The following is a 137,938-nucleotide window of genomic DNA, read 5'->3' on the forward strand; positions in this document are numbered from 1 at the left end:
TAATATCATATTCATTATTATTTATAGTCAAACATATATTAATTTATAACTAATTTTAATTTGAATCACAAATATCAAAATTTCTTCATATAATAATTTTTATTTTTAATCTAATCGAAACTATTCTTCTTCATGTTGAAAAGCACCTAATTATCATTTCCACTTTTGAACAAGGATGAGTGTTAGGTACATATCAAATTAGCGCGTGGAAGGGTGATTTAAAGAAGCGAAGTAGAGGGACGCGTGGCAGATTCGATAAAGATGGGGATCTATGGGTAGAGATTTGTAACGTCATCCGATTTTAAAGGGGTTCCTCGTGCTTCAGTGATGGGATTGGGTCTCTGCTGCTGCCACGTGCTCATTTATGAATCATATCATAAACTGAAGTTAGGTATAAGTGCTGTAGCGTGACATCTGTAATTTTGATGCTTCAAATGACATCATAATGATATGATATAAAATCAATATGAAAATAAAATATCGAAATGATATAATTTAAAAGTATAATAATTATTATATATATATTTAATAAAATAATAAAAAATTATATTTTATATTTTTATATTTACATAAATTATAATATATAAATTTTAAATAAAATACATTATAAATATAAAAATATTTAAGATTTTATACTATATAAATACACATATTATAAGTCTAAACATATGTTTACAAAGGCACAAAAAGAATTTATGAATATTAAAATTAGATCTATATTTTATTGTGAGATTTTTTATTTTTAAATATATTTTAAATATAAAAAGACAAAAATTTTATGTTAAATTTTAATGAATGATAATATATAGATAAATATATTCATTTTTAATATAAATTATAGTATAATTATATATAAATATTGTTTTTTATTAAATTAAAATATTAAAAAATATATTTATTAATATAATATATTTAAATTAAATAGATAATAAAATATATTTTTTATATTTTAAGGAATGTCAAGAGAACCTAAAATTCGATACCGATTTGATTCAAATTATTAAAATAAAAAAAATTAATCTAATTTTTATTTGTATTGATTGTATTGTTGTGAATTGAAACTTATTGAATATATATTATTTTGTTATCTTTATATTTATTAAATTTTTTATAAAATTTATTTGATAAAATAAAATAAAATAACCAAATGGGATGGTATAATAATTTAATAAATTAAAGTTATTAAATAATATTTTTAATAATATATAAAAATAAAATTAAATAAATAATAAAATATATTATTTTTATTTATAACAAGAATAAGATGTAATACTTAAAATCTAACTCTGACTCAAATTTGATTTAAAAAACTCAATTCAATTACCTTAAATTAAAAAAAAATGCATCAATTGAATCATGACCAATTAAAATCTATATGATTAATTATTTTATCATATCTATTTAAATTAACTTTTTTACTACAAATTTTATTTGATAAAAAGTAAAAATAAAAAATGATGAAAGCAAAAAGGTAAAAGCTTTAAAAAATAAAAAACAAAAAAAAAAGAGAAGGAAGTGTCGTATGGGCACTTAAAATGAGATAAAACACCTTAAATCCATCTCTAATCCAACTTAATTTCAAAAAAAAAATTAATCTGATATTGATTTTAAAAAACAAATTTTTATTGAATTTGCACGAATCAAAACTAATTAAATATGGATTATTTTTTCCTCCTTATCTCCATTAAATTTATTTTCTAAAATTTATTTAATAAAAATAAATAAATAATAAAAAATTAAGTCATATGATAAATTTTTATTTATTTTATTAATATCACATAAAAATTTATTTTAATTGATTAAAAAATTAACGGTTTTAATTTTTTCATTTAAATAAAGATGTAATTGAATGTAAATAAATATTAAAAAATAATTAATTATAATAAAAAAATTTAAATAATTTTGTAATTATGTGTCATGATCTTTAGCCTTTAAGCTGACTGACATTAATTGCTGTTGGAAGAGGCTGAATTTTAAATTATTTTTGGGCTCAAATATAAATGGGTATATGACTGAAGGACCCAACTCTCAAGCCCACTAATGGTTTTGAGCTTTGGGTAATATAGGAAATGACCCAATAGAATTCAACAATGTCACAGCGTTCTTATCATAGAGTCTTGATGGTATCTTATCATTACCTGGAACAAGTCAGACCGTGTTACCAAAAACGGACGGCTGAGATCTAAGATAATTCTAACCGTCCGATCGCATCATCATGGTTCCAACGGTCATAGTTCCTTGGAAATAAGCGAAAGCGTTTTTAAAGTAGAGAAAAGAACAACTAAGAACCTTCTAAAGCCGACTCCTTTACTTTTCTTTCTCTTATTTACAATGATTAATTTTTTTAAAATTTTTACAAATATTAATCACTAATTGATCTAGGGTTTTCCCTGTTCATTCTTGTGTATATCTTTTAATTTGTCGCCTAAAAGACTCCGGAATTGAAGAAAGGGTTTTGGAGATTTGAGGAACAGCGAAGGAGCTGTGTCAGACTGGTAATTATTATTGGGTTGTTCTTGGGTTTTTGAAGTTGTTCTTTTTGATCCGGGTTAGGGTTTTGTTGTATCAAACTTCTTTTGGTGTAAAGATTTGAGATTTGAACTAGTAAATGTTACTATAAATTTTCAAATATAAATCATTCTGCTACTTTCTCTTTACCTTGCAATTTAATTTCACCTGGGTGATGGAAGATGATTAAATGTGAAATTAGGGTTCTTTTTGGGTGTTTCATCAACTTTCAAAGGGTTTAATCTGGTGAATTTGGGGGTTTTTAAAGATGGGTAGTTTAAATAAGTGAACAAAAATGGTTAAAAATTTAAGATTTGGGTAAAGGCATCTAAGCTGATTTATAGATAGGTTCAATTAATTATCATGCAATTTAATTTTTTGGTCATCATTGGAAAAGATTTAAATCTGGGTATAGGAGGCTTTGGATTCTTATTATTGTTCTCTAGGGTTTTATCTGGTGAAGTAGGGTCTTTCAAAAGATGGGTAGTTCAAAAAGTGAAGAAAATGCACATAACAGTTTATCTACATTTGCTTAACACTTTTTCCAAACTTTACTTTAATAGTTGTACTTAAGGGATGCTGTAAAAAGTTGCACCAGAAATCCGAGGGGATAATTTGCTCCCATGGTTGATATGCAGGGTATGGTGATTAAACCAGCGGCTCCTTAACACTGAATAAAGGGAAGTAAAAAAAGGGTGCTTTCGCTAAGATGTTGGCAAAGAGTGATATGTTTGCAGGAGGGTATTATTGTGGCCCATATAAGCCTCCTGGTGAATCAGAAGGATCTGGTAGCTTGGGACGGACTGATACTGGGATTGCTGCTTCAGAAGATTCAAGTGCCCCAACGAGGAAATGTATCAGTTTGAACCCTGATAAATGTGACACTTTTGGTGTCGCTATACGAGTGCTTTCCTTGTCAAACATGTCACAGTCCAAACGAAAGGATTTGATACATAGGTTGAGACATGAATTGAAGCAGATACAGATGCTTCAGAAGAAAGTTGAGTTGCAAAGGACAAACGGGGTTACTGTGTCTGTGTCATCTTCCAGTGATATTTTTAGTTATACCGGTGGGCAAATTGTATCTCATGTACAGGATTTTCAGAAATCATCTAGGCCAGGGAAGAAAGGGAATCCATTGAGTGGCACTGGCAAGGGGTGCTGGCTGAATCGAGGTTCTTCTGGAAAAATCGAGTCTACAAAACATGCTTCAGCAGCAAAAACTGCTAATATTATCTTGATGAAGCAATGCGAGGGTCTGCTAAAACGATTGATGGGCCATCAGTGTGGGTGGGTCTTCAACCAACCAGTAGATATAGTGAAGTTGAATATTCCAGATTATTTTACTGTTATAAGACACCCAATGGATCTTGGAACAATTAAAAAAAAGATAGCTTCGGGTGCATATGCAAGCCCGTTGGAGTTTCATGCTGATGTGAGGCTTACTTTCAGCAACGCAATGACTTATAATCCCCCTAGTAATGATTTCCACGTTATGGCTGATACCCTTAACAAGTTTTTTGAAGTGAGGTGGAAAAATATTAAGAAACTACCAGGTACTGGTGCCCAGTTTTTACAAAGTAAAGCTCCTGCTGAGGACCTGGAAATTTCTAAGACAATGCCTCCTGCAAAAAAGAGGAAGACAACCTCAGTGACCCAAGAAAATATACAGGAGTCTATAAAGAGAATGACAGATGAGGAAAAGCACAATCTAGGCAGAGAACTGGAATCTTTACTCACTAACATGCCTATGCATATCATTGATTTCTTGAGGGAGCACGGTTCAAATGGAAGGGAATCTGGAGAGGAAGAAATGGAGATTGATATTGACGAACTCAGTGATGATACCTTGTTCAAATTGCGAAAGCTTTTAGACCACTATTTGCAAGAGAAACAGAAAAACCGATTGAGAGCTGAACCTTGTGAAATTGAGGTACATATCCTCACAATATAAAGGCTGAAAAATCAGTACCATTGCTTGCTTTTGATGCTTCAAAGTAATATGTATGTATATATTTATTTATTTATTTATTTTCGAATTGGTTAATTCTAAATCTTATTTATTATTGCTTGCTTTTCGGGAAAATTTTCTGATGCAGCTATTATATGAATCTGGACTAAGTAATTCATCTATGCAACAAGGCAAAGGTCATCTTTCAAATCCTTGTGCTAATATCCCACCTTCTGAGCTATGTTCAGAGACTTCCTTCTGACTTGTTTTCTGCTTATCTTTTGCATTTGCAGGGAATGACCTGGCTGATGAGGATGTTGACATTGGGGGAAATGAGCCTCCTGTGTCAAGCTATCCACCTGTGGAGATAGAGAAGGATACATGCCATATAAGTGCAAAGTCTGTCTGTTCTGGCCGCACTAGAGGTAATAGCATTTTCCTCTCATTTTCCTTTTGTATGCATCGGGTATTCTGTTTTTCTAATTAAATGATGAATCTCCAGTTTCCCACATTCTTTTGGATCTAATTTATCAATTTTCTATGCAGCTCATTTACCTACCAGCCTGCATATAGTAGGCATTCTTCTTAATTTTTCACTAAAATTAGACTTTTGGAAACTGTACGTCTAAAGAATGGGGGTTCTGTGCATTTATGTTTTCATACCATACAAGCTAATCTAGTCACTTTTGGCTACTTGTTCTGAACTGCTTAGGGATAGAGAAACTTGGTTAGGATAATAACTCTTTTTGTTACCCCCCACAGGGTAAATTAATTGCCTCTGCATATTCACTTTTTTTTTTTTTTTTTGGGGGGGGGGGGGGTTGTACTGCTAGTATTATTAAAGTTGATTTCTTTGGTTTCTCCTGTTGTTTACTAGTTATATTTTGCCCAAATTTTACTGGGTGCAAGCAGGCCTTATGTTGCCAGATGTCATCCCCATGATTGCTTTCTTTTGTATGCTTTGCAGATTCAGACTCTGGCAGTTCTTCGTACAATGAATCGGATGGTGCTAAAGCTTCAAGTCCAGTGGATGCACTGAAGGTGTGTGCTGCTTCTATTTGGTTTTATATAATATAAGACTGAGTTCTTTAACCTCATAATTGTATGTTTGATCTACTTGAAGCTTTACTTGGTCCCAAGGGGTTTCAGGAGGGGTGTTTGCTTTTTAACTAGCATCTTACTTTTATCCTTTAGGTACTGGAAGCTGTAGATTCTGAAGCTCAATTAAATGAAAACACAAGTGTTGACAATCCTCTTGATAGGAATCGTGAGTGTGTAAATTTATAATATTTGTATTTTCATGGGTATGAAGAGAGAAATGTGTTTGTGCTTGGATGTCAAAGCCATGAAATAATACATGCTCCGTTGCATGTAAGGTTTGTTTCTTAATTCATGATCTTATGCAGAATGTGTTAGTAGATTTGATCAGCTTGAGCTGACTTCTCAGCCAAAGCCAAGTTCTGTTGAGTTGGATGGTCTCCAAGATGGTAAGATCAATGAAGATTATAATAGGAAAAAAATTGTTTTTTGATTTAAAGCTGTGTCTCACTGTCTATCCCATTAAAAATCTAGGGGACAGTGCTCCAACTGAGAGACAGATTTCTCCTGAGAAACTCTACAGGGCTGCTTTATTGAAGAATCGATTTGCTGATACCATTCTAAAAGCTCGGGAGAAGACACTTACACAGGTTACTCGTAAACTTGGGTTCCTGAAACTGACTATACCTATACCTTTTCTGAGCATTTTGACTCTGGATTAGGGTGACAAAGGGGACCCTGATAAATTGTGCTGGGACAGAGAGGAACTTGAACAGCGAAGGAAGAAAGGTTTGAACTTTAATCTAATGTTTTTGGGTTTTCAACATGTGGTTTTACACAAGTTATATATATGTTATTAAAATGGACAAGTTTGCATATTTGAATCTTGCATGTCTAAGCAACAATTTTGTTAATGTTGGCCAGAAAAGGCACGGTTACAAGCAGAAGCCAAGGCTGCTGAAGATGCTCGAAGACGAGCTGAAGCAGAAGCTGCAGTTGAGGCCAGACGGAAGAGGGAGCTTGAGAGGGAAAAAGCACGGCTTGCATTGCTGAAGGTAGAGGAATGCATTGTATTGACATTTTGATAACTTGGCCCCCTGGTGTAATTCTGGACTTAATATCTGCATTTTCTGGTGTTTTGTAGATGGAAAAGACTGTTGAAATCAATGAGAATTTTAGGTTTCTTGAAGACTTAGAAATGCTTAGAGCTGCCTCCGCCGAGCAATTGCCTAGCTCAGTGGACGAGACAAGCCCGGATCATTCTCAGGATGGCTTGGGTAGTTTCAAGTTTGGGAGCAGCAACCCCTTAGAACAACTGGGTTTGTACATGAAGGAGGATGAGGAAGAGGAAGAGGAAGAGGAAGGTGAGCCTGCTAGTGTTTCAAATCCTGTTAATGATGTGGAAGAGGGAGAAATAGATTAAAACTGTTCCTGTCTATCTTGAAACTAGTCGAGGAGAAAAGAAGAGAATAGAAAATTATATATATATATATATATATATATATATAGATCCTTGAAAAATCTTGCCGGGGTATTAAAGTTCCTCTTGAAATATAATGCAAAGAGGTGCAAGAGAACTTGTGTTGGTTTTATGGGAGCCAGAGACAGATTAACAATGGTGGCAACATGGTTTGTCGTATTATGTAATTACAACTACAAGTACTAGAATTTCATTTTAAATTTTATTACTATTAATATTACATGATTACCAAACTTTTAGGTTATGTTTGAATCTTAGGATAATGGATATGATAGTGTTATAATTATTTTATATTATGTTTGATTTGTATCTAATTAAAAATGATAAGATTATAAAAGAAATTATCATATGTTTTTTATATAAGATGAGTCGATTTTCTCAAAATGAAAAATATTATTTTTAATTTATAAGATTAAATTTATATATTTTATTATATTTTTAAAATTATATTAATAATTTAAATTATATAAACTTAAAAAAATATTTTAAACTAATAAATAAATAATTTTATTTTAATTTTTACATATCTAAGATAAAATGATATTGATTGTAAAATATTGAACTTTTAATGCCAACAATTACAGTGATATATTGGTATAAAATTAGATTTTTAATATTAATAATCAAATACAATAATCTCAGATACTCGATTTTTTTTATTTATAAATAGGAAATTTTTTAGTCACTAATTTTTTATTATTTTTAAATAAATTTAAGAATATAATGATAAGATTTCACTCAATCCAAGCAAAGTTGACCATAACTTAAAATTTAACAATACAATTCAAATATAATTTTTAAACTTTTGAAGATCAAGCATTTTTTTTTTTAACTATTTGGATATTAATTGACAAATATTTACTGAATTTAGTAAAAATTAATTGGGGTTCAAAGACTTGGTTACAATTGGATTTGTAATTTCATAGTATCATATTATATATAAAATCCTTTGAAAATAAAACACTCAAACGACGTAAATAAGTAGATTACTTATCAACTAGATTTCCACCATTCAAATTTCACCTTCACTTCCATAAAGCTAAACATAAATAAAAATCCATTGAAACAAGACCAGGCACGGAAATCTATGTAAACCTGATAACATACGCAGCCAAAATAGTACATTTTCCCTGTCAGTTTAACTGTCATAGGACATTGATTCCTTAAAAACTTGTCGCCTTTCGTTTTTCTGCCCTCTGGCAGCCCCTTTTCCTTTCTTTTTCCTTCTTCCAAGAAATCTTCGAAGCTTTCAATAGCTCCTCGATCAAAACAACCCTTTTCCGCCACTCTTCAACTTACCTAATCCTACCAAAATATCCCAAAATCACGGCCAACCCAACTCCGCAATTCTCATAAATTTCCTCTTTTTTCTCCGGTCCAAGCCTAAGATCACAGAAAACGAACAGACAAAACTTTCAATGGAAACTGCCCTTTTCTTCCCAATCCCGAATCTCCCTTCGTTTTTCTCTATGTTTTTGATCATATATTTCTTGGCCTACTTCATTGTTTTCCGTAGCTGGAGCTCCAAGATCCGCCCCGAAGCTTCCTCTTGTTTAATCTCTCTTTTCCATGGCACGCCGGCTGTTTTTTTAGCCACTTTTGCAATCTTTTCAGACCAAAACCGTGGCTTTTCTTCGTCAAACACAAAAGTCCAGAATTTAGTTTTGGATTATAGCATTGCTTATTTTGTTACAGATCTCCTTCACTACATTATTTTCTTCCCTTCAGACATCCTTTTCATTGGCCATCATTTGGCTACTCTCTTTGTTTTCATCACTTGCCGCTACCTGGTCGTCCATGGCGCGTATGCTATACTCTTTCTTTTGATTTTAGCTGAAGTTACCAGCTTTTGCCAGAATGTTTGGACCTTGGCAACTGCAAGGAGGTACGATGATGAGTTGGCTACAAAGGTTTATGCCTTTTTGTCTCCTTATTTTTATGCCTTTTATAGTGCTGCTAGAGGTATTTTTGGTCCATTTTTTGTGTACCGAATGGGAGTGTTTTATATAAGTGGGAGAGCTGATAATGTGATTCCTAGATGGCTTTGGATTTCTTGGATGTTTGTTATTGTTACAGCTATTGGTGTTAGTATTTTGTGGATTTCCAATTTGTGGTTTGAGTTTTTTAAAGAGAAAAAGGCAAAATTGGAGAAGAAATTATGATAATGGAGGATGTCTTCAGGAGGGTTTTAACAATCTACGTGAAGAATATTATTAGAATATCAGAGGGGGATGAGGATTGCAATGACTTGGTATCTTTGACGAGGTTTTGGGATGAAATGACTACTTTTAGAACAATTTTTTTTGGTTTTTCTCAATGGATACAATCGTATTTGAATGAATACTTTTGTAGTTTCTCAATACAGAAATAATTGAAACTATAAATAGTGCATGAATCTCAATGTCTTATCTCAGTATCTTCATTTCCTTGACATTAAGCCAATTTGAAGGAACTCAACCAGTATACGCAGCTTATGGCATGATCCTCGTAGATAGTTATTAAGAATTAAATTCAATGGTACAAAAGTTTAGGCGAGAATGGTGGCTACGATTTAATGACCTTCGGCGATGCCAGTTGGATGTTTAAAGCCATACTTATGGTTGACAGACAGCCTAGTTTTATAGGTAATTTCCCATGTTTAGCTACCATTTTCTCTGGTCGGTGGGCATTGACTTGCTTGCATCTTGAAACATAGCAATGACAGCTAATGATATGTTAATGTTATTGTTAGTTTTGACTTGGAACCTTACCTTGACGACTTTTTCTTTGACAACTATAAGGATCTTGCAGTGGATCCCCGGTGAATTAAAATTGGCTTTCTTTAATCGGTTAGTGGTTTGATTCAAAGATTGGTTTTGCTGGAATTCACAATTATCTGAAAAATGTTGTCCAGAAGCAAGTTTCCTGCTGGGAAAATTGTTCTTAAAAAATAGAGTTGTTCGGTCTTTGATTTCAAATGTCATGCCAAATATGGACAACCTTCAAGGCAACTGCCAATTGTCTGTCACATCCTTCTGCTACAAAACTAGCATTCAAAAACGTCAACGGCCAAATATTGACAAATAAAACTAGAAGAATGGTTTGCACATGTGGCTTACAATTCAATAATAAACACAAAGAAAGCCGTAGTACAGTTGTGGTATGAATCCGATGCTTGTATCAGACATCTTTCCAGAGCAAGAGCCAACCAGTGGTGAATAATCATTTGGATATGAATCCTGATTTTGGCATAAAGTATGATATGATATTCCTCAAACCTCCAATAGATGATAGAGTCATTAGCAGAAAGGCGAGTATGATACAGATCTGAAATTTAAAAAATCCAAATATCAGATTTATTGTCAAAAGGCAGATGATAATATGAGGAAGAAATTTGCAAGATTTAAGTTGAAAATATACACAGTTGGTACACCAATATAAGCAAAACTTCTTCGGTTTGTTGATAGCTAGGAAGCTAAAGAATGACAAGAAAAATTCGTATATCTACCAGTTTGACATCTTTGTCAGAATTAGCAAGTGGCAATCCAACCGAACCAGAAGAAACGATATCATTCTGCGAAATTCAAGGACGAAAACATGGCTTCAACTTTTAAGTCACCCCTCTTTATTTCCAGGTTCAATGGACATAAATTTAGGATTTTGTTTTAGAAGTTTCTGCTTCTTCAGTAATTTCTAACAACACCAGCAACATATCTCAATTCTACTCCGTACCTGAAAGACAGATTTTATTACTTGAATGCTGAAACTAGGACTATTGCTAGATATTTACATGCCTGAAATGTTGTTCCTGGCATGGATGGTTATTAACTTATTTTTGCTTTTCTAACATGTCTGCCTGCTATGAAAATATTGAAACATTGTTGCAAAAATAGTGTAAAATATGATGGCCTGGCTCATTCTGGATTTGCATATCAGTTTGAAAATTGTCTGTAATTTGGGTTTTTTTGACATAAATTTTTAAAAGTCTTTGGCAAGATCCAACACGAAATAGATTAAATGGAAATATACATTAAAGCAGACGTTAATTAAACTTAGATACCATTTCACAACTGTATATTCCCTTTTCACCAACAGCAAAACTGAATGATTTATAGCAGAAAACAAGAGAAACTAATCTGTTACTTGAAGTAAATTGGCTCATATGATCATGAGCTTCATTTCATTAATTTATAGGCTTCAAAAATACAAAAATAGTTGGCCTAACAGCATGGGTCACCATACACAGACCCATCATTTTACCTAGACTAATCTGCTGTCAGAAAGTTCCAGCAGAAATGCCATACTTAGTTGCTTCAACCACTAACACACTAACACTCCTCCTTGGTATTTCTGCTGGAAACACCAAGACTTTTCCTTAATGTTTCAAACCTTGCCTTTGGTAAGGCTTTGGTCAGAATATCTGCAATTTGATCTTCTGACTTGCAATGCACCAGTTTCACTTCATTCTCAGCTTCAACTTCTCTAATAAAGTGATACTTGATCTTAATATGCTTAGTTCTTCCATTAAACACAGGGTTCTTGACCATTGCAACTGCTGACTGATTATCACAAAAAATTTTTGTTGGATCATCTTGCTTTTGACTCAAATCCAACAGAATTTTCCTTAGCCAAATTGCTTGATTAACAGCAGCTGCAGCAGCTATATACTCTGCTTCTGCTGTTGATTGAGCCACTGTTCCTTGTTTCTTTGAATTCCAGCTGAACACATTTAATCCAATGAAAAACACATAGCCTGAAGTGCTTTTCATGTCTTCATGAGAGCCAGCCCAGTCACTGTCTGTGAATCCTACCAATCTTGAACTGTCATTCTTCTTGAACCAAATTCCAAGTTCATTGGTTCCTTTTACATATCTCAACACTCTTTTTGCAGCCTTAAAATGCAACTCACTAGGATTTTGCATGAACCTAGAGAATAAATTTGCAGCATACATGATGTCTGGCCTTGTTGCTATCAAATACAATAAGCAACCAACCAAGCTTCTATAAATAAAGCCACCAACTTTGTTAGCTCCATCTTCCTTAACAAGTTTCTCATTTTGAGCCAAAAAAGTGTTGACTGGTTTGCAATTTTCCATCCCAAACTTATTCAGGATTTCATTTGCATATTTTCTTTGACAAATGAAGATTCCTTGCTGGTCTTGATGAATCTCTATTCCAAGAAAATAAGACATTTCTCCCATGTCTGTCATCTCAAAAATTTCTTGCATTTGGAGCTTAAAATCTTCCACAAGAGCTGATTTGCTACCTGTCACCAGAAGATCATCAACATACAAAGAAACAATCAACAGATCATTACTGTTAAAAACTTTAATGTACAATGTTACTTCACTGAGGTTTTTCTTGAATCTTAACTTCAGTAAATGATCATCAATTCTAGAATTCCACACTCTGGGAGCTTGTTTTAATCCATACAAAGCCTTCTTGAGTAGATAGACTTTGCCTTCATGTCCTTTGGCAACAAAACCATCAGGTTATTCAATGTAGATCTCCTCCTCAAGATAACCATTCAAGAAGGCAGATTTGACATCAAGTTGGTATATTTTCTAACTTTGCTGAGTTGCTAAGGCTAATAGCAGCCTTATAGTGTCCAACCTTGCAACTGGAGCAAATGTCTCTGAAAAATCAACACCAAGCTGTTGGGAGTAGCAACCAATGATGTTTTTGTTACTTGGTCTGTCAACCAGCATCCATGTTTGATTTTTCTCAATCATTCGAATCTCCTCCTTCATGGCATTTCTCTACTCTGAAAATTTGACAGCTTCTTTAAAGCTTGCAGGTTCAAGAATGGCAACATTTGATCTTTGATAAATATCTGTGAGTGGTCTGATTCCTCTCACTGGTTCATGATCAATGATTTCATTTTCAAACATATAATCTTCTTGATCTTGGAAGCTTATCATGTCTGCAGTAATTTGCTTGACTGATTCTCCCTTTGATTTTTCTCAATTTCAGGCAGCTTGCTCATTAAATCTCACATTCCTACTTACAATCATCTTGCCTGTAAGTGGATTGTAAGTCCTATAGCCTTTGGTGATGTTGCTATAGCCCAGAAAAATACATATTTCTGCTTTTTGATCAAGCTTGTCCCTTTTTATATCAGGAACGAACATATAACAGATGCTGCCAAAAATTCTGAGGTGGTGCACTGATGGTTTGCTTCCATTCCAGGCTTCAAAAGGAGTGTTTCCTTTCAAAGCTTTTATGGGCAACCTGTTGAGCAAGTAGACAGAGGTATTGACTGCCTCTGCCCAAAATTTCTTTGAAAGATTCTTCTCAAACAGCATGCATCTTGCCATCTCCATGATTGTTCTATTCTTCCTTTCACTGACTCCATTTTGTTGTGGAGTGTAAGTTGCTGTCAGTTGGTGTTCAATTCCTGTAACTTCACAAAACTCATTAAATCTGTCAGATGTGTATTCAGTACCATTGTCTGACTTTATGATCTTGATTTTGCAGCCACTTTGATTCTCAATCCAAGCCTTGAACTTCCAAAATACATTTGCAACTTCAGACTTTTGTTTCATGAAGTAAATCCAACACATTCTAGTAAAATCATCTATAAAAGTAATGAAATATCTACTGCCATTCAAGGACAAGGTTCTCATAGGACCACAAACATCAGTATGAACAAGTTGTAATTTTTCAGTTGCCCTCCATGCTTTGGTAATTGCAAATGGCAACTTACTTTATTTTCTTAGTTGACAGACTTCACACACTCCAGCACTGACTTCAACAGTAGGCATGTTTAATACAAGATCATTTTTATGCATGAAATTCAATGCATTGTAGTTGAAATGTCCCATCCTTTTATGCCATAAAGAAGATTCATCATGTGAAGTAACATATGCAGAGGAGTTTGCTTCATGCCAATTCAAGGAAAAACATTTTTCTTTCATATTAACAGTAAAGAGTTCATGGCCAGTGGGATCATGAATTATGCATGCCTTGTCTTTGAAGACTAAAGAGTAGTTATTTTCTAGCAACTGTCCTACACTCAATAGGTTTTGATCTATTTTGGGCACAAATAACACATCTGAAATGAGTTTGGTACCTGTTGGTGTCTCAACTGCCACTACTTTTTTTTCTTTGACTTCTATGAAATCACCATTACCTATTCTGACTTTAGAGGTGTAGGTCTTGTCTAGTTCTTTGAATATGTTGATATCAGATGCCATATGGTGTGTGCAGCCACTGTCAATGAGCCATGCACTGGAGGAGGTTCTGGTTTCATAGCAAGTTGCAACAAAAACTTACTCTTCTAGCTGTTGTTGATTGTCAGCAACTCTGGCTTGTTGATCTGGCTGCTGCTATTTTTTGTTTTTACATACCTTCTCCATGTGACCAAGCTGCTTACAGTACCTACATTGTATGTTAGGTCTGTACCAGTAATATTTCTTCAAGTGAGTAGTCTTTTTGCAGTGAGAGCATGGTAAGAATTTTCCTTTCTTTTCACTGTTTCTAGAATCTTGGTTTCTTTGATCTCCTTGTTTTCTGCCTTTGCTTTCTGTTTGCATCTTGGCTTTCTCCTTGGCTGTAAAAGCACCTTTTGTTGAATCCTTTTGTCTGATAGCATTTCTTTGCTCTTGAGCTTGTAGAGCATTGAACAATTCTGCTGGAGTTATCTTGGTCAGGTCCTTAGAGTCTTCAAGGGATGAGATTTTTTACTCAAACCTCTCTGGTAAGCTGACAAGAACTTTCTCTACAATTCTTTTGTCTGACAGCTCCTCACCAAGTAATCTAATCTTGTTTACTATCTTAATGAGTCTGTCATTGTACTCCTTTAAATTTTCAAACTCTTTCATCTTTAAGACTTCAAACTCTCTTCTAAGATTCAACACTTGCATTTGTCTTGTCTTGTCACTGCCTTGAAACTCTTCCTTGAGCACATCCCAAGCTTGTTTTGCAGTTTCACAAGTCATGATTCTAATGAATATGTCATCAGAAACTGAAGACTCAATACAACTTTTAGCCTTGTATCTCTTTGCCTTTTCTTCACTATAATTTTTCATTTGAGTTACTGTTGGATTTGCAGGAAGTTGTGGTGGTTCCTTCTCATTTTCTACCACTTCCCACAAATCAAAAGCACTCAAATAAGTCTTCATTTTGACAGCCCATATTTGATAGTTTTCACCAGAAAAAATAGGAGGTGGAGGTAAGGAGCAATTGCTTGAGGCCATTTAAGGTTGACAAAGGCTGGCTGGAAAGTGTTTGATGGCTTTTCACTCAATTTTTGGGACTCACAGATCCTCTAAGAACTTAAGGAATGCTCTGATACCAATTGAAGGATTTATAGCAGAAAACAAGAAAAACTAATCTGTTACTTGAAGTAAATTGGCTCATATGATCAAGAGCTTCATTTCATTAATTTATAGGCTTTAAAAATACAAAAGTAGTTGGCCTAACAGCATGGGTTACCATGCACAGACCCATCATTTTACCTAGACTAATCTGCTGTCAGAAAGTTCCAGCAGAAATGCCATACTTAGTTGCTTCAACCACTAACACACTAACATGCTTCAACCACTAACACACTAACAAAAACAAACAAAAAAGACTATTTTTTATGCATACACTTGTAATAAATGAAGAAACAGTGATGGCCAATGCTTTTGTGGTCCGGTCTCAAATGAAGGCTGTCAGCATTGAGCATTGACAATGGCCTAACATGCGCCCCATCAGACAGCCTTAACTATCATGTTCTTCATTTGATCCTACTCTGCATTTTATGGCATCCCACTTCAGTTCTTTTCTATTGTGGGAAGACAACAATTTAAGAGTAAAATTGATAGTCCTTAGCTTGAATGATGATTTGCCTCAACCCTCCAATTGGTGATATGACCATCAAGAGAACACCTAATATAATGCAGATCTGTGAAAAAGAAAGAGAAGCCAAATAAGACCAACTAAACACCAATTTGAAGCACATTGAAACAATGAGATTAATAAAATTTGAATCCAGTTTAACATACCCAGTTAGTCCACCAGGATAAGCTGAACTTTCTTGGTTTGTAGATGGCAAGCCATATGATGCAAGGGAGCTAATGGAAGTGAAAATCAGTAATGGTGTAAAAGTTTTTCAAAGAGAATGCTACTTTTCTTATAGCAAGAAAGATGGCATTAAGAGAGAATGTGACTTACAAAGTATGTTGTTGGTGAGAAGGCAAATCCTCCGAAAAATCCAAGAAGACCACTGAAGAAAGGGAAGGTAATGCCAACGAACATTGTGAACACTGCAATAAAGATATGACATATGAATGATGACCTTGATTTGCATGCATGTAAGTTGAAATAAGTGAAGAGTTCACTTACCAACATAAATATTTCGTGCAATGAATCGAAGTGTTCTAGTTGGCCTGAAATGTAGTTTCTTTACTAGTACAGTTTCTATCATGTCAAACACTGGCATAGCATAGACCTGCATAGACAAAAGTTAAAACCAAAATCTAAGCAAGTATGGTAAAATGTGAACAAGAAGAAATTTTGATTTATACAAACCTGGTAGCTTCCAATAACATGAACAACAACAAAAATGTTAGCCATTGCAATAAGCCATGCTGGTTTCTCCAATGAGATGAGAATGTTGTCTTGAATAGAATTGCCAAACATCCAATACCCGATTAAAGCAACAGGGAAGTAGCACATGGCCACAACGATATAGGCAATGACAACACCTCTCCACATGGGTCCTTTTGATGGTTTCTCAGGTGTAGATGGAATTGTAGCTTGGATCTCCAAGACCACATTGTGGCCAGCATAGGCAAAAGCTACATCACCCAAGGCACTGAAGAAGTTGAGCACTGTTCCTGTGGCTGTCTTAGCTTTGTAGCCATATTGCACATCTGGCTGAACACCCTTAGCTACTGAAGCTCCCCAAGCAATAGTGGAGTAACTGTAGGTCAAAACAATTACCAAATCTTGCATTAGCATATCAAATATTAGCATTAATTTATCTGAAATGGCTTATGAAAGGATGTAATACCTCAAGGACATGACTGCTGCTGCCAAGGAGACACCAGAAATGGAGTGGAAGTTGGGAAGATGAGACAGCACGAAGTGAACAGAGGCAAAAATCATGATGAAATAGGTTAGTTTTATCTGTTTGCAGGTACTGCAGACAGTGTCATGGAACTTCTTCAGTGATTTGCCTCCAGTAACCATGTATACTATGCAGACACCAACTTCACAAATAAGTTGCTGTGGTACCACAATGTAGAGACCAAGTTTTTCACCAAAGGCATGTTGACCCAATTCATGGTATCTGTCAAAACGTTTTCCTGGAACCATCTCATGCATCTCAACCATTTGCCATAGAGTATACAAAGTAATAATCCATGATAGGACTAGGACAGCCACACCAGGACCCCTGAACCCAAATAAAAATGTCAGATTACTCTAGGGAATTTTCCATATGCTTGATCATATAGCATCCCAAATTAACTTCATTAAATAATTATTCGAAAATTTTCCATGTTCATCATGTAGTTTGCACTGAACTCTTGGAATATACCATCCAAGCTCTGACATGGCATAGGGGAGACTGAGGACACCGGCTCCAACCATAGCAGTGACATTGTGAAAAGCTGAATACCACCAGGTTGCATTTCTTGATGAGGTAATTGGCAGCCAATCTTCAATTGCTTTCTGCTGCGCTAATTTTTCTTCATACTGTGATTGACAATGGAACAATTTTCTCAATTAGATTTGACTGCAACAAATTCATAGTAATTCATAATTTAAAGTGAACTACATGTATAGACAAAAACTGAAAAAGCAAATCAGACAAGCAGCTGATAAATTTGTGGCTAGTGAAAGCCACCAAAAGTCCCCTCCTAGTGCTTCTGATAATTGCTAAATGTGGACAACATGGGCGTTACAGGCATTTCCAGATGCAGTGGTGATTGGAATCCCCTAATCATTGAAGGGGCAAAAAGCACCTATATCAGCAACTTATCAATTGTCATTTGTCAATGGTTCAGTAGATTCTCAGTTGCCTAATTTCTCTTGTCCTATGCATTTTAAACATGTCGACCACCTCGTTCCCACTTCACACGTTTATCTCCATTCCATTAAATACTAAAGGAAAGGGGGTCCAGCATGAAAGATAGACCGCCTACACTCCTAATAATCTACACATTTATTTATTATTTGGATGAACATTCACAATTTTTTTTTTAATCGGATAATATGAATTAAAGCTGCTTCTGGTTAATAATATGATCTGCACTATTTTTTTTTCTAGGTACTAGTTTTCTTATATAATTGAAATGATTATTCATATGCATTCAACTCTATCCATTTACTCATATCTTTTTCAACTCTGTTAATGTTCTCTCATACATGATCAAGGCAATTCAAACTGTTGTACCAGATTCATCTTTTCAAGCTCAGGAAATGTTGCAGAGATGAAAAAATGACAGGAGAATAGTCAAAATTATCACCTTGAGTTGAAAACTGTTCGATTTCCAAATTCTTATGATGAGAAAATGATTCAAGAATATAATACATGAACTATCCTATATGTTCATGAAAGTGGGTCCAGGTTGCTGAATTAAGTTAGTGGCTTTTAACTTTTCATTGTTTGTTGAGGAAGAAGAATTACAGGAACGAAAATCATTACCTGACAGAAAACTAGAGAGGTCAAGAACAGAACATACAACATACAGATACAAAAGAATAAAGCTAAAAGGACAAAACTCCAATGAGTTTGGAAATTTTCATTAAACTTTGTGGTTAAAAGAAGCAAGACAAAACAGTACTACAATTGCATGCACATAGGAGAAGTTAGAGAAAACTTACACTATTGTTCCGGGCATAATCATTGCCAGATGGAGCTTGGGTTCCCATGTCTAAAACACAGCAAAAGGAACAAAAATGAAAACTACAATGAAAACCAATGGAAGTTGGAACCCTGGAAAAATCGAACTGGTTTGGCTAGTATTTATAAAGGAAAAATCCCACTTCAATAGTTGAAAAATTAAAAAAGAGAGAAAGGAAGAGAAAATGGAGCCTCAATTGTTCTTGAAGGTGACGTTTTTGATGTTTTTGTTTGATTTTAGGATTCGAATTCGAGATGCTCAGTCGGAAACCAACTCAACCAACTCGATAAAATGAGACTGAATTCAACCAACCGATTTCATAACATTTATGATTGAACTAACAACTTATTGGTACGTATGCTTCTTTTATTTGCTCAAACTCATTCATTGTTGTCATAAAATTCCAAGCTTAATTAATTTTTCCATTTTGTTTTCGTGGCTAGAAAACATTCAAAATTAACCAAAAAAAAGTCTTGTTCGCAACGTTTCTCTTTTGTTGCGTCTAACGAAGGTAAATTGAGTTACTTGGCAAATTAAGCATCCCAACATTATGAATTTTCCATCTCTTCCATTCAACATGGGGAGTGTTGACTGCTCAACATTTTTCTTTATGTGCCAATGGTGTCCGAGCTAAGTAACCGCACCAATGCCTAGCATATGTTGATGGTGGTTGAGACATATGTCCGTATTAAGAATCAGCTTGTGTCGATATAATATAATACAAGATATATGTGATAAATTGATTGATTTAACTCTATTTAAGCCAAACTATTTCAGGTTCAGATATTTGATTTTTTTTTCTTTTTGTCAACTTCAAAGAAAATAATAAAGTTCTGTGAGAAGGGAACTGTGGAAACCAACCTAATTTGTAGTAAATAAGTGGCTCAGAGTTTTCTATCTTGTTACTTTGGTTATGAGTTGCTTTCTGGTGTTAGCTAGTCAAATATTCTTGGTGCCTAAAATCAACTGTTTAACAAAAAGGAAAGATTCAAATTTCTTTTGTAGAGTATCAAAATTCCATAACAATGACTCATGATAGTAATGTTTTAAAATGGTAGTCATTGCATCCATACATTTATTCAAATTATTCTGCTAGGTTAACTGGACAAATCATATAGTTGAAAATTTTTATCATAGCATTAGCTAGTCAATGCAATATACATATATATATATATATATTTCAAGTGTAAGGAAATTAATTTCTATTACTAATTAATACTCTATCTTAATTACCCACATTGAATTTTCATAGTTTTTTGCAATAAACTTCTTACTAAACCAAACATAGTCAAATGCAAGGAATAGAATACAATTTCATTTCATCAACAAATATGAGCTATGGTAGGGCTTATAGCCAAAAAAAAATTTTTTGCTATATGAAAAGGAGAGTATTTGATCAGTTCGATGAGTTTAATCATAAAATAACCTTCGATCAATTCAATAACCTTTGTTCAAAATAATCGATCGAATCAAATAGAAATAAAGGTAATCATGATTTTGATGTGGGCGGTCAATGCAGGAAACCCAGAAAATGGCCAAAGTTTGTGTTTAGATTAGGTTTGAATCTTCCATGCTCTCACACTAAAAAAAAAGTGGAGTGCAGGACTCAACAAACGTCGTTGTTTTGAAAAATCAAGCAATAAGTTACGAAGAAACCACAATATCCCCTTTAAATCAAACATTTGAATCCTTTATTAATTTATTAATATCAAAGAATTAAGCTTAGTATAATTATAAGATTTTTGGGGTTTCAACGAAGTTATTGAAAGAGAAAGATTTTGGTTTTAATGTCTAATAGAAAGTGAAACATGTGATTTATTTTAAGTGACAAAATCACCCAAAATTTTCTTTCTCTGATTTAATAATCATAAGAAAAATCATGGTAAAATGCCAAATTTGATCGAAAATTCAACACAATTACGTACACAAAGACTAAGATTTTTGTAGTCAAGCAATTTAATTTTATGTCATGTGTAACATCTTAATTTTATATTAAAAAATTCTAAAAATTTGTTATAATATATAAATAAAAATCTAAATTCAAACTTATGAAATATTTTTTATGATCAAGTCAACGTGCATGTTTGACAATATTAATCTTTTCTTTTTAGTTTTTCGAGGGCTCATCTTTGCCCCACATGGATGCCAATTTTCCTTAGCTTGTTGCTTAATGCGACCAGCTTGGCAGCCAATAATAATTCTTCATCTATTTATCATCCATTTATTAAATTTTTTTAAAAAAATAACAATCACGCACGAACCAATGATTCAAATGTTCGGATACTATTATTATGATTTTTTATGAGAAACATCCTTAGTATAATAATTGGAAACCTTGGATCCTAAACTTCTTTTTATGGAATATTGTAATTTAACTCAAATAATTTTATGAATCCAAGACTTAATTAATTCATTTAGTCATCCATAAAAAATGATATTTAATAAGTTTTAAATTAAAATTTTATTCTCAAATTGTGTCTATTTTATAAAAAAAAAAAAAAACTCAAATATATAGTTATATATATATATATATAATACATTAAGAAGTATCCCAAATTTTCATAATTAATTGTTTCATTAAAATCCAAAACTTGATGAATAGGTAGCTTAACCTGCCAAGTCAATTGGCTAATTGGCATATAGAATTGTAATACCCTAAGGACAGTCTTTCAAACTTCTAAATTGTTGTGTTGTAAAATTCAACTAGTTCACACTCTAAGTAATCGTGTATCAAAGGATATCAATGTGTAATTGACGGGAAAAGATTCTTTTTACTACTTCAAAATTAATGAAATTTTCATTACTCTATGTAAGAGTGATAAATACATTTTCAATTAAATAAATTTAATGATTTTAAATTGAATAAAAAAATTAAATAACAATTAATTTAAAAAGTAAAAATAATTTAAACAAATATTAATTTATAGATCATGTAGAATCTGCAATTCGTACTTTGCTAACATATGTGAAGCTATATTCCTTGATGGCAGAATTGGAATAAAGACATCTTAGAACTTCCTTTTTTCTTTAAATAATTTGAATCAACGAGTAAATCAATATATAATTTGATAAATTCAACATATAATTAAATCAAATTCACTTACGATAAAAATTGAACAAACATACGATTTCATAATTTCGAGACTTTTCTTACTATTAAACTAAAACCTAGGCAGAGATAAGTTAATGCACAAATTTTCATTCATTTTATCGATTTTATCCACTGATCAAAATCCCTAAAAGGTGTGCTTTTGCCAAGTTGAGCTTGGGGTTGATGATTTGCTATGTGTTATATACGTGCCCATGTCGCCATGAAAATGGTGAAATTACAGATCGTTGTGATCTCTCAAAGGCTAAAGCTTCAGGACAAGGGCATCTATGTTGGGTCATATGAAAAATGGGCTTGTAGAAATTATAACATTGGCAAATGCTATTACCATAGCTTAGTCCGAATTGGACTTATAATTGGCGGTTGTAAGCACTTTATATTACGTGTTAGAACTTTGAACATTGCAGCAACATCTCAGCTGCTTAGCTTAGATACACATAAAGCAAACTGCTTACATTACATTTGTTTCTCAGCTACTTCTTTTGCACTGGAACATGAACAGTTTATTTCAGACATAACAGGTTGTTTTTTTTTTTAAATCTAACAAGTAAAGAACGTAGACCTATAAAACAGGCAGCAAGTTACAGATCTTGCTAATCTTTCTTCTATGTCAGTTGCCTTTTACATAGATTCAGATGGTTGGCCTTCAGATCATTTCTGGACCCAACTCTTCCTGTCAGAGACAATCAAGCCATTGAGACCATGTCAGGATTGACGGTAATCTGGTTCTGCCTCTGCCTGCTAACTGGGGTTTTCACAGCCAGACTTGAACCTCCAAAACAGAAATACTGACTCCTTGACCCCTTTTTGGTGGACCCTTGCTTCACAATTGTGTTTGGTTTTTCATCATCAAGACTTGGATTGGAACAAGATGGTCCAGCAACATCACTGCCAATGAAAGATGACTTCGAGAATGAACTCGAGCTCGATCTTCCAGGAATAGTTAACTGTGGCAAGGCTTGCATAACACCATGCATCATCCCTGAAGCATGTTTCTTCTTTGCAATTGGAGTGGACTGATTACTCCTTACAGAAAGTGTCCTCTTGTTGTTAGGAAGTGATGAGGGCTTTGAAAATCTCTGTCTAAGTGGGATTGGAGTTTCTTCCGAGCAACCCTCATTTATTGATTTCTTCAATCTTTCAGTCTTTTTCTCCTTCAACCGAGGCCAATGGATAACACTTTTCAATCGCTGCGCTGCATTGTTCGTAGAACCTGGTTTTTTACCAGCTGATGACTTTCTGTATTCATCAGCTGAGCCAAAATCTGTTGAGCATGAACGACTCCTTCCTCCACTACCAACATCACTGGCATCCGATGTGGTCTCAACACCTGTAGACGAGAAGATTTCTATGTCGGATATTCTGAAAGAAGTTCCAGGACTACTTCCATGACCTTGCATCTTTAAGTGTGAAGCAATTGCTCTTCTTGCAGTGTCATCCTGACAACCAAACATCCCTCCAGCTGAAATCAAGTGCCTAATAAGTATGTCTGATGAAGCAGAACGAGGCCTTTGTCTGAGAAGATCAAGTGGAGTCATTCCGTTGGCATCACGGATGTTCACATTAATTGATTGTGCAGACATCAGTAGTTCAACTAGATCAGTGTCAACATTCCCAATAATGGCCAAGTGAAGAGCAGTCTTACCATCATTGTTTTTAGCATTAATAATGTCTTCCATGTTGAAGTTTTTTGCGTGTACGACTTGCTTCATAAGATTAATCTGTCGATCCACTCTTCGAAAAGCAGGTGTTTGGAAACCGGACACTGCCAGATGGAGAAATGTTTCTCCAGCCTTGTTTCTTGCAGAGATCAACGAGGGAGACGCAAGAATCAAAGCGTCTACAACTGCTGCTTGGCCCCTGTAAGCAGCAATATGCAATGCTGTGTTGCCTTGATCATCCACGGAGTTGATGATATCAAAAGATTCAACAAGATTTTTAGCCACCTATAGAAATGAAATAATGCTTGCATTAGGAGGTAAAAGAATCTGTCGCCCTGGAAGATTAGATTCCTTTATTTCAAGTTACTAGGATGGCAAACCATTTGTCCTGAGTGCTAATTTAAAGAAGCAAAATTTTCCAACAAATCAAACAAGAACATGAGCAGAAGAGCAAGATAACAGAAGTCAAATCTTAAGCACTAGCATAGAATAGTTGGAGCCTAACCTCAACCTGGCCTCTGCCAGCAGCAGTATGTAATACAGTAGAACCACGTTTATCTCTATAAGCCAAAATATCTGTGTAGTCACTAAGAAGCTCCTTCAAAATCTTTAAATTTCCTCCTCTAGCAGCAGCATGAACAGCTCTGTTTGTTATCTCCCACTTATAAACAGAAGGAATGTCTCCAATGTGCTCCTTAGATCCTTCAGCTTTGGCTGTCAAAAACCTTGGTGACACGGCAAAGTCATATATAAGCCTGAAAAGCTCAGAGTTTTTACCCCTGGCAGCAGCATAAAGAATATCAGTAACACCATACTCCCCTTCTCCAAAAACAAGTAGAGGTTTTCTATCAAGAAGTTCTCGAACGAAATCCAAGTCTCCAGCAGAGGCAGCAGTGTATATAAGCCATCCACCGTAGCCAGCTTTAATGAGGGAATTCTTTGCTTTCTTTGATTCACATTCAATATAAAGCTTCCTTGCAACTTGAGAACGACACTTAGCAGCATCATCAAACTGCTCTTCATCATCCCAGACAGTCTCAAGGCGGCGGATCCTCCTCAAAGAGGTAAGCTTGATGAGGTGATTGCCATCTACCCGAAGAAGCTCCCGGACCAAGTCATAGTGGCCATTAGCTGCTGCCCAATCTATGGGAGATGCATACCACCATTGGTCTCCAGTGCTTTCCCAGCGAAGAGGGAAATATGTAGGAGGCATATTGAAGATGAATAACTAGAGAGACTGATGAAGTTTAACTACAAAGAAGAACAAATTCTACAGAAAACCAACATTTAGATCCTCCTAGGAGACAACTCAAAACAACACAACAAAAGGAATTTACGACGGCTATGTACTTACTGGCTATATGCATCTGAAACTCCAGCAGCTCAGGAGGCAGCTAGGATGAATAAAACAAGAAAAGTACTTTTCCAACAGCTCCCTAGGTAGAAACATGAGCAAGGCCCTACTGAATTCAATGCAATAAAGCTAGAGCTTGAAATAAAGCAAGAACAAATAGAGTTCCAAGTAAGAAAGGTTCAACTAACAACAATTATGAAAATAAAGCTTAATAAAAAGAAGGCAAAACCACATGGAAAAAATAAAGAGAAGTGTTAAGACTACCCAGAAAAGACCCAGAGAAGGTTAACTCCTATTAATTCAAGCTGTTGAACTACCTGCTTCAAAAACCATTAGAGCACCCTGAAAAGAGAATGAAGTAGAACAAAGCCTTTGAAGAGAAAGGAAATGGCAAGTGGAATAAGATAATTGTTTTCTTTCTAGTTAATGATAAATAATATCAACTAGATGATATGAGAAAGGAAATAGCAATCATCACTCTCGCAAAAGGTGAAGAGAAAGGAAATGGCAAGTGGAATAAGATAATTGTTTTCTTTCTAGTTAATGATAAAAAATATCAACTAGATGATATGAGAAAGGAAATAGCAATCATCACTCTCGCAAAAGGTGAAGACAGAAAAGATGGCATGCTCTTCAAGAAAGAGTTAATTGGAATAAAATACTTACAAGGCCAGAATCAAACTGTTCCAATAGAAGATAACAGTACATGGAAAAACCATACTTGGTTTCAACAGATTCTAAGGGTATTCAAAGTGGAGACCACATGGTAAAAAAAATAAGAATAAAAAAGTACTATAATTAGGTAAGATTCCTTTTTAACTGTGATGTTAATGATGGTGATGATAAGGGGTTTGACTGTTTTTATGCTTGATGATTTTATTTTTTACTGTGAATAGAGCTGTTGAGTTAATCGTCGAGGAGGTTGATAATTATATATGCTTATTTCAATCTAGATTTAGAGTAGTTGAAGGGAGATGATGTTATCTTCAAATGTTTAATGGTCCCATTAAGTTATGATTTATTGCTTTCTTGTTATATGATAATGTCAGGTGAGTTGAACAACTTCAGGAACTTAATTCTAAAGTTCTAAGCCAATATCTTGAAATTTTTGGGGTATATTTCAATAATGTCAGAGCTAATGTCAGCATGATTCAATCCTAATTAGTGACTTTTTATATTGTTTTTTTATATATTAAAGAGAAAATGATACTATATGTCAGGTGTTGAAACTTTCAGCTTCATATAAAACTTTATCTAGTCTGAAAATGTTACATCAGAAGAGTGGAAGGTTTCAAAAATGTCACCTCCTGGCCCTAAATCTTTGATTTCATCAACATCCACCGGCCTTTTTGTGTTATTAAATGTAGCCATTACTCTTAAATAGTTAACACCACCTCCATCCTATAACAAGGGTCATAGACCCAAAACTTGGAACATTTAATAAACAGGTCCATCTACCATTTCATTGTTATTGATTGATAGGACACTGTTCTTCACAATTTGTTGAAGTCCACGTTGGATAATCCCTATCTCATTGAAGTTAATTTTAAGGAAAAACCTTTTAACGAGTAAATCCGAGCACTTGCCTACTTGGACTAACATCATGCAAGATCAAACTCATGTTTGTAGCTTGAAACTAACATGTTTATGTTGTTCAATTGCTTCATATGCTTATGTTTAATACATGGCATTTGCTAGGTTTCTAGTGAATGAAGGAAAGTCAAGCCAATCTTCAATGGAATGTCCAGAAGTAGACTTGGGTTAATTTTTTTCTTTATTAAGTTTGGACTATGCTTGAAGGATAACAATTAAGATATGATGAGCTGTGCTATTACTGTTTTGGTAACCCCAAATCCAACTACTCACAAACTTGGATTACAAAGATCTACCAGCAAAGAAATGCCATGTGAGAACCAGCTTTACTTTTTTTTTTCCTTTTTTTTATGATTAGTAAGTACTAACACATTCAAAAGTCTGAAAATAGAGGGTAGGTTTCCTGCTTTATCAACAATAATGCATGTGATGTCAAATTTCAGTCCCTTGCTTTGTATCATTTTCTTGCTTCCCAATTTTTTTCTTTTCTGAAATTGTGTTCTTACAGGTCTCTTTCTTCACATGGGCAGAAAACATACAAATGGGTCTCAATCTCATATATTAGTGCGCAAGAGGGTTGGATTGCAAGGTATGCCACTACTCAACTCATGCCTAGACAAAATTCACCAAGATACTTGGACCACCCTACTCACAAAAACATCAAGAGAAAAGTAAAAGAATGTGATTATAATTTTTTATAAACTCCATTCAGAAGTACTTGGATATGTTGAAATTTTAGGGGTTTAATTATCAGAGAAACAACTCATTTATGGATAAAAAGAGTTTACTGTGATGAGGGACATTGAAGAGGGAAGAAGGGTAGGTTAGAGCATCAGGTTGGCAAAAAAATTGCCGCTATGGGAACTAGGTTATCTGCACACAATCTTTTCCAGTTCATGCAAAGGAGAAAAAGTTCTGGTTCAGTAGAGTAGTATTACACCAAGTGGGAACCACAAGCCTATTCAAGGGAACAGATGGACCACCAAAGTCCATGACATAAGGGTAGAAAAAGGAAAAAAGCAGATGCCTCTTACAGTGAATCTCCTAAAGAAAGATTAGACTCTGAACCCCACCATTGTTATGTTGGGTATGGGGGACAAGAGCAAGTGGCTTCCACTTGAAAGTTACAATGGCTATATCAAAGACTTGGGGCCAAACTGACTGATGCAACGAACATTTCAATTGCATTTGGAAAGTATCCGTACATGATAAATGCCATTGTTGTAGAAGAGACAGAGAGGAAGGCAACAACCAATTGATTCCAGTGTTTGCCATTTATCCTAGAGATGTAGGGAATATGTATATCATAGAGAGAAGATTTGATTCTACCAATTACGGGTTGAAATTGATATTATATCTAATCTTATTACTTGATTTTGTACATTGATAACGTACATTATCTCCATTATCTTGATTTTTAACTCATTACCATGGGAGAGTTCTGCAACAAGCAGCTATTCAACAATTCTTTATCATTGAATGTAGTAGACTATTACCTCTCACAAACAGCAACCCTAAGTTCTTAAGTAAAACGAAAAACCAAAAAGGAAAGCCGAACAAAGCTCTATTTAGAGATACAGAGATATGCTTAATTATTTGTGCTATGCCTTCAATTCGATTCCATCATGCAAATCAATCAACAGAGAGAATCGCAGAAGAGAGAATGCATCGTTCTTGACAAAGAAATAATGCCTCATAAAAATTACTTTTATACTACTATCAGTTTTTGGCCTTGACTGAATTGTTTTCTTTTATCCTTGCTCGGTTGTCCAACTTGACAAAGCGTTTAAGATCTTCATATGGGAGTGTTTCAATGTTTTTCCTCCTTAGCTCACTCAATGCTGGACGTTTATCAAGCAGATGCCAAAGCCAATCAGGGTACTCAGAATCAGGCATGATCTTCGGATCTGCTCCATCCTTGAGTATATTTGCACCAACTACTGTTGTGGACTTGACTTCTTTGCTGAGCATTGATGCTTTTGGCGCATCACTGGCTGCCCCTTTAGAGCCCTTCTTGACTTTGCCAGCCCCAGCAGCAAATGTTCGTTGTCCCACAGCAAATGCCTCCTTGGCAATAATGACACTTCTCCGTGATCTGCCTTGATTTAATGCCATGGCTTTATGGCTGTAAAATTTATGTCAATAATTGTAGAAACATCTAAAACAAATATGAAGAAACACTTAACTTATTGATTTATTTTTTACATCAATGGAGCAATAACATTAACAGGCACCAAAAGGATGCAAACCTGACTACAAGTAAGTATAACATTAACAAAACTAGAGATGCATCGACAGTAAAATCTACTTCTATGAAATGCTGCCTGTTGAACAAAAATTAAGAGTAGTAAAACCAAGTATGTAAGAGCATTTTTATGAGCTTTTTGCCCCTGAAAAAAGTTCTGCTATTCCTTTCCCTCCACAAAAACCCACAGATTTGATAAATCTCTGTTTTGTCTCCTTTCTTCTCTTGTGTTATGATTATGGAAAAAAATTTTGGATTCTCCAAACAATGAGTTGTGGGGGAATCTAATCACAACCACAATGGTTAAAACACTTTGTAGGTTCCAATTTTCACTCCAACTATTCACTTTACCCATACCCAAGTTGGACATATAGCAGACACATCAGATAGACATGGGTACAACTCTTGGACCCTCCAAAAATAAGGAAAAAACTTGTAAAGGCTGTACCCATGTTGGATGTGGAAATGCGTCTGATATATGTACCTGGTTTGGAAACATGGATAGGATCCACAAAGGACATTGCAGCTATCATTTCAACATTTTGAGGAAAGAAGCTTCTCAAAAAAGTTTGTATCCTAAAATAAGAGGGCCATTGTTCATTCATGAAACCAAATCTACTAGATGACGAAATTGAGAAAAAAAAAAGGAAGTCTTCTGTATTTCGTTTTCCTTAGTAGATAACAACTAAGAATGTCTGAATACTGTTTCCTATCACAGATGCTCAAGAAGATAAAAATGATATACAAAATAAATAACCGCGAAATTTCACCTTCATCATACTCAAAAATGTTAAAGAAATATCACCATTCTACTTTACTTTCCAAAGTGAAGACAAAACATGCAAATCCCACCACAGCTCATTCATAGCATGAAAGTGGCCGTATGTAGTGCCCAAGATAATACTATAGCATCCATCTTAAGAAGCACCATAGCCTATATACAAGGGGAGTAAAATTCACTCAAGCAAATTCATTATATTGGCATCTGCTTATGCAAATTTACATAGCCCATAGTATTCCTCATGTATCTTCATCATTCAAGTCCAAACTCCAAACACCATGGAAACAAATTTTAAGCTTTTTAAAGCAATTTGCAAGTGTCAAATCAAATATATACCATTGAACATCCAAACTAAATTACACAAACTTTACAAAACATAAATCAAAGACACTCATTCCACAGAATATCCAACGAATCCTAATAAGGTAATGTATTTTTTACTGGGTTTGGAATGAAAAGAAGGGAGATCAATTGGGTAATGTAAAAAAAGAGCCTTTTTGTTTCGTTTCTAGGAAATCAATGGGAAAAAATGGCAAAGAAAATTCCAGTTTTTTTTAACTGTGTTTCAGAGGTTAATCAGTAACTAAACGGTGCAATGTCAACGAAGAATAAGCTAAAAGATGTTACCTTTCCTGAAAATTCGTAAAGTTCAATTCTTGCGCCTCCCCTTACCGGATTCAGATTTAGGGATTTAGGGTTTTTGAGACCAAGCTGAAATAAGAGAGATTGAAGTGGAAGAAGAAAGGGAGTTTCTTTGACTGGACTAGAGTCATTCTTTGGGCTTGTTTGGGCTCATTGTAGTTGACTTTAAAAATGAAGATGGTCCAATTTTAATGGGCTGCTGCGAAAATTTTGACCTTTTTAGGCTTGATATAGCCAAATCCGTCCGACAATAAAAAATATTATAATTTCGAATTCAAATTTCAATCGTTATAAAAAATTAAAAAATTTATTTATTATTCCATACGATTTAAATCTTTCTTTTTTTCAAATAAATAATAATAATAAAAAATTAAAGAATTCGTTACAATATTTTAATTTAGTTGATCAAAGCTAAAAGTTTTTCTAAAGATTTATAATAATATTCTTGTAAAACAATTTTATTCTCAAAGGCTTTAATTAATTTTTTTTGAGTGATTATGTTATGAAAATCAACATTTTGATTCTTTTATTAATTAAAAAAAATTTTTGAAACAAATTAAAAATAATACTTAATTTGATGAAAGAAATATATAACAATAGCTTAGATCCCAACAATTCGTGGTTGCATACATTTTAGTTCAGTTGCTATTATCTTTAAGCAAAAGCCCAACCCATCTTAGTTTTCCCCTTTCCCAAGTTTTGAAACTGCATAAATCTTTTAAAAAAGGTTTCAAATTCAATTTTTAATCATAATAAAAATTAAAAAAATTTACCTTATGTATCATGTGGTTTAAATCTCATTCATTAATAAAAAATAAGAACAATAAATTAAAAAATATGTGATAATATTTTAATTTAATTGATACAATTTACAAGTCTTATTAAAGGTTTATAGTATAATCTTGTAAAATAATTTTATTCTCAAAGGTTTTAATTAGTTTTTTTTTATTAGTGATTATGTTATGAAAATCAACATTTTGATTATTTATTTGATTAAAAAAATAAAATTTAAAACAAATAAAAAATGAAATTTAATTTGATAAATGAAATACTTAATAATTGCTTAAATCTCAACCATTAGTGGTAGAATTCAATTTGGTTAAATTGTTATTATCTTTCAAAAAAAGGGTAAATTTCATTCAGCTTGTTGAGTTTTAAGTAAAATTCAACAAAATTTATTAGTTTATAAAGTAGACAATCCACCTCAATTTTTTTAGAATAAATAGATCATTTCATATTAAAAATCTCATTTAAAGACTATTTTATCCTTAAAAATAAATATTTTCAAATTCTCACATAAAATAATATTTTATAATAATATATATATTTAAGCTATATCAAATATGTTAATAATAAAAAAAATTAGATACAACATATAAAAACAAAACTTATAATTATAGGTATACTAATATATAAATATATACAATAGAACAAATATATTAAGCATGTAATATTATTTTAATACGTAACAATTTAAAAAAAAATACATGAAAGATATAATATAAAACTAGTTGGTTGAAAAAAAAAAAAAGAAAATGATCATAATTGAATAGTTATTAATTTATTTTTAATTATTATAATATTCGTATATATCTTAAGCTTAATATAGTAATAACAAATTTATTCATTTTAAGTTAAAAATAATTTATAATAAAGTAAACTTAAGTTATAAAATTGTAATTTTTAAATACAAATAATTTTGTTATTATATATTTAATAGATACATAAAATAAATAATATATATGAATACAATAAGTTTTGAGGGATAATTTTAAAATTATTAACAAATTGAGGTGAATTATTTATTTCTTTAAATTAATACATTTGTGTTGAATTATTCTCGGAATTCTTAAGAAAAGCCCAGCCCATTTAAGTTTTCCCTTTTCCCAATAAATTCAATAAGTCTGCAAGTTTGGTAACAGCATAAACCCTAACAAACCCCGAATTTCCAAATAAAAATAAAAAACTCGAGTAGGCTAAATCTTTTATTGTTTCACGATAAATGATTGTGAAAAAAATATTTATATTTTTTGAATTGAAAGAAATTTTTTATTATTTAGATAAATTAATAAAAAATGTTTTTGTTATTTAATTTTTTTTGAAAAAACTATTTTTTGTTATTTAAAAATATTTAAATTATTTATTATTAAAATTATTAATATTCAAACATAATTATATTTTAATAATAATACTTAATATTAAATATTATGTTAACATAAAAATACCTTTTATATTATTTATTAATATATTATTATAATATTTATTAGTATATTATTTATTTATAAATAAAATTATACATAGATAAATAAATTTACTGATAATTTTTTTTAAATATCTTTTTTTTAATGAGTAAAAAAAAATTTTATTGATCGATAAGTAATTTTTTGTTAATCTACTAATTTTTTATTAAACAAATATCTAAAGATATAAAATTTATTTTCTAAAAATTATTTTCGCGAAACATGCAAATTCTAAAAGCCCCACACCAAGTGAAAAGAAGAAATTCACAAAATGGGAAGCAACCAAGCCGCAGTCACTTTCTTAACCAACCTCGCACGCACCGCGTTGGGTCTCAGCGCCGCCACGACTGTCCTCAACGCCTCCATGTACACCGTGGACGGCAGGCAAAGAGCGGTGATATTTGACCGTGTGAGGGGAGTATTGGATAAAACGACCGATGAAGGAACCCACCTTTTGATCCCATGGCTCCAGAAGCCTTTTACCTATGATATCCGCATGAAGCCCCAAACTTTCTCATCTGTTTCTGGAACTATGGATTATCCAGATGGTTAATCTTACTCTTCGAGTTCTTTCTAGACCTAAGGTAATCTATAAAATCGTTAAATGGCTTTGTTTTGATTTCTGGGTTTCACTTTTTGTTTTTTGTTTGGTGAAGAACTAAAGACCTCACAGAAGCAGTAACATATACCATTGATCGAATCACAACACTCCCCTTGCACGGTCAAATTTTACCGCTCAACGATGAGTTCTCGCATTCCTAACCCATGTTTGAATAAATATTAATAAAAATTTTTTTTTAATGATATATACCTTATAATTAAAATTAATAAAAAAAATTTTTTAATAATTACTGTTTGAATAAATAATGAAAAAAAAAATAATTTATTATAATAAAATTTTTTAATTATAATATTTCATTACTTGTAATTTTAGAGTATTTTTCTTCAAAAATACTCAAATCATTGTTTCATCTTTTTGTTTATCCATCTATACAACAAAATATTAACAATAATTATTATTATCATAAAAATAAATACACAAACACTTATATAAAAGAAAATAATATAAAAATAAAATTAAATTAGAGAATTTTGAAACATGAGGCATTTAACAATAAATCATACATACTACAAATAATAATATTAATATTTATCAATTACTCACATATATTAATTATTATAATACTAATATTTACTAATTAAGTTTGTGTGAAAAATATATTAATATGTTTATAATCATAATCAAGTTAATTGTGTCCCAATGAAACATCTCTTTTTTCCTACTTTTTTTTCTATAATGTCTTAAAATTGTTGACATTTCAAATTATAATATACTACATATAAAAATAAAAAAATTTTAAGCTAATTTAATATCTTATAAACTTAAAAAATATATCTATTCATATTCAATCATTTATCAAAATTAAATAATTATAAATTATAAAAAAAAATTTATATTAAAAAAGACATGTAAAAATTACTTTAAAAAAAAAAAGATAACTTTGAAAACTTAAGAAAGGGTTAAGTTTTTTTTTTAAGCTTTGATGTTAATAAAAAGATAAATATAATAATCTTTTTATGAAAATAAAATTTTTTTAATTTTCCTTTCCTTAAAATTTTCCATAAATTGGGTATTAAAAAAGAAAATACTATAAGAAAAACTAATCTTTGTTTTTAAATTAAAAATTTATCAAAAAAAAAATTATGTTTTCATTATTTTTCTTTATTTTCCTTTTCTTTTCTTCGCTTCCCCGATCCAAACATACTGTAAAAGTGTGCTTTAGCCAACTTGAGAGTGGGGTTGAGGACTTGCTTTGTGCTATATATGAGCCCATATCGCCATGTAAATGGTGAAATTACAGCTCGTTGTCAACTCTCAAAGGCTCAGGGCAAGGGCATCTATGTTGGGTCATATGAAAGATGGGCTTGTAGAAATTATAACATTGGCAAATGCTATTACCATAGCTTTGTCCAAATTGGACTTATGGTTCGCTGTTGTAAGCACTGATCCATAGCTCTTTGGCCCAAAAGTCTTTGGACTGGGGTAAATACATAGCCCTTAGAAATTGTCATGTATCTTCATGATTCAAGTCCAAACTCCAAACACCATGGAAACGGAATTTAAGCTTCTTAAAGCAATTTGCGAAATATATACTGTTGAACATCCAAAGTAAATTATACAAACTTTACAAAACATAAATCAAAGAAGCACTCATTACACAGAATATCTAACCAATCCTAATAAGGTATTGCATTTTCTTACTGGGTTTGGAGTGAAAAGAAGGGAGGTCAATTGGGTAATGTAAAAATGAGCTTTTTGTTTGGTTTCTAGGAAATCAATGAAAAAAATGGCAAAGAAAATTCCAGTTTTTTTTAGCAGTTAATCAGTAACTAAACGATGCAATGTCAACGAAGAATAAGCTAAAAGATGTTACCTTTCCTGAAAATTCGTAAAGTTCAATTCTTGCGCCTCCTTTTACCGGGATTCAGATTTAAGGATTTAGGGTTTTTGAGACCAAGCTGAAATGAGAGAGATTAGAGTGGAAGGGGAAGGGGAGTTTCTTTGACTGGACTGGAGTGATACTTTGGGCTTGTTTGGGCTCATCCTGGTTGACTTTAAACTTGAAGATGATCCAGTATTAATGGGCCGATTTGAAAATTTGCTATGATTTAGGCTCGATATGACTGAGTCTTTGATCGAGTCCTTAATTTCGAATTTAAATATCAATCATAATAAAAAATTAAAAAATTTATCCTATGTTTCATATGATTTTAATCTCCCCTTCCTTAAATAAAAATTAATAACAATAAATTAAAAAGTGCACGACAATATTTTAATTTAATTGATATAATTTAAAAGTTTTCTTAAAAGTTTATAATAATAATCCTATAAAATAATTTTATTTTCAAAGGCTTTAATTAGTTTTTTTGTGAGTGATTATGTTATGAAAATCAACATTTTGATTCTTTTATTTGATTAAAAATAAAAATTTAAACAAATAAAAAATGACAGTTAATTTGATAAAGAAAGTATATATTAATAGCTTAAATCTCATCCATGAATGTTTGCATACAATTTAGTTCAATTGCTATCATGTTTAAGAAAATGCCCAACCCATTTTAGTTTTCCCCTTTCCCAAGTTTTGTAACTACATAAACCCTAATAAAGTCTTTAAAAATTTTCGAATTCAAATTTCATTCGTAAGAAAAAATCATAAAATTTATCTTATATATCATGTGGTTTAAATCTCTCATTCTTTAAATAAATGATAATAACAAAAAATTAAGAAAATGAACGATAATATTTTAATTTAATTGATACACTTTAAAAGTTTTACTAAAGGTTTATAATAATAATAATCTTGTAAAATAATTTTATTCTCAAAGGTTTTAATTAGTTTTTTTTTAGTGATTATGTTATGAAAATCAACATTGTGATTCTTTTATTTGATTAAAAAATAAAATTTGAAACAAATAAAATATGAAATTTAATTTAATAAAGGAAATATATAATAATTGCTTAAATCTCAACTATTAGTGGTTGCATACAATTTAGTTAAGTTGTTATTATCTTTAAGAAAATGATAAATTTCATTCAGGTCCTTAAGTTTTAAATAAAATTCAACAAAAATTTATTAGTTTGGAAAGTAGATAATCCACCTCAAATTTTTTAAGACAATTAGATCCTTCCATATTAAAAATTTCATTTGAAGACTATTTTACCTTTAAAAAATAAATATCCTTGATGCTCAAATAAAATAATATTTTATAATATATTTTTTATTTGTTTCAAAATATATCAAATCTATTAATAATAAAAAATTTAGATACAACATATAAAATCAAAACTTACAATTATAAGTATACTAATATATAAATATATATATATATATATAATAAAACAAATATATTAAGCATGTAATATTATTTTGATATGTAACAATTTAAAAAAAAATACATGAAGGATACAATATAAAAAAGGATGGGTGAGAAAAAAGAAAATGGTCATAATTGAATATTTATCAAATTGGTTTTAATTATTATAATATTCATATATATCTTAAGCTTAAATCTACATGTTTGTGACAATATAGTAATGATAAATTTATTCATTTTAAGTTAAAAATAATTTATAATAAGTAAACTTAGATTAAAAAAATTATAATTTTTAAATACAAATAATTTTGTTATTATATATTTAATAGATATATAAAATAAATAATATATATAAAAAAAATAAAATTTGAGGGATATTTTTATAATTATTAACAGATTGAGATGAATCATTTATTTTTTTTAAATTATTACACTTATGTTGAATTATTCTCAAATGAAAAGATTTCGACAAATTTTATCCTTGAGAAAAGCCTTAGCCTATTTTAGTTTTCCCCTTTCCCAAGTTTTTCTAAATTTGGTAAGTGGTAACTGCATATACCCTAACAAAACCCTGAATTTGCAAATAAAAACCCAAAAACCCAGCAGACCAAGAGCCACAGAAGCAAGTGAAAACAAGAAATTCAGAAAAATGGCAAGCAACCAAGCCGCAGTCACTTTGTTAACCAACCTCGCACGCGTTGCGTTGGGTCTCGGGGCTGCTACTACTGTCCTCAACGCCTCCATGTACACCGTGGACGGTGGCCAAAGAGCGGTCATCTTTGACCGTGTAAGGGGGGTTTTGGATAAAACGGCCGATGAAGGAACCCACCTTTTGGTCCCATGGCTCCAGAAGCCTTTCATCTATGATATCCGCATGAAGCCCCACACTTTCTCATCTGTTTCTGGAACTAAAGATCTCCAGATGGTTAATCTTACTCTTCGAGTGCTTTCTAGACCTAAGGTAATCTAAAAAAACGTTAAATGGCTTTGCTTTGATTTCTGGGTTTTATTTTTTGTTTTTTGTTTGGTAAAGAACTAAAGAAATTTGATTGGGACATTGTGTTTTTTGGATGATTTTATGAAATGGGTTGACGAAGGTTCAGGGTTTTGTTTTTTGCTTGTTAAGAAATGAAAAGTCTTGTTCATGATATCAATGGAATCAAAGTACTTCTACTTTCATTGTAGTTATTCTTGTGTAATTATGCTTCACAGATTTAGTGTACTCTTTAAACATTAATGTTTGATTGGTGGTATTGTTTGCAAAAGGTGGATAACCTTCCTGAAATCTATCAACACCTTGGTCTAGAGTATGATGAGAAGGTGCTTCCCTCCATTGGCAATGAGGTCTTGAAAGCTGTGGTTGCACAGTTCAATGCTGATCAGCTTCTCACTGAGCGTCCCAAAGTGTCAGCACTCGTCCGAGATTCACTGACAGAGCGTGCAAGGGACTTTAACATTGAGCTAGATGATGTGGCAATTACACATTTGTCATATGGCACTGAATTCTCGAAAGCAGTGGAGCAGAAGCAGGTGGCACAGCAGGAGGCAGAAAGGTCGAAGTACATTGTGGCGAAGGCAGACCAGGAGATGAGAGCTGCTATCATCCGGGCAGAAGGTGAAAGTGAAGCTGCAAAGTTAATTTCTGAAGCAACTTCGAAGGCTGGTATGGGTCTGATTGAGCTAAGGAGGATTGAGGCATCAAGGGAAATTGCTGCAACTCTTGCTAGGTCACCTAATGTGACATACGTGCCTGATGGAGACAACATGCTTTGGGCTATAAATCAATCTAGGCCATGATGATTGTTTGAATGATGGTAATTTCCATTACCTCTATATGTTGCATTCATTAGCAGTCATTATTACTTCCTTATCATGTTGGTGCCAATTTTTTGGCAGAAAATGAATAATGTTTTCCTTGTGTTAAGCAAGGAGATTGTTTTCTTTTATCTTTTTTGGGGGAATTGTGAAATTTTTTGTTTGCTACACATATTGCTGATTTGATTGAAATCAGTAAGGGACATTTAGGTTTTCAATAAAAGGACTGTTATTCCTTATCTTTGTTGAGATGGTTTCCCATCCTTCCTTACTTCAGCAATGTTATTATTCATGATGCAGACACAGGGTGAAATGATGTCTAATCAATGTTTTATGTGGTATAGTTGATTTAGCTTTTATCAGGAAAAAAAGTTATAAATCAAAAAAATTATTATATTATAATATGTTGATAAGTTATGCACGATTTTTTTTTATTTTTATCAAATTTTATATAATTTTATTAAAATTTTAAATCGAATTTTTTTTTTATTTTGTTTTATAACTTTCGTGGCAGTTCAAAATTGTCAAATAAAATTCCTTTTTAGGTGAGAGGAGGAAGGAATTTGATTTATATTTTTCCTTTTGGTTTCACATTTTTTAATTTATTCTTTTCTTTAATCAGAAGAGGAAGCCAAAAATTGCATTAATTTTTACAAGTTCTATCAAAATTTTACTATTTTATTTTTTTATCATTTTGAGTAGATAAATAAACCTATTTGAAAGAAAATGCAATTCGGTTCTTTTACAATAATAATCTGATAGCCTGATAGGAATGCTTTGACAAATGTCTATGGTCTCACCCCATAAGTATGGGTCATGGGGTTGAAAATACAGTTTAAATGGATCAGATTAAACCTGTCAACTAGCCGGATAACCCGTCAAGTCCATGATTTTTGGCTAGGGCTTAAACGACGTTAAGGACATTTTTTGAATTCAAACTTACACCACTTAGACCCGACAATTTATATATGAATAGTACAAAATACAATTTTTTTATTTTTTATTAAATATACGATTTTATTAAAATTTTAAATTAGATTATTTTTTTACTTTTTTAATAGTTTTCGTGGTGGTTTAAAATTGTCAAATAAAAATCCTTTTTAGGTGAGAGGAGGAAGGAATTTGATTCTTCAATTTTTGATTTATTTTTTACTTTTGGTGAGACATTTTTTAATTTTTTGGTTTCTTTAATCAGAAGAGGAAGCCAAGAATTGCATTATTATTTACAAGTTTTAAAAACATTTTACTATTTTATTTTTTATTATTTTGAGTAGATAAATAAACCAATTTGAAAGAAAATGCAAGTTGGTTCCTTTTACAATAATCTTCTGATAGGAATGGCTTTGAAAAATGTCTATGGTCTCACCCCATTTGTATGGGTCATGGGGTGGGTTGGACATGAAAACACTGTTTAAATGGATCACATTAAACCTGTCAACTAGCCCGATAACCCGTCAAGTCCATGATTTTTGGCCCGGCCTAGAACAAGCTTGAGGACTTTTTTGAGTTCAAACTTACACCACTTAGACCCGACGATTTATATATGAATACTACAAAATATTAAGTTCTTGTATCTTATTTTATATAAAAATTTTATATTACAATTCTTATGAAAATTTCATATTACAATTTTTATAGACAAAAAAACATAAAATGCTTTGTTTTTTATTTTTTTAAACTTATACATAATAATTATTAAAATTTTAAATTATATTTTTTATGATATTCATATTATTAAAATTATTATTAAAACTTTAAGAACTGAAGAGAAAAAATTGCAATGAAACATGAAACAGTAGAGGAAAGCAACCGAATAAAAATTCATTACAAAAAGGAGGAAAAACTGTTTCAGAGAAAAATGCATACCGGGTAAAAATAGAAAAACCACAATCCGGCAAAAATGGTCACTGTGTGTCCCATACAATTCAATTATTCCCATGACATCAATTCTAAATTTGGTAAGGTGAAGAAAAAGGCCAAAGTCCAGGATCAAATGAGTTGGTGCACCAAAATCACTCACTTAGCAGAAGCCATGTGCCGGATCAAGTCAACCACACGGGAACTGCAACACAAAAATAACCATCAAGACAAGCAGCAAAGGAGAAGTATACGCAAGTTTGGTTGAAGGTAAATGTATAATTTACCTGTAACCCCACTCATTGTCATACCATGCAACAATCTTAACAAAGTTATCATTCAAAGCAATTCCAGCCTTGGCATCAAAAATGCTTGACCTGTTAAAACACAATAGAATGTAAGGTTCCAAATCCAATTGCATTATCTGAGTACCCGCAGAAACAAAACGGTGCAACAAGCCAGAAAATCAACATTATAACAGGCATTCAGAATGAAGTTTCGCACCTGCAGTCTCCAACAAAGTCAGTTGAGACCAAATCTTCTTCTACATAACCAAGAATTCCCTTCAAGTTGGTTTCAGATTCATGCCTTCATAAAAAGAGGGACAGAAAAGAATCTTAAGGACAACTTAGGCATGCATCTTAAAGTTCAATATATCATTTTAAGATAAAAACATTCTAATCCTTACTTGACAGCAGCCTTAATATCTTCATAAGAAGCCTTCTTCTCAAGTCTCACCGTGAGGTCAACCACAGAGACATCAACAGTGGGAACACGGAAAGCCATTCCAGTCAGCTTGCCATTCAATGATGGCAACACTTTGCCAACAGCCTATACAATTACAAGATGACCACCACAATCAACCATGAAACTTCAATTCCAACAACTATTTGACAATAATAAAGACAGCATGCTTATAACCACTCATATATTTGAAGGTAAAGTGCAGGAAATAGCATTTGAAAATCTAAAGATGGATATATACCTTGGCAGCTCCAGTGCTGCTGGGAATGATATTGAAGGAAGCAGCTCTGCCACCTCTCCAGTCCTTCATTGATGGGCCATCAACAGTCTTTTGGGTAGCTGAATCAGAAAGATGGGTCAGTCAACAATACACAAATGACTGGAGCAAGTAGAAATAAAACACCATAGTTGCTTACCAGTAATCGAATGGACAGTGGTCATAAGACCCTCAACAATGCCAAATTTGTCGTGGATGACCTGCCACCATGTTTAAGGTCCGTTATTACTTTGAAGATAAAAGTATTAGCCCGATGCTTCAAACAAATAAAATAGGAATCATTATTACCTTAGCCAATGGAGCAAGGCAGTTGGTAGTGCAGCTAGCATTGGAGACAATGTCAAGGTCAGGCTTGTAATCCTTCTCATTGACACCCACAACAAACATTGGGGCATCCTTACTGGGAGCAGAAATGATCACTTTCTTTGCACCACCCTAAAAGGCGAAAAAGCATAACCCAGATAAGGATAACAAGCACAACATGAAAATAAGGCAAAAAAAAAAAAAGTTCCAAACATACAACGTTCCCTGTGTCTTGATAAACAAAAGGATGTTAATTCCAATAAATTTTCTTCTTCTATGGCCCTAAAATAAACATATGATCAAATTATTATCACGAACCTTTAAGTGAGCAGCAGCCTTGTCCTTGTCTGTGAAAACACCGGTAGACTCTACGACATACTCAGCTCCAGTCTCACCCCACGGGATTTCCTCGGGGTTTCTAACGTCAATCAAAGCTAATCAATAAAATAGTTTTTCCTACATGGTAAAACTCACCAATGCTCCTCAAGTCAACTACAAAATCTCTTTCAAAAGAAAACAAAAACAATACCTGATGCCGAAAACGGTGACAGCCTTTTCCCCAAAGAGAAGAGTCTTTGAGTCCTTCACCTTAAGCTCATGGTGCTTCCATTGACCGTGAACACTGTCGTACTTAAACATATAGGTCTGTACAAACAAAATTATCAAATCACATCCATAATCAAATCATTAAGTAACTAATCAAAATGATTATTCACTTTTCACTCATTCCTTTCAAATTAGACACAAGATTCACTCACTCACTAAAAACCAAGCAGAACCTATCAGTTCATCAAATATGTCTGATAAATCTATCTGTCAATAAATCTGTTATTAGTTAAAATTTTAAATTATTTCCACTTAAAACACATCATGTTCTGTTTGGTAAGTGAGAAAGTGTAGGAATCAGATCAAGAAAAATAAATTCGAGTAATTCAAAGGAACGGAAAAATACAGAAAAAAAAAAAAAAGAAAAATACGAAGGAATATACAAATGTAAGTATTACGAACCATGTAGTCAGTGGTGATGAACGGGTCGTTAACAGCAACGAGCTCAATATCTTCGCTTTGAAGAGCAACTCTCGCAACCAAACGCCCGATCCTTCCAAATCCTTCACCAAACACCAGATAGAAATCAGATACATAGTTTAAAAAAATTAAAAAAAAATCTTTAAAAAAAAGAATATAACTACCGTTGATTCCGATCTTGATCTTTCCCATGATGGAAAACAAAAAACAAATCTCTAACAAAGACGACGGTGATGCAGTTGAGAGAGATCGGCGAGTGAAGCTTTGCGAGTGAAGCTTTGCGAGTGATGGAGAGAGTGGGGCTTATATATAAGAGTGAGTGTCCGTGACGTAAACGGAGGGAGGCGCAGTTGACGGAAATTTCGGGAGGAAAGTGGGGACCACGAATTGTGATGTGAGTATCGTGGCCGTTGATTCCTAGGTCGGTCACGTAATCGTTAGTTGAGGATTTCACGGATAATGAGAAGATGCGGGTTGGAAATGGTAAAATTTTGAAAAAGAAAATCTTGTTTCTTTTTTATTTTTTATTTTTAATTTAAAAACTTCTAATTTGATTTTTCTTTTTTATCTAGAAATTTCTGAATATTTCTTTGAAAAAAAATTAAAATTTCAATTTCGAACAGATTTTGACAAAATTATCGAATAAATAACATAGTTATCATGCTGCATATGCCTATGATGTGATTAAAAAAATTTCATGGAAATAATATGTCCAAGGAGATAGGTTAAGTCCCGTTTGTTGGCTATGACTAAGTGGCGAATATAAAGCAACCTTGGAGAATATGCTTTTGCAAGTTGCAACATCATATTAAGATCATGACCTTGCCATTAAGGTTGTTTGCATGGGAGATGTCTAAATTTTGACTTATGAATTTGGTTAATTAAACGTTAATTGGTTTTTTTTTTTTTTTTTTGAGTTATTGGGCTTTGGCAGAATGTAAATGTCAATGCTAAGGAATTGCCAAAGTCCAAATGGACTTGAGAGGAAACAGTCCTTGTTAATAGGGTGAGAAAAAAATTAAAAAGAATTTAAAATTATAATACTTAATTTGATTTGAATTACTTTTTTTTAATTTGATTCAAATTAAAATTGAATATTAAATATAAATTTTAAATTTTAAATTTTAATTAGATTTTGGATTGAGATTATAAAAAACTAAAAAAAAAAGTAAATCAAATTATATATTTTTGTTAGTTTTTATATATGTTTTAAATTTTTATAAAATAAAAATAATTGTTTTATATATAAATTTATTTAAATATACTAAAAACCTTATTAAAATATATATAAAATAAAAAAATTAAAAATTAATAAATCAAATTAAACTAATAAAATTCTATTCAAATTAGATCAATTTAAAACAAAAATCGATTTAGATTCGAATTAAATTTTAAAAATTTAAAATACTATACATTATCAAAAAAAATCGAACCAAATCCTATTTGAACCATTATCACCTCTACTTGTAAAGTATTATCTTTTAAAGATGAGTCATATACGAAGTACATTGGTGAGGTGAATTCTCATAGATTATTGTTGCTCTGACATCAAAACAAAGACAAAATTGATGGGAGGACATTCCGGATGCATCGAAGAAAGAAGAATAGATGGAGAATAAGAGCAACAATCGATTTAGAATATAAATTTTCTTCAAGCTTTGCAACAAGAAGATCCTATGAACAATAACAGATTTACTCCAAATCCATCATTGTATAAGATGAACACCTACTATGTTTCCCTGGCTACCTCAGAGCAGTCGCCATCCAGATTCCAAACCATTCTTCCTTGTTCTGCTTGCCAGTATTGCTTCTCCTCATTCGAAAGGTTAGCATGACTTCTGACAGTGACAAAGAAGAACAATGCCATAACACACGGAACCCCTTTCAGCCAGAAAGCATTATGAACATCTGCTTCATGTCCTCCGACCACAAAACAGCCTGTTTTAATAATTGTTTATTCAACAGAATCCGTGATATGATATACCTGGTAACTCTTTTTTTTTTTTTTTTCAGCATCCTTTGTTCCTGCCAACCAACCTAAATTCTTCACAAGATCAAAAGAAGTGACCCCTCAAAACAAAAGTTCACTTCATGAACCAATAAAGAAGGGAATACACATCATGATAGCAATGAGAAGCTGCATAAGATGCAACAATTATGTTAAACTACACTGCCAGGGCATCCATGCACGTATTTGACAGCCACCTGCTAGGTTCACATTGAGCAGAAGTCTTGTCCACAGTCTGCAGCCAAAGAGAATAGAACATCCTCTAAGCTAGCCATAAAAACAAAACTGATAACTCGTCTCTCGATGAAAGATGGCACGCTTAGAAGAAGAAGCACCCATTACTTCTGGCTTCTCTTCATGATTAAAGATCTGCTTCCAACAATTAAAACAAAGCAAATCTAGTGTAAATGTTTCCTCATAATCACAGTCCTTAAAACAGCAGCCACAACGAATACAGCGTGCTATGCAGAGAATGCAAGCCCTGCACAACTGAGCAGCATGATGTGTTCTTCTGCAACTCTCTGATGGGCAATCATAAACTAGCTTCACTTTCTGACATTTGGGGCAAACCTCGATGTCAATGGCCCTATCATCATCACACATGAGATGCAACTGTCCTTGACGAAAAAATTGTGGTTTTTGCTCTCTCAATTGTATCGAGCTATCTACACTAAGTAAGAACTTCAACTCTTTGAATTGCTCCTCCGTTACACCAAAGCGTCCACCTATTCTTAAGTGTTTTATTCCTGGGGACCCAGCAGACTTGAAGGCTCTTAAATTGAACAAAATGCCCTCAACATTGAGTTTTGTACATTCTGGCACACTTAGCTGCATAGAAAAGGCGAAGATTGGTTAACTTGCTATAACTTCAGAGAGAACAAAATCTGTTTCAAATCCAGCTTTAATAAATTCAAGCAACAAATATTCATAGAGATTAAAGTATGGCTTTTTTGCTAACAATCAATTTCAATAAAGGACAATTGAGCAAAAATTGACACCAATATAGAAACTTTTGAAGCAAAAAGAGCAGCATATAACCCATTTTAAGTTTTAACTGCAATAAGAGACATCACCTCAATTATACCATAATCTTATCACCATTGAAATCCTAAAGTGCCTTAAAATTTACAAAGACCATTCAATCAAATATTTTATCCAGTGAATGCTATCAAAACCAAATGCATCAGTGCCCGTGGTAGACTTAATCAACTTCTTTGGAATTTGAAAGTATCCTATAAACTTACAACCTTAAAATGGCATGCATATTATACTTAGCTATACATTAAAAGAAGGAGAAACAGTATACAATTGGTAAGTGCATAACAATTACACGATGCGAGGCAACTAGTACATGACAAAGGAGGGAAAACAACATTAAAGCAATTAAAAGAAACAATTTTGTCACTGATAGTCCTTAATATATATAATAAATTACTGTATAAGAATTAAACATATTGACTCAAGAACAGCTACTTGCAGTGCAAACACTAACCTTAGTGAGCCTGGGATTGTTTTCAAGCACACTCTTCAAGCCATCATCAGTGATCTTTACACACCCCACCAGACTCAAGCAGTCAAGAGTGCCTTGAGCCCTGCTAGTTAATTTCAGAAGAGAATCATCAGTAATCCTCTTACTCAATGAATGTTCAATATTGATGCTCCTCCACAGAAGAGGATCACTTCTAACCGTATCCCTCAAAGACCTACAGACCATTTCAACTGCAAGGAGGTCCTTAACACCAAGATAACCAAGAGCAAAAAACAAAGCATCATTTGGAGTAGCTCTTTCACTATCATCACAAAAAACTCTCTTGCAATCCTCCAATCCTTTACCTTCTTCATTGATTACAAAACCTCCATTGGAAAGTCTATTACCAATCCCAAATCTATTAAAATCATCATCCGGGATTGATGTTTCGTTGATTTTGAAGCTACCTTCCTTCTGTTGAAAACTCATGGTACCATTCCAAACCCAATTCACACCCTTGAAGAAAGATGATTGATCACCAATCATTTTATCAACATCTTCTGAACCAAATCCATAAAAGCCAGAGTTATCTTCTTCCTGTTGGAAACTCATGGTGCCATTCCAAACCCAATTTAAACCATTAAAAAAATTTTGTTGATCAGCAATATTCTTTTCATCACCATCATGTATACCAAGCACACAGAAATCTGACCCCCAATCATTCTCAAAATCCTTAATCCAACCTGTGATTGCTGCAGTTAAAGTAGACCTTATTTCCATTCCAAATGGATCTGCAGGCAATCTATCAAGAATATCATCATCAACAGCCTCAGAAGAGACTTTTGATTCACCTTGGCCACTTTCACTAAAATGGGATTTTTCCAAATCCCAATTGCAACTCCAAAAACTCCAAGAATTCCCAAAATCATCCCAATTCAAAGCCATTTTTTTTTATTCTTCAATCACCAACCAAACAAAATTAACCCTTTATCAAGGACCCTAAACTCAGACAAGAATTGAAAGAAATAACATGATTCAACAACCAATAGAAGTGTAATCAAAATACAAGAAAACCCATTATTTCAGGTGACAAAACAAGACTAAAAAAAAACAAAGACTCCAGAAATTCTAGAATTTCTTGTAAAAACCTAATCAAAGGAACCTAATTTAGGCTGTGAAAAATATCTTTTTTTTACCCTTTTTTGTGAATTTGAAGGTAAAAATTGGAGAGAACTGAAGAAGGACAAGGGATTTGAAAAGAGAAAAAAAGAATAATTTTTTTATTATTATGAGAGAATCTAATTCAGGAGATAAAGAATCAAATGTCTTTTACCAAACTTTTCCATGCAAAAGAGCAATGCAAAGAGAAAGAGAATTAGAAAAATAAAAAGGGAAAAGAACAGAGAATGAGAAAGAAAAACAGAGTTTGCTAAATATATGGGAGAAGAACAGAGAATAAAGGACGAGGAAACAAAGGTCATGCACCTTTGGAAGAGTTTAATTTTGTTAGCGACGTTCAAAAATATAAATAAATAACTATTTATATTTTAATAAATTTAATACAAATTTATTGGTAATTATATAATTTCCTTTTTTTTTTTTCTTTATTTTACACTTTTTCATACTTTGATTACTTTCTATCTATTATTAGCATAAATAAATAAATTTTATGAGAAATTATCATTTTATCGGTCACTTTCATCTTTCATTAACAAAATGAAAGATAATTTTATGATTATTAAAAAAATTAATAAAAAATGTAATAGATAATAAATTTTTTAATTTTGTTTATAAAATTAAAAAATTCTTTTACTAATGTTTAAAAACGAACTCAAAATTTATTAGTCCAAGTGGTTTTTCTTAGCTATGAAAAGGAAAGGTCAAGTTTGAATATCCCATCTCTAACTTATTTAATCATAAAATGCAAAGTATTTACAAATGAAAGGTGCGGAAAAATTGACATATAATAATATATTTTGACAATTAATTTGCCTTGGTAGATATATCTTCAAGTATATGATAAGGATAAAATATCATGACATTGATATTTAATCTAGTAGTAAAATTTTAATCCACTATAAATTTCGTTTTGTTCACAAATTTTAAATAATGTTATGTACAAAGTATTTGGTTGTATTAAATTTAGAAATTATTATCGAATTCATAAAATAATGATTCATAAAATGCTTGATTTGGATGCATAATAAAAATTGTTTCATGAAATTTACGTATTATAATTGAATCGAACCTTTAAATCAAGTTTGAATATGTTTTGTCATGCTTAAGTTTCCCATTATTTTCTTATTTGAAAACAATTAGTGTTTTTTTTTTTTTAATCATAATCCCATGCCCCATCTAATGAGGATGAAAGGATTTAAAATCATGTCAATTGTTGCTATGTCATGACTTATAATATATATATATATATATGTATCTTTTGAGAAGTAAAAGTTTGGGAAAAAGAGAGAGAGATGTGTGGTTGACAAAAGAAAGCTTTCAACAGACAGATCCATGGAAAGTTAGAGCTGCACATGGTTTACCTGCCCTCTAAGGTTTTCTTTGCTTTAGCTAGCTGATCATTCTTTGTTTGCTTCACTCATCTTCCAAATAATGTGCAAAACAAAAAATATTCTTCCAAGGAAAGAGATATTATTATGTAATATTATTAGGATAAACCTCATATCATTAAACTAAATAAAAGTGAAGTCACCATAATTTATTTTAACTTATTATGCTGTTAATGGTCACAGATTATTGGGTTTTTTTTTCTTTTAGTATATAACCTTGTTTTGTTGATTGATGATGAATATAACAGATGCATGATCTGGCTGGAAATATTCCAGTTTGATTTTTCAAATCTAAGATCAGATTTTGTATGATGTCGGTTGCATCTCTATTCTTGAGATATGTTGAACTTGAATACCTTTGCCCAAAAAGTTGAAAAGTCAATAGATGAACCAACCTTGTATTCGATCTTGACTGAACATAGAATGTCATGAGTCACTTTTGTATAGGATCACGGTTCGGATAAAAGTGTCTAAGAGTGAGGGTAGATCTCATGTGTTAAAAAAAATATTCTCATTTCAAATATTGATAGCATAATTACAAAAGTTTTTAAACTCTTCAGAAAGAGTAAGTAGTCGGCACGTTGTTGGATTGCCTTACTTTCTAAGATATCGAGCTATCTTTGACTGATTTGTGTGAAAGCATCCAACTAAGTGCCACAAGATCTATTGCCTTATTGAAAGAAAGCTTAGCTATGGATTTCTTGGAAACTATAAAAGATGGCTCAAGTAAACAGGCTTGGAAGAGTTTTATTCCAGGGTCAAGCCAACCTGATGCCATACGCAAAAACATAGACAAAATCTTCTCTACTACGACAAGGAAGGACCCTTCACAAAGTGTTCCAAATATGATTTAAAGGGTTATCAAATCATATTCTACACACAAAATAAGGTACATACTTCAGATAGGCAGGGGAGCAAGCTCTTAGGCTTAGCATATTTTTTTGACACACTATAACCGGCAGGTCCGGCTAAGATAGGGTTACCTGGCTACATTTATTTGGATGTGTTACAAACTGGCCTCAACTTATATGGCAATGTTGATGGAATACCGCAAGCTAGATAGTTTCTACAACGTGGGAGGAATCCAAATATATCCATGTGTTTGAACATAACCAGCTTTAGCTGAAAGCTCATCTGCTTCTGCAGGACCACGGCTGCCTGGTTTGTATGGAATTGATTTCATTTCACCATTGTCAATTCTGTGCAGAAGAGGAGTGAAAATCTCCCATGCCGCCTGATGGTGATTGAAGGAATATGAAAGAATGTCAGTTTGAATTTCCCCTATAAGTAATCTTTTTCTCGAGTATACGAATTTCTTACCTTTAACTCATCTCTGCGAACAAAATGTTGCTGATCACCTCTTATCCTGTATAAGTAAAATAAGACTCAGTTGTTCATTACATTTGCACTGCAAAACACCCATTCTTAATTCACTCGAATTTAACTAGTTACACAGTTTCTGATCTTCATTACCACGGCTACTAGCCCTTGAAGTTGAGATGAAAATTGATGCATTTCATTTGAAAGCAAAAGAGTAATGCATTACGGACAAGAATATTATTTCAAGAATCAGTAAGTGCAAGGATCATACGTGTCAAGAATAAGACGTTCATAAGCCTCCGGGATTATAACATTTTGATAACGTTGCCTGTATGACAAGTCCAGTTCACTTTGCACTGTTGACATCTCCAGACCAGGCTGCTTAACCTGCATCAGAGACATAGTGCATGTCAACATACAAGTATAAAGATCTCGCAATTGATTCTAGAAACCGTTGTCAATGCTTAAACTAACTCAACGCTCAATCCCGTCACTTGTGGTTGGCTACACGAGCAGTTTTTATAAAATCTGGCCATGGATTTCAGTAAATTCTAGAAAATTCATAAAATGTTTCTAAAATCTGATAAGTTAACCCAAGGTAGGGGCATCAAGCCAGCAAGTATTCAGGATTGGTGATCAATGGTGCCCAAAAGTCACAACAAGGAGCACCTTCATCTCCGGTCACCACTCACAACTAAAGATTTAAGATAATGTGAATCGACAACTGTTGGTTTTGAAAGTATCTTATCTACAAAATTTAGCAAACAAAAATAGCAGACTACTAGATAAATTTTGAAGCATAAATGAAACATCTGAAATCACAAGCAGGAAAATCATCATATTTAGAAATTATAGCTGTAATAGCTTTCAGATGGACACAATAAGATTAGCAAACTCACTGTTAGCTTCATGTAAATGGCTTCTGAAGGTTGTAGGCGTATCACAAACTCATTTCTCCCTTGCTTTTGACCTAAATAAAGAAGACACAATTCAAGCAACAAGTTGTTAATTACATTTTACGAGTAGATTTTACTTGTCCTATAAATGTTCTTTCCCTCTGACACCCTAATCATAAGTATTACACCTTCAAATCAAACTGTTCCAGCTCGTTATCTTTCATTTATGGACAATCACCATTGTATTTTTAGATCAATAAATGACATGTATTCATCTATCATAAAGAAATAATCACTAAAGACACCCCTACATACAAAAGACCACTATCTTAGTTTTCAAAGTAAGCTTCTGAAGTCCATTCCATTATTGATAAATTTGATAAATTCCCAAGTAATTACATAAACTTAAGTCAGAGAGTATCGTGCTTCAACACTCAAGTTCATCAAAAAGACTACATAAGCAGCTCAATGGAAACAAGCAATCATATAAAAGAAGTTATCAAGAATCTTAAAGGTCTATTGTCATACATTTGAATATATCACCAGGAACTTCCTTAAATTGAACGCGTATCTCTGCCTTTCTTGAATTCAATGCCTTCCCTGCCTTTAGTATAAATGGAACACCTGGAAACAAACCATTACATGAAATTGGCAAATCTAATGAGAAGTTTAAATTAAATTCATGGTTTGGTCAACTAAATGAAGAAGCAAATAAAACAATCAACAGTAATTACTGACAGACTCAGACATGAATGGATAAAATAACATCAAATCCAAATAAGTTGTTCAGATTTTCCGGGGCTGAGCCGCTAAAATGTTTTTATAAGAGAAAAAAAAAAACAAAATGATGCTATTATACTACCTTCCCATCTTTCATTATGTATACGGAGAATAACAGTTGCAAATGTTGGAGTGTTTGAGTGATCAGGAACTGTTGGATCATCTCTGTAACCTTCATATTGTCCAAGTACAGCCTCTTCATCTTTAATTGGAAGTACCGATCGAAGAACCTGGATTTCATATAATCAGCATAGAGTAAAGAAAGCACTGACTAGAGAACCTACATTAGAAGGATAATGAGAAATCATAGGGAGGATTATTACATCAACGGTCAACCATATACTCCTTTAATGGACGTATTGAAACTTAATTGGTTTGTCATGCATGCATATGGTAATCTTCTAGGGCATAGATATGAAACAACTAGCAGTCACTTCCCAAAGTGTGGAGTGAAAAGATGCGCACCTTCACTTTCTCATCACGAATGTGCTCAGGTTTAAGAGAGACAGGCTTCTCCATAGCAACAAGACAAAGAACCTGCGGATGGTATGAACTCACTAAATAAGTAAAGTAGGCTGACGCTACGTAGCACGTTCTTCCTCCTACCTGGTTTTGTTTGTTCTGCTTTCTTTTGGGTATATGTATCAAGAAACATAATACCTCAGAAATCAAAATGAGCACATGATCTAAGGACTAAGGTACTTCATTTTACAACTAGTATCAGTGTATCACCTCAATTAATAGATTTATTAAAACTACAACTGAATACACAAATAATAGGAAATGATATGCTAACTTGTGGACACTCCAATTACACATTAGCAAATTATGCGAAGACTGCATTCTTAACCAAATGATATCTAGTTGAGGTTAGTAATGACCTTACCTGCAACAGGTGGTTTTGGATAATATCACGGATAATTCTGCCATGAAGCAAAAAGGAAAAGGAACTAAGCAGCAGATATTTTAACATGTTCTACTTATACTAAGTCTTGAGTACCGGGTGTCATGTATTCTTTTCCAAAGTTGGAATTATGGATTGAAATTGTACACAAACCAGCAAAAATCGTTGTAGCGTACAAGATGCTCCATTTTTTTAGAAAAAAATATTTCAAATCACATACAAGGAGAAGGTATATGATTCTTCATAAATGTTCCCATCCAATGGGGATCTCAAATGAGTGCCAAGAAGCATACCCATATTCATCAAAATATCCACCACGACCTTCAGTTCCAAAATCCTCTCTGAATACAATCTGCCAGAAGAAACAAGGAAAATAGAGATTAATATCCAAAGAATATTCTAACTTGAAAATTAACAAAGCTCTGTCAGGCCAATAATGGTTTTGAAATTTTTCATTTTGAAGTAAACATCAGCATATACAGATGCAACTTGTGGAAATAATATGACAGCCCATTCCAGCAAAGCCTTCCCCATAACAGTTTGTAATTTTTAAACATCCACAAAAGAAGGATCCTCACCTGTACATTATCAATGTTGTCACGATTCCAAAGGGGCAAGAAGAAGCGATTAGCAAAACGAAGTACCAACTGCAAGTGCCATAAAGCCAGATAAGAGCAGAGCTGATAAAGAAATTAAGAAATACAAAGCACCTATTTACACACTCATTACCAGGTTCTGGACCAATTCCTTTCCCAAATAGTGATCAATACGGTAAATTTGGGATTCATCAAACAACTCCCCAATCTGGGAACTCAGTTGCTCTGCAGAGTCCAAATCCTTGCCAAATGGCTTCTCAACAACAATCCGAGTCCATCCACCAAGATCAGCTGAAAAAAAATCATATATCTTGTTATCCCATTCGTTAAAAACATCATGTGAAATTGGTGAACTCAAAAGCCTACTAATGATGAAGAAATAATTCCATGAAAGTAACACCACTGTATAAAAATATTGCATCTCTCTCAAAAATGCGTGCAGAAACCATCTATAACTTGTCTTCAAGAGAAGATAGAATGGCAACTTTACTTAGCTTTGGTAAATCATGAAACAAACATTAAGAAAGTATAGAGAACATGAAATTATTTCTTTACAAAGGCCCTATAAATCATCTAAAATGATATTCCAGCACTTTTGGTGTTGGGACTGAATTACCTACATTTATTCATGCAATATTTCCTGATCATCCTGCAAACAGATGGATATACTGAAGGTGGAAGTGCAAGATAAAAGAGTCTCCGACAAGATCCTTCTTGGCTATTTTTTGAGATTTCATGCTTTGCAATTTCCTTGTCTAACAGTTGAAAGCCCTCAGCAGCATCATATGACCCGCTTACATATTTAATCTACAAATAATAGCAATTGCTTGTTAGAACTAACCAGCAAACACAGGATAGAAGTGTCAAAAACATAGAACTATGGCTGTACTAACCAGCTGTAAGAACTTTGATGCATCTTCCGAGGGTGAAGCACTTCTGTTACTGACGAGGTATCTGCCATTTCAATTAAAATGTCAGTCAAGCCTATCATTTGCATCATTCATCAAAAAGTGAAACAACCTGTGAGCAACATTTTTTTGGCCAAAATGTGAACAATTGTTGAAGTGGAGAAAACGATAAAAATTTTCTCTTTTTTGTTCATTTTAGAGGAGTGAATAGACATCTCACCCACGAATGCGATTTCTCAATTCATCGTCTGAAATCTTAGTCCTTGCATAGCCAAAAATGTGCACCTCATCTGGTGGTAGAAATCCCTGCATACACACGATCCCTATCTAAAGGTTAGCACCCCAGTTCACCATGTGTAGCCTTCAGCAAAGCCAACCAAAAACTCCTCCCGTAGTAAGATGTGGATCAATTCCATTACAGTTCCAATAAAAAAATCAATGAAAATAACATCGAACCTGGCAATAAAGATGAAAGAGAGCCGGGAAAGTCTTCTTCTTGGCAAGATCACCAGAGGCACCAAGAACAATAATTGAGAGGCACCCAGTTTCTGGCACATTATCATTGCTTGAAAACGAATCACTCTTAAAACTATCTCTTTTCTGAAGGCACCATTCACCTGATCCCATCTTCTAAGCTTTGTTTTACAAGCAAAACCAAGATTTTGCTCTTGCTCTGATCCTTGTATGATCTGTATTCAAAGAAATATGAGCTGTAAGCAAAAAGATACTAAATTTTCCAATATGTTCATATTCATTAAATGATTGATTAATTTGCCAAGTCAACCTTTAGCTTGGCCTCCTCAACTCTTACCAATGAATTCTTCAACTCCTACACTAATCAATCATCTTAACCAAAATTAAAGAAATAATAGAACTTGACATAAAAGAATAGATTTTTACTCAACTAAATCACAATCAGCTTAATAAAGACAAGAAATTAAGATTTCTTTAGCTTTCCTCGAATTTATCAAAAACAAACAAAAACATGCAAAAGAAACATATAAAAAAAATGCAAGCTTTAATGCATGGATCACAAAAAGAAAAAAATTTTACATGAAAAAATAAAAACCAGACTCAGTATTCAAATCAAACAAAGCAACCGATCAACAGAAACTCAATAAAAACTCTTTTCCAAAATCAAGAATCAAGAACCCAGATCATAGAAATGAAGTAAGAGAAACCTTAACAGCAGAATTCAGAGAAAAATGAAACCTGGGATTTGAATGGAGAAAGAGAGATTTTGGTTTGGTGTTGAGTTAATGTTTGAAAGTAGGTATAAAATTTCTGGTTTTGAAGCAGCTTTTGTATTGCTCACCAACTCTGATTCTTACCAGCCGCCGTAGTTTACAAGAAAATTTTCTGTGCCTTTTCACACCTTCCACCTTTATTTGACCTTATTTCTGTTAATGCCCCGCCAATTTTGGTTGCTCTTATTTTCTATTCTACCTTTCTTTTCTTTTTTTTTTTCAATCAACAACAAATTTTTTATTTTTACTTGACTTTATCAATATTCCATGTCTCATTTTTATCTAAATTTATCTGAAAACTTAAATTTGATAATCTAAAACATAATATGATGGTAGATATAAATTCGATACAAAAAAAAATACAAAGATAATACGATTTAAAATTTTAACAATAATTTTATACAAATTTAATAAAATTAAAAATATATATTTTTATATTTTTTATTGACATTTATTATGATATATAATTTTTTTATAAAATACAATATGAATACATAAATTTTAATATATTACATAATACGAATATAAAAATCGCCAAGTTTAAGAAAATCAAAAAGATTTATTTCTTTATTTGTTATTTCTTTTTTCTTGGTGAGAAAATTTATTTATTTTTTTAATCATTCATGAAAAACATCTATTGTAAATAATTATCTTATATTATTAGTTCGATATACATATTTAATAGTTTTTTTAGATTAATAAAAAAAATTCGATGTATATATGAGGCTTGATACTTTTATGCTTTATATTATTCAAATTTATTAAAGTTTTTACACACAAACTTTATTCATGCATGAGAGATATGCTTTAATATTTGTTAAAATTAATAAAAAAATTTATTTTTTAATATTGACTCTCTTTATTTTATAATTTTTATTATAAGATCGAAACTCGAAGTATTTGAAATTATTTTTAAAATGAAAAGTATTTTTGAAAAAAAATAATGTGAGGAATCAATTTTTTCGAATTTATATATATTTATGATTAATCACATTATAATTAAAGAATAAAAATAAAATGAGATTCATAATTTTCTTTATTTTGCATACTTTGGCATTCAATTAAGTTGAAAAATTAATTTGAAAAGGACTGTCAGAAGAGATAATCTTTCTGTGGGCTCAAATACAAAATCCCAAAAGCCGAGGGGTCTACATTATAAATACGATAATATACGGAGACAACCGTATAGAATGTAATGGCGGTAACAAATATGCGAATCGGAGTTCCCATTTTCCAACCGTCAGCAGCTGTTTCAAATCCGAATAATCTTTAATTAAATAATGAGCGGATCAGATTTTCTTCGCATATGATGAAACGTCATTTTCAAAGGAATGGACGGTTCGGAATAGTCTTGTCCAGCTAAGATGGGCAGTCTTACATCAGGTGATCAAGTCAACCGCAATTATGCCCATTAAAAATTCAAAAATATCATACCGGTCGTTGTTCAATACGTCAATTTCAATAATTTCATTAAAAATACTTTTTTTTTTAATAAAAAACCCACTTTGAGAATAAAAAAATAAGTTATGATGTTGATTATTTTTTAAAAATAATTTTCCGTTAGGGTAAAAATGGGTTGAGGCTGATCGAATTTATTTATTTTTTGATAATAAATAAAATTATGAATTTTAAAATTTAATTTTAATTTGAATCAAATTTTTATGATCTAAATTGAATCTAATTAAATTTTATTAATTCAATTCAGTTAGTAATTTTTTAAAGTTATATTTTTTATTTTTAAATATTATTTTAATATAAATTTTAATATATTTCAATAAATTTATATATAAAATAAATATTTTTATGTTATAAAAATTAATAAAAATATATAATTTAATTCGTTTTAATTTTTTTATATTTTAATTTAAATCTAATATATACATTTAAAATTTAAACTTAATTCGAAATAAAAAAATCAATTTAATTCGAACCAAACATTATTATTTCAGTTTTTCGATTTTTTTTTACTCCTAATTATATGACTAATTGGAGTTTATTTTGGGATTCAAAATGTATAATCTTTCATATGTATTATAGTTCACAAATAATATTTTTGATAGGTATTAAAATATGGATTATATTATTTTCATATAATTTTGATAAAAGTTTTAAACTCTACAAATTAATAAAAAACTTATCATGTTTTTTTTATTTATATTAGTTTATTAATGATTTTTAAATACATTTATCAAGTTCAACAGATTATGTCAACCTTTTAATATTATTGGTAGAATATAAAAACTCTATCAATAATGTATTAAATAATATTAAAACTAAACTTTAAATATTTTAAGTAGAATTAAAAAAAACTGTCAAATCAATCGTATTGCATTAATTTTTAGTTAGTAACAATACTCTTAAATTATCCAAGAAAAATTAATAATAAAAAAAATAAATATCCTAAGCATATGCTCAGCAAGATGGGGATTGGGTGGTAGTTGAGCAGATTTTCAGTATCTTTAATCCAATGACTAAAATTAGATAATGGTAAAGCATAGAATTCCTTGGTGGGTCGGTGGAGTGCTAATAATAAATATTCAATTATTTTATTGAAATCATTTATGCTTTTTTTTTTATTTATTTTTTCCAAAATTTTTAGTGGAAAATGAGCTTTAATTGGTCAGGATTTAGCAAAATGCAAGTGTTATTGTCAACAATAAGCCCATCATACCTTTAGGCAGGGGTGATAACATTCTAAAATTGACTCAAGCTTGCTTTTCAAAAAATAATTACTGTAGCAATTTTGACTCTTTACCTCAAAAAACTTTTTAATATTTTTTTTACTTATACCAAAATTTGATAATAATAATAATAATAAAAAAAAAACCAATGTTGGGCTTTGATTCTCGGATTGAATCGCACCTTTTAAGATCATAACCCGATATAAAAGAAAAGATTGCAAATAATGCAAAGTACAAGGAAAAATCAATCTTTTTTATAAAAAAAGTTAAAAAAAAAAGATTATTCGATCTCTCGCGTGAAAGTAAAATGAATCATACTCAATAATATAAGAACAATGATTAGAGATCGTGCATTTAAATTAATCCCAACGAAAAATTATCAACCAAGAGTCAAAGCTATGGCCGATTAAACCAACCTCCTGATAGTAAAGTTTTTATCTTTACATATAGATTTCCTTTCCAAAAGTGTGGGGAGAGAGAGAAATTGGATTAAAGAAAGGAGGAAAAAAGAAGGGAGAAAATTGACTTTGAATGAAAAATCTAAAACCTCTATTGCTTTCTACTTTCAAGTTTATACAGTGCCCGAATGCGAAAAGCCTAAAAGTGAATTGAATTTGTTAGGTCGTTGGTGCCCTTAATATTAAGGCCATTGACCTACAGCTGTAAGACCATCCCTCAAATTAAGGTGGTCGCTAAACCAGGCCAGGAAGTTAAGTGTATTAAATGAATAGTTAAATGAAAAATCAATAGGGGTTTGGGCATGTAATTTTACTTGACTTAGATTTCTAGAAATAATGAAGCAAAGGAAGCAATTATGAAGCTGTTAAAAAGAAGAAAAAGGCTTAACAGACCAAATTATTCACATCTGACTTTGTAAGTATTAGTATCCTGCACAAGGGTTAGAGTCACCTGTTAGACATCATTTAAAACTTTTCTAGTTCGATCTGGCAATACAATTAACCGCTTGTCGAAATCTAAGATTGTGGAGATCATATGTTGAAGCTCACCTGCAGGATCAAGACTTTCGGCATCACTATGGAGATATGGAGGGGGAATCACACCTCTCAGAATGGATAAAAAGTGCTAAAAGGGAATAAGTAGCTCACTTTTGCAGTAGCCAAATCACATTTTAAACCACTTTGGCTTGGCGGGTTTTTTCTCGGAAGGCTTGCTCTCTTGCGCAACAGGGGAGGGCACTGCACTAGCAGTAGCGAGTTCTGGGACAGATTCAACTGACTCTGGATGCTCCGCTTCAGCGATGACTTCCAAACCTTTCAAAGACATGATCTCTTCCTGAAGGAAGGAGGCTGAATTGAAAGCTGCAGCATCATCACCTAAACACTTCACGTGACATCAGTCAGGAGTCAGATAACCCCAAATCTATGGAATTAAGAGGAGGAAATGTTGAGCACAGCATCCATTCAACAATAAAAACTATGTAATTCAGTGAAACTTCTCAAGGGAATTCTAAGAAATGGAACTTAACATGTCTAGGAAGTATTTAGACAACAGCATTACAATGATTTATTACCTGCTAAACATCAAATTAAGCCAATGTTAAACATGCCAATAACAGACTAAAAATAGCAAAATTGGATACTAGGCTTGGTAATGACAACCATAAAGATGTATAGTTGCTACAACTAGGCATTGGCACATCATAAGTGTGACAATACAGTCAGTTAAGAACCAATGTTGAGATACAACCGACTGTTAGAAAGATTAAATGCTGAATCCATGTGAAAGCACAAACTAACCTTTTGGCAGATCATACAAAAAATACACAATTGCACCAGGAATGAACCAGCAGAGAAAAAATCCTGTGTCATGTCCTTAATTTGCTTCTTAGGAGGCGTAGTATCTGAAACATCAGATGTTAGACATTCATGGCATATCTTTCACAACCAACATCCAGCTAGTATTATATAACTGACCAAAAGTGTCATTCTGAAATATGCTTACATAAATAGAATGGTAAATCTGGTCGAGCAGTCACTTTTGCAATAAGGTCTACTAAGCTCTGAACTGTCTCTGATGGATGAAATGTGACCTCTAATGTGTGGTTATCAGGAAAGTGAATCCTTATCACAGTCTGCACATGAACAAATAAACTTAATAAAATGTAAAAACATGCCAACCTACTTAAGATTCACTACTCATCCTAGACAAAGTTCTTTCATCATTGGGATCGAAGCACTCTAAACACAAATGATTAAGAGAATCCCAAAAGGAGTAGCAAGAACCTTTGTTATTCTTGATCTTCGAGCTGCCTCTTCTGCTTCTCGAATCTTTCATGTCTTCAAGAACTTATCTGCTCATAATAGTATCCACTTCAAAACGTGTAAATATATTTCTTAAAAAAATTTCAAACATCCAGGTTACCGTGATTGTTTTACAAAATTGGCAATCATGCACAGCAAGAATGTGCACATACATGTCCTTTTCAAGACAGATAGCGTGTGCACATACATGTCCTTTTCAAGACAGATAGCGTGCCATGGTTACTTTGACATAACTATACCCCAAAATCAACCAAAAAAAAATATGAACCAAGCTGAGAGGATAGAACCGATTATGAGTTAATGTTCGTCAACAAAAATACCTTCCTTTTTAGTTGCCATTAGTCGACAGTAATCTTCTGCAGTGAACTCATAGAAGTCATCTGGCTCCTCTGCCCAGAAAATAAATAAAATTGCATTTTATCAATTTACAAAAATGAACTGACACTTATAGTCAATAGGCAAGTTAAAAGTCTGAAAATATGTTTCGGTAGGTCATACCAGCATTGGACACCTCATTTTGTGATGGCAATGGTCCCACAGTTTCAAAGACACGAATTTCTTGTCCAAATTTCTCCTTTGCAGAAGCAGCTTAGCCTAAAATCATTCAAAGGTAAACAAAAATAAATAAATAAATAGCATAGCAGCAGTCTGCATTCCACAAAAGTTACAGAAGTCTTGAATCAAAAGTCATAATGAATATTTTAACCAAATATCAGAAGCAGTGTCGTTGGCACCTATGATGAAGACCATGTAATTAATAGTATACAACACCGTGCGGAGGTTGTAATTAAAATTCTCTTCTTATTATACCAGGATCACAAAGATTCAAACAAGATATAATTGAGATCTTTTCTGACATCTACATATCTCTTCTACGAACACTGGTGGCAGCACAACATGCAGGTGGAACAAAGACAGAACTAAAAATTGGTAGACCAAATCAGAACAGGATTCCACAACCCCATATGCACTGATATTCCCGAAAATAAGGTTACTACAATAACAGTCACTCAAAGAATTAAACAAAGCAAGGGCAGGGGGGAGAACTAGTAAAAGTTTAAAACGTTATATTACTTTATATTCATTCAAAGCACTAATTTTTTTACAGCACTTTCACCTAAAAACCAAAAGGGGTGCTACTGACCGATAGCTGTTCTCTTTGATGCAATGCCATCATCAGTTTATGAATGCACCACAGTTTTCGATACCGGGTCTCAGCACCATAAACCACGCAAGATAATAAAGGTTGCAAAATCAACCAAACTTAATTCATTCCATCACAATTGAGCTAATTTCAGTAATTTGTTATGTTAAAAGACTTGAGCTCAACTACCAATACAGTGAGTCTTTAACTTATTCACTCCAATAAAATTGCACCATAATGACGCTAAATTCTCTCCTCAACCATTATATCAGTATCTCTTTTTTCACTGAGTTAAATCTTTCTTTCACTGTCTTGTAGCATAGAAAATCAAGAGACAAACAAACCCAATTGAATAAACAACAAGAGGAACCAGACCCATCACAGGAATCAATTATTATAGAAAAAACCCAGATCGGCCCATCATTAAAAACAAGATTTTGAACTCCAAAACATTTGTTAAAATAAAGAAAATAAAAGAAAAAAGGAAAGACCTTGGCCGATGCAGCCTCCATGATATCAATGCTAGTTAATCTTCTCCTCTTCAAAGGCAGTGGCCAAGCCCCATCTAAAATCATCAGCAGAAACTAGAAGTTCTCAGTTTTTTTCTTTGGGTTGCTTCTGTAAAAGCTGCTGCTTGCTTTGCCTCTGAGAATTCCTTTCCTCCTTCGTAAGCATAGTAAGACAGGTAGAGAAATGAAAGATTATTTGGGCTCTAAATTTGGATTGGGCCACTAGATCTTTTTACTTCAAACTTTTGGGCTGATTAGTAAATTCTACTGATCACAAAATAATTCGGTATCGACGGATTTTAATTTATATCGATTTTATAAAGTAAGATTTTGTTTTTTAATCCGATGTCAGGTTGAAAGTGGGTTGGATATTCAAAAAAAAAAAAAGAGTCAACGTAGAGCTGGAGATGGGTTTTAAATACTCTATCTCTACCCATCTGGATATATATAAAAATATTTTATATTATTTAATTAATGTTATATTTATATATATATATGTATATATTATTATTTAATATTTTTAATTTAAGATATAATAAAAATAATATATTTTTATATAATTAAAATATAATTTATATTAAAATTGATATTTTTATAAATATTATATTAAATTAATTTTAAATTAGACATAAATTGAATACGAATTATGTATATATATAAGATCAAAATTGAATATAAAATGTAATAATTTAAGAAATCAAATAAAAATTTTAACAGTTAGGCTGTCTCATTGGCATCCCTAATATATTTATAAAGTCTTTAACCTATGAATTTTATTATTATTTTTTAGTTCATTTTAATGCATTAAATCTTTTTAGTTTGACATTAAGAGATTGATATAATTTTAATATTTTATTATATTGTGAGAGATGTGTCTTATTTTATTAATTTTGTTTATATAATCTAAAAACTCAACTAACAATGAATGAAATAATTTTTTATTTTACGTTTTTGTTTAATTGAATTTTATACTTCTTTTGGTTAAAACTATATTTTTGTTTAGTTTGTGAATGGTTTTATGTTACAAATCGGACCCCGATTCGTAATTTTTTATTCACCAGCGCACATTAGCATCAATCCTTTTGCATTCTCTCTCTCAATTTCAAACCCTTTCCAAATTTTCAAACAAAGCCCCCCTAACTTTCTCAAAATTAAAATCGGAACCCTTCAAAAACCCACCTTTCCTAAATATCCATTTTTGATCTTTTTTCTCAAGAAAAATAATTTTTCCGAGAAAGTGAGTAAGAGAGAGAAAGAGATGACAATGGATAGAGAGAAGGAAAGAGAGATAGAGCTCGAAAGCGCAATGTACGCGAATTGCTTGCTTTTAGGTTTGGATCCGTCGATAATCGGGCTCGGAGCCTCCAACGGAACCCCTCGTGTTGGACTCTTCCGCCATTCGAACCCTAAATTAGGCGAACAGCTTCTTTACTTCATCCTCTCTTCTCTTCGTGGCCCCGCTCAATCAGCCAGAGTAATAATCATTTTTTCCGGTTCGGCTTACTTTTAGTCTGGTCCGTGTCGGTTTTGAGTTTGGTTTTGCTTTTGAATCTTTCAGGATTTCGATAGAGTTTGGCCGATTTTTGACTCAGCGCAATCTCGTGATTTTCGAAAGGTTGATTTTTCGATTGATTTGTTTTCCTTTTTTCCTTTTACTTTTTTGTTTGAATTATTGTTTGAATTTTATTTATTTATTTATTTATTGATATTTTAGGTTGTGCAAGGTATAATTAGTGAGCTGGAAGCACAAGGAGCTCTACCGAGGAGTAATTCGAGGGTTTCTTCGCTTGCTACTTGCTGTGGACCAAGGTTAGCTAGTTAATTTCTGTTTGGATGCCGAGAAATTCAAGAAAATTAAGCAAAATGGAAAAGTGTATTAATTAGCTTGCCTCTTTTACTTAGCACTATTTGCATTGAGCTCGTTAGAGTTTTTTACTATATTTTGGCACTGATTGTCAGTGTAATATTCATAAAGTTTGACTCTTTTTATTTACGAGTAGGTTTTCAGCGGTAAAGTAAGTAAAGTAATATATATATATAATAATAATAATCAAATCGCACCATCTCTATGGTAAGTAAATGCCCCTTTTTCTCCTGTAGTCGGAATTATTTGTAATGAGATATTGGCTACGATTGAAAAGGTCTTATCAATAAAATTTCCATTTATACACAATCTAGGCATAGGTAGCAATCCATTCTATAACTCTTCTCAAGAAAGTTAAGCAAAATGGAAAAGTGTACTAATTAGCTTGCCTCTTTTACTTAGTTCTATTTGCATTAGGCTCATTGGAGTTTTTTACTATATTTTGGCACTGATTGTCAGTGTAATATTCAAAGGGATTGAATCTTTTTTAGTAGGATCATCACATTAGGTTTTTTATGCTTTTGGTTGTAGATTTGTTGAACTTTTATGGCAACTTTCGTTGCATGCGTTGAGAGAAGTTCACAGAAGGACTTTTGCGGCGGATGTTGCTTCTAACCCGTTGCCTGTGCCATTAACTGATGTTGCATTTTCACATGCTGCTACACTACTTCCTGTAACCAAGGTAGTGCTGCTCTATAGATTTTTCATATGAAGTACAATTATAGTTTGTTATATTAGGTCTGTACTTGTGTTTTATTTTCTCATATCATAGTTCACTTCATGTATAGTTTCAGCATTAGTTTCAAAATGCTTTTTCTATTAGACCTTACATAGCAGTGAAATAACATGCTTATTTTTAAACAGGCTAGAATAGCACTTGAACGGAGGAGATTTTTGAAAAATGCAGAAACAGCAGTGCAGAGACAGGCTATGTGGTCAAATTTGGCTCATGAAATGACTGCAGAGTTTCGTGGTCTTTGTGCTGAGGAGGTAAGTAAATAATAGTTAATCACTCATTTGAACTCTTTTGAGTATTTATGTCAAATTATCAAATATAATCCCCTTGCTGTTTTCCTTTTTGTTGAGGGATGACTTTGACTGAATATCTTTACTAATGCCTTTCCTTGGAAAACCTTGATCTCAGGCTTATTTGCAGCAAGAGCTGGAAAAACTACATGACTTGAGGAACAAAGTGAAGTTGGAAGGGGAGCTATGGGATGATCTTGTCTCTACTTCAAGTCAGAATTCTCATTTGGTTTCAAAGGCAACTCACTTGTGGGAGTCCATATTATCTCGTAAAAGTAAGTAGAAATGAATCAACTATGTTCATTTATATTGTCATTAACTTGTTTGATTTCATACCCTTGATATTATCAACCTATTCATCCAGGTCAGCATGAAGTTCTTGCTTCAGGTCCTATTGAGGATTTGATAGCTCATCGGGAGCATAGGTAATTTGCCACTGCATGTCATTTTGAATGGTACATATGCCACTCTTTGGCTCCCCTTTTCATGTATATTATTTTTCAGGTACCGCATCTCTGGATCTTCTTTGCTTGCAGCTATGGATCAGAGTTCTCAAGTTCCTTATACTGATGTTTTATCCGTTCGGTCTGGTGACTTGGATGACAAAGAACAGAATGATGGACATAACACATGGGCCAATGGTGAGACACTTTCTCGGGTAGATGATAGAAGTGGAAGGGTCCACCAGACTGTTGATGTAGCTGAAATTATCAGGCGTTGGACACATGCATTACAACGCATTCATAAACAGTCACTTCAGCTGGTATGCTGTGTTATTATTATTTTTTGGTTAAGTCAGCTGTCTTAGCTTCTACTAATACTTGGTCATTAGTGATATACTGAGTTTCTGGATAGCTTAATGTCTGTATAGCACATAATTATGAATATGATATTTCTTTAAAGTTGTGTTTTGTAAATTTTATCGACCAAGTATATATTTTGCAACATTAAGTTTGAAGTTGTGGCAATGAAATTTATGCTGGTTATTCTTCTATTTCCTTGGACAACCTTTATTAGTTATAAGTAAAGCCCTCCACTTAAATTTTTTCCTTCTTTGGGAGATGTGAGCAAGATATTGGTTATGGTATATCACAATTGAGCAATATTCAGTTTGCACTTTCTAAATTTTAAGAATCTGGAAATTCAAAATTATTATTCACAGTTTCAAGGAATTGTTGATTGCATGTTGCTAATTGTCAGTGTTGAGGTAAGGTGCTAGTTTGCAATAATGGGTATTGCTATTGCTTTGCAGGCAAAAGCTAACAATGGAAAGGGTCCTGATATTTTACAAAGTGCGCAAGATGGTGGCACAAGTGGCCATGCTGAGTCATTGGCTGCAACTCTTGCTGAGCATCAGCAACATCTGGCTAGCTTTCAGGTAATGTAATAGCCATTGAACATTAAGTAGTTGTTTACAAACTCTAAGTACCGTGAATTTGAGCATAATTTTGAGCAATTTCTAGTTTGATTAACATCTAGGGCAATTGTACCTATCTTGTGTATCTTATCCTCATCAAGTTGGTTTTTAACCAAATTAATTGTTGGGCTGATGGTCCTAGAAACAATGCCAGTACTTGGTAAGTAGGTTGTTGACGTCTTCAAGAACCTTAAATATTGCTAGATCTGATTCCCTTAACTTACCATTTGCTTGGTATTTGGTAAACAATTTTGTGAGCGTATAGATGAAAATCTACCTTTTGACAGCCCCAAAATGGGAAATTCTCTTTGCAACCACTAAAGGATGGTGAAATCTTGATGATCTAGAACCTTAAAAAACTGGCAATTTATTTAGTTTATGAAACTTTTAGTTTAAATTATTTGGAGATCTAAGAACTGACTGAATGGGACTATATGAGTTTGTTTTCCTCTTTTGTGCTTTGCTCGGTACATGCATGCTTGTGAGTTTACAAATACACTTCTACATATGCCTCTTCTAAACCATAAATTGCTCTTATGATTTCTAAGTTATATAAGGGTCACATTACATGCATAGCTCTCATAAACCATAAATTGCTGTTATGAATTCTAAGTTATCTCTAAAGTCTTTACAGCACCTCCTTGTAAACTCCTGAATACTATTCTTACTATCTAGATGACATGCAGAAATTTTCTATTCTAAATTTCTAGTTCATTTGAAATGCAGGTGCTTATTAACCAACTAAAGGAAGTTGCTCCGGCAATCCAGGAGTCAATATCAACCTGTACAGAGAAAGTAAATAGCATTTCGTCCAACTTGCCTTCTATGGCTAAACATCGTGGTCAAGCCACCTCCCCTATTCGAGCTCAGAGCAGTGGAAGGACCTTGGTAAATGTTCAATCAGTGTTTCACGTCATGCAAACATCGAAACTACTTTGAGACACTGAGTGTTTGTGTGTAGAACGTATGACTCATTAGTAAGATATTTTTCTGGATTTTGCAGGAAAGTAGCTCTGATGATATTGGTGACATTACTTCAAAAATCTCTATTGTTCAGCTTGACAAGATTTCAGCTACTCCTGCTTTAAAGCTCCCGCAGTTATTTAGTTTAACCCCAAATTCATCTGGAAAAGGTGGAAACATGCAAAGGCGACATACTTTAGCACCGCACACCAACCAAATTGATACTCTGTCTGAAAGAAGCTCTGTGGACCAGCCTTTAGCAAACAATCGTCTAGATAACCAACCCCAAGGTTTGCTGCTTTTCATGCTTCACTTGTCTCCCTACATTTAAATAAGCTTTAGTGGCTGGTTTAATGCATTTCGTTTTATCAATTGAAAGAGAATTGGTGATTTAACTCCTTCATTGGAAGATTTTGATTCTGGATTTCACATTGCAGATAATGACAATTCTTATGTTCAGAACGTAAAGAGATCTGTTAGGCAAGCTGCACTGTCAATGCCATCCTGCAATTCAGAGTCATCACGGGACAGTCAATCTGATGAAAGTTCTGAACACTTCTTCGTACCTGTTTCATTTACTAATTTTTCTCGTGGGGGACCAGAAAATAAAGTGGGCTCGATAAGAAGTAAGAGATTATTTTCAACTCAAGCAGACAATTCCTTACTTGACGGCCATGCTAGTGATGATCGTATTGTGAGTAACTATGATGACAAACCACACATGATGAACAATCTGGATTCTCTTAATGGATATGATCAAGTAAATGGATTTCTCCCAACTGCTGGTTCAAGTTGCACAGCTTCTGATGGGCAAAGGTTATTTTTTGACATGGAAGAAGCACAAGATCAGGTCTTCTCCCCTCCTTTGCTGATGGACACATCCCTGTTAGCCGAATCTTTTGAGGATTTGCTCGGTATGTTGGTTTACTGGCAAACTATTACTTTTTAAGTCATCCATGCAGACACATCTACCAAATGAATGCAATATTCAAGTGCTACAAATGGGAATTTCACCATGTTTTTGAATTTCAAGCATAATTCCATTCTTTTTTTCAATTTCCACCTCGTTGCAACCGTATTTTATTTGGGGGTTTGTTGTGCAGCTCCACTTTCAGAAACAGAAACTGCCTTGATAGAGCATTGAGACTGGAGTTTGAACGATTCTTTTAGGATGCTTTTGATTTTGGACCTTGGTTGAGATGTCCAGAGCACTCTCCCATTGATTTGTTGAACGACACGATGGGGATGCCTTTGTGTACTTCAAGAGACAGATTTACAACTGAAATCGTGAAGACTTCTCGGCATTCATTCACAACTAACAAAAATGTAAGAAAAGTTTTAATTTTGCCCACACTGAAATTATTTTAGCATATTATTTAAATGATTATTATTATTATTATTGTTCATACCCTGTGTAAAATGTTGAGGAGTACTTGGGTACTGAGGGGTACTTGGGTAAAATCTCTTAAGTTTCTCCATTTTCTTTTGATACGCTATGAAGATAAAACGAGACCTTCTAAAATCTAAAAGTGTTCTTTAACCTCTTACTGCTTTTATTGCGTAATTCATTAGATTTTTTTTTCGACTACTTCGTGAAAGACATACGATGTAAATGATATGATACGGTTCAAACTTTTTAAAATAATTATATATAAATTTAATAAAATTCAAAATATATATTTTATATTTTTATATTAATATAAATTATGTTATTTAATTTTTATATAAAATATAATATAAATATCTAAAATTTAATATTTTACATTAAACGAATCTGCATGATGGATACTTTCATTTATCTATAAAATTATAGATCACGATTATTGCCTGTGAACGAGGTTTTTTAGTTAATTTAGAGAATGAAAAATGAATTGCTAAAGAGTGTAAACTAATCACCTTGTAATTTTAGGCACATTTTAGAGTTATAACGATGCAATATGAAAATAATATTAAAATAAATAAATAAAAATTGATAAAAATATATATAAATTTAAAAAATAAAAAATATGTTTCTTTTTATATATATTTCATATGAAATAAATATGATAAAAACATAAAAATCATCTATCTAATTATAACTTATACGAGTAATTTATTTTTTGAAAATAAAAGAAGTTTTGATAAATGTAAAGATGTATATGGGTCGAGTTGATAAATTATATATTTATTTAAATTTGGTTTAGTTTGATATTTTAGGTTTCAAAATTTTTTTAAATTTAAATTAAAAAATAAATTTTAAAATTATTTATTAAATTTAATTTATATAATAAAAATTAAAATTTAATTAAAATATAAAAAATAAAAATTCACACTATATATTTATATAATTATATTATTTTAATTATATATAATTTATTTGAACTTAAGTTTTAAATTTTTTAATTTAAAATTTGATTCGAAATTTAAATGAATTTAAAAATTATATTCAAACTCATTTAATAAAATTTAAATTTGTACCTACATATTTTTAAAATTTAAATGAATATTTGGATTTGGACGAATAATCTGTTTAGCTACATATAAATAATTGTGTCATTAATATAATCATCAAGATTTTTTTTTCAAAAATTTACTCTTAAATTTTGACCCAAAAAAAAAAAAAGACTTTTCTCATAAATAATGGGGGAAAATAACTGGTAAATGATGGAAGAATTAGAGTTTAGCACCAACGATGGAACTTCAAATAATGCATTTCCCAAGAAAACCTATCAGCTTAGCAAGTTGTTTTCCCCACCCAAATTCCATACATTACATTCCAAATCATGCTTCTAATTATTGTACCTCCTATTTTAAGGTCAATTATGACATCAATGTAGAACTACAAATCCTGTGTTTCATATAATTTCACTGAAATCATCATAGAATATAACAGCCTATCATAAAAAAAAAAACAACTAAATAAGGGCCCCCTTCTCCCCATTGCCTTCTGTTTCTTTCTTTCTTTCTTTCTCTTCATCTATCTGATTTGCCATTAAGAAAGAAACCATCAGATTCCCAATTACCCAATTCCCATTTGAAATTTCAATTCTAATTAGCCATAGCCTTTCCCCCCTTCAAAGCCATGAATTTACCTCAACCTTAAAAAGCCAAAAAAAAAAAAAAAAAACCAGACTCAGAAGCTAAAAGAAAGGGGAAAAGCTTCATCTTTATTTCCTTTCTCTGCAAACCAATCAACAAATTCCCAGGAAATCAAAACCCAGGATTCATTTTTCAACAAAAAGCATAGAAAAGATTTTTTTTTTTTTTTTGTAAAACAAAGAAATTGAAGGGAAATGCCGACCGTAGCTGTAAAATTATACAGTGTATTCTTCAAGTTCCTCTCGAAGCATCGTTTGCAGAACCGGATCCAAACCCCTCTTGACGAATCCTCTAATCCATACGGTGTCACTACCCGACCCGAAGAATCCATTTCCGCCTCCAACCCTTCTTTCACTGACGGTGTCGCCACTAAAGACATCCATATCGACCCTTTCACTGCCCTTTCTATTCGGATCTTCCTCCCAGAATCGTCTCTTTCCCCTCCCGAACAACCCGACCCGAAAACCAAGCCCAAATCACCCCAACAAGATTACCCCCATTCCCTTCATCACCGGAGGAATAGTGATGCCCCGCCTAATGTCGGAGTCCCGAGAAATGATCCGAGAAGAACTAGCTTTGAAGGGTTAAATTTAAGATCCGACAATAATGTTTATCGAGGTTACTCACCATTACCTCAAAATTGTCGAAAATTACCTATAATGTTGCAGTTTCACGGCGGCGGTTGGGTGAGTGGGAGCAATGAATCGGTTGCTAACGATTGTTTTTGTCGGAGGATAGCGAAATTGTGTGATGTTATAGTTGTGGCGGTTGGTTATAGGTTGGCACCGGAGAATAAGTATCCAGCGGCGTTTGAGGATGGATTGAAGGTTTTGAATTGGTTAGGGAAGCAAGCGAATTTAGCGGAGTGTAGTAAGTCTATGGGGAGTGGGGCGCGTGGGGTTGGAGCAGAGTTTACGAAGGCTGAAGTTCAGAGACATATTGTGGCTGCGTTCGGGGCTTCGATTGTTGAGCCGTGGTTGGCAGCTCATGCAGATCCGTCAAGGTTGTTATTACCTTTTTGCTTATATAAAGTTTTGATATTGGTTGTATTTGTACTTGATATTGATTGATTTGGTTGAAAATGTAGGAAGTTAAGTGTAATTTGATGGTGGCATGAATGGGACGCTGTGATCATTGATTGTGTTTGTTGTTTTTGTTAGATTTTCTATGATTGATGTGTTTTTTATTGGGGATTTGATATCAGTGATTGTTGTTTGATTTACGGATTGATTTGGTTTAAGATATGGGCTAGAAAGTGCAAATTGATCTGGGAACTTTGACTTTATAAGCTTAAATTCGTTTGGTGCCAGTAGATGTAATGTAGGTAATTTTGATTTTAATTGGATTTATATTTGGTAAGATGATTGGCTGTAGATGTGATATGCATTCCTTGCTTTCTTTTTTATTTGGTTGAGATGGTTGGCAACAAACAACTGCATCTTGATTAGGGAAATATGACTTGATTACATAAATATACGTAGAATGAATACTTTGAACAAGGTTCAGATTGTGAACCTTTTGAAAGTAATATAGTTTGGATTTTATTGTGCGCTTGTCTGAAATGTAAAACTGGGCAATAAGTCTTTGACATCTGAAGTCTGTCAAATCTGATTGCTCTTTTGGATTGTGGAGGCTTTGGAAGTTGTAGTTTTGTGTTCTAATATAGGATGAACTTTTAGAAACTAAATTATTCAATCTCTGAAGCTGAAATTTTCTAGAAAGCTTCTGCGGCTTAGTCTTCTGTCTTTTGTGCGCTATGTCCTCCTCTTCAATGGACAAAGTTCAATATTTCAATTTCATTTTTGTTTTCTGTATAAAGTTTTGAGTGTTTGTAATAGCAACCACTACTCTTCCTTTGATTTCTGTTTCAGATTTGATTGCTTAAGATGTCTTTGAGATATACATTTGGTTCATGCTGGCCTTGGTTCAAGCATTTGACTACTTATTTCCTTTATTGATTGAGGTTTATGGCAAGGAGGTCCCTAATTGACCTATTCAATGGTCAAAAAGTATGCATGCATCATACAGTGTCTTACATTTCACATGTTATGATCAAAGTACTTTGAGCGACTATGTGGTCGAGAGTTTGACTTAGTGCTTAATGTCTTCTTGACAATTGATTGTATTGTGACCTCTGTTGTGCCTTAAGTATGATCAACAAACTTCTGGATCATTAGTTGAGTATATAGTTGTCCTGTGGAATGGAAGGTTCCAAAGAATATTAAGTCAACCTGGAAATAACAGTTTGTGGTGAGGTAGAATCGAGGTTGAGGAAAAATCTATCTGAAGGAGCCAAGTTTGAACTCATTCCTGATGTTTGGATGGGATAAAATATTGGCAAATCACGTCTAATTGTTAATCTGCACAAAATTGCTGGTTCTTAGTACATTTCTCTAATATATAGATCCTTATCTTCTATCTTGCTTATAAATTTTATATTTCTATTATTGAAACAGATGTGTTCTACTCGGGGTGAGTTGTGGAGCAAACATTGCAGATTATGTGGCTTGCAAAGCTGTTGAGGCAGGCAGGCTTCTGGACCCTGTCAAGGTTGTAGCACAGGTCCTAATGTACCCATTCTTCCTTGGAAATGTTCCCACACAGTCTGAAATAAAGTTGGCAAACTCCTACTTCTATGACAAGGCAATGTGCATGCTTGCATGGAAACTCTTTCTTCCCGAGGAAGAGTTCAGCCTGGACCATCCAGCTGCCAATCCACTCATCCCAGGCAGGGGTCCACCACTGAAGCTCATGCCCCCAACACTGACAGTTGTAGCAGAACATGACTGGATGAGAGACCGGGCTATTGCATACTCAGAGGCACTTCGGAAGGTAAATGTTGATGCACCTGTTCTTGAGTATAAGGATGCAGTTCATGAATTTGCAACCCTTGACATGCTTCTACAGACCCCTCAGGCTCAGGCCTGCGCCGAGGACATTGCCATCTGGGTTAAGAAATATATCTCATTTCGAGGTCATGAGTTCTCGTATTAAGTGGGAGGTTTCAAAGGTAGAAAAAGGTTTACGGCAGAGTATCATGCACCGGTGAAAAAGAGAATGATGCATGGTTGCTGTACACAGGGTTGGGATAACGTATTGCATTTGTTCTTTTGCTAATCCATCATCTGGCTTGTAACTCAGTTTCTGAGTTTATCCCACGTCCTGTTCTGTTCTTTTTGTAAGATAGAGAACTTTTCTACTAGCATATCAGTGAGCATTGGGTTGAGATGAGATTACTTCTGTTTGAGTGCTGCACACCACATTGGGATGTTGTCAGTAACATTTTTTCCCTGTGAATTAAAATGTACTATTCCTCGTTTACCGTACAGCAATGGAAACTTACCTTGCAACCATCAAACTTGTGGCATATAGATTTTCTCTTCAGCTTACATTTGTTTACCGTGAAATACTTTTGTCTGATCTGAGGAGAGAAACTGGAAAAATTATCAAAATATTTTTGAAATGTGGCTTAACAAATAGTCTTGCTCAAGGTCTAGATCATCCGTCCGAATAAAAATTTCATTTAATAAAAGGGTTTCATGAATTTATTTTTTATGAATTCTATCAAATTATTAAAAAAATTTATAAATTAAATTTTTATAAAAAAAATAATTATTATTAATAAAATATTTTATTTTGATCTTATCAAATTGTATTCACTTAAAGAGTCGCAATTAATTTTTTTTGACTTAAAGAGACACAACTAATTTTTTTTTATTTAAATACGATTAGTCACTTAATTAAATCTCTAAACAAATTTTTTAAAATTTTATTCGTATAAAAAAATAAAACTCATTAAATGGGTTAGAACATAATTTTTTAGTCTATTTAAATTTTGAATTGAGCTTATAAAAAATTCAAAACTTAAGTCCAACTCGAATTAACACATATAATTTATTTATTTATATATACACGTGAATTATATAAAAATTAATTTACATATATATAAATAAAAAATAAAAATATATGTTTTATTAAACTTAATTTTTATTTTTATGTAATTTTTATTTCTAATATATATATATATATATATATATATATACGTAAATTAAATATAATCTTATTAAATTTAATTTAATCATTTTTTAAAAAAAATTTATTATATAAATTAAGTTTAATAAATAAATTGAGAATTTATTTTTTTAATTTAAGTTGAGTTTGAAAAAATTTTAAAATACAAAATTCTAAGTTGAATCGTATTTAAATAAACATATAAATTATTAACACCAAACAAAAATCAAATCCGAATCCAACCCATGTACATCTCTATTCACAAATTGTATCTTGAGAAGGACATATAATCTTTTCAATCTCCTTTTTCCTTATCAAACATAGCCTTCATGTGGAAGATGAAAGCCATTGCTATAAGCCAAACACTTAAGCATCTTCCTCGAGCTCAGGTGGATGAACCACCCCTATGACCTTGGCTAGGCATTTGTCATATATGTTTGTAAAAGCTGGTAGGATTTTTTTTTCTTTTTTTCATTGGAGGAAAGCCTAGGCATACTTCCAAGCATGTTGAAATAGCAACTACAGCTAAATGGCACAACAGAGTTGGAACACTCCCATTCAAGCTTTGATGGGTATGCCTTTCCTTTTTTCCATTTTTGTTCTTTATAAATAAAGCCTTCTATCTGCTTCCACCTAAATTTGATGATTATGTATATTTATTATGCAAAATACTAAAATTTATATATTTATATTATATTTTACACAAAATTCACATTATAAAATATAAATTTATTTTATTTTATTAAACTTAAATATAATTATTATTAAAATTTTTAATCATATCACTTTTATATTTTATATTTATATTATATTCATATCATATTATCGTATCATATTTTAAATTATTAAATTTTTCCCCGCGGTATTTTCTACCTTTTGAAAGCAACTTAATTTCTAGTACTCCAGAAATTTTCTTTACTCAACGAGTACATCTCCAGTTAATTTTGTAATGTGAATTTCGAACTTAGATCAAATGATTTACTTACTTTTCTTAAACGATAAATTTTCAAAAGTTTAAAATTTGATCCCCAAGCCGATGGTCGCAGATAAAATGTTACTCTTAATTTTAGTAATCAAAGTTCAAATTCTAATAACCTCAAATAATAACATAAATATGATCCCAATGCTCGCAAATTTCCCTTCTCTGGTTCATACAAGAACTAATCCCAACACCCTGAACATATCAAGTCCCTCTTTGTTCAAATCTCCCCTTTCATTCCAATTGAAAAGCAAAACTGCATGATTAGACTGGCCTCGAAACAAAATGCTTTTAGAATCAACAATGGCACAGCCACAAAAAAGGGGCCCTGCCGTTTTAATATCACAACAAAAAGTTCCTATTTTTCGCCTTCTCCCAAAGCTCAAGTGAAAAAAAGATGGGGGTTTGGACGAACCTTTAACTCCAATTCTGACTAGCAGTCTATCTTGTGGCTGGTTTGTAAATTTTCAAATGTACTTCTCTTCTAGTGTCTGTGCCAATGCCGTCGTCTTCCAAAGCGAGGTGCTCCTGTCCATAACTGTAAGATACTCAATGCAAAGGAAATGATCCCAACAGCACCCATGGCATAGAACACTTTATACGGAGCCAGAGACAGACCAGAGAGATAGGAATAAATTCCGGCAATTAGATAGATGAAACTCAATCTTACTTCCTGACCCAAGAAGTGTGGCAAGGGCAATGAGGAATTTAACAATGACTCCGAACTAAAGATACCATGAAAAATCAAAAAAATGCAAAGGAACGAATCCAGGAACCTTGGGAAGCTCTGATGCATCCCTATTCTCTGCAACCACACAAAAGGAGATAAAAAAAATAAAATGGATGCATTTTTGAGAAAGCTCAGAGGGAAAGGCATAACAATTGGGCAATTTGATACCTGCAACCATGACACCAGAGAGGGAACAAACATTAGTGCAGCAAGAAGATGCAGCACCAGTAAGCCATGCCGATGGTGGAAAATATCTTCTTGTGTCTGACCATAACTAGAGCTGTTTTCTTTTGAAGGGGAACCAGGTTTGGATGTAAATTGCTGAGACAAATAATTGCCTTCAGTTTTGTAATCAGATTCCTTTTTTCGTGCATGGCTGCGAAATGAGGCTGTCAAAGAACTGTTACAAAAAAATAAGGAACAACGCTTAGTATCACCTTAAGCACACCAACAAAGAAATGGATGTGCTTAGTATTTACCAAGAGAATACAAAATAAAGTGCATATAACAAATAGTGGATTGCAATTGCTAAAGTCCCGGCATTCCAGAATATGTTCAAATCTACCAATGAAGTATTTAAATATTACAATAAAAAGGAACCAATATAACGGTAAGGGTAGAGTTAACAGAAACTCACTTGCACAGCGAACTATGACAACACATCGCATGAGACAAGAGCAGTACGAATAGGCCAAGTGCTGGATGTACAAATGTAGACAAAACAATTGCCGTTGATATTGGAACAAATAATGGATTGGCTCTTAGAACCCTTACCACCTGTGTCCAAAGTAAATCAAGATCAAAATAAAAAAATTCAAAGTATTGACCATGCACATAAAATGAAGACAAATGGTGATAAATCTTCAACTACTGAAAATAGTTATATCCAACAGATTTACCCTTCCATCAAGCAAAATTGAGAGAACCATGATTCAAGCCAGGTTGGAAGTGGTATTGTTTAAATGGGGACCATTCATACAGAGTTATACAAAGCAAATATGCTATTTAACCAGAGTTATACTTCTAAAATTTTGGTAGATGCAAGGTGATAATGAACCCAAATAATTTGACAGAGATCTGAAACACTAAGTAGGTACAGACAGTTGAGGCCAAGAGTTTACCTTTAATGAATAGAACCTGGAAGAGAGATTCATAAACCACTGAAGAAACAAAAAGCCGAAATTTCCTTCCCATAGTTGCCACCTGCAAACAATTGAACCTTGTATTAAAACATAAGGTAGTATATGAAAATAGCAATGAATCTTATATGATTCATATCTTGAAGAAATTACACAATTCTATCAAAATCATGAAGGAGTTACATTCCAAAAATTTATAACAGCAGTTGGAAATTAAAAAAAAAAAAAAGATATAAAGCTGTTTAATTTTCTCATGCTTTTCTTCAAATATCTAAAATATTCACTGTATATCATTCACAAAATATATCATATTAACATTCAAGTGTTGTTCCAAAAGAAAGGTAGAGAGTTCACCAACCTCCTTTTTATGAATACATGTAAATATGCAACCACATAGAAGACCAACTGGGATACCAATATCAGTAGAATTACAAACCCATTTGCCAATATGTAGCAAATTATTGACACAATGGTGAAGCTAGAGAATGGAGGAAACGATTGAGATGTTAGAAAGGAAAAGAACAAAGACAACAAAATGGGTACAACAGCAAAAGGCAAAAATGGGAATGGTATTCTTAAGTTGGACTCCACAGCTTTCAGTATAGAAGGAATTGGCCTTGCATGTGCTTGTCGCATCAGAGCAAAAAATATAACAGCCACAGAGAAGCCAACTATCTGTATGAGAAAGTCCAATATCATGTCAGTATCATAGAGTGCAAAATAGTAAGTATATAACTTAAAACAGCAGCAAATGGTTCTTTAGAATCTGAATAACACTTTTTTTCTCTTTCTCTTCACTAAAAGTCCTAAGACATACCCATAACATACATGATTTTCAGAATATGCACAAACTGGGAGTGTGTCCATCAATTTGCTTCAGCACATGTAACTTAAATATTGGAATTTCCTTTAGTTTATGAGTTTGGAAAAATATAATAGGAACATTTACACAATGAGGGTGCATATGCCTGAAAATCTACAACCAATGGCTGTTATTCAACATGCTACCAATAGTTTCATCATCAGACTCATTTCATACAGAACTCTCTTGGACATCTGATTCTTTTGAGGACCCTCATCATGAACTGCTTCTAGTCACAACTCCCACATTTTTACATTATAGTTTCCTTTGTTGCTTACAAGTGGTTACTGTCATAAGTATCTAGAGCACAAGCTCTGCCTTCACAATTGTTACAGGTTGCAGAATGCAGCACATAATTTCAATGCCAATGAGTGCACTCTGATTTATTATATGTAAATTACAAGATAATGTCATTTGAAAATACCAATATGTTGATATCGCATTATATCTTGACCCTAGTGAACTCAACTAAAGGTCATAGCATTCCAAAGCAACATTGACCTGATAATATCTAATCATTTTTGGAACTCATAGAAGCTAATCTAAATTTAGATGAAACTGAGAAAGAAAAATAATAAGCATGAAGATTAGATCGGATCACCTGTGAACAATATAGAAGCAAAAATCTGCTAGCAGCTGTAGTTACAGAAACAGCTATGCTTGCCTTATATGAGCAATGTGGGTCAAACTGCAGGGTATCAGGAAGAAAAAGAGATTTTAATTTTAAGAACAGAACAACTGAATTTTGAAATGAAAGTAACATTAGCAGGCAAGAAAAGATGGGGCTGATTACCAGTAAAAGAACAATGGTTTTCTCTGTCCCAGTAGAAGTACAAAGTGCAGGGGAGGAATCAACGACAAGAGTCTCACTATACAAATTAGGAAATATATGGAGACCTGATGTAGGATCCCAAGCAAGTGCTACAGGTGGGAAACAGCGCAGTTTGCAAAGCTCTGGATGGGCCAGCAGAAAAAAGAAAGGAAAACTAATGAATACAGAATTATGAATGGAAAAAAATCACAAATATGAAAATTAATTAAAAGCCAACAAGAAAAACTAGACAGCCAGAGTATATCCAGCAATCATGAACCATAGCAAAAATGTGATGGCTTAAATGGTATGCCAAGGCTTAATTGCTAGCATAACATTCAGATGACCAAACAAACTTCTAGAACTTCAGGATTGCAATGAAAACATAAAGATATTAAGATTCTTACTAGTTTTTTCAGAATCTCCAGCTTCATCAAGAAGCCCAGAATCTTTTATTCCACAGCCTGCGGTTTTCAAAGAGAAAGTAACAGGCAAAAGGCCTAAACTAATTGCAAATGACAGATTGAAAGCAAGGGGGTGGTCTTCCTTCAAAAAGATATCCTGCACATCATTGAAATCATTCACCGAACAATTTTTAGTTGTCTTTGTGGGTGAAACAACATTAAACGGATGTTCAATTTTCCATATCCTAGGAAGTTATACGGCTGCACTTCAGATAGTCACCTTATGGGAATGTGTCGATAAAAGCATTGATACAGGAGAGAATTCTATCTCCCCTTCATCCGGATTAAAGAACTGCCCAACTGCCATGGAAGTAGCTGGTGGAGGCCTGCCTGAAATAGTCTGAGCACCACAAAGTCACTGCACACAATTACTCAAATTATTTTGAACTATATGTTAAATAAGAGAGCAGCACTACCATTAAAAAAAATCCAGAGCGGCAAAAAAGAAAATACGAAGAAGCCTAAACATTTTGGCATGCACATTTCTCATGTATTGTAACAATCACTATTGTGAAACCTAGGAACCTACATATTTCAATGGCCAAAGATATATGTGCATGAGGTAGGGATAAAGAGTTCTAGAAGCAATGATGGAACATGCATATTAAGGTTTGATCTTTTGAATAGGCTCAAGTTTGATAGGCTCCACCATAGGTTGAAAATTAGAAAAGACAAAGAAAATGGTAATGACTAAAATGTGTTACCACACATCCATCCTTTTAGATGTTGCAATTTAGCTTTCTACTCCTTTACCCTTAAGGGAAACATTTCAAATATAGATAGTTAATGCACAAAGCTATCGATAATGGATCAAAAATAAAAAGCATCTGATAGGTTCATGATAAATGCTTATAAAGGTGAATCCTTAAGATGAATAAGCATAAAAGAGGCCAACAAATTTCCAGAAACAATCCTAGTCTGTATATAGCTGATGAAGTTGTAAAAGGAAAAAGAAATGAAGAACTAGGCAACAATACCGGACGAGGTGCAACTGAGATAGTCAGGAATCTGAAGCCATGCATTTCCTCAGGACCCAAATGAAGTACAGCAGATGGAGGTGCTTGCTCAGTCTGACTGCCAGGCTCAATCTGGTAGAAGTGTATATAAAAACAGGAGTGTCAAATTACTGATGAAATCAGAAGACCCAATAAGTTGTTGCTCCAATGCCAACAAAATTACTAACAAAATCTGCTATTAACAAGACCTTCAACCTGCCTAGGACTATTTGAGTTTTACATATCAAAGATGCAAGAAACGAGGTGCTAACTCACAACAGGTTCATAGAACAAACACTAGCAAGTGCATGAGTAATAATATTTCACCAAAAGAACAACTTAGTACCTGCTGTGGTGCTGGTCCTGCAGGAATTTGCACCATCTTTGATGTCACTTCCAGAACCCTTTTACCAGCAGGCATGTCTGAAGAGGATCTTCCTTTTTGGGGCCATAGATGAACTCGGACTCCAGAGCAAGGAGCAAGGTTTGTCACAAATATGAAGTGGCTTTTTCCATTTGACCCCTAAAGATAGAAGTAAACACTAAGAGAATTTTGCACTGTCTATAAAGACATAAAATAGAGGAAAAGGGGCAAACGGGTTTTTTTTTTTTTTTGGGGGGGGGGGGGGGGGGGGAGGGGAGGAGAGGGGAGGGCATAGTGGTAGGGTGTCAAAGGATTACTAAACTGATGCTAAACAAGAAATAGAAGAGAAACTTTAGCTGTAGCTTAGAAATAATTTCTGCCTCCAGGAGATGTAAATCCAATGCAATAAAAGTGTAGACATTGTCCACACAATTCCATTGAGAAAAAATCTAAACATTTACGGATGTGATATAGAGCTCACCAGTTTCTGTATATCCAACCACCGCCTTCTCCCATCCATGGCCAAAACGGTGACAGTTGTTGTCTGAATATACAAATCCCTCTCAAGGACATCATCACTCCAATGAACACTGCTAGGACAGACAGATGAGGTATGCACTTGTGAAACTGCAAGCATGACATAACATGTCATAAATTACAATCTTTCTGGAATTATATTTTGACTATTAACCATGTATTAGTAATTTCTTTTTGAGGGCGAGGATAATTATCATGCAGATATATTTCTAGAAAAGAATTCCTAAGTTTTCATAAAACAAAAAACTGAAATTTTAATGTCCTAATAGACAGATAATACCATCAGTGTCTTTTACATCCTTAATAGGAATCCGAGTCGACCAGGATGACTGAGATTGCATCTTCCAATTGAAACTTTGCGGTATTCCACTACAAAGCATCTTTGTGAATATGGCAAGTCTTTTTTGAATGTCAGGAAAAGGCTGACCTGATCTGGAGTCTACCAAACTAAGGAGAGTATGCGACACCTACACAAAACATTTACATTCAAAACTGTCGAGAACGAAAATTGAGCTCTGAAAGGCTGAAGCATTGCCTCGGTGGTAGTCACATATCACCACAAAAATGGAGGTTACTAGTTCAAACCCCTCTCCCAACCTAACTATCCAAAAGGGGAGAGAGAGATTCCACTTACTTGCACAACTATTTGATTACACCACAAAATAGCTTGATGTTCCATCGACAGCCACACATTTTTCATGCTTGTACTGCTTATCATAAATCCATGACTGGAAGGCACAATGCCATCAAGGGATTCTAATTTTGTGCGTACCTGTAGTCAGAAAGGGGAACAGGATACATATTTAGGCAAAATTCAACATTTCAAACAAGATATATTTATAATAAAGTCATAAAGCACCCCTTTTATAGGCCAAAAAAAAAAAATAAAGCACCTTTTTTCTTTTTATACAAGCACACAATCTAATCCAAACTACGCAGCAGAACAAAAGCTGACGAAATACCTGATAATCATTATAACCACCAGAAATGGAAACAACAACTACATGAGATAGTTTTGAGTCAGACACATAATGCCCTGTCCGAGTGGTTTGAGCCTCATACCCCTTTCTCCATTCTTGATTTATACTTTCATAATAGTGACCAAGGGATGGTTGCAACGCCACAGGAGGTGATCTGGATGGAAATAGCAGATTCTTAAAGGATAAAGCAAGAAATTTTAAACAAAAAGATAGACAAGAATCCACAAAGAGCTCACTGGTGGGGGCTTGAAAGAGTTAGAATAGTCTCAACAGCTGATTTCCTCAGACGGGGGTGGATCGTTGCAGCTCTAGCAACAAAACCACCCATAGAGTGTCCAACCAATATGACACTTTTTGGCAAACTACCAGTTGTTGCAGCACCTTCGCTTTCCCGGGCATGACGGGATTCTTTGTATTGATCCAAAATCTGCAAGAATAGGCTTAGTATTGATGATAAAATGAACCAAAATAATTTGTTTTTTAATGGCCTCATACAACAGTGTCAAACAAACATACATGGCAATCTTAGATATGATAAAATGTATTGCTTCATCATTTGACTCCCTAAGCCAAACTGAGGTAGTCAAATACAACCCCATTCAATGGAACATAATAAAAAGAATTTGGAGATCAGACCTTTGTGTTAAACCTTGCTCTCAATATATAACATTTTTCTTTGATCTCATTCCATTTTTTTAAAAAAAATTGGGCACACTTACACCTTTCACTTCTGCAATAAAGATTCGATTTATGTCGTTAAGGAATTTATCCCTTTGAAATAGCGAAAACAGATTAAGTGACATCTGTGACCTCAGATAGCCACATACAAAACATTCAAGGTTCTATGCCAAACAGTCAGAATTAAAACTATCACTGAGTTCACGCACTCTGTCAAATAAAATAGTTCAAATGATAAGAGTGATACCCTATGAATAGCATATACTACATATTCAGTGTGCTCTTCAAGTATCCGACCATCCATTGCAGAATGTTCGCCCTCAAGATCCACAGCAAACCAATCTATCCTGTTAGCATATTGATTGGGTAATTTAAAGTCAGCCACAACCACATTATCTCCCTCCTCAGAAGCTGGATGAGCTTCTCTATAGAATGAACGTTCAAGTGGACCTCCTCGATAAGCTCGATCAGATTCACCTGCCAAGGACCGCACCTGAAAGAATGACAAAAGCTTGAGAACTGTACACCATTTTGAAGCCATTCGCAAACCACATAGCATACTTAAGTGTTCTTTCCTATCTACAACAACAAAGCATACCAATACTAACTACAATGCCAAGAGGAGAACCTTGCCTGTTTGTAGCTACCACCATTGCCCGGAATAAAAAGAACGGGAATTCCATTGAGCTTCTTTAAGTGTTCCTTAAAGTCAATCTTTTTCCAACCTTCATGGTACAAATACAACCCGTACTTCGCAGACAACATGCCTCCCGAGGTGGAAATTGGGATATAAGTGGGATACATATACGTCATAATACAACCATTTGATAGAGGCTTCAATAAACCATACAAAGCAGCTACACCAACCCATAGCACCGCAACCACAAGCATCATTGCTCTCAAACTAGGCCTAAATCCTCGCATTCTTGAATCCCCATTTTTATTACTATTCCTTCTTTCATTTTCCATGTTATTCAACATTCACTACACACAAAAAAATAAATAAATATTCAAAAAATTCAAACTATAAACAGTTAAAATTTTGATTTAGCTAAATCATCGGCAGATCTACTTCACAAAATTAAGCTAAAACCTAAATTAAGCTGACTCAATTAACTTAATTAGAGCTAATTTAAAGAAGAAAATAAGAGAAATAAAAAAAATTAAACAAAAAATAGTTTGAGAAGCTGAAGCTGAAAGCTAGAAGAGGCTTTCAGAAAATTTGATCTGATTTGAAGTGGAAGGTTCAGGAAAGCTCGGAGAAGTAGAATGTGAAAGGAAACCTGATCGGGGATGAAATCAAGCGACGTGGTTCCAAGTGTGAGAAGAGAAGATCGAAGTTGAAGAGAGGCCAAGAGAGAGAGAGAGAGAGAACATGACCGCGATTGCTTCCTGTTGAAAGGAGACGAAAATGGAAAGATATTTGAGGGATGTGTCTGTTTTTGAGACTTTCCGATTTTGCTGGGTTGGTTTTTGGAGCCCAGTTAAGTGCTGGTGGATCAGGTTGTTTTAGGTTAGACCAGAATGAAGTGGGCCGAATCTTGAAGATAGAACAGAATTTGTCAGGAAATTTGAGATAAGTGGGCCCCGGTTAAAAGCCGGTGAATCACAGAATCTGTGTAAAATAGGCTATTGTACTTATTATTACTTTGATCAATTAATTTAAAATATAATACGATAATATAATATAAAATAATATAAAAATAAGATACAAAAATAATATAATTTAAAATATTAACAATAATTATATATAAATTCAACAAAATTAAATAAATATATTTCATATTTTTTTATCAAACATGAGTTGTTATATATAATTTTCATATAATATATTATATAAATATATAAATTTTAATATTTTACATAATATTAATATATGAATTTCAATATTACTGTTATGAAAAATTTTTTAAATTTATAAATAGGATTAAATATTATTATATATCTTATTATTTATAATATTGATTTATTACTTTTTAAAATATATTCATGTGATAAATTTTTTAATCTCACTAATATTTTTTTTTCATATAAATGCACATTAACACACAAATTTTAACTTACTAGTTAATCATCACTGTTGATAGGGAAAGAGAAAGGAAAAGGATCCCGCATGTTAAAGAGCCAAAAATTAGATTGTGACCCGTAAGTAAGAATCGATCCGTTGAAGTACTTTTTCTCACAGTACAAAATCATGAGTTCACGAATAATACCTCGTTGCAGCCGCAATCTAACAACATCACCATCCACATTTACTAAAGAAACATTGTTGTTATTGAGTTATCTAAACCTTGTTAGCCTTGTTTTTTTGTCAGTTCAGTGTCTTGTAATATCATTTTCATGGATTATTGGTGTGACCGGAGAACGTCCCAAGTAGATGATATCTAGTTGTAATGTTTTTTATTTGTGCAAACCATAATGGCATAATTAGTATTCTGGGTTTCTGCTTCAAGAGTTTTGGTTGAATCAAGTAATTATTGTGGATCATGTAATTGTGATCAAGATTGATTAAGGGTTATTAATTATTGTGGATCATGTAATTGTGAGGCAGACTAGTTTCAGGTTGAAGAAGCTCCTGTAGGCAAAGCTTGAAGAAGATCCAATTAAAAAATAGTTAGTATGATGAAACTGTTTGTGGAAGACAATCATTCTCAGCTGAGAAAAACTTGATTGCAATATGATGAAATCGTGTTCATTGCATTGGAAGTAACAAGTAACAACGTCAACAATGAAGAAGCTTTGAAAGAAAGGCTATAATAGGCGGCCTCTCACACGATTGTTGATGGCTCTAGATGCCATGGCTCTCAAATTTGCTCTAGCTAAAGAAAGAGAGGTTCTGGTTTGCTGATGAGTACCCCTAAAAGACTCCATGAATTCTTCTCTTTGCAACCTTAAAGCTAATGCAGCATCTTCATCTTGGCCTGGTGTCCCTCTTCTTCTCCTCATGCTTGTATCTGTGCTTACCAACAGCGAAAGATCCTCTCTCTGCAGCCTTAAAGCCAATGCTGCATCCTCATCTTGGCTCTCAAATTTGCTCTAGCTAAAGAAAGAGAGGTTCTGGTTTGCTGATGAGTACCCCTAAAAGACTCCATGAATTCTTCTCTTTGCAACCTTAAAGCTAATGCAGCATCTTCATCTTGGCCTGGTGTCCCTCTTCTTCTCCTCATGCTTGTATCTGTGCTTACCAACAGCGAAAGATCCTCTCTCTGCAGCCTTAAAGCCAATGCTGCATCCTCATCTTGGCCTGGTGTCCCTCTTCTTCTCCTCATGCTTGTATCTGTGCTTACCAACAGCGAAAGATCCTCTCTCTGCAGCCTTAAAGCCAATGCTGCATCCTCATCTTGGCTCATCATCCCTCTTCTCCTCACTCTTGCATGTCTGGTAGGGGTCATTTGCGGTCGAATACTTCTGCTACTACGACTTCCACTCTCTGGAGTTTGATGTTCAACTTCGCGGCTGTTTAAGGCTCTGGCAGCCTTCCTTGATTCAATCTCTTTCGGAAACAGAAGCTGTATTGTATTCCACAGAACTGTGTTCACAGTGTAAGATCTTCCATTGCTGCATGTTCAAACAGGCAGTATATAAGGGCAGAAGTTAATTACAATGAAGGCTGGGCCTGGGGCTGCTTTTACCTTATCAGCTGGCGGCACTTTGGGCATGTCTTTCCACATTTATCTGCAGCTGATCTCAAACATTTCTTACAGAAACTACAAATCAAACAGGAAAAAACAAAGGGTTTCAACTAAAGTGACAATCAATTAAAAAACTACAAATCAAACAGGAACTACAAATCTGCAGCTGATCTCAAACATTTCTTACAGAAACTACAAATCAAACAGGAAAAAACAAAGGGTTTCAACTAAAGTGACAATCAATTAAAAAACTACTCAAGATAACAGATTTGGGTTTTGTACCTGTGTCCACAAGGAGTGGTACTTGGTTCAAAGCAGATATCCAAACAGATCTGCCAAGCAAATAATATCAAATTATTAGAAGAGCTTCAATCAATCCAAGCCAACACCAGAGACAAAATCTAGACGATTCTTACTGCACAGGAAAGCGCTTCTCTAAGTTTATCCATATAATGAGAAGCTGGACTGGAGCAAGAAACACCAGGGGGCTGTTCTGTTGCTTCATTCACTTGTGTTTTCTTCTCCTCATTCACATCAATTAATCTTTGTTCCACTGACTCTCTGTCACTCTCTAGGCAACAGCAGTATTCAATAAAAATCAATTTTCTTTCCTCTTTTTACTTTCTCAACAAAGAAAAGGATTCGAAGAAGCAAACATAGAATTAATCACCTTGTTTTGAAGTCTCTTCTTCCTCAAGATTTAATGGAGCAATAGGGATTGAAACAGGAGTTCTCTGAGCTCTACGTTTCCTGGAAAACAAAACCATGAAGAAATAAATCAATCAAAAATCAAATAAAAAGAAACAAATATTAATTACTACCTTCTTGAAGTGGTGGAAGTTGGAGTCTTGAAAATCAAATCAGAGCGTTTCTTGTGTTTGGATTCTCGATCAGGGGTGTCTTCGACGACAAGAGTGGCAATGATAAGGGCGTCCTCGTCCCAACCAGCCATGGCCGCCACGGATTTGAATCTGGGACTAAACAAGGTATCAACATGTTGGCCACTTTCACTTGGGTTTGCTTGCTTTGAAACTTGTGGCGTTTGTTTTGGTTCTACTTCTCTCACCATTTTCATGGATTTTCAGAAGGAAAAGAAACAAAACAACGCTTCCATTTCCCAGATAGAAAGGCTTATAGGGGAAACAAGAGGTGATGATATTTCCTAACGGTCAAATTTTTTAAATTTGCCTCTTTTGCAACGGCTATGATACTGAGCCTTAACGTAAGTATCGATGGACTCGAGGGCCGCTATTTTTTCCCAACGTGCGACCCATATTCTTTGCAGTTGCCACGCCATCTCATAGTTAAGGTTGCCACGTTTGTGTCATTGAAAAGCCTCTGAGAGAAAATAAAAAAAAAAATTTTTAAATAAAAGAAAGGATTTCTTTTTACAAGAAACTTTACAAAGTTTATAAAATAAAAATAAAAAACAATTTCTTTTATTACGGCAAAGAAAGAGGGATATTGTTGAATTCAGAATTTAATTTAATTATTTATATAATCATTTTAAAATGTGATATTATGTTTGGATTTAAATTTTAATATTTGACTATTTTTTTAATTTATTTGAGATTATATTTTACTTGGCTTTAAAATTATTGTACTTTTTCTAATGTGATAACTAAAAAAAATTAATTAGGTATCTAAATTATATTTTCATGTATTAAGTTAGTCAAATTTTTAACACTATTAAAATAATATTAATGTGATATTTAAATACTGATTGAATGACACGTAATTATCACGTGATCTAAATGTAATTATCACGTGTCATTTTAAAAAAAAAAAAAAAAAAATTTTAAATTTTTTTTAAATTTTTAATTATTTTTTATTCTTTAAAAATAACACGTAATAACCACATCATTATCACATAACAGCGACATTATTCACATCAACATTTAAGTATCATATTAACATTATTTTAATAATACTAAAGGGTTGAAACAACTTAATATACAGAATTAAGGTTTAGATATTTTATTATAATTTTTTTAATTTAAATATTACATTAAAATAATTACAATAATTAAAAATCAAGTGAAATATTATCCCATTTATTTTTAAAAAGCAACCTCCACTTAAAAAAAAAAAGTTGTTAATAGAAGGGAGAAAAAATGACCCAAATGAAATTAAAAATGGACAAAGTTTATATTATCCTAGTTGTTATGATCATATGAAGATATAAAGAATTGAGTTTCTTATTAGAAAAAAAGTTAGAATCACTTAAAAGTGGGAATAAGGTATTGATAAACCAAAGTTGGTAGGAATTTTTTTATTTTTTTATTTTTTTTGTGAATTAATGACTAGTGGAGGCTGGTGATGGAAGAATCCAAAAGAGTTGGAAGGAAAATGCTAAAAAATTGGCTATTTATAAAGAATATAATTAAGATAATGCTAATTAAATTAAAAGAAATTAATGGATTCAATAAGTGCTAAGACTAAGCACCATATATATACTCAGTAAAATCTTATCTTAAAAACTTTTTGTTTTGAAAGAAAAAATGTAGTTGACCAATTAGTCATACCATAAGAATTATCAATAATAAAAAAATAAATTTTATCTTAATTGGTTCGTATAAGTTTGAAATTTAAATTTCAAAGATACAATCTCTTTTTATATTTTAAGGCTTTAATCTCATCTGTGTAAATAATAATAATAATAATAATAAAAGAAAAAAGAAAACAATTGAGCTTGAAGCATAAGGACTTTTGTTAAAAAATAAATAAAAATATAAGGTTTGAACAAGCTTGTTATATTAATAAGCAAGTACACATCTGTTAAAGTTAATAATATTAAAAAAACAACAATATTATACAATATTAGATGGAAAGTGATAAATGTAAAATAAGAAAGACAATGGTTAAATATAAGTTTGGTGATAGAATCTGAAATTTATCTAAGTTGGTTTATCAATTATTTTTAAAAATTAAAATTTTATTGATTTAAATTTTAAATTTCAATATTTACAATATTATTCTTTATTTTCGAATTGTGATTTCTTTTATATAAAAATAAAAATAATTGTATGATTATGTATTGAGAACATGACATGGAGAAAAATTAAAATAGGGCAAGATTAAAAATTAATTAGCATTTTTTTTATTTATATAAAAATTTAACTTTCAAGATTACATATACAAATGGCATAATGTCAATTGGAAAGATAGTATTTTAGTAACTTCCTACTTATTTTCAACCCCTCCTAGTCAACTTAAAGCTATTTATATATTTTTTGACTTTTTCATTCCATTTTAAAATCTTATCTATGTGATGAATTTATTTTATTTTTCCCTTTCTTTTTCCAAGTTTTCTATCTTAATAATTTGGTACCAAGAAAAACATAATCACTGTTGACTTTCATTTGCAAGATGTAATCTCACTTTCTTGCTTCTGATTAGGTTGTTCTTGTTCATATATAATTATGACATCACTGCCTTTGTTTTAGAACAAAGGGGCAATTAAAAGTGATGTGACACCATGTTTGCAGCCATGAAAATGGATGCAAAGTAATTGTGGAAGGCAGCTGATATAGAGAAACTGGGGCAGTTTTCTCAAGTTTTCATCAGAACTTTCCTTTGTCTTGAATACCAATGAGTGACTTTGTACCATGTTGAATATATTTATAAGTTATATGATACAATTCACTTTGCAGCAAATAAGCATGACAGCAAAGTTGGGAAGACAGCACAGGGATTAGTCCATTGGATAAGAGGATGATTTTTTTTTTATTAATCCAGAGTTACGAGATATAAAGCTTAGTTTGTTATTATTGTTGTTGTAGGATTCAATTTTTATGTGAAGCATTTAGAAAATAAAATTCTGATGCATCAAACTTACCTTTTTGGTTCGACAAGTTCAGACAAGGAGTTAAAGGTTCTGCCATTTTGACTCTGTCAGAGGTTTGAATCAAGATCCCTGTCATTTCTCTTCCAATAGAATGTAGAAGGCATGATTCTCGTGCCAAACAAGTGATTATTTTCCTGGAAAAAGATGGGAAAATGACAATTATAATTTGATTTTATAATCCTATATTCTCCTCTCAAGTTCAATCCCACACATCACAGATCTTTCTTCAGCAAGTATATATGGTTTAATAGAGTACTGGACTCCAATATGATGTAAGGTCATGGTGTTTCAATATTTTCATCAGCTTTTCCTGTCCTGTGTCCATGGTTAGGTGCCATTGACTATATTTTAAGCAGTTGTCATTTGGTAGGATTTTTCTAGCAGGATGCTTAGATGCTGCTGTTTAAGTGGATGGCAACTTTGTCACCAGCTAATCATCTTTGCTATTGACTTATTTCACCAAAGATTAAGTCATAGATTACAACTGCTCCTATACTTTCAATAGGGAAAATAATAAAATTTTCAGTAAAAAAAAAAAAAGGATTATTGTAGAAATTGAAGTAATGTGGAAGGTGTCAATGTTCAAGGTTTGTTCAGTTAGTTAAAAAAGTTTTGTTTTTAGGGTTTGATTCTTACACAAGCAATTTGAAGGTAAAACCCTAAATATACTACATCAATGGTAGAGAATGCACGTAAGATTACCTTGGAAATTATAAAAAAAAAAAAAAAAAATTAAGTGAGCGTTTGGATGCAACTATACTTCCAGTGAGATGTAGTTAAGCTCCAATTACTATCAATTAAATTCAAATGCCAATCACTATTAATTAAATTCAAATGCCAATTTCAATAAAATTCATTAAGTATAAATTTTTTATTAATTTTTTTTCAATTATAGTTATAGTAATTTTTTTAATCGTAATTATAGTAATTATTTTTTTTTTTTTTAATTTCACCATTCATCTAAATAGATCTTAAGCAAAAAGGGGAGGATTAATCCTGCTACATATATGGCATAGCCTTTGATGATGCAATCAATCAAATGGTAAAAATCTGTTACTCAAGTTGGCCCATTGAAAACAATATTTCAAGAGCTGATTCATGTTTTGAGTGACAAAGTTGTGAACTAAGGGGGGGTTCAGACAATCTGGAAGTCTATTCACATTGGGAGAACTGGACAAACCTGATAATTATAGCTGCAAAATCAACTAGAATTAAAAGTAAAGAAAATAAAAATGTATGTAACAGAAGCTTTGCCAGGATATTCTAGCTTATTAATTGTATCCTCAAACCCCAACAAAGCCAGCATTGACCCCAACATAAAACAATAGATTTTGTATACGAATTATTGTGCATTATAGGGAATATTCATCACTTTGTACATGCATGAACCAGAACATATGATTACCTTCATTTTGTTTTTTTTTTTCCTTCTCAATTTTCCTTCTGTGTTAAGGGAATGTGTTGAAGGAGTCCCACTGAAACAAAAATGATTCATTTTCCTTTATTACATAGAAAAGTAATTGAATTCAGTTTCTTCAGGCTTGCTCCTTGTTCTTTTTGCCATTTTTTCACAAGCCATGACTGCACTCGATAAGTTCTAACGAACATTGTGACCCTCCTGTCTCAATATTTTCGTATATACATCATGTTGTATTCGTATTACATATCCGTGTCCGGTGTTTCATAGCTCTAAAGTATCCAAATTTTAATTAGTTAGAGGTTATTTAACCCCAAAAAGAAAATCTGTACATGATTGCTACATAAGAACTACTGAATTGAAGTTTTATTAAAAACAATTAAGCATGAGAGACACGAGTGGGTTTATTTTCTTTTTTAATTTTTTTCTGTCCTTGAGTGTTTGAACATTTACTGCTAAGTTAACCATATCTGTTACCAACTAATTACATTGACTTGTTGGCCAAAAAAAAAAGGTACAAAACTCAAGTGCATCCATGGTTGGAATTTCAGGGCACTCTCATATCTGGTGAAGGAATCTCTTCAACTCTCCCCCACACAGGAGAAAGTTACCTCCAAGGACAAAACTGGCCAGCTTATTTCTTTGGATTAATATAAATCAAAACCAATGAGAAGGAAAGACTTTAGTTGCAGGAATAAAATTTGTCAACGAGGACGACCCACGTTTGGTTCTTATATTAAGGACCATTTCTGTTGTCTCAATAGGGGTGGTGGCCATTTTATTATTACAAATCCTTCATGCTTTAAACCTTCAATCATGAATCTCCCTTCCTGAACAACATCCTGCCTTGCTTTTCTTTTTTAATGTCTGAATGAGCTGGCATAGCATCTTTATCCTGGACTGCAAGTTCCTTTTAAGCACCCTTTGGATTTCTAGTCTTGAAGTTGAACTTTCAAGGGGTCACTGAGTTTTTGATTGTCTAAGTTTTCGAAATGGGACGACAACCTTGTTGCGATAAGCTTGGATTAAAGCGCGGGCCATGGACAATTGAGGAAGATCATAAGCTGATGAACTTTATTCTCAACAATGGTATTCATTGCTGGCGAACGGTTCCCAAGCTTGCAGGTAATTATTCTACCCAGGCACATGATCTTGTGATTAAGTTGGGATGGTATGCCTAAAAATGGTAGCATTTTGTATGGTTGATGTATGCAGGTCTGTTGAGATGTGGGAAAAGTTGCAGATTAAGATGGATAAACTATCTGAGACCAGACCTTAAAAGAGGGGGTTTTACAGAATCAGAAGAAGATCAGATTATTCAACTTCATTCGCGTCTTGGAAACAGGTAAACATCACCATCTTCCTTGCAATATTCGTGGCAATGCCTGAGGATGATCAGTTTTTATTGCCAGTTAATGCTTCCTAGTAACACGATAAAATTTTGTTGTAGGTGGTCCAAGATTGCTTCACATTTTCCTGGTCGTACAGATAATGAAATCAAGAATCATTGGAACACTCGAATCAAGAAGAAGTTAAAGCTCCTTGGTCTGGACCCTGTGACACACAAGCCTATTGAGAAGGCAGAGAAAACTGATGGTAAAAATAAGATGACCTCAGACTCTAATTCATCTGATAAGCAAGAAGCAAGCATAGAGTCAAAGTCAGAGGATGATTATGGGATGACAGTTTCTCCAAGAAGAGATGAGAAACTAGAAGAGATTCTAGTAACTTTGGATGAAACAAATGATCTATTGAACAACTACCATATGTTGTGTGGAAGCTTTGATTTGGATTCATGGTTGAACCATGATATAAATACTTCTTCCTCTTACACATCTTCGTTCTCCTTGGAAGAATCCAACAATCCTTCAATGGGTGAAACCAACTCTATCCAAGAAGACTCTTTAAAGCAATGGGTTGTTAGTGTGGATTCATTTCTCTCATGGGATGGCTTTAGTCATCTGGAAGAAAATTCTTTTCTCCTTGGAAAATAGGCATTTGAACATAACTTTTTCCATGCCCAAGTTTCTTTACAATCCTATCATTTAGCAGTAAAAAAGTTCAGAAAAAGTGATTCAGATTGATGATATCTGCTACCAAAACTTCAACTCTTTTAAATCATCTGGAAATTGATCATTGTGTGTCTTGTTTATTCTTTGTAGCCGGTGTCAATCTTCTAGCATTTGACCAGAGAGCCATTAAAGCTTGATCCACTGCCCTGCCATTGATTAGTCTATTTTTTATCTGTCTACTTTTGTAACTGTAAACTTCTTTGTACCGTCACACATCATTATCAAAGCGTCCAAGGCTTACTTTCATCTGTTGCCTTTTAAAACAACATATGGTCTTTTACTTAACTTGATTTTACAGGAAAAAGCAGGGAAATGGAAGAAAAAAGAAAGAGAAAAAGCCGGTATTGGTAGGGAATCAGATAGATGCCCCTCGATGTCTGCCAAGATTATGTCTCTTAATTATAAGCTTTCTGCAATATAATACATTAGCACTCTCATTTCTTTATTTTTAACTTTTTTGGCCTTTATCTGTAATGTCATTGAAGAAACTGCTTAGTGCTTAGCACTGAAACTGAAGTGGATCAGCTAAGAGTTGTTTATTTATGTGCATGCATCTGTAGGTTATTGCAGGGAAAGGAATCTTAATATGAAACTCAAAAATCTAACCCTGGAAAAGAGTCGGCATTTCTGGAATTGTGAATGTATCGGCTCTAAAAGCCGATCAATGGTCTGACTGACAAGAGACAGTGCCCCAATGAAAAACATGATCTAAGTTGTTAAACACTTTCTATGACAGTATCCAACCTTTCTAAGACATATCATTCTTCACAAATATAGGTGTTCAGAACTTGGCTAGTAACTTGTAGCTTAAGTAATTCTTTTGGTACAAAGGACCATAGTTTGAGATAAACGAATTTCATGCATTGGGATTTGAATTCCAAACTTGCTGTATGCTACCTCTCAAGAATGATTTCATGAACCAACTGATCTAAACTCGAGTTTGTAGCTTAAATAAATTCAACTTCTTGAAAAAGATCAGTCTAATAATTGACAGTTAGGAAAACCAACCTCAGCAGCAGAATAGAGTGAAAAAAAGGAAAGAAAAAGACAGAAAAATACTAAAAGTTCATAAACCAAGTTTCAATACATTATTATCTGTTGATTACCAGGTGTGAATTGACACCAAAACTAATTACAATGACATATTTGACTAAATTAACAAAGGGATGGTTAGACCTCTAAACCTATCAGAAAACAAGCTTCTCAGAAAATAATTTGACCTTGCTGATCAAGGTATCAAACAGATCTATTGAAGTATAAATTGAAGAATTATTGATATAAATAGCTCCAACTCTCTTCAAGTTGGGTATTGCTTTAATAAGTTATTAATTATTTATCTGCTTTAACATGAAAATTTTGAGATTTTATGTCATTAAAAAAATTCTTGTAATATTTCGATATGGGATTAAAGTGTCATATAAAACATTTGATGATTTCTTTTAAGCTTAAAGACAAACTAAATAAAGTCATGTCATTAACTTTTCTTAATTAAGATTAGTGTCTCAAAAATCCCTTGGAAGGCAAAAGTACTGAAAAAAGCAGTGTTAAAAAAACATGTTTTACAATTTTTTTTCTGGTCAAATATGATAGGTCAAATATGATAGGCCTATTATGTTGAAGCCCCTAAACAACTAACAAGATCAGATTAATCCCAAACAAAAAAATCAAACATCAGTTTGGTACTAACCAGTGTAAGTGTCACGGGCTCTGACCGTTAAGCCAAAATCCATGCGGCCTTAAATTGAGATTGGACTCCTTAAGCCTAAGTCAACCTATGAACCAAGCGTGCAGGCATTAAATCAACTGGAAAGGCAGAATATGCAAGCTAAGAAAACAAGAGAATGCTGAAATGCTCTGTATATTACTGAAAGGTGAATGATGATACAACTGAGGGTGGGGTGACCCTTTATTTATAATTGAGGCTCCAACACTGTTATGGCTACTTCCTAAAATTAATGGATTACATGATTTCTAAAAATAAGGGATTACACATTAATACATAGATTACACCATGATTCTAAGGATCTCCTTTTGATTCTAAGGGTTAACCAAATCTCCTACTATGTGCTGTCGATCCTGAATGCTTTTAGATTATTCTGGATCAGTCCTACTCTCTCGAGTCCACCTAGGTGTGGTACAAACATGTTGCAAGTTTGGCCTTGGTCTTGCGAGCATGCTTGATTACTGTGCAGGTGGTCTGGATGCCTCTAACATGCTTATTCCGCAAACCCCCTACCTCTATCCCTGGTGCTCAAGCCTGAGCCACTGATGCGCAGGCCTTAGCTCCTGGTTCATCCCGTCCAGGGCGTGACATTCTTCCTCACCTGATTGCGCGACACCTTCGTCATGTCCTCTATATAGAACTGTCTGATCTGGTCTTAAAACTATCATAAGTCTTCTGTTAGTTCCCAATTAGCTTCACTGTCTAGAAGTTTCTTCCATCGTACCAAGTGCTTCTGTCTTGGTTGATAATTCTGTCGCCTCACTACCTGATCAGCAAGAATGCTTTGGACTTTCTTATTATATAAGGTCTTGGCTTCAAATGGTGCACGCCTTCACTCTACCTGCCCTAGATCCCCTTGGTCCTTATGGAATGGCTTAAGCATACTAACATGAAATTTGGGTGTACCTTCAATTTTGATGGCATATCTAGCTCGTAAGCAACCTTGCCTACCCTTTTAAGAACTCTGAAAGGCCCCTCATACCTCTGGACTAAACTAAGCCATTATGCAGGTTTTTGTGGTGCATGATGGGGTACAATTTCACCAAGACCAAGTCCCCTACTTGGAACTGTACATCCTTTAACTTTTAGTTTGCCCATTACTTAAACTTCTTTGTAGTTTTATGTAGATAGAATCTGGCTAAGTTGATTTGCTCCTACCAAGCTTTGGCAAACTTATATGTTGCTGGATTAGGCTCTATGTAACCTATTGTAATCGAACTAGGTGTTAGCGATTGTTGCCCTGTCACGATCTCAAAAGGGCTTTGGTTCATTGCTTCACTCCACTATAGGTTTTATGAGAATTGGGCAACATTAAGCAACTTGGGTCAGTCTCATTACATAACACTCATATAGTGTTTAAGGTAGACTTCTAACAATCTATTTACTTGTTCAATTTGCCTGTCAGTCTGGGGATGCATACTGGTGGAAAAGTTTAAGTCTGACCTTAATAACTTAAACAATTCAATCCAAAATTGCACTGTGAATCACCCGTTTCGATCACTAACAATGGTTTATGGTATTTTCCAGTACTTAACCATGTTTTTCAGAAACAAACGAGCTGCCTCATTGGTTGGGCATTCTTTGGTTATTAGAATGAAAGTTCTATACTTGAAAAATTTGTCCACCATTATCATAATGCTCCTAAACCCCTTTACCTCAGGTAGATTGACTAGGAAATCTAGAGTGATACTTTTCTATAGTCACTTTGGTATAGGCAAAGGCTTCAAGAGACTAGCTGGTGGCTTAAGCTTTACCTTATTTTATTGATACACAAGATAGATTTTCATATAGGCCTCAACATCATCCCTTATGTGTGACCAATAGTAACCATCCTCTAATAAGGCTAAGGTGTAGCTTACCTCTAAGTGATTAGTCCACTTAAAATCATGGCACTCTTGCATAACCTCCCTGCAGAGCTTTTCATGCTGCGACATAAACAACCTGCTACCTTTGGTGTATAAAAGATCATCTTGCAACCAAAACCATCTAATCTTACCTTGCTTGGCATGGTCGATGAAAGTCTTAGCTATAAGATTGTGGGATAGCCTTTCTCTTATGTACGACACCAAAGATCCTTTCAGTTGGCCAATGGCAACAAGGCTTGCCTTTCGACTTAGGGCATTTGCCACTGTGTTTGCAAGCCCAGGTTTGTACTCTAACCTATAATCAAATTCTATAAGAAAGTCTTACCAACGAGCTTGTTTAAGGGATAATTTTTTTTGTGTTTGAAAGTAACTGGTTGCAACATTATCGATTCTGACCATAAACTTTAACCCCAACAGGTAATGTCGTTAAGTGCACAAGCAGTGCACCATTGCTGTCATCTCTTTTTCTTATATTATGTATCTCTGTTCGATCTCATTGAGCTTCATGCTTTTAAATGCAACCAAATGGTTCTCTTACATCAGCACGCCCCTTATCACAAAGTCTAATGCATCCATATTCACTATATATAGTTTATGGTTTGGTAAGGCTAACATTGGCTCTTCTATCATTATTTATTTTAACTGATCAAAGGCTTGTTGGCAATCGATGCTCCACTCTTACACTTTTTTTTGAGCAAATCAATCAATGGCGTGATGATAGATGAGTGACCTTTGATGAAGTGCTGATAGTAGTTAACTAGCCCAAGGAATGATCTTAGCTCGTTGACTTTAGTTGACGATTCCCAATCCAAAATTGCACAGACTTTGCCTGCATCTATGAGTATCTTGCCACTTTCCATTATGTGGCCTAAAAATGGTACCTCTCACTGGGTAAGTGAGCATTTTTTTTTTACGAATGGTTTATTTTATCGTAGCACTTTAAACACCTCTCTCAAGTGGTTTACATACTCTTCTAATGTTTGGCTATAGATTATAATATCATTAAGATAAACCATAATAAAATGATCAAAGAACAATTGTAATACATTGTTCATAAGCATGCAAAATGTTGTCGGAGCATTAGTTAGTTCGAATGGCATAACCAAGAATTCATAAAAGCTATAACATGTGACACATGCAGTTTTGGGCTATTTTCTCTTTGCAATCCTGACCTAGTAATACCTTGACCACAAATCCAACTTGGTGAACCACCTTGCATCTTTAAGTTAGTCAAACAAGTCAATAATGAGAGGAATAAGATACTTATTCTTAATGATCGGTTTATTCAGTACCCGATAGCCAAACACAACCACAATGACCCATCATGCTTACATTAAAATAGAAATGCTTGCATTAAAATAGAATCGGAGTACCATATAGGGCCTTAGATGGCTTGGTGTAGCCAACATTGATTAGCTTTTTAAGCTACTTTTTCAACTCCTTTAACTCTGAAAATGATATTTAGTAAAGGGCCTTGGCTGACGGCTTAGCCTTAAGTACCAACTTGATCTTATGGTCCACCTCTATTTTAGGTGGCAACCTACTAGGCAATTCTTTGGGTATCATATAGTTAAAGGACTCCAGCACTTTTAGCACTTCCAAAAGGGTGTCAAACTTTATTTCACTAGTTTCATCATACTTCAAGGTAGCCAAAAAGGTGTCTTTATTCTTGCACACTATCTTGGCAAATTGAATGAGTGACAACACCTTAGTCCCAAAGCCAGACCTGTCCCTTAATGGTACAAAATATTGGCATCATGTATCCAGAATGCATATGCAGTTGACAAAAAGCACAAGAAGAGCATTAATCTGAACAAGAAAATCTAAACCAATTATAAACTCATAATCATCTAATGGTATTACTTTGATAGTCTTTTTGCCCTTTCAATCTTCAAGTTGTAGCTTTACCCTATGTGCCACTTTAATGGTCAAAATCACCTTAGAGTTGACTGTCTTAATGGTACCAATCTCTTTGTGCACCTTTAGGCCAAGTTTCTGGGCTCTAACACCAAAAACAAATAAATGTGAAGCTTTCGTATCCACAAAACATTCACTTTTTTGCCCGCAACCAATAAATCTACATATATTAGTCCCTTTAACTTATAGCTCTTTTTTTTTAGATTGCATTGAGCACAATCGAGCCAAGCTTAGTAGTTTTCTTTTCTAGCTTCTCATCTGACCCTTTGTCTGTAGCAACTAGCTTACCTTTCTTGGGATAATTTTATGCTTTATGTAACCTTCCACATAAGAAGCAAGTGATTGACTTTTAGTCTCTCTTAGCCTTTACTTCTCTATTGGCAACTTATCTTGGCCATCCTTATCTGAACGATCTCGATCTTCATCTTTAGATTGTCGGTCATGGTCTTCATCTTTGGACTATCGTTCTCGATTTTTCTTACCTTTGCCCTACCTCTTGGGCTTGGAAGACTTGAACTTGTTTTGTAGCCTAAACTCCATCAGTGACTCAATAGTAGTCATGGCCTTGGCTAGATCACAAACTCTCATTCTTTGTAGCTTATACTTCACCCATAACTTAAGCTTATCCACGAAGGCAAATAGACCTTCGGTCTTACTCAGATATGAAATCTGTAACATTAATTCAAAAAATTTTTTGACATATTTTTGTATCTCTCTTTGATGAGTAAATCAATGTAACTTTGCCAACGCTTCTTCATTGATGTACTCGAGGTAGAACTGCTCTTTGAATTCTTTTTAAAACTCTTTTCAGGTTTCAATCAAGGACCACCGTGCCTTATATTATCACACCTGCACCTCTATCACAATAAGACAACATCAGTAAGATATATTGAAGCAATGCTTACCTTAGTAGCATCATTTTACATTCCCGTGGCTTTAAAGTATTAGTCCATCCCCTATAAAAAGTTATCCAATTCCTTGGCAGCCCTAGTCCCTTGAACTTTTTTGGTTTGGGGATATCCACATGGGACTTAAGCACTTAAGCGATCAAATCATTCCTAATGACTGTTTTATAAGCAGTGAGCTCTTCCTTAAGCTCTTTTATTTTCTTGAGCATGGTTTCTACCAAGGCCTCCAAGCTGGGTAATCATGTCGATGGTCTGATTCAGAGCCATTTGTAGCTTATCTTTGAATTTCTTTTCCATGGAGTCTAACTCTTCGATGTAAGTCTTTACTTCATCAAGTTTTTTCTACACATTGTCTACTATCACCTTTATCTTGACTAACCGCCTATCTATGGTAGACCATATATCTTTCGAACTAGCTTTCTTCCTTTTTCTGCGACCTTGCTCTTGGGCTTCTAGTTGTTGGCTATCAATATTGCTTTGGGATACAATTTTTGTAAATATTTTGTGTGTGACCTGAACACAACTAAGTAAAACTTGCTTTAATACCATTTGTCATGTGCTCTTACCTGTAAGTTAAAAGCCATGTGACCTTAGACTGGGATTGGACTTCTTAAGCCCAAGTCAACCTATTAACTAAGTGTGAGGGCACTAAACTAACTAGAAAGGTAGAATATGCAAGCTAGAAAAATAAGAGAATGTTGAAATGCTCTGTATATTACTAAAGGCTGAATAATGATATAATTAAGGGTGGGGCAACCTTCTATTTATAGTTAAAGCCCCAGCATTGTTATAGATATTTTTTAAAATCAAGAGATTACATAATTCCTAAAAATAACGAGATTACATAGTAATACATAGATTACACCCTGATTCTAAGGATCTCTTCTTGATTCTAAGGGTTAACTAGATCTCATGATGTATACTACTAATTCTAGATGCTTTTATATGATTTTGGATCGGTCACATTCTCTTGGGTCTACATAGGTACTGTTCGAGCATGTTATGGGCCTAATACTAGTCCTGCAGGCAAGCCTGACTACTATGCAGGCAATCTAGATACCTCTACCATGCTTATTACGCAAACCCCACCCTTTATCCCTGGTGCTTGAGCCTGGGCTGCTGGTGCACGGGCTTTCAGCTCCTAGTGCACCTGCCCAATGCGTGACTTAGGCATGTGGTGTGGCTTTTGGTATCAATGTACAATTTAATTAATGGTCACATTTATCATCATTGATTTGTTAATATAAAAATTAGAGCGATAATTAATAGTTTGTCCAAAGTCCAAACTGACATTATTGAGCTTATATATTAAGATTTTATTTTTAAAATATTTTTTATAAGAATCTAATCGTATAAAAAATTTAGTAGCAATTACAAAAAGAGAAAATGATGAAAACTTTATTGTAATGACTTGAATATTACAATGAAGCTTAAGGCCTATTTATATAGAGGTAAACTGTTACAAAATAGAAAATACAATGAATAGAAATAATGACTAAATCAATTCTTATAATCATATAATCAATATATAAATCAATATCTAATATTCTTTAAATTAATATCAAATCAATCTACAATATTACTAAAATATTATTAGAATAGTATTATCAATCTATAATATTATTAGAATACATTGACACCCTTCCATAAACTCAAAATGGTAATATAGAGGCCAACTTGAGTTTGAAAACTTGGACAAGAAATTAACCAAGTGGATGTGATTTAGTAAATATATATGCTTTTTGATCAACACGATAATAGGAACAAGTCGAAAAGTTTGAGCAAGCAAATGGTGACGAATGAAGTGATAGTCAATTTCAATATGTTTAGTACGCTCATGAAAAATATCATTGTGAGCTATCTGAATGACATTTTGATTATCACAAAATATAAGAGTACTAGAGTGATGAAAAATACTCATATCTTAAAATAGGACACTATAGTTTGTTTATTACTTCTCCAAGAAATAAGAAAAAAACCAAGAAAAAAATAGTAGCCTATGGTAGAATGACGATTAGTAGGATCTTTTGCCCAATCAATATCATAATAACAATGCAATTCTAAAAGGAAACTAAAGAAAAAATGCAAATCATTAAACATAGTACCCTTGATATATCGTAGAATCTAGAGAACAATAGCAAAATGAGTAAATTGAAGAGCAGACTGAAGTTGATTAACCAGATGAACAACATAGGTAATATCTAGATGAGTAACTGTCAAGTATATGAGACTACCTATCAAAGTTCGATACAAAAAAGGTTTAAAAATAGTGTACCATCAGAAAAAAAAAGCTTCAAATTTTGTTCAAGTGGTGATGATGCAATCTTACTATCAGTTAAACCTACTTGAGTAATAAGATCAAAAGCATACTTTATTTGAGACAAATGTAAACTAATAGAATCATTAGTGACTTTAAGGCTTAAAAAATAACTCAAAAGATCAAGATCTTTCATCTCAAACTTAGAATGAAGAAAAGTCTTTAGATCTTGAATATCATTTACATCATTACCTGTAATGATGATGTCATCCACATAAAGTAAGAGAAAAGTATTACCATTTTCAGTAGTTCAAGTAAAAAAGATAGAATCATTATTATTAGATGTAAAACTAAGTTATACGATAGTGGTACTAAACTTCGAGAACCAAGCTCTAAGGGTTTGTTTAAGACTATATAAAGTACGTTAAAGATGACAAACCATGTTGAAAGGTATAGATGAACTAAGATGTGGCTTCATATAGACTTTCTCGACGAGATCACCATTTAAGAAGGCATTTTTAACATCCATTTGAAAGGTTGACCATTTTTTAGCTGTAACAATAGCTAATATTGAATGAACAGATGTGAGACGTGTAACTAGGGCAAAAGTTTCTTTATAGTCAATGCCATATTCTTAAGTAAATTCTCAAGCAATAAGATGAGCTTTGTAACATTCCATTGACTCATCAGATCTGGTCTTAATCCGATCTAGTCTTGATCTTATATACCTACTTACAATCAATCATTAACTTATTAGAAGGTTGTTCAACAATATCTTATTTATGAGTTTTCTCAAGAGCTTGAAGCTCTTTTGCCATTATTTGTTGCCATATAGGATTAGAGATAGCTTCATGAAAATTATGATGTTCATGTAACATTGCTAAAATATAATAACAATAAAAATCACAAAGTTGAGTGTTGGGTTATCTTACCCGGGTAAAACGACGAAATGAAGGTGGTATATATAAAAAAAGGACAACTATATCAATAGAAGCCTTAGTCAAATCAAACATAGTAAGAGTGAAAGAAGATAGATCACTGTTCGAGTCAAAAGTACCTATAATAGTATCTTTATTTGAAGAAAAATAAAAAAATGAATTGGCAAAAATACATGGAGAAGAACATAATGAATTTAATGAGGACACACTAGTGAACTTTTTATGTTCCCAAAAAACTATATGTCTAAAAATGCAAAAATGTTTAGACATTTGATCATAACACCTATACCTTTTATGTTCTATAACATAACCCAAAAAATAACAAAATCTAGCTTTAGGTTCAAGTTTAGTCCTTTTATAAGTAGGAAGTAGAACAAAGCAAGTATATCTAAAAACTTTGAGAAAATGATAATTAGGTGCCTTATTATATAGACACTTATAGGGAGACAGTGTGCCTAATAATGGTGTAAGAACACGATTAATAGTGTAAATAGCAAGAAGAGCAGCTTCACCCCAAAAATATTCAGAAAGAAAGGAGAAAATAAGAAAGGCACTAATTGTGTCAAGAATATAACGATGTTTTCTTTCTACTCGACCATTTTATTATGAAGTATATGGACAAAACTTATGAGGAAGAGTCCTATCATTTTTTAACAAGTTATGAAACTTAATTTTTATATATTCAACAGCATTGTTAGACCTAAAAATTTTTATTTTTTTAGAAAATTGAGTTTGTATCATGTTATTAAATTCATAAAAAATGGATAAAAGTTTAATTTTTTGTTTGAATAAATATATCCAAGTATAACGAGAGAAATCATCAATAAATATAACAAAATAACATGAACCTCCTAAGGTTGGTGTGGGAACTGGACCCCAAATATCAAATGGACTAAATTAAAAAGAGTAGATGAGATAAAATCACTTTTATTAAAAGGTAAAACACTTTGCTTTCCAAGTTGACAAGACAAACAATAAAAAATATCATGAGAAATATTCCCTAAAACACCAGTGGAAGCAAGTAACTTTATTTGAGAAATAGATGCATGTCCTAGCTTAAAATGCCATAAATCTAAAGAAATTGTAGAGTTAGTTATTGGAGATATAGCAACAGTAAGCAAATATTGTGAAATTTTTAAAGTTTCAAGCTCAAACAATGTTTCAACCTTATACCCTATCCTAACTTTTTGACCTGGTTGAGGATCCTATATAATACAGTCATATTGTTGTGAAAAATGCAAATTAAGATCAAAGTCACAAAGTTGGCCAACAAAAAGTACATTTAAAGCAAGATTAGAAACAAGGTAAGTGTCAAATATACATAGCTTTGAGGTTTTAATATTACTAATGTAGCTTGCTTTTAAATAAAAAATGGGTCAACAGTTATATGATTTTCACAAATAGTATCAAACAACCAAACATTAATTGATGTAGCAGCAGACATGGTAAAAATATAAGATCAAGATAATACTTGATTGAACAAAGTTTGAAGATTAGTGGTGGAGATTGTAATAGTTTTAAAAAAAGACTTAGAATTATTTGGTTCAGTGGTTATTACTGTAACAGTCTTGTTAGTGTGAGGATCATGAATTAGACTACCGTTATAATGATATTTAGCTCTACATTTCTAAATGGGATGATTAGTCCTACATCTTGAACAAGACTTGTGAAAAGTAGAGTTAGTATTTTTTTGAAGAATAACAGTAATAATAGTATCAATACTATGAGTCTGACTCCTACTCAATCGAGTTTCCTTAGATATCAATTCCATAAGAGCATTATCTATAATTAGTAAGAGATGTCAACGTAAAAGTGAAGACCTAGTATTCTTAAATTCATCTCAAAATGTCATTAGAAATTGAATAAGACGAATTTGATTTTGATAAGGAATAAAATTACCAGCATCACTCACCTTTGAATTTTGACTCAAAATTTTCAAGCATGTCCTATAAATGTTGTATTTTAGAATGAAAATCATCAATCGACTGATCTGGTTCTTGACGAAGGTGAGATAAAATAGTCAAAATATGATATTAACGAGCAAAAGTAGTAGAGCTATACCATGTGGCAAGAAAATTTCAAGCATCTTTAACAAGTTTAAATCGTCCAAAATGTACATTGATAGAAGAAATAGTGATGTTGGTGAACCATATCAAAATTCAATTATTTTTACTTTCTCATTCCTTTAATTGATCTGTAAATTTATCACCAGACTATTCTTTTTTTATTTTTGGTGCTTTGCATTCTCCGATAACAACAAGCCATAATTTCATTCTTTTTAGATAACTATGTATAACTGTAGCTCATCTATTGTAGTTTTTTCATCAAGGATAATAGAAATTAGTTGTACACTTTCTTATTGAATACATGCCATTAAGCTCTTAAAAAAAATAGAGATTTGAGAAGTTATAAGTATTATTATAAAAAATAAATCTTGAAAATGGAAGAAAAAGTCAAAAAATTGAAGTGCGGAAGCAAAACAATGAAGTTTAGAAAGGAGAATAAACCAATGATGAGAATAAACAAATATTAGTTATTCCAAAGTGATTCATCTTTTGAATGAATCATGAAATCATTCTGATACCATGAAAAAGGAGAAAATAATGAAAACTTTATTATAATGACTTATATTTTACAATGAGACTTAAAGCCTATTTAGACAGAGATAAATTGATATAAAATAGAAAATACAATAAATAAAAATATATAACTAAATCAATTCCTATAATCACCTAATTAATATTTAAATTAATATCAAATTAATATATAATATTCTCTAAATAATATCAAATCAATCTAGAATATTACTGAAATATTAATAAAATAATACCATCAATCTAAAATATTACTAAAATATCACTTATGACGATAAATTAATTCATATAATTCTTACTTAAATATTGACCATGCATTTATTTATATTTTTTTGTGAAACTCATACTAAATTTATTAAGTTTTTTAGTTAGTACAGGATGATTTTTTTCTTTTTTTTTTCAGATTTCAATTTAATCATCATAATTAAAAATTAAAATTAAAATAATAATCTAGATAATCGCCTTCTTTTTTTTTTAAGTATACTAAGCTTATAAGCCCAAAACTTTTAAGAGTTCATGGGTTAATATTCATGATTCAACTAGGCCAACATTCATGGCCCATAGTTAAGCCTAAAGATTAATGAATTTGACCCAAAAGATGCTATCCCACGCCTATGGGCGTAGCCATAGGTCCATATTAGCCCAAACAATCAAAAACAAAAATCCAGCTGGAAACTCGTCTCCAGAAAGTTTAAAAAAAAAAACCACGCTTTAGAATATTCAAAAACTCCAGAAAAATATCCTTTTGCTTCTTTTTTCTTTAATTTTAATTTTAATTTTTCCCTTTTAATCTCTAAGACTCGTTTTTTCAATTCACTTTTTTTTTTTTTTTTTATCAAACCAAAGGAAAGAAAGGGAAAAAAAATGGGAGATCAATTAGCGAGAGGAGAAGAATTGGAGAACAAAGCAGAGAAAAAGCTAAGCAGTTGGGGCTTGTTTGGCTCCAAATATGAAGACGCTGCCGATCTCTTTGATAAAGCTGCCAATTGCTTCAAGCTTGCCAAATCCTGTAATTCTTTTTAAACCTTTTTCTTTAAATTTTTTTTCTTCGTTATTTTTGTTTGTTTCTTGAGAAAATGATGGATTGAATTTAAAAAAAATATATGGAAGCTTCGTGATCTTCGGATTAATTTCGGCGATTCAGAAACCGTAATCTAAAATTTATAGTAACTCTTTTTAATTATTTTCTATTTTATTTATTGATTATTGTAGCTATTTAATTCCGATTGCGTCATTGTTTTGGTTGAGTTAGAAAATGTGAAATTTAGGGTTTCTTTAAGATCTGATTATTGATTAATTACTTTATAATTCAATAGAGATTTGAAATGTGATGAAATTGATTTTTTTTTTTTTTTTGGAAAGCAGTAATTTTAATTTCTGTATGTTTTTCTTTTTCTCAAGGGGACAAAGCTGGATCAACTTATGTGAAGTTGGCAAATTGTCACTTGAAAGTAAGCATTTGGGCATAACTGGGTTCAGTTCTTAATAACTAACTGATATGTGAGATTGAATTTGACTCTTTTGTTTCGTATCTGTAGTTGGAAAGCAAACATGAGGCTGCTCAAGCTTATGTTGATGCTGCTCATTGCTATAAGAAAACAGCTACAAAGGGTAAGTGTGGAGTGCATAGTTTTGCGTAAAAAAATTTGTTCCGGGAGTTTTGGTGCGTTAACCCCTGTGACTAAATTTTGTTCCTATACAGAGGCTATATCTTGCTTGCGGCAGGCAGTGAACATGTTTTGTGATATTGGAAGGCTCAGCATGGCTGCAAGGTATTATAAGGTATTGTTTATCCATTAATATGCGAGTCTTTCAAGGGAAAAGAAGAGAGTTTATCATTCACTGTAATTGCTTAATTATATGTGATCACCCTTCATTTTCTTTCATTTTGATTGGGTTCTTATCATTTCCTCAATCTTCACTAAGAATGTTGCCACTAGTGTTAACCTTCTAGGCATGCTTTTCGTAGTACTGTTACTGTTTCCCTCAACATCCACAGCCATAACTTTGTATGATGATGTTACTTACATGAGTGCCTCTTTTATCTGCAGGAAATTGCTGAATTATATGAGTCTGAACAGAACATTGAGCAGGCCATTGATTATTATGAAAAGGCATCTGATTTCTTCCAAAATGAAGAAGTATCGACTTCTGCTAACCAGTGCAAGCAGAAAGTTGCACAGTTTGCTGCTCAGATAGAACAGTAAGCATGATCAACTTCTTGTAGACATTTTTCTTGCAACTTTTTAGTGCTTCTACTACTGTGGATGGTTTATAATCATCATTGGTGTATTATTTTGCCAACTTGGTTGCATAAATACGTAGTTTGGCAAAATTTTTAACAGCTCTACTTACAATATTTCTCCAGATACCAGAAAGCCATTGAGATCTATGAAGAGATAGCAAGGCATTCACTTACCAATAACTTGCTGAAGTATGGAGTCAAAGGACATCTTCTTAATGCTGGCATTTGTCAACTTTGTAAAGGCGATTTTGTTGCAATAACCAATGCATTAGAACGATATCAGGTTGAGTTTTGGTTCTTTTGACAAACAACACCTTAACTTTTTACCTTAGTTGTTATATTAAACTTATATATGCATTTTCTTTCTTCAGGAACTGGATCCAACTTTTTCTGGAACACGAGAGTATAGATTATTAGCTGTAAGTTATCATAAGAAAACAGTTTATTTCAATTTTGTGATTTATTCTTCTATCTTTAAAAGAGTTAATAGGATGCTGTTTAGTTCTCTTGGTTGCGCAAACATGATTGATCAGTGGTGGCTCTTGTTGCCATTTGTTTTATTTTTCCTCTTATTTTCCTTAATGTTCATTGGCTGATGATATATCCAGTTACTGCCTTGCCTCTGAATAAAAAACTTGTTAACTGTATAATTGATTTACTTTAAATGGTAGTAATTTTGAGAATCTGGTTCTTACTCTGAAATACAAAACTTAATGAGCTTCTGCTTTCTGTGACAGGACATTGCTTCTGCCATCGACGAGGAAGATGTCACGAAGTTTACAGATGTTGTCAAGGAATTTGATAGCATGACCCCATTGGTATGTCAATCTCCTTTAAAAGTACTTCCTGAATGAACTAGTGGGTTGGAGTGGTCTAGAACCCATTGGATATAGGTTGTGACCCTGAAATTACAACTCTAATGTGCTTGCTGTTTCCTCAAAACGCAATGCAGGATTCCTGGAAAACAACCCTTTTACTTCGAGTGAAGGAGAAGCTGAAAGCTAAAGAACTGGAGGAAGAAGAACTTACCTAAAAGAGCTTCGTGTCATAACGGTCTTGCGTTTCTGGTTTTTTAATGATGAGTGCTTAGTATCATGAGTCTTTGTCTAGTTATACTCTTGTACACTCCCGTATAACAATTGGTTTATGAGAAGTTACTTGTTTGATAAACTATGCTGGTAATTGGGTGCAGATGAGTTTGTAATCGAAATACTGCTGTTTTTGCTTTGGTGGTCTCCTCCCTGAGTTTTATTGATTGTGAATGGAGGGGAAATCTAAATGGAGAATAAAGTTGAAAGAATTGAATCAAAGTCTAAGCTGTTTTGCTAGAAATATATGTGAGCTGGGTTATCCTTGGATTCTTCTCAGTTCTTATTGCCTTGTAATGATATCAGCAGGTACTGAATCATCTATTATGAAAGAGTTCATTACTTGTTTTTCAAGGTGTGAGATGCTTTGGGGTCGAGAAAAGGGCAAAGATTATTCAGGTTTGATATTTGAGGATCGAAAAGATGATGTTAACAATTGAAGCACATACCTGAGGTCAATGCTGCGAAACTATTAGGTTCCAAAGGAGAGAGTAGTTGAACAGGAAGAGTTGCCGGCTACGAGCTGGGGAATATACAGCAGCAGATTTGCATTACCAGCTAACATTGTTTGAGAGGATTAAAGTTAGAGGTGACTGATATCATAAGAGTACAGGATATTGATTTTTTTTTATACATGAGGCTGCAATTTGGGAATAAGAGGAGTTGGAGATGTTGGGATTGGAATTTCAAATTTATTGAATGTTATCTCTTAAAGATGATTATTTGAACAATTGAGATAAATTTCGAATTCATAGCATATTGAGTTTACATATGCATAAATTCGGCTGCAAAAGTAGGATGCATGATCTTTATCTCTCTAGATAGAAAGCACAGTCAGTTAAACCTCTCATCATGATTGATGATATACAAGCCTTATATGTCTAAAATGATTCTTTCTTTTCTTCCACTTAGCTAGATGCGTTTTAGCTCTTACGAGCCCCTTTTTTGTCCCCTGCAATATAAATATTGCACATTATAATGGCCTCTGAAAGCTCAACAAGACAATGGCAGTAAAAGAAGTGTTCAAAAGACTTACCTTTGAAAAGTAGAAAAGTGGCAGCAGCATCAAAGTCAGAACGGATATAGAAATGTAAAGCATACTTGCAGGCTTCTGCACATATCAAACAGGATGATCAATGACCAATATGTACACTATACACAAGCAGAGCTGAAGTATGTGGTTGATTGTTCATTTACATAAGTACGTATGAGCATGTATTAGGAATAAAAAGTTTAGAGAATGGCTTCGGACCTCCGGTGCAAGTGTGGGCATCATAGAGTTGTCGCAGAAAGAATTCTATTGATTCAGCAACATCAGAAAGCAGGAAAATTTGTAAATGTAGTAAACAAATAGCAGTTGTAGTGGGGAAAAAAATAACATGAAGATGGCCGGACGTAGGACCGTTGTTGACTGAGAAACAAGTATCAGTAAGACTCTATACAGAGCTCCATGGAGGACCACACCTAATTTGAGAGTATTGTTTGCTTTAACTTAAAATTCTCATAGTTTTTTCTTACAAAATACATAAGTATTGACTTAAATCTCAATTTATGTATCAAAATAAATTTTTAGAATATCTCAATGTGAGATCAAAGTATCAGATCCTAATACAAATATAATTTGCCTAAGAAATCAGTCAGAGGGCACCTCATACAGATGTTTATTTCTTGCAGCAGCTGCAGGATTGCACTTAGTCTTGCGGGGTGCGGAATCTATGACAAGGTCACAATGCAATACACCGGACAGGTCAGCCAGACTCCTGCTGTTATTCTGGATTCAGCACAAGCATGCCATAGTTCAAAAAGGTCATTTTGATTAAAACATGAAGAAGGCAATGGATGCTAATCTATCCCATGATAGTTCCCACTTACCACATTCAGCAAATCGAAATGTCTGTTTTCAAAATGCTTATCTAGATACTTCTCTTCATAGCCATTCATTTATATCTACATGAAGCTTGTGCTGTTCCTGATCCCTGTACAAATCATTGCCAGGGTGAAGCCCACATCCACTTGAAATTTTGTATCGCTCTTCCTGCATAAAGGGCATGAATGTTTACTAATTTCAGCTAACTTTGCGAAGCAACGTATTTCAGATGATAGCATCATAAAAGTACAAACACCAACCGCACAATACCTCAATTATTTTCCATGCTTCCCTACTCCTTTCTCTTGAACAATGTACTACCTAAGCATCCGCCTGCTCTTGCTTAAAGGTTCTAAAAATCAAATTTGCAGTTTCACAAGCACATCAGCTATACATAAAAAGGGAAAAGAAGAAAACATTATAACAATATCTTTTAAAAATCAATACACAATTAAGTTTCATGGTAGTAAATCTAGCCATGTAATATTGAGCACAAAGAAATGCTCCATTATTCAGATCATCCTAGTCCATAAGTTAGTCATAATTGAAGAAACAAAAAGAACAAAGTACAACTATAATCCAGATAACCAAGATCAAAGCATATTGCATGACCTTGCAGCTGAAGATTCTTTGTTACCCTGGAGGAAAAAAAAAACACAATAAGAAGAGTTCAAATTGAGTGACAAATGATAGTAAGAGTAATGTTAGGGGCATTTTTAGGTTCAAAATACAAAATGATCTTTTTTTTCGTTAGAGACAAACAACTAAAAGTATTTATGATTTTTGGATTGATTTAATATATACACTGTCTAGTTAGTTTGATTATCTTATCAATGTACCTAAAAAGATTTTTTTTTATGCTGACTTGTCACTTCTCATATGGATAATCAACGTCCATATTAGCTCGGTCTGTAAAATTATCTTGACCATAAGATTGATAGTTAAAAGTCTAAGTTATCGTCAAAATCATTCACCTTTATATATATAAATAAGACCATGTAGATATTATCTAAATATCTTATATTCTTTTATTTTCATACTTTTTTTTTTTAATTTTTTTTGACCGATTTCTTGTTTGAGTGTCGAAATGTAAATATCAAAAAAATTTTCAGCTTCATCTTTAGTCGATCTCTTTCGTTAGTTTAAAATAAACAAGTAATAAAAAATAAAAACAATAGCTATCACAAAAACACAAAAAATATTTGACAACAAGAAACAAAATGATAGAGTATCAATGCACCCTAAAATCTTTCTAGTAAAATTTTAAATTTTAAAGACACAAAATTAAGATTACCCTAATCAAGAAGTCCTTAAAAAATTCACTACTCAGTGAGTTAACCATACAATATTCTTCAATTACATCAAATTAATCATCATTTTCAATATGGGTTTTCTTTGAAAGCAATAATTTTATGAATAAAAGGACCAAAAGTACAAAGAATCAACAAGCAGATGAAGAAACTAGTGGGATTTGAAGACAGATTGATAAGCAAAGAAACAAGAAAACGACCCCTTTCCATTTTTAAAATTTCAGTTTGGGATCTCTGCATTGGATTAAGAAAAAAGATTCGTTATTTTGCTTTCAAAATTTAGCAATGGATTTTCAACTTCTCTTACTAAAAAATGGAAAACCAAAATTAAAAAAGAAAAAAAAAGACAACCTCTTGATTTAACCAGTAAACTTGCCACTAATTTCTACTTGGTACTTTGTCGTGTGACATTGATTTTTGTAGTGAACGACAACCACTTCCTGTCGTTTAACCTTTTGATTTTAACCGTCGCAGATGACTCCTTACGGTTGTTAAATTCAGATTTATCAATTTTCTTTTCAATACTTCAAGGAATCTTTCTATTTTTTTTTATGTAATTATTAATTAATATAATCCCAAAAACTATCTAACTTTTTTAATAGCATTTCTTTGCTACCATCTGCTTTTCATATAGCTACCTATAAAATGTTGTAGACTTTTCAACGTTTTGACTTCTTACAATCTGTTCACTCTCATGAAATTCAGATCTTTTTAGAACTACCCATTTCCAATCAGGCCTTGAAATTCAACCTCCAATGGACAAATTCTTAGCTTTGATGATACTAATGAGTTTTTGCGGTAGTTTCATTTCAGGTCAAAAACCGGGTCTTCAGGCTCCATATAGGATCCACACTTTGTTCTCTGTGGAATGCCAAAACTACTTTGATTGGCAAACTGTTGGATTCATTCACAGCTTCAAGAAGGCCCAGCAACCCGGGCCAGTGACCCGGTTACTGAGCTGTACGGAGGAGGAGAAGAAGAATTATAAAGGAATGGATTTGGCTCCCACTCTTGAAGTTCCCTCGATGAGCAGACATCCAAAAACTGGTGACTGGTAATGTTTAAAGTTCTGTTTTCTTTGGTTAATTTTGGGTTTTGATTAGCTGGTTGTTCTTTTTTTTTTTTCTTTAATAGTTCTTGGGTGTATTTCATTGTCTAATTTCAAACTTGTTTGATCTAAAACTATCATAATTAAAATAAAGTACATTGTCTTGAATTTTCAACTCTTATTTTTGGTTAAAGTGCTGCTCTTGGATTAATCAAGTTTGTGAATTGTTGTTATTAATTCAAACTAGGTAGTCAGAAATGTTTTATTTTTGATTGGGGTTTGCCTAAGGAAGTTAATTCTTTTGCTTTGAACATTTTGATGCATCAAGGTTAGAGGCATTCTCTTTCTGTCTGTGCTTGGAAGATTAGTTGTTATTTGATTAGTTTAAAGGTTCAAGAATGATGAGCATTTAACCATGTTTCATGCTTACTTGCCATCCCTTCTGGCATATAGTCTTCTGATGTGTCCTTTCTGATTAAAGTCTCTCATTTAGATGCATTATAGCTTCCGTTATGTTTTTGTTTTCTCGAATGAATTGTCTTTAAGAAGCTTTTACATTATTTTTGGTACAACTGAGATCATAGGTGCCTGGAAGAACTTCCTGGTAGAGTGACAGACATTTTTTTATTCTGCAGGTACCCTGCAATTAACAAACCTGCTGGAATTGTCCACTGGCTAAAACATAGCAAAGATGCAAAGAATGTTGACTGGGTTGTGATTTTGGATGCAGATATGATCATTCGAGGTCCAATTATACCTTGGGAACTTGGGGCAGAAAAAGGCAGGCCCGTTGCGGCTTATTATGGGTACTAAGCTTTCATCATTTTTTTAAAGAATGCCAAAACTGAGGATTGTACTTGTGAAACTGCTTCAACATTCAGTCTTTTGAAACTTTATTTGGTTTAGTAGTATCATATGCCAAAAACCAGATACTGAGGAAGACATTTATTTATGTACCTTTTGTTGCTAGCTGTAGATGCATCTTACACATTTCCAGTGTTCATTTTCAACTTTCTTTCTTAGATATTTATAATGTTTTGGTACTTCAGGTACCTGGTAGGATGTGATAATATTCTGGCTAAATTGCACACAAAGCACCCAGAACTTTGCAACAAGGTTGGTGGGCTTTTAGCCATGCACATGGATGATCTTCAAGTTCTGGCACCCTTGTGGCTTTCCAAGACTGAAGAAGTACGTGAAGACAGAGCTCACTGGGCAACCAATATAACTGGTGATATCTATGGGCAAGGCTGGATTAGTGAGATGTACGGTTACTCATTTGGTGCAGCGGAAGTATGTTATTCTGTTTATTTTATCCTAGCATAAAAAGAACAGAAAAAAATTCATCAAGCCTTGCTGTATGTGATATTCTTATACCCATTTTTTTTATTTATGTTCTTTGATTTTCAGGTTGGACTTAGGCACAAGATTAATGATGACTTGATGATCTACCCTGGCTATACTCCACAACCAGGTGTTGAGCCAATTCTTCTACATTATGGCTTGCCATTTAGTGTGGGAAACTGGTCTTTCAGTAAATTAGATCACCATGAAGATGGTATTGTCTATGAGTGCGGGCGACTCTTTCCTGAACCTCCTTATCCTAGAGAAGTATGATAACTTCTAAACCTTGGAGGAATGAATCATTAATTCTGGTTGAAAAATCGTTTGCACTAAGAGATGCCTGCTTAAGCGCTTATTTATTTCTGTGTAATGCATTTTTCTCTTACAACCAAAGAAAATTGAGGCATGGTATTGGTTTTATTCATGAACTAAACATCATGCTTGTAACTTAATGCCACTTGCAAATATCAACCGCTTTATTCCTGATTACAAATTGCCTGTAAGACTTTCCTGTTACAGCTGGAACTTAGTATATCTTTTCCTTAAGCAGGTGCAATCGATGGAATCAGATCCAAATAAAAGGCGTGGGTTATTCTTGAATATAGAGTGTATTAATACTATGAATGAGGGTCTTCTGTTAGAACATGCCAGACATGGATGCCCGAAGCCAAAGTGGTCAAAATATCTAAGCTTTTTGAAAAGCAAAACTTTCGCAGAACTAACTCAGCCAAAGCTTCTTACTCCTCATAGGCTACAAACTGAGGTGGTGAAGGGGAAGGAAATTGATGAAGCCATAAGACCATATCCAAAAATTCACACCATATTTTCTACAGAATGTACTCCTTATTTTGATTGGCAGACTGTAGGACTCATGCACAGTTTCCACCTCAGTGGACAGCCTGGAAATATCACACGTCTTCTCAGCTGTACAGATGAAGACTTAAAGCAATACAAAGGCCATGACCTGGCACCCACCCATTATGTCCCTTCGATGAGCCGCCATCCACTAACAGGCGACTGGTAATTCTGCATATATATTTATTTTCTTTTGCTCCAGATAATATCACTCCTAGTTGCAACATTATTCTTATTCGATAATTCTCCAAGCTCAAGATCTACTTAGAACTAGTCTTATTTCTCATCTCTTTTTGGATTGAGCTTCTGCTTGATTCTAGGATTATGTATTCTGTTAAGCCTTGAGATCTTGTGTGAATGATATGGAGCTTGTATGCCATCTTTGCCATATTTCGAGGACCAACCTGCTTCCTAAGTTGGTACTCTGGAATAGCCCATTTCATAATGCCCATTTCCTTAAATATATTCCCTGCAATTGGTTGACTACTGTCTGATGAAGTGGTTCAACTCTCAAACAACTAAGTGCAAGTATACTAGTTCCATTTTGAGAGTAACAACCTCATGCTGGAATTGGAATTGGGTTATGTTCTTTGAAATTGGCATTTTAGTTAGGTGATATAAAGTTTAATTTCACGAATGATAAACAATCCTAAACCCAGAAAAATCAAGCAAAAGATTAAGAAAATGTTCAGATGACCAACCTTCATGAAGTAGAAGTCAGAGAGTAAACTCTTGTTATTGCTTGATCCATGTCAGGTATCCAGCAATTAATAAACCTGCTGCTGTTGTTCATTGGCTCAACCATGTAAACATTGATGCAGAGTACATAGTTATTCTTGATGCTGACATGATCTTGAGAGGGCCAATTACACCATGGGACTTCAAAGCAGCACGTGGCCGACCTGTTTCAACCCCTTATGAGTAAGATGAGAACGACAAAGATAATGGCTTTCTTCAAATTCCTTTTAGAGTACTCTTTATGCATCTTATCCCCCTGCCCTCTCCCCCTTCTTTGTATTCCACGTGTATGTATGAATTTGCTTACTTAGTTTACGGCTATGTGTGATAGATACCTTATTGGCTGTGACAATGAGCTTGCTAAACTTCACACTCGCCATCCTGAAGCTTGCGACAAAGTTGGAGGTGTTATTATCATGCATATTGATGATCTACGGGAATTTGCACTGCTATGGTTGCTTAAAACTGAGGAGGTCCGAGCTGACAAAGCTCATTATGCAACAAACATCACTGGAGATATATACCAATCTGGGTGGATCAGTGAAATGTATGGCTACTCATTTGGTGCTGCAGAGGTATTCTTTTTCAGTCAACTACTTAGGAACTTAATTGTAACTCTGTGTCATATACATTTCTGGTCACGCGATTATGAACTAAAGACAATAATATGCTTTGAGGAATTGCTTTGCTGTTTGAGTTTATTGTTAATTGTGTCCTCTATTGAACACTTAGCCTATGTTTGGCATATAGGATTAGTTGAAGGATAGGATACCAATCATCCTATCACATGTTTGTTATGCACTTAAATCAAAGGATTGGATTATTGAAAGGATTATCCTATGGCAATAGGATAACTATCCTTTAGAAAAGTAGAGGATTATTTTTAATTTTTGGGATTAAACTTATGTATCCTATTATTCCCTTAAAAATTACATCAATAATTTAAATTATATAAACTTTGAGGAACCATAGTTTTGACCAATAAATAAATTATCTTATCTTAATCCTTGCACACATCAAACATATGATAGGATGACATTATTTAATCTAATTCTATTCATAATATTATCTTATCTTATCATAACATAATCTTGTATACCAAATATGACCTTAATTTACTGCTCCAGATAGTCTTAGTAATAATTTTCATTTAGTGTTCAACAATGTCTAGTTCAGTTGATATTTTCTTAAGATTTTGTTGTAACAGATTAAATAAAGTCTCTTATGTTCCTCTCCTCTTATCATGCAGTTGAAGTTACGGCACCTCATAAGCAGTGAGATATTAATATACCCTGGATATGTTCCTGAACCTGGTGTCAAGTACAGAGTTTTCCACTACGGCTTGGAATTTAAAGTTGGGAATTGGAGCTTTGATAAGGCGAAATGGAGAGACTTTGATATGGTCAACAAATGCTGGGCTACGTTTCCAGACCCACCTGATCCTTCAACACTCCAACAGACTGATGATAAGTTACTTCAGCGAGACCTGCTTAGCATCGAATGTGCAAAAACACTAAATAAAGCATTACGTTTGCATCACAAGAGAAGAAACTGCCCTGACCCTACAGCCTTATCCAATCCAAAGTTGGACACAACAAAGGATGTCACAAATTCAAGGAAATTTGATAGGTTTGCTGGGAATGACAATATAAAAAGCAATCCAGTGCCTAGAAATCATTCTCAGGAATCATCTCTACCTAAGGTTACAGATGGGCTCTTCAGTACTTTGAGGTTCTGGATCATTCTTTTATGGGTGTTTTCTGGTTTGGGTTTTATGTTAGTCATGTTAGTGGTGTTTTCGGGTTATAAAGGCAAGGGATCATCGAAAGGTAAAAGTAACAAGAACAGGAGAAGATCTTATACAGGGTTCTTAAAAATGAATGGCCACGACTGGCAAACCCGCAAGTCTGAGGTATCTTTGTAACATCACAAGTTGCTTGTAGAGAAGAAAATTTCTTTTATAGAAGTTGGAGCAAGCCTGAGCATAATAAAGAGTTGTGAGATGATCATGGAGAAGTGAGTATCAATTACATGATTGGATATGAGAACACCTTTCTTGTTGCTGTAGGAAAATTTCATTGGTTGGCATTATAGTTCTTCTCTACATATATACTTTGGTTTCCATGGCCAAGGCTCCTCCCAAGAGAACTACTTTGACATGCAAGTTTGGTCAAATTTTGGTTCAGGAATTCTAAAATGTTAGTCGAGTTTATATTGAGCTTCCAATCTTTTGCATATTAGAAGGGAACATCAATCAAAACAAAGAGAGATTATGGCCATTGTTTTCAGATGCCGTATTAGTTTCGAACACTGCCCTTGTTTCCTTGTTATTCTTCCACTTCTATAGTACAAAAAGCAAAAGGAAAAGGAAAAGCTTATGAATAAATATTCTCTATGATCTTTGCTTTGATATAATCATTCTTCAAGCTGTTTCAGAATGTTCATTCTCCCTTTCAAACTCATGTTCTTATGATATTTCATTCATCTTCTTATTGGACCCGGGCCCTATCTAAACGTGAAGGATTTTAATATGGGTCTTATTTTCTTATATCATTTCATTTGTTTTGGGCCTTTATGTAAGCCCGGATCACAGACTGTGAAGCTGAGAATAAATCTATTAATTTGTGTATTTGTATCGTGTCAGTTTCATATTAAATAGGTGTAAAATATAAAAATTATCATATTATAATTTATATAAAAACATCAAATATTAAATTAATTTTTTAGTTTTTACCAAATTCATATATAATTCTTATCAAAATTAAACTGTATTCACTTTCATTTTTTTATCATTTTCATAATGTCTTATTGTGTCATATTTAAAATTTTTAGATTTAATTGATAACTATAATTTAATCCTGTTTGTATTTACTTTATAAAAGTATTATCCTACAAATATGGTAGCTTAAACCCATTTCTAATGAAGTGGATGCTTGAAATTATATATTACTACTAGTTGCTTACATTTTATTCATACCACCTTCCTGATAGCTAGAGTATATCTACTCCTGATGTACACAAATTTGTATAAAGTTCAAGAATGATGATGATATTGATGGTCCCTGTCTCCAATGATTAGATTGGTAGATGGAAGTAAAACTTGCAAGAATTCCTAGGAATCCATTCCCAAAGTTGACAGTTTTTGTTTAGTTTTTGTTGCTTAACACTGATGTTGCAACTACTGGTTGTTCAACATAGAACATCCATGCCGTCTCTTTGCTTCAAAATCAACCCAAAAAAAAAAAAAAACTCCAAATCCAGACCAAACCAAAGCTAGAACATGTTAGTGGAGGGTTGAGTCCAAATTCAAACTGCCCAATTATGTGGGCTCTTTAATTTGAAATTTCCCAACAATATGGACGTTACAGTTTTCATTTATTTCAACAAGTGGGCCCCCAGATGAAGCTGAAAAAAGGGTTGCTGCTCTTAGTTGAACCCACCTCAGACAATAAAAAAGATTGCCTAGATTCTTGAACTTCTCTTTCTTTTCTCCAGAAGGCCTACTTTTTTCCACTATTGCTTTTTTCATTTTGAATTTCAAATTTAAATGCTCTTTTTGAATATATACTGCTAGAATTATTGCTAAATGTTTGAATCGTTTGATGTTTGAAGCATTTGCAAAGACATGGGAGAATCAGCTTGTCTCATGCAACCATTTTCTTATACTGCCTGCATTCCCAATGAAGCCAAGGAGGTCAGTTCATGCATATGTGCATATGCATTATGAAATCTCCAGCACTCACATCTTTGTCTTTCTTCAAGTCTATTATAGAATTTGGATGCTAATGATCCATTGAAACCATTAAAGGTTCTTCCTTCTGGTTCCTACTTTCCATAATAAATTCAAGCCAGCAAAGTTCTGGTGAATTGGACACAAAAGCTTCAATCTTTGGATGATATTAACAAACTAATGTTTATAGTTTGAACTTAGCTTTCTCAACTTTTCATCTTCGTGTTCCTTTAGAGTTTAACTTCTGCCATGAGAAACTACAGAAAATTGGAAATTTTTGTGGTTACAGGGCAACCCAGTTCATGCTCTTGGACAGTCAATATCTTTTGGGAGGTTTATGTCAGAGTCCTTAGCTTGGGAAAAATGGTCAACATTTTCTAATAACAAATATGTTGAAGAGGCTGAGAGGTACGCTAGGCCTGGATCAGTTGCTCAAAAGAAAGCTTTCTTTGAAGCTCATTATAAGACCCTTGCAGCTAGGAAAGCAGCAGCCTTGCTCGAGCAAGCCAATGCTGCAGCAAACAATGCTACAGAAAGTGAAGCTGAAGATGGGGTTCAGATCATGAACTCAAACTCTAAAATGACAGTCCTTGACCAAGAAGTCAAGGCATCAAGTACAGAAACTGGCTCCATTTATGATAGTAAAGAGAATAATCCAAATTCTGTCAAGTTTGAAAGCAGCAAAGTTGAAGAAACTGATTCAGTTGCTGAACAGCATGTTCTTTTGGAGACTAATATGAAGAATAAATCTTTTGAAAAGAATGGGGTTGTTGACAAGGCTGAAATTAGAGATGTGGAGCTTAGAGAAACAACAACCCAAGTGAAGAATTGTGTGAAAGTTAACCAGTCAAGACAGCTTAGAGAGTATAAAGAATTGGAGCTCAGTGAAGGAATCCAAATGGAGAAACCTCTACTTAAGGTAAGGGGTTTATCAGTACCCCATGATTTTGTTTTGATTCCAAATTTCAATGTCCTTCTGTTTACATTGTTGCCGCTGTGTTGCAGAGTGCCATTATAAATCAAGATGAATTTGAGGTGAAAAGCAAGAAAAAAACACCATATGCTTCCTTAAAGGTGTCAGCTTATGCAAGAACATCCAAGGTGCCATCTTCACCTGCTAAATTCACAGCTCCCATTCGTCCCAACAAAGGAAATAATCTCACTCCGGTAGCCAAGAAGTCTGCAATGGACATTTCTGATAGAAAGAGATCAACTCCAAAATCAAGCCACAAGTCTATCACTTTCACCCCTGCCAAAGAATTCAGTAGATTAACTTCCACAATTATCCGGAAGATAGATGGTTCAAGGATTGGTTCAAATTATAAAGCATCTAAAGAATGTTCAACACCTTTAAGGACTCCAAACACGGTACCATTTTCATCTATCACTTTACCATTGTGTTCTAAAAATGTCTCCTAATTGATCTTCCAACTTGGCAGTTCTTGTCATGGATGCTAAATTGGGTTTCGTTTATGTACTAGGCTTCTACAAGTGGAAGACCAAAGCAAACCTCAGCCACTCCTTGGTCTGAAAACAGAAGGTATCAGATTAGTATTCATCCAAGAAAGGATGCTAGTCATCAAACTATACTTTTGTAACATTTATTCTTACATCTCCTTTATCTTATGGATGCATTACAGTGCTCGAACAGCCGCTAATTCCTCAGCCAGTGTGAGCCAAACATCTCATGGAAAATGGCACTTTCTTCCTACAGAGTAAGAAAACTTCTTTTACACTGAAAGAGATAGTCCTATGTGTTCATTGTGGTAAGGCATGTGCCACTCAAAAGGGACTTGAAGTCCTGATACTTATCTTTTCAATGCCAGTTGTTCAAAGTTTTTGAGTGCCTGCAGAAACAAATCGCAGTCCCCTGGTATATTTGCATCTTTCAGTTTGGGAACTGAAGAGAGAGCTGCAAGAAGAAAACAGGCAAGGCTTGACATAACCACCTGCTTTACATTTGTGTTATTTAATGTACTTCATTGGACTATATTCATCATTTCTCCATCTTTTTTCAGAGGCTTGCAGAGAAATTTAATGTTATTCAGGAACAAAAAGTACCGCAACCAACACTCAAGGTTACTTCTTACAGGATAAAATCGAATCATCTAATCATATTCTAATTCTATAAAGCATATCTGAGGTAAATAGGTTTTGTTATTCTCTTTATTCATTTGCAGGAAAAAGCGGAAACAGAACTCAAGAAACTACGTCAAAGCTTTTGCTTCAAGGCTAGACCACTGCCTGATTTTTATAAAGAAAGAAGAACAACCAAAGATCAGATGCAAAAGGTATAAAAGCATGTTCTCTTATCTTGTTCAAAAAATGATTGGGTTAATGTTACAAATGGTCCCTAATCTATAATGAAGTGTTTAATATAATACTTGAACTTCAAAAATCTCCAATATGGTATCCTAAATAATGAATCTGCTAACAAATATGGTATTTGGACGTGTCATCATTAGAGGTAAATATCACATTAAGTAACATATTCATAATTTCAGTATCATATTAAAAATTTTTTAAACCTCATATATCAATCACATAGAATATTTTCACTATGGCTATTCATAACATTAACTCGAAAATGATTCTATAATGATCTTAGTCAGTTACATTTGTGTTATTTGATGTACATAGCTAAGTTCTTCCTATTTTCTTTCTCCTGTTCCTCTTCATAGGTTCCATTGACACAACCAGAATCACCTGCCCCAGGAAAAAAATCTACTCCCAGCAAGCCAAGCACTGCCCAAAGCAAAAACTCTCTTCATCATCAGAAGTCCTCGATTAAGAACACTTGCTTCATGCATGTCCCGGAAAAGAAAAACCAAATTTCAGTTCTCACTTCACGAGTTGCAATGAATGCTCATAAGAATAAATCTCCAAATATCCAGAACGCTTAAGATTAACAACATTGTGAAATTGGCATTTCAGTTTTATGTATGAAGCCCAAAATACTACTCAAATACTAATGCTGGGTGTCTAGAATCGGATGAAATGGAAACTTTCCAACAGAAGTTTCCTTCCAAACCTTAGCAAATTCATATTTGCATGCAAGTTTCCTTCCAAACCTTAGCAAAGTCATATTTGTATGCAGTATTTCTTTCTGTAATTAGTAGCACTATTTAATAAATATTGTAAAAACCTTGTTGTGCCTTAAATCATGTTATGGAGCACCATGACACTTGGGGAGGGGGGAGAGCATGTTGAATGCAGAATTGTGGGTCAATGCTAGCTAGAAACAGGACTTGGCTACCTAACTCGAAAGAATTTTCAGCAGTTGAAGGGCATTCAAAATCAGTGGTTTGTATCATGCCAAAGGGAATTCATCAGACAGATCTAATAGAAATTAATTATGAGATTAACAACAATATTCAGACATGTTTCGTAATCTTGCTGAAACAATTAAAAAATCCTTGGTGTCTAGGCGTCTCTTGCGTGCTTCAAGAGAATCACATAACCCATTAGCCTCTAACTATTTGTAGTGCCAATTATTAATCACTTTTCCCAAGATGCTTGAAAAATGAAAGCACATCAGACTCAGGCTTTAAGTTTTTCTTTAGATAACTATAATGCTTTCAAGCAGTTGCACAGATTTTATGTCAGCAGACAATAGCTGAATATTTGACTGCTCAGCAATTAGTGTATATTTGAAGGATTTGAATCTTCGTGAGGTCAAATAAAGAAAAAGTATGGATTAGAAAAGAAAAAAGATGGTAGAATTATACATAGTAAATAAATTCACATGGCTTTGAAGAAGGAAGCCATTGATTAATAAATTATGGTCCAACCCACAACCCCATGTTACAATCATAGACAACCATCAAAACACAAACATAGTTAATAACAAGAATGAAATTTGAGAAATCGATCATCAAATTCCCCCAACCAAACACCAGCCTTCCTCTTCCAAATCTTGAACCAAAACAAACTTCACATCATCATCATCATCAATAAAAACACCTTCATTTTTCTCATCATCATTATTATGATCAACAATATTTTCTCCCATATTCTCACCTTCAGAATTCACTTTGAAACCATCATCGTCGTCATTATCGTCATCATAATCATGATCATCATTACCTTCGCAATAATCTTCATGGTCATTAGACAAATGGTCCAGAATCCTTGTAGCTGAAAACCCTGAAAACTTCAAACCAGGCCTCCCATCAACAACTCTCCAAGTGACCAACCTATAGTTTGTGGCCATATCACTTGACCGTAACTTATGAGTACCCTTGGTCTTGTCCTTGGCCTTACAAGCCGGATGCATGTGACACCCTACGCACCGTGGCCTACCGCATCGTCCTGTAAACTTGGAATGGTTAGTAGGCTTCACAGGCACCTTGGTTAATAATCCAGCAGTCGGAGGCGAATCAAGTTGTTGAATGAAACGGTGTTTAGGTCTCGGATTCCATGGAGATGGGATGATCCTATATGTTGTAACCATACCATGTTGGCGACCTTCCCTCTTCATTTTTGACAAGAAAGTGATGTGGGCTAAAGGAATGATAATTGATGAGAATAAGATGAAGATAGCTTTGTTTGTGAATCATTTTATATGGTTTTGATTAGAAGGAAAAGCTTGGGGAGCAAGGATTTTTATTGGTCATACTACGTGTGGACCAAGCTTAGAACAATAATATGCGGAGGCAGCTAATATAAGATTAAACAAATTGATAAAATTGGCAAACAAGGACCTTCCTCCAACTAAATAACTAGATTTGGTTACATTGTTTGATAAGTTTCCTCTTTTTTTAAAAAATCATATTCCATTTTCATAACGAAGATTAAGATTGAAAAAAGACTTTATAAGGTAAGTTATAAATTAAAAAATTAAAGATCAATAAATTCAATTTTTAATTTAATTAGTTCGTATTATTACTTTAACAATTTTAAAATTTAAATATTAATATTTATAATTTTTTTTCCAAGTTACGAGGTCCTTTATTAAATTAATTGAAAATATAGTGATTATATTACTTTTATATATAGTTGGATGAATGTCAATATTGACGGTGATCTCAACTATAAATAAATGATGGCTGCATTTCTCTTTTTGAAAAAAAGATAATGAATTTACAAAATTTTAAATCTTTTATAAATAAAAAGATTGTAAATTAATAGTTTTTATATCACTATTTTGTTACGTTTTTGTAATACCCAAGTCTATTTTTATATTTTATTTAGTTGACGCATCAAAATTTTATAAGAGAAAAGAGAATACGAAAATTAAGAAAAAAAACTCTACGGAAGAGAAAAGAATGGTTGAGATTGAAAATTTAATCATGCAATTAAATATTTGGAGGTAAGACTTACCTTTTAAGCTCTTTAATTTTTGTTTTGTGAAAAAAAACTCAAATATTATGTTAAGAATTTTAATATTTTAAATTTTCAGATAACATTTCGATAATTTTTTGGCGAAATTATGAGTATCGATGGAAAAGTTTCTTTAAGACTTTTTTAAGAGTATGAGCAACATTTCATTTAGTTGAGTAATTTAAGAGAATTTAATATTTTAAATTTTTTATTTTTAGGTTTTTGACAATTAAAAATACTCAAATTTGAGCCATCGGAACTCTTACATCTGTGGCCAATTTGGTCGAATTTTAGGAGCTTTTGATAATACTAAATGTGAACTTTTTAATGGTACAATTAGTTTGTTAAAATTATTTATAGGCTAAGAGAATCGAAGCCCCAAAATAGGTTTTATGAATATAAAACTCAAAAAATTCAAGCTATTTGTGATAATTTGTCAAGTTTTTACCTTCAAAACTTAGGTTTTTGAAAATAATTTTTACCGAAACAAAATTTTAAGTTGTAGTATTGCATTTCTATTTTAAATTCATGCTTTCGTTTGTTACTAGGAAATATAAAATGTTTAAGATTTTGTTACTCAAAATAAGCCAAATAATCATAAAATGTAAAAATTTCATAGTTTAAAATTTCTTATTTTTTAATTATTTAAAAAAATTTTATTTTCAGCCACCATTTGATTTACTTAGTTATAAATTACATGAGTTTTAGTTATATTATTTTTAATAAATTTTTATTGTGTTAATTTTATATTATTAATAATGTTAAATGGTTATTAAATTATTTCAGATTTACAAAAAAAAAAAAAGATTACAGTTAAGTATTAAAAAATTAAATATTTGTAAAAATCTATATTGCTACTGATTTTTATGTTTTAATTCTTAATTTCATATTTATACTTAATTTTAGATATTTTGTTCTATTATTTGTTTTATATGCTAAAAAAATATTTTCAAATAGTTTTGAATTGTCGAAAATGTTATCATACAACCCAATTTGCTTAAGATAACCTGTAAAAGGTTTGTTTTATTAAATTTATGTTTTCGAGATAAATTTTAATTTTTAAAAATCAGCTTTAATACATTTAGAGTTGAAATATATAATATATACTGTTTTGCCTATTTGTTTTGTAAATTGAGTTGAGCATATAAAATATATATATATGATTTTTTTGTTATGAGTTTGGAATATGGTTTGATTTTTTTTTTTTTTTTAATATGATTTCGTAATAATATATTTATATATCCATTGTTTGTCGAAATATAAAATTTTGATTTGGAATGATTATGGAATTTATTTTGCATGGATTATGTTTTGAGAAAATTTATAAATATTAAATTTGTATATGTTGGGTAATCTGAAAATTATAATGGTTTTTGTCTCCTTGTATGACTATATTCTGACCCTGTCAATGAGGGTTAATTGTTGGCCATGTCAACATATACTTAGTGATATCGATATCAATTTCAAACCGTACCATCGATTGAAAATAGTAGTTTTTGTTCATTATGACATTGGTGATATACTTTTATCCCATTGCACTAAAAAGATTAATGTGATTTTTGTTCTATCTTATTGCATTAACGGGTTAATTATAATTGTCAGTGCAATGATTTAGTTGTTTCTGATATACTTCTATTCCATTGCACTAGAGGAAAATTTCGATTCTAACTTATATCCCAAGGGTTAAGTCGTAGTATGTTACAGGAGATTAAATAAATTTATAATTTTATGATATTTGATTCTATTTTGTGATCTAAGAATCTGGTTTTGAGAATATGTGTGAATACAAAATTACCCAAAATATTTTTGAATCATTTAATTAATGTTTTGGCATAAATATTTTGTAGCATACTTAATCCAACTGAGAGAATATCAACTATTTACTAAGTCATCGTACTCATTCTTTTAATTTTTTTTTATTTTTTCAAATTTCGATGTTTGTATCTTTAAAGACTTAATCTCAACAACTACTTAAATTAGTAAAATTTTAGCATCTATCTTTAGCTTGGTATAGTTTTTGAGTGAGTATTTTATTATTGATTCTAAAATATTTGCTAATAAGAATTTTAGTAATCTTCAACCAACTTGTAAGGGATATAATTTTGTAAACTCAAGATTTTATAAAATATTATTCTGAAGATTATTTGAGATTTTGATTTAGTTCGATATTTGTTGCCTTACATGCTTGTGAGATTCATCTTTTGAGTATGCGGCATTGTTACGTCTTAAATCTTCGGGTTTAGGACATGACAATTTTAATATGTATATATTGGATTAGAATGGATGGTACAATTAACTTAATAATTAGTTATAATTTCAAATTTAAAAGTTTGAATGCTTTAAGGTTTACAATCAATTATATATGATTTTGATCCTACAAGATCTTTAAGAACTCAAAAATAGGCTAAGTAGACAAAGAATAAAGGATAGAATTCTACAATCACATTTCTCTCAATAAACACCAGCCTTCATCTTCCTCAGTTTGGTCCAGCATGAACCCCACATCACAATAACTCACATCATCATCGTCATAGTTACTATCCATGTTATGATCATCGTCAACATATTCTTCAATCTCTGCTCCTCTCTCCTTTTCTTTCTCATGTAGAGACCAAATATTTGCCATAGAATCATCATCATCATCATCATCGTCATCAAGAAGACCACAAGGACCACCATCATCATAGTCATCATGAACATCATTTACATGATGACCAATCTCATCATCTTCATTAACACTATGTAGATGTTCCAAAATTCCCATGGAAGAAAACCCGGAAACACTCAATCCGGGTTGCCTGTCTACAACGCGCCGCCAAGTAATCAACCTAGGACTTACAACCTTATAACTTGTCCTAAACTTTTGAGTACCCTTTGTCTTGTCCTTGGATTTACTAACAGGATTCAAGTGACTCTCAAGACATTGTGTCCTATCACATTTCCCTGTAAACTTGGAATGGTTGCAGGCCTTTGCTGGCACATTGGAAAATAATCCGGTAACCTGAGGCAAACTAAGTCTTTGACCGGATCGTGTTCCGGGTTCCGGGTTCCATGGAGATGGTAGGACATCATAAGTCCTAAACATGCCATGTTGGCAATCCTCCCTCTTCATTTTGGCCAAAAATGATATAGGCTGAATGGGGTCCGGTAGTTCTCTTGTTTGTAAATGTCTTTATAGGAGCATAGAATTGGGAACATAGGCTTGAATTTTGCCTAGTCGTGTGGTCATTGTTGGCCAAGGAGTTAATCAGTTTGACTGCCATTTTCCCTCTTTAGGTGTTGGCCGGTTAAGTGTTAACCTTTTTCTGTTTAAGTGGTCTTTAAAGTTGCAGCATGAAAAACAAATTCTAGGTGTATAACAGAAAATTGGAGCTGTGTAAACAATCAATTTCATTGATGAACGGGCGGGATTCATGGCATTTATACCGTTCAAAAAAATAAAAAAAAAGAAGTAATTTGTAAATAAAATCTTAAGGCCTGTTTGTGAGTTCAGAAATGAAGTTGTTTTTATTGTTTTCAACAAAGGGTTTCTTCCTTCACCAAATAAATCATGGAAGAAAATGGTAATTCCAGAATTCAGGATATACACGGCTTACATTCACAGTGCAGCACAATCTGCCCCTGCTTGAGTCTAGCTTCAATTCTTGTACATAAGCATGCAAACACAGTAAGTCAGTTAGGAGTGTAATCTATATAAACTGCATATTATAGAAACCTTTGGATTCAAGCAAACTCTGCCTCATGATCTCAGTGAAAGACCTAGGGGATTGAGCATGCAGTAATGTAACAGATATCAAAGTTACACTGCAAATTGATTCAGGACAAATGATCATACTAAAGTTACACTGCAAATTGATTCAGGTGAGATTTTCTATACAGTCATACACTTTGTTTGTTTCACAATGATTCAGATGTATCGGTCTTTCTATATCCCAACTTGGGAAAACAAAGAAAAAAGATTGAATGATTTTAAATTATTTTATTGTAATTGTTTTTCCTGCAAATATAACGCATTGTCTAATACTTCTGTGTTGCTATCCTTACACATTTTCTAACGCTGGTTGATCAGAAGACTTGACAAGTGGCTCCTTGCCCTCTCGTTCGAGTTTAGAAGCAATGGTTGCTTTCTTGGTAGGATATAACACGAAATGTTGACACATGAAAATAATGTCAAAGAATACAGATACCTGCAAAATAAATTGCACCACAGATATCAAAAGAAAGAAAATAGAAGAATTACGTGTGGGAGAATCTGATTTCCCATGAAGTGTCATTGCCCAAATTTTGAAGCAATAAATTCACTTTGGAAAGCAAAGTTCAACATTTACTTCTTCTTTAGCAGTCTTCCTCTCATCATGCAAGTCTTTCATACATGTTTTTTTAAGTAATATCCAAGAAAACTTGGGAAGAATGCACTAAGAAAATAAAGGCAGATCCTCTTTATAAATGGCAAAAGGCATTAAGAGAGTAATAGCATGAGATCGCTGAGTACCAACACAGAATTGGTACAGTCTAGAATATTAAAACAAATTAGGATGGCCGAGAACATGACATACCAAAGAAAGCAATGTCTTCCCTATATTTCCATAAAAGTTCACCCAAGAATCTGAAAAGAAAATAACATCACAACTAACATCATTGTATGAAGCATAACTTTAGAATGCAAGATGGATTGCTAAAGGAGGAGAGTATACTTTGATCTATAGACTGTACGGCCATCTGTGCATAATTTGCCAATCCTCCAATAAAATCAAGCAAAATGTTTCCAATGCTGAACCCATCTGTACTCTTTCGTGCAAAGTTCATTACTGCCTGAAATTTTGTGACACAAACTTTGTAAGCATCTAGACGGAGCAACTTCCTTCAGTCACATCAAGATGTAAAGGCAATTAAGACACCAAGAATCTTCCTATGTTAGGAATGTGGCCAAGGATGCTACTCGACAGTGATGTTGGTTGATAGAAGAGATAATAATGGGCATCCAACATGCCCTCATGTGATTCAAGAAGATGAAGAAGATTTCAGTTTCAAGACCCATCTCTTTCTTTCTCTTTTTATTTTTCTTCAATAAGGAAATCCCAAGTTTAATAGTTTGAAGAAATATTTTGCATGTGTGCTAGTGGACTTTTCCATAATTGAAAACATGATGCATCAATCAGCCTGATCAATACAAAAATCTAACAGCTGCAATTCTATAAATGATTCAAAACAGATCAAACAGAAGGTTATTCCGACCTGGGGAATATATTTGATCACCGTCATGAAAACTTGTATTGAGCTGCAACATCATTGAAATAGCAAAAAATTAAGAAACCACAAGAACTACATGGCAGTTTTACTTTGAAACCATGAAGATGTCAGTCTTCACTTTTCTCACGCAGAGACAAAGGATTAAAAAAGACAAAAAGGACTTACTTAAAGATGGAGATCAACCAAAGCCATGATTGGCTAGGCAATGCTACGAAAACACAAATGGCAGCAATTAACCACACAGCAGAGACAATTCCAATAGAAATCTTAGAAACCTTTTGAGATCCACGCTGCACAGAACCATCAATTAAACATTGATTGTCAACTTAAGTCCATAGGAAAGTACCCATTCTAGCAACATAGAAGGTACTAAAACTTACATCATAAATCATGATTTGGAACAAAGTTATAGATGTCAATAAAACAGCATGTATAGAAAACGCAACATCATTAGCAGCTACAGGGATCATCTGCATCAGCCATCAAGCACCAAGTCAACCAAACAAACAAATACACTAAAAACACATAAATTTAGAAAAAAAAAAAAAACTATAAATTCCCATTAACAGGTAGTTTTAATTCATAAAAAATTCTTCTTTCTGATAACACTAAGCTAACATCTCAGACTCACAGTTAACAATTTAGCTATGAGAAATGATTTTTGTTTAATTGTTTTACCAGTTAGCTCTACAAATTCAACTAATTCACCAAATAAAACATAATAAAAGCCAAAATAACAAAACCCAAGTACTGAAAAAACTACTATAATGAACCATGAAAGGAAAAATCAAAGGTAAGAATTAACAAGAACCTGTCCATAGCCATATTTCTCAAAGTATTGCTTCTGAATAACGGGGCTAAAGTAGAGACAAACGTTGTAAATCATATAAGAGGAGTGCTTTGTCAAATTCAGCACCACGAAATCAAAGTTCAACCCCACAACGCTGCGTTTTATGAACAAACAAAAGCAAGAGTTGAAAACTCTAAGAACAAGGGAAAACAAATTGAAAGCACAAAAATTGGGATTTTAAAGGATTATATACCTTTTTCTTCGAAAATTTAAGATGACTTGAGGATAGAAACTAATCGACCATGAGAAAAACGCAAGCCAACCCAATATTTCATATGTGATTTCCAGTGGAATTGAATTCCAAGACGCCATCTTTTTGCTGATTTTCCCGGTTGATTGGATAGAAAGTAAACCCGGAGCTGGACAAGGAAAACCAGAGAAACCAACTTGTAAAGCTTTTTTTTTTTTTCTTTGGATTGGACCGTTCTGTCAAAGTGGGGCCTGATTTGATGCTGACATGGATATGGATATTTTTGTATTGGGTCCTTTTTTTGGGATATGTTCACTTTGTTTCTTTGCTTTTATCCACCCCTAAATCTCTCCGATAAATCTATTTGTTAATTTAAAATATACATGGTAACATAATTAGGATATTATGTAAAAATTATTAGTTTAAATTTTAATAATAATTATATATAAATTTAATAAAATAAAAAAATATATTTTATCTTTTTGTATTCATATATATAATTTTTATATAAAATATAATATAAATATATAAATTTTAATTTTTATATGATATAAATATACAAATCATCAATTTTAAATTAAAAAATTTTTTTTATAATTTTTAAGTTTATAAGCAAAATTCTTAATAATCCTATGTCACATTTTATTGATCACTGTTCTCCTTCAGGGCTTTTTCATGGCTAAGAGAATCATCTTCGATGAAATTATGGTTCTTCCAATGATCAGAAGATCCCGTTTGTGTTTTATGTACGCAGTGGGCCAGTGGCGGAGCCACATGAAACCCTAATACTTATCGATATAATTTATATAATTTATAAGTGTTCCTTTTAAAAATTAAAAATGATTCCCCTCAATAAATAAAAAGTTATTTTTTATGATCATAAATGTTTAGAATCTTGAGATTTTATATTCAAATTTTATTATATATAGATAGATTTGTTTTAATTTTATGTTGAATTGTTAAATTATACTCTAATTTCTTAATTAGTTTATTTGTTTGATTATGTAATTATGTAATACTTAATTATAATTGTAATTTATACTTGTAATTTCAAAAGAAAAAACTTTTAAGACAAAAAAATTCAATTCTCAAATTCCAATTAATTTCAAAAAAATTATTAATATTTATAGTTTATTTATCATTAAAAAATTAAAAAAATAAATATATTTGTTAAATATTACCCATGTTAAAAAATCAAAATCATTCAAAGAAGTTTAACAAAAAAAAAAAAGAAAAAGTGAGATTAATAGAACATAAAGAGTTACAAATTTTATTAGCTAAAAGCTTGAACTTGGTACTAAGTTTTATTTCCTAAAAACTTGAATACAGCAACAAGTCGTTATAGTTATTGTAAAAGAATGTGTATTTTTATTTTTTTAGTGACCCAATTATAATGATGTTACAAAGGGTAATTAAAACTCCTTCCATGATAAGACTATTGACCACTGCATTTTTATCTTCTGATTTTGAAATCATTAATAATAAATTTTAAATTCTTTTTAATTTTAAATTTGAGAAAATTATTAATATTTATTGAGAAAAAATCTTAATCTTTTAACTATATTAAGAGAAAATTTACTAAAACTCTTTAGTCTAATAATTTTTTATTTATGAAAGATTGTTGGCTACAATTTTAAATAAAATTATTTGAGTTTTTGTTTTATTTTAAATAGTTAATATATGTTTTATTTCAATACTTGAATTTTTTATGTATCTTATTTATAGTTATATTATGAAATATCATATTTTACTTAAAATTTTTATAATTTTTGATAAAATAATAACATATTATATGCTAAATAAAAATTTTCAAATTGTAGATGTTATTTAATTTGGCCCTTTCTAACTTGAAGTCCTGGATCCGCCACTGTATGGAGGGCAGATGATGCATGCTTAATGCCTTCAAAACCTTGTAAGTTTTTCCATTCTTGTGATCATGCTCTGCACTAGCTTTTGTCTTTCTTGACAGCAATAGATGCATATCGGTGGCTGTCTCTAAAAAATTACTACTGACGATTGAATTCTAGGTTTGTCGGAGAAGTGTTGTGGAAAAATAGAAAGACGTATAATCTAAATAAATGGATGATGCAGTTTAATTAAGTGAACCTCGAGCTTCCATGGGAACTGAAAGGCGATTGCTGGCATGATCAACCTCGGTCCTGATACTGGAAAGAACTCCATTTTATTGTTAACAACTTCACCACTCTAGGACATACTTAGCACTTAGCAGGTGAAGTTCTCTCCTTGGCACCTATTTTCATATATACATATATATATATATATATATATATATATATATATATATTAGTTTTCTGCACGTGTGCGAAGCACGTTTGATTCTTATCTCTAAAAATTCATTCCAATAAATAAATTTTTTTATATTATGATATAATAATAAATACTAATAATTTAATTTTGGATTTGATATAATATAAGTAATATTTGATAAATTTTTATATAATTTTAATTTTAATAACCTTTGATAAAATTTTGGTCATTCTCAATACAATTTTGATAATTTATTATATAATTTTGGTACCTATTAATACAATTTTAGTAATTTTTTATAAAATTTAGTAACCTCTTAATGTAATTTTAATATTTTTTTTATAACTTATGATATACATTTGGTAATTATTATTAAAATTTGTGTCATCATATATTTAACAGTGTATTATTAAAAAACGTGAGGCTTCAATTCTTGTATAAGATAATTTTTTTATACATAACATTATTATTTCATTTAAATTTAGAATTTGTGTTCACTAAATTTTTTTATTGAATCAGTTTATGGTAAGTTTATCCTAGTATCTCAAGATAAAATTTCTAACTTTATTTTTGCTAGTAACCAAGATTTAATTCTTGACAACTTCAAGTTTAAAAAAATTTATCCATAATTGATAATTAAGTTATTATTAATATACTATTATATTATTAATGATTTACTATTAAGATATCAATGATATATAGCTAAATTATCAATAATTTTTTACTAAATTTGCATTGATTACTACTTATTTATAAATAATTTACTACTAAGTTATGATTGATTTACTACTAAATTGTTGATAATTTGCTACTAAATTATCACTTATTTACAATTAAATTATTAGTGATTTAATATTAAGTTATCAATAATTTACATTTAAATTATTAATGATTTACTGTTATGTTATTATATATTTACTACTATGTTATCATTGATTTACTACTTAGTTATCGATTATTTATTACAAAACCATCACAGATTTATTACAGAATTAACTATGATTCATCATTAAGTTATCATTAATTTATATTAAATTACAATTGATTAACTATTAAGTTATTGATGATTAACTACTATTAAGTTATATTAATTTACTTTAAAGTTTTCAATGATTAACCATTAAATTTTCATTGATTTACTATTAAGTTATTTATGATTTATTACTAAATTTATTAATTAATTACTATTAAATTGAAACTGATTTACTATTAAGTTATCACTAATTTATTATTAAGTTACCATCGATTTATTATTAAGTTATCAATTATTAACAACTAAATCATCACTTATTTTTTATTAACCTATTATTAATTTACTAATATGTTGCTATGTATTTACAACTATGAGACATGAAATTTAAAAATTTACTAATAATATACAAGATAATTTTTTTATATATAATAATTGTAATACCCAAAAAAATGAATAGTTTAAGTATTTAATAAGTGAAAGGACTTTTTAATAAAAGTTAGAAAGGCAAAGGACTTATCAATAAATAACTCAATTTTTAATACAGTTAACTTATACTATTGTTTTCGATCGGCAACTAATCAAAAGAAAATAAAGGCTTATTTCTACTTTCTTTTTTATACAGAATAGACAACTCGAAGAATTTCAAGTGAATAGTAAGAACAAAATCTACAATGAGAGTTATCTTTTAAGTAAATAATTTTCTTCAATTTTGAAAAAATAATGTTAATTATTAAATCTTGAGGTATAACTTGTAATCGATAAATCCTAAAATTTTAGGGAATCTATTATCCCTCTTCAAGATTTGTTTAAGAAAATCATTGAGACTTTAATTAGGGTCTAATAAAGTGTTGAAAAAGTTTAGTAATATGATTTTATTGTTGTAAAAATAGGAAAGAAAAATTTAATTGGGTTAGAAAGAAAATTCTTTATTTTGTATAAATCTTGATGTTTGCAGTGGTAGATAAAGATAATATTCTGTATCAAAGGATAAAATACTACTATGATTATTATATATAATCAGAAAGTTGCTGAATTTACTTTCCAATGAAATAAATGGGAGTCAATTTCAAGTTTTTCATGAAGAGCAGTTTAATATTTACTTAAAAATATACAGGCTGCCTAGTAATAGCAGTAGAGAGAAAATCAAAATTCCTCTTAATTTTTATACAAAGAATTATGTATTAAGCCATATATGTTTGAATAGGTCATTAAGTTTACTTTCCAACAAAATAAGCAGAACTGAATTCCAAGTCTCCTATGAATAAATACATAATTTTTATTAGAAGGTATACATGTTATTTAATAATAGCATATGACATGGATTGAAAATTTTATTACAATTTATCTACAAGGAATTAAGAGATGGGCTATATATGAAAAGAAAGCTTATCGAGTCTAGTTTCTAATGCATTAAAGAGATCTTAATTTTGATTTAGATATATTTAGATATGGTCATTTTAATGAAAGGAGCTCAAGCTGCCAATATTAATTAGTTAAGTTAACTCTTGTTTGACTTAATTGTTTTTGGTGTAATTGGTCTCAAAATGGGTTGATTAATTTCTGTTATATTGAAATTATCTTGAATAGATCATTAAGTATTTTGGGAGAAAAACTAAGTGGTGAAATCAAAAGAAGGTAAGTAGAATCTCACATACTTTGCTTGTTTTCGAACTTATGTATATATATGTATGTTTTTAAATGAGTAAATGTTTTATTTCTTTATTTTCAATATATGAAAATAGGATCAAGCATATGATTATTTTGTGTTTTTGTTATATAAATGATGGATCATGCTTATGAATGAATGAGAAAAATATTCATGTTTAAGGAATAATTTTATGATAGTTACATTTTTACATCCATGAGAAGTGGGATCATCAACACGCGAATTAGTTCTATAATCCTGGCTAACGAGTTATAGTAGTTAGCATGTATATAATCATATGGCCTTGGCTAATGGGTTATAGTAGTTAGCATTGGCCCTGGCTAGTAGGTTATAATAATTAGCAATGATCATGATGATAAATTTATCGATATGGTGAATGTCACAGGTTCTAGCAATAACCGTAGCTAATGATGAATTAATGATTTATGATAACTTATGATGATTTTAAAGATTGATCCATGATTTATAATGATTTTTATAGATTGATGCATGATTTAGTTTGATTACGATATTGAATGAAAGCATATTTGAAATGATTTATGAATTAATATTTTGATATTGATTTATAAATTTACAAAATATTTGACAAAATGATGATCTTTGAATTATTTTTGACATTATGATTTGATTAATGTTTTTGGAATGATCTATATAGTATGTATGAAAATATTTGATATGGTAAGTTGGATAAGCTTATACTTGTTGAGCTGTGGTTTGCTCATTCTCTATTTTTTTTTCTTTTACAGATGGCATAAATGATAAGTATGATTAATATTGTAAAGAGATAGAAGAATTTGAACATTGAAGAACTACTTAGCGAATAGGATTTTATGAAGTATTGTTTCTTTTTAATTGTAATACTCAACATTGTCGATTTGAAAACTTATTATTTAGTTATTTTATAGATATTAAAACTTCTAGAAAATCTTATTTATTTGAAGATTTTTCAATGGTTATAGATTAGGCTTTATATTGTCATGAGGTTTTACTTTAAAGTAATATGACTATATTATGTTTCGGTTTCAGAGCATGACAATAACATTATTATTTCTTTCAAGTTTATAATTTTCACAAATTTTTATTTAATATGTTTATGGTAGGTTTATCTTAATCCTTAAAATAAAAGTTGACTTCATTTCTCTAGTACACAGGGTTTAATCCCTGACAACTTTAAATTTAATAAAGTTACCAATGATTACAATTAAGTTATTAGTTATTTAATACTAAGTTATTAATATTGTATTACTAATTTATGAATAATTTATTATTAAGTTATGAATGACTTACCAATAATTGTTGGTGCTAATTTACCAATGATTTACTAAAAAATTATCAATAATAAATTAATTTACTACAAATTATTATTTATTTACAATTAAGTTATTAGTAATTTATAATTACGTTGTTAGTGATTTATTACTAAATTATCAATTTACTTTTAAATTATCAATGATTTACTATTATATGTTTTAATATTTATTATTATGTTATTATTGACTT

The 137,938-nt window shown here is 32.7% G+C and overlaps 20 protein-coding genes, 1 long non-coding RNA gene and 4 pseudogenes across 40 annotated transcripts; 9 read left to right on the top strand and 16 right to left on the bottom strand.

Moving 5' to 3' along the window:
• Positions 1-2,294: 2,294 nt before the first annotated feature.
• On the top strand, positions 2,295-6,987 carry LOC111299535 (transcription factor GTE8-like). The gene is made up of 11 exons (XM_089747491.1): positions 2,295-2,495; positions 3,147-4,441; positions 4,608-4,656; positions 4,753-4,884; positions 5,427-5,500; positions 5,654-5,726; positions 5,866-5,946; positions 6,032-6,147; positions 6,220-6,286; positions 6,422-6,552; positions 6,642-6,987. Exons 2-11 carry the CDS (start codon positions 3,218-3,220, stop codon positions 6,918-6,920), a joined length of 2,226 nt encoding a protein of 741 aa, XP_089603617.1. The 5' UTR covers positions 2,295-2,495; positions 3,147-3,217; the 3' UTR covers positions 6,921-6,987.
• Positions 6,988-7,944: 957 nt separating this feature from the next.
• On the top strand, positions 7,945-9,707 carry LOC111300495 (TLC domain-containing protein At5g14285 pseudogene; annotated as a pseudogene). Its single transcript, XR_016329845.1, has one exon. The product of XR_016329845.1 is annotated as a TLC domain-containing protein At5g14285 pseudogene (transcript).
• Positions 9,708-13,616: 3,909 nt separating this feature from the next.
• LOC149513711 (uncharacterized) lies at positions 13,617-15,224 on the bottom strand. The gene is made up of 3 exons (XM_089748094.1): positions 14,649-15,224; positions 14,341-14,540; positions 13,617-14,226 (listed from the first exon to the last, which is right to left on the bottom strand). Exons 1-3 carry the CDS (start codon positions 15,152-15,154, stop codon positions 13,664-13,666), a joined length of 1,269 nt encoding a protein of 422 aa, XP_089604220.1. The 5' UTR covers positions 15,155-15,224; the 3' UTR covers positions 13,617-13,663.
• A 74-nt stretch (positions 15,225-15,298) lies between these two features.
• LOC111300496 (lysine histidine transporter 1-like) lies at positions 15,299-19,053 on the bottom strand. Its single transcript, XM_022896128.2, has 8 exons — positions 18,774-19,053; positions 17,485-17,642; positions 16,957-17,340; positions 16,473-16,866; positions 16,287-16,392; positions 16,116-16,207; positions 15,947-16,015; positions 15,299-15,846 (listed from the first exon to the last, which is right to left on the bottom strand). The coding sequence occupies exons 1-8, from the start codon at positions 18,819-18,821 to the stop codon at positions 15,748-15,750; spliced, it is 1,350 nt and encodes a 449-aa protein (XP_022751863.1). The 5' UTR covers positions 18,822-19,053; the 3' UTR covers positions 15,299-15,747.
• Positions 19,054-22,196: 3,143 nt separating this feature from the next.
• Positions 22,197-25,318, bottom strand: LOC111299536 (uncharacterized). Of its 8 annotated transcripts, none has more exons than XM_089747495.1 (4): positions 25,235-25,318; positions 24,918-24,999; positions 24,069-24,833; positions 22,197-23,848 (listed from the first exon to the last, which is right to left on the bottom strand). In XM_089747495.1, exons 3-4 carry the CDS (start codon positions 24,774-24,776, stop codon positions 22,589-22,591), a joined length of 1,968 nt encoding a protein of 655 aa, XP_089603621.1. In that variant the 5' UTR covers positions 24,777-24,833; positions 24,918-24,999; positions 25,235-25,318; the 3' UTR covers positions 22,197-22,588. The 8 variants fall into 8 exon arrangements, with proteins under 8 accessions (XP_089603621.1, XP_089603620.1, XP_022750500.1 ...); XM_089747494.1 differs by having other exon boundaries at positions 24,918-25,026; XM_022894765.2 differs by having other exon boundaries at positions 24,918-25,046.
• A 2,759-nt stretch (positions 25,319-28,077) lies between these two features.
• On the bottom strand, positions 28,078-30,304 carry LOC111300497 (uncharacterized). Its single transcript, XM_022896129.2, has 2 exons — positions 30,164-30,304; positions 28,078-28,635 (listed from the first exon to the last, which is right to left on the bottom strand). Exon 2 carries the CDS (start codon positions 28,623-28,625, stop codon positions 28,230-28,232), a length of 396 nt encoding a protein of 131 aa, XP_022751864.1. The 5' UTR covers positions 28,626-28,635; positions 30,164-30,304; the 3' UTR covers positions 28,078-28,229.
• Positions 30,305-36,788: 6,484 nt separating this feature from the next.
• Positions 36,789-38,348, top strand: LOC111300498 (prohibitin-3, mitochondrial-like). The gene is made up of 2 exons (XM_022896130.2): positions 36,789-37,255; positions 37,561-38,348. Exons 1-2 carry the CDS (start codon positions 36,944-36,946, stop codon positions 38,089-38,091), a joined length of 843 nt encoding a protein of 280 aa, XP_022751865.2. The 5' UTR covers positions 36,789-36,943; the 3' UTR covers positions 38,092-38,348.
• A 1,557-nt stretch (positions 38,349-39,905) lies between these two features.
• On the bottom strand, positions 39,906-42,596 carry LOC111299537 (glyceraldehyde-3-phosphate dehydrogenase 2, cytosolic). The gene is made up of 11 exons (XM_022894766.2): positions 42,481-42,596; positions 42,299-42,399; positions 41,820-41,935; positions 41,609-41,708; positions 41,276-41,422; positions 41,127-41,187; positions 40,952-41,049; positions 40,655-40,797; positions 40,471-40,554; positions 40,254-40,343; positions 39,906-40,171 (listed from the first exon to the last, which is right to left on the bottom strand). The coding sequence occupies exons 1-11, from the start codon at positions 42,506-42,508 to the stop codon at positions 40,126-40,128; spliced, it is 1,014 nt and encodes a 337-aa protein (XP_022750501.1). The 5' UTR covers positions 42,509-42,596; the 3' UTR covers positions 39,906-40,125.
• Positions 42,597-43,824: 1,228 nt separating this feature from the next.
• On the bottom strand, positions 43,825-47,330 carry LOC111299538 (F-box protein SKIP14-like). The gene is made up of 2 exons (XM_022894768.2): positions 45,817-47,330; positions 43,825-45,152 (listed from the first exon to the last, which is right to left on the bottom strand). The coding sequence occupies exons 1-2, from the start codon at positions 46,735-46,737 to the stop codon at positions 44,592-44,594; spliced, it is 1,482 nt and encodes a 493-aa protein (XP_022750503.2). The 5' UTR covers positions 46,738-47,330; the 3' UTR covers positions 43,825-44,591.
• A 1,523-nt stretch (positions 47,331-48,853) lies between these two features.
• On the bottom strand, positions 48,854-55,079 carry LOC111299539 (glucose-6-phosphate 1-dehydrogenase, cytoplasmic isoform). 3 transcript variants are annotated; one of them, XM_022894769.2, is made up of 16 exons: positions 54,976-55,079; positions 54,220-54,452; positions 53,984-54,069; positions 53,749-53,809; positions 53,476-53,662; positions 52,989-53,146; positions 52,838-52,906; positions 52,553-52,611; positions 52,242-52,278; positions 51,821-51,892; positions 51,438-51,585; positions 51,104-51,199; positions 50,579-50,649; positions 49,951-50,066; positions 49,680-49,725; positions 48,854-49,593 (listed from the first exon to the last, which is right to left on the bottom strand). In XM_022894769.2, exons 2-16 carry the CDS (start codon positions 54,388-54,390, stop codon positions 49,426-49,428), a joined length of 1,545 nt encoding a protein of 514 aa, XP_022750504.2. In that variant the 5' UTR covers positions 54,391-54,452; positions 54,976-55,079; the 3' UTR covers positions 48,854-49,425. The 3 variants fall into 3 exon arrangements, with proteins under 3 accessions (XP_022750504.2, XP_022750505.2, XP_089603623.1); XM_022894770.2 differs by having other exon boundaries at positions 54,945-55,079; XM_089747497.1 differs by having other exon boundaries at positions 54,548-55,079.
• Positions 55,080-58,512: 3,433 nt separating this feature from the next.
• Positions 58,513-61,904, bottom strand: LOC111300929 (plant UBX domain-containing protein 1-like; annotated as a pseudogene). Its single transcript, XR_016329846.1, has 8 exons — positions 61,609-61,904; positions 60,472-60,567; positions 60,294-60,362; positions 59,935-60,002; positions 59,654-59,783; positions 59,449-59,552; positions 58,798-59,025; positions 58,513-58,698 (listed from the first exon to the last, which is right to left on the bottom strand). The product of XR_016329846.1 is annotated as a plant UBX domain-containing protein 1-like (transcript).
• A 405-nt stretch (positions 61,905-62,309) lies between these two features.
• Positions 62,310-68,302, top strand: LOC111299541 (AUGMIN subunit 6-like). Its single transcript, XM_022894773.2, has 13 exons — positions 62,310-63,100; positions 63,185-63,241; positions 63,341-63,435; positions 64,022-64,172; positions 64,355-64,480; positions 64,635-64,791; positions 64,881-64,941; positions 65,021-65,279; positions 65,769-65,894; positions 66,660-66,821; positions 66,937-67,186; positions 67,334-67,810; positions 68,000-68,302. The coding sequence occupies exons 1-13, from the start codon at positions 62,645-62,647 to the stop codon at positions 68,038-68,040; spliced, it is 2,418 nt and encodes an 805-aa protein (XP_022750508.2). The 5' UTR covers positions 62,310-62,644; the 3' UTR covers positions 68,041-68,302.
• A 1,512-nt stretch (positions 68,303-69,814) lies between these two features.
• On the top strand, positions 69,815-73,332 carry LOC111299542 (putative carboxylesterase 11). Its single transcript, XM_022894774.2, has 2 exons — positions 69,815-70,977; positions 72,431-73,332. Exons 1-2 carry the CDS (start codon positions 70,169-70,171, stop codon positions 72,966-72,968), a joined length of 1,347 nt encoding a protein of 448 aa, XP_022750509.2. The 5' UTR covers positions 69,815-70,168; the 3' UTR covers positions 72,969-73,332.
• Positions 73,333-75,025: 1,693 nt separating this feature from the next.
• Positions 75,026-83,918, bottom strand: LOC111299544 (phosphatidylinositol deacylase). Of its 2 annotated transcripts, none has more exons than XM_022894775.2 (19): positions 83,808-83,918; positions 83,158-83,508; positions 82,772-83,017; positions 82,083-82,273; positions 81,829-82,000; positions 81,501-81,638; positions 81,147-81,333; positions 80,811-80,956; positions 80,312-80,488; positions 79,948-80,058; positions 79,191-79,310; positions 78,914-79,067; positions 78,489-78,649; positions 78,297-78,383; positions 77,192-77,508; positions 76,816-76,897; positions 76,332-76,471; positions 75,863-76,094; positions 75,026-75,769 (listed from the first exon to the last, which is right to left on the bottom strand). In XM_022894775.2, exons 2-19 carry the CDS (start codon positions 83,503-83,505, stop codon positions 75,449-75,451), a joined length of 3,330 nt encoding a protein of 1,109 aa, XP_022750510.2. In that variant the 5' UTR covers positions 83,506-83,508; positions 83,808-83,918; the 3' UTR covers positions 75,026-75,448. The 2 variants fall into 2 exon arrangements, with proteins under 2 accessions (XP_022750510.2, XP_022750514.2); XM_022894779.2 differs by having other exon boundaries at positions 83,153-83,508.
• Positions 83,919-85,202: 1,284 nt separating this feature from the next.
• On the bottom strand, positions 85,203-87,285 carry LOC111300499 (uncharacterized; annotated as a pseudogene). The gene is made up of 6 exons (XR_016329513.1): positions 86,978-87,285; positions 86,827-86,906; positions 86,573-86,727; positions 86,439-86,488; positions 86,157-86,231; positions 85,203-86,082 (listed from the first exon to the last, which is right to left on the bottom strand). The product of XR_016329513.1 is annotated as an uncharacterized LOC111300499 (transcript).
• A 4,465-nt stretch (positions 87,286-91,750) lies between these two features.
• On the top strand, positions 91,751-93,788 carry LOC111300930 (myb-related protein 315-like). Its single transcript, XM_022896496.2, has 3 exons — positions 91,751-92,545; positions 92,636-92,765; positions 92,871-93,788. Exons 1-3 carry the CDS (start codon positions 92,413-92,415, stop codon positions 93,412-93,414), a joined length of 807 nt encoding a protein of 268 aa, XP_022752231.1. The 5' UTR covers positions 91,751-92,412; the 3' UTR covers positions 93,415-93,788.
• A 3,187-nt stretch (positions 93,789-96,975) lies between these two features.
• Positions 96,976-97,915, bottom strand: LOC149513712 (uncharacterized). The gene is made up of 2 exons (XM_089748095.1): positions 97,905-97,915; positions 96,976-97,375 (listed from the first exon to the last, which is right to left on the bottom strand). Exons 1-2 carry the CDS (start codon positions 97,913-97,915, stop codon positions 96,976-96,978), a joined length of 411 nt encoding a protein of 136 aa, XP_089604221.1.
• An 8,469-nt stretch (positions 97,916-106,384) lies between these two features.
• Positions 106,385-109,784, top strand: LOC111299546 (alpha-soluble NSF attachment protein 2-like). 2 transcript variants are annotated; one of them, XR_016329847.1, is made up of 10 exons: positions 106,386-106,703; positions 107,096-107,145; positions 107,233-107,305; positions 107,397-107,476; positions 107,746-107,897; positions 108,063-108,222; positions 108,311-108,358; positions 108,677-108,757; positions 108,892-109,276; positions 109,383-109,784. XR_016329847.1 is itself a non-coding variant. In XM_022894781.2 (9 exons), the coding sequence occupies exons 1-9, from the start codon at positions 106,559-106,561 to the stop codon at positions 108,970-108,972; spliced, it is 870 nt and encodes a 289-aa protein (XP_022750516.1). In that variant the 5' UTR covers positions 106,385-106,558; the 3' UTR covers positions 108,973-109,784. The 2 variants fall into 2 exon arrangements, 1 of the variants encoding a protein (XP_022750516.1); XM_022894781.2 differs by having other exon boundaries at positions 106,385-106,703; positions 108,892-109,784.
• Positions 109,785-110,527: 743 nt separating this feature from the next.
• On the bottom strand, positions 110,528-111,153 carry LOC149513713 (uncharacterized; annotated as a pseudogene). Its single transcript, XR_016329848.1, has 2 exons — positions 110,900-111,153; positions 110,528-110,798 (listed from the first exon to the last, which is right to left on the bottom strand). The product of XR_016329848.1 is annotated as an uncharacterized LOC149513713 (transcript).
• A 1,639-nt stretch (positions 111,154-112,792) lies between these two features.
• LOC111299545 (peptidyl serine alpha-galactosyltransferase-like) lies at positions 112,793-118,818 on the top strand. Of its 2 annotated transcripts, none has more exons than XM_022894780.2 (8): positions 112,793-113,258; positions 113,888-114,058; positions 114,302-114,545; positions 114,663-114,863; positions 115,147-115,616; positions 116,208-116,372; positions 116,521-116,764; positions 117,439-118,818. In XM_022894780.2, the coding sequence occupies exons 1-8, from the start codon at positions 112,960-112,962 to the stop codon at positions 118,111-118,113; spliced, it is 2,469 nt and encodes an 822-aa protein (XP_022750515.1). In that variant the 5' UTR covers positions 112,793-112,959; the 3' UTR covers positions 118,114-118,818. The 2 variants fall into 2 exon arrangements, with proteins under 2 accessions (XP_022750515.1, XP_089603624.1); XM_089747498.1 differs by having other exon boundaries at positions 113,140-113,258; positions 113,983-114,058; positions 117,439-118,607.
• Positions 118,819-119,196: 378 nt separating this feature from the next.
• Positions 119,197-123,243, top strand: LOC111299549 (uncharacterized). 2 transcript variants are annotated; one of them, XM_089747501.1, is made up of 9 exons: positions 119,197-119,883; positions 120,209-120,838; positions 120,925-121,287; positions 121,401-121,459; positions 121,560-121,634; positions 121,773-121,848; positions 121,938-121,997; positions 122,100-122,210; positions 122,601-123,243. In XM_089747501.1, exons 1-9 carry the CDS (start codon positions 119,815-119,817, stop codon positions 122,820-122,822), a joined length of 1,665 nt encoding a protein of 554 aa, XP_089603627.1. In that variant the 5' UTR covers positions 119,197-119,814; the 3' UTR covers positions 122,823-123,243. The 2 variants fall into 2 exon arrangements, with proteins under 2 accessions (XP_089603627.1, XP_089603626.1); XM_089747500.1 differs by having other exon boundaries at positions 119,198-119,883; positions 121,746-121,848.
• LOC149513714 (uncharacterized) lies at positions 120,805-122,724 on the bottom strand. 2 transcript variants are annotated; one of them, XR_016329850.1, is made up of 4 exons: positions 122,626-122,724; positions 121,531-121,831; positions 121,268-121,446; positions 120,805-121,168 (listed from the first exon to the last, which is right to left on the bottom strand). It is a non-coding gene; the product is annotated as an uncharacterized LOC149513714 (long non-coding RNA). The 2 variants fall into 2 exon arrangements; XR_016329849.1 differs by having other exon boundaries at positions 122,536-122,673.
• A 373-nt stretch (positions 123,244-123,616) lies between the features above and the next one.
• LOC111299547 (uncharacterized) lies at positions 123,617-124,469 on the bottom strand. The gene has a single exon (XM_022894782.2). It carries the CDS (start codon positions 124,397-124,399, stop codon positions 123,794-123,796), a length of 606 nt encoding a protein of 201 aa, XP_022750517.1. The 5' UTR covers positions 124,400-124,469; the 3' UTR covers positions 123,617-123,793.
• A 3,140-nt stretch (positions 124,470-127,609) lies between these two features.
• LOC111300931 (uncharacterized) lies at positions 127,610-128,437 on the bottom strand. Its single transcript, XM_022896497.2, has one exon. It carries the CDS (start codon positions 128,351-128,353, stop codon positions 127,682-127,684), a length of 672 nt encoding a protein of 223 aa, XP_022752232.1. The 5' UTR covers positions 128,354-128,437; the 3' UTR covers positions 127,610-127,681.
• A 636-nt stretch (positions 128,438-129,073) lies between these two features.
• LOC111299550 (PQ-loop repeat family protein / transmembrane family protein) lies at positions 129,074-131,750 on the bottom strand. Of its 2 annotated transcripts, XM_022894784.2 has the most exons (8): positions 131,535-131,741; positions 131,303-131,435; positions 130,872-130,961; positions 130,657-130,781; positions 130,477-130,519; positions 129,936-130,053; positions 129,798-129,847; positions 129,074-129,428 (listed from the first exon to the last, which is right to left on the bottom strand). In XM_022894784.2, exons 1-8 carry the CDS (start codon positions 131,651-131,653, stop codon positions 129,282-129,284), a joined length of 825 nt encoding a protein of 274 aa, XP_022750519.1. In that variant the 5' UTR covers positions 131,654-131,741; the 3' UTR covers positions 129,074-129,281. The 2 variants fall into 2 exon arrangements, with proteins under 2 accessions (XP_022750519.1, XP_022750520.1); XM_022894785.2 differs by lacking the exon at positions 130,872-130,961 and having other exon boundaries at positions 131,535-131,750.
• Between the last annotated feature and the right edge of the window lie 6,188 nt (positions 131,751-137,938).

Source organism: Durio zibethinus, chromosome 18, assembly GCF_047325235.1.
Source record: "Durio zibethinus cultivar Kanyao isolate XHJ-2024 chromosome 18, ASM4732523v1, whole genome shotgun sequence".
NCBI lineage: Eukaryota > Viridiplantae > Streptophyta > Magnoliopsida > Malvales > Malvaceae > Durio > Durio zibethinus.

Coding starts and splice junctions, on each gene's coding strand:
- LOC111299535 (XM_089747491.1), top strand. CDS start 3,218: ATGTTGGCAAAGAGTGATATGTTTGCAGGAGGGTATTATTGTGGCCCA. Junction 4,885..5,426: donor CTGTTCTGGCCGCACTAGAG/GTAATAGCATTT, acceptor TATGCTTTGCAG/ATTCAGACTCTGGCAGTTCT. Junction 5,947..6,031: donor GTTGGATGGTCTCCAAGATG/GTAAGATCAATG, acceptor TTAAAAATCTAG/GGGACAGTGCTCCAACTGAG.
- LOC149513711 (XM_089748094.1), bottom strand. CDS start 15,154: ATGGCCTCAAGCAATTGCTCCTTACCTCCACCTCCTATTTTTTCTGGT. Junction 14,541..14,648: donor CTTGTCAGCTTACCAGAGAG/GTTTGAGTAAAA, acceptor AAATGCTATCAG/ACAAAAGGATTCAACAAAAG. Junction 14,227..14,340: donor GTACAGACCTAACATACAAT/GTAGGTACTGTA, acceptor TAGAAGAGTAAG/TTTTTGTTGCAACTTGCTAT.
- LOC111300496 (XM_022896128.2), bottom strand. CDS start 18,821: ATGGGAACCCAAGCTCCATCTGGCAATGATTATGCCCGGAACAATAGT. Junction 16,393..16,472: donor ATGTTATTGGAAGCTACCAG/GTTTGTATAAAT, acceptor TTGTCTATGCAG/GTCTATGCTATGCCAGTGTT. Junction 16,016..16,115: donor TCTCACCAACAACATACTTT/GTAAGTCACATT, acceptor CACTTCCATTAG/CTCCCTTGCATCATATGGCT.
- LOC111299536 (XM_089747495.1), bottom strand. CDS start 24,776: ATGCCTCCTACATATTTCCCTCTTCGCTGGGAAAGCACTGGAGACCAA. Junction 23,849..24,068: donor CTGGCAGAGGCCAGGTTGAG/GTTAGGCTCCAA, acceptor TCATTTCTATAG/GTGGCTAAAAATCTTGTTGA.
- LOC111300497 (XM_022896129.2), bottom strand. CDS start 28,625: ATGGCATTAAATCAAGGCAGATCACGGAGAAGTGTCATTATTGCCAAG.
- LOC111300498 (XM_022896130.2), top strand. CDS start 36,944: ATGGCAAGCAACCAAGCCGCAGTCACTTTGTTAACCAACCTCGCACGC. Junction 37,256..37,560: donor GAGTGCTTTCTAGACCTAAG/GTAATCTAAAAA, acceptor TGTTTGCAAAAG/GTGGATAACCTTCCTGAAAT.
- LOC111299537 (XM_022894766.2), bottom strand. CDS start 42,508: ATGGGAAAGATCAAGATCGGAATCAACG. Junction 42,400..42,480: donor GATCAAGATCGGAATCAACG/GTAGTTATATTC, acceptor TGTTTGGTGAAG/GATTTGGAAGGATCGGGCGT. Junction 41,936..42,298: donor TCATCACCACTGACTACATG/GTTCGTAATACT, acceptor TTGTTTGTACAG/ACCTATATGTTTAAGTACGA.
- LOC111299538 (XM_022894768.2), bottom strand. CDS start 46,737: ATGGCTTTGAATTGGGATGATTTTGGGAATTCTTGGAGTTTTTGGAGT. Junction 45,153..45,816: donor ACAATCCCAGGCTCACTAAG/GTTAGTGTTTGC, acceptor TTTTCTATGCAG/CTAAGTGTGCCAGAATGTAC.
- LOC111299539 (XM_022894769.2), bottom strand. CDS start 54,390: ATGGGATCAGGTGAATGGTGCCTTCAGAAAAGAGATAGTTTTAAGAGT. Junction 51,893..52,241: donor TCCAAAACCACCTGTTGCAG/GTAAGGTCATTA, acceptor TACCATCCGCAG/GTTCTTTGTCTTGTTGCTAT. Junction 51,200..51,437: donor ACATAATGAAAGATGGGAAG/GTAGTATAATAG, acceptor GTTTGTTTCCAG/GTGTTCCATTTATACTAAAG.
- LOC111299541 (XM_022894773.2), top strand. CDS start 62,645: ATGTTACAAATCGGACCCCGATTCGTAATTTTTTATTCACCAGCGCAC. Junction 64,481..64,634: donor GTGGTCTTTGTGCTGAGGAG/GTAAGTAAATAA, acceptor CCTTGATCTCAG/GCTTATTTGCAGCAAGAGCT. Junction 67,811..67,999: donor ATCTTTTGAGGATTTGCTCG/GTATGTTGGTTT, acceptor TTTGTTGTGCAG/CTCCACTTTCAGAAACAGAA.
- LOC111299542 (XM_022894774.2), top strand. CDS start 70,169: ATGCCGACCGTAGCTGTAAAATTATACAGTGTATTCTTCAAGTTCCTC. Junction 70,978..72,430: donor GCTCATGCAGATCCGTCAAG/GTTGTTATTACC, acceptor TTATTGAAACAG/ATGTGTTCTACTCGGGGTGA.
- LOC111299544 (XM_022894775.2), bottom strand. CDS start 83,505: ATGTTGAATAACATGGAAAATGAAAGAAGGAATAGTAATAAAAATGGG. Junction 79,068..79,190: donor TATCGACACATTCCCATAAG/GTGACTATCTGA, acceptor AATGATGTGCAG/GATATCTTTTTGAAGGAAGA. Junction 75,770..75,862: donor CTCTGGTGTCATGGTTGCAG/GTATCAAATTGC, acceptor GTGTGGTTGCAG/AGAATAGGGATGCATCAGAG.
- LOC111300930 (XM_022896496.2), top strand. CDS start 92,413: ATGGGACGACAACCTTGTTGCGATAAGCTTGGATTAAAGCGCGGGCCA. Junction 92,546..92,635: donor AACGGTTCCCAAGCTTGCAG/GTAATTATTCTA, acceptor TGATGTATGCAG/GTCTGTTGAGATGTGGGAAA. Junction 92,766..92,870: donor CATTCGCGTCTTGGAAACAG/GTAAACATCACC, acceptor ATTTTGTTGTAG/GTGGTCCAAGATTGCTTCAC.
- LOC111299546 (XM_022894781.2), top strand. CDS start 106,559: ATGGGAGATCAATTAGCGAGAGGAGAAGAATTGGAGAACAAAGCAGAG. Junction 107,146..107,232: donor TGGCAAATTGTCACTTGAAA/GTAAGCATTTGG, acceptor TCGTATCTGTAG/TTGGAAAGCAAACATGAGGC. Junction 107,898..108,062: donor TTTGCTGCTCAGATAGAACA/GTAAGCATGATC, acceptor ATATTTCTCCAG/ATACCAGAAAGCCATTGAGA.
- LOC111299545 (XM_022894780.2), top strand. CDS start 112,960: ATGGACAAATTCTTAGCTTTGATGATACTAATGAGTTTTTGCGGTAGT. Junction 114,864..115,146: donor AACCTCCTTATCCTAGAGAA/GTATGATAACTT, acceptor TTCCTTAAGCAG/GTGCAATCGATGGAATCAGA. Junction 115,617..116,207: donor CATCCACTAACAGGCGACTG/GTAATTCTGCAT, acceptor GATCCATGTCAG/GTATCCAGCAATTAATAAAC.
- LOC111299549 (XM_089747500.1), top strand. CDS start 119,815: ATGGGAGAATCAGCTTGTCTCATGCAACCATTTTCTTATACTGCCTGC. Junction 120,839..120,924: donor TGGAGAAACCTCTACTTAAG/GTAAGGGGTTTA, acceptor GCTGTGTTGCAG/AGTGCCATTATAAATCAAGA. Junction 122,211..122,600: donor CCAAAGATCAGATGCAAAAG/GTATAAAAGCAT, acceptor TCCTCTTCATAG/GTTCCATTGACACAACCAGA.
- LOC111299547 (XM_022894782.2), bottom strand. CDS start 124,399: ATGAAGAGGGAAGGTCGCCAACATGGTATGGTTACAACATATAGGATC.
- LOC111300931 (XM_022896497.2), bottom strand. CDS start 128,353: ATGAAGAGGGAGGATTGCCAACATGGCATGTTTAGGACTTATGATGTC.
- LOC111299550 (XM_022894784.2), bottom strand. CDS start 131,653: ATGGCGTCTTGGAATTCAATTCCACTGGAAATCACATATGAAATATTG. Junction 130,962..131,302: donor AGAAATATGGCTATGGACAG/GTTCTTGTTAAT, acceptor TGGCTGATGCAG/ATGATCCCTGTAGCTGCTAA. Junction 129,429..129,797: donor GGAAGACATTGCTTTCTTTG/GTATGTCATGTT, acceptor TTTATTTTGCAG/GTATCTGTATTCTTTGACAT.